General features: G+C 48.7%; 1 protein-coding gene, 2 long non-coding RNA genes and 1 pseudogene across 3 annotated transcripts; 3 read left to right on the forward strand and 1 right to left on the reverse strand.

The window, feature by feature from the left end:
• The first annotated feature begins 2,303 nt into the window (after window positions 1–2,303).
• LOC136298057 (zinc finger protein 850-like) lies at window positions 2,304–49,848 on the forward strand (annotated as a pseudogene).
• Window positions 30,685–32,099, reverse strand: LOC136298029 (zinc finger protein 135-like). Its single transcript, XM_066198467.1, has 2 exons — window positions 31,958–32,099; window positions 30,685–31,775 (listed from the first exon to the last, which is right to left on the reverse strand). Exons 1-2 carry the CDS (start codon window positions 32,097–32,099, stop codon window positions 30,685–30,687), a joined length of 1,233 nt encoding a protein of 410 aa, XP_066054564.1.
• Window positions 49,849–54,959: 5,111 nt separating the features above from the next.
• Window positions 54,960–59,038, forward strand: LOC136297848 (uncharacterized). Its single transcript, XR_010723236.1, has 3 exons — window positions 54,960–55,106; window positions 58,085–58,307; window positions 58,475–59,038. It is a non-coding gene; the product is annotated as an uncharacterized lncRNA (long non-coding RNA).
• Window positions 59,039–63,037: 3,999 nt separating this feature from the next.
• On the forward strand, window positions 63,038–65,941 carry LOC136297857 (uncharacterized). The gene is made up of 3 exons (XR_010723238.1): window positions 63,038–63,984; window positions 64,091–64,668; window positions 65,266–65,941. It is a non-coding gene; the product is annotated as an uncharacterized lncRNA (long non-coding RNA).
• Window positions 65,942–143,523: the final 77,582 nt, after the last annotated feature.

The raw sequence follows: 143,523 nt of genomic DNA on the forward strand, positions 1-143,523 counted from the left end.
GGTGCAGGCAGGTAAAGCAGCAGCAGAAATGGAGAGCGGTGATGCCAGGGAGCGGTGATGCCAGGGAGCAGTGATGCCAGGGAGCGGTGATGCCAGGGAGCGGTGATGCCAGGGAGCGGTGATGCCAGGGAGCAGTGATGTCAGGGAGCAGTGATGCCAGGGAGCAGCAACAGCTTGACTTGATGGAAAGGCTAACTGGGATTTTGGGGTAGGGGATACAGAGTGGACAAAACTGCCAAACAGCATTATAACTCTTGAACTAAATTTAACAAAACATTATAACTCTATAACCAACAACTTATAACTTCATCACCATTCTTATTTATCACAGGCTGGCACACGAAGGCGAGCTTTCCCCCTCGAGAGAAGTTCATATTCCAGTTTTAGCATTCAGGCAGCTCCAAATCTCTCAGCTTTGGTTGTGTAGCAGCTGGAAATTCAAGTGCAGGAGCTCTGCTCATGCTCAGCCACAGCAGGTGACAGCAAAGACAGGGTCCATGGCACTGTGACATCTGCAGGCAGCTCCTTCAGCAAACGCTGGGGGCTGGAACTGTATGCAGAAAACGCCCCAAGGGGTCTCTTCAGCGAGGAAAAAGGAAGAAAGCTTCAGTTCTGCCCTGGTTAGGGAGTACCAAAATGGTTCCTTTTCAGGGCAAGGTTCCATTGCCGGCTGTTCTCGAGCCCCAGAGGAGATCCCAGGGGGCCAAGGAACGGAGAGCAGGGATTGTCCAAGAGCCGGGCACAGCAAGAGAGGCCGGGCTGAAGGTGAGTCCAGGGGCGGGCAGGGACTGGGAGGGGGCTCAGCCCGGGGCCCCGCAGAGCCTCCCTGCTCCAGAGCCCCTCCTGCGGCAGCGGGGCAGCTGCCGGGAGCCGTGTGCCAGGGACGGGCCACAGGTGGGTGTTCCAAGTGCCTCCAGGGGAGCAGCTTTTTGTCCCTTTCCGGGGGCATTCCTGCGGGGTTGGGGTCCCTGGGACGGCACAGGCAGGGCTCTGAGGGGAGCGGCCCGGCCTGGCCGTGGCCGTGCGGGGCCTGGTGGGGCTCGGGGGGCTGGGCTGGGCCGGGCTAAAGGAGCCCCGGGCTCCCCGTGCCCCCTCTGGCCAGGCAGTCGGGCTCAGGGGCCGCCTGGCTCAGAGCCAGCCCCGGCTGCGGGGGTCCCCAGGGGGCCCTGGGGAGGGAGCGGCGGGGGCTGACGGAGCTCTGTGCTCGGGGCTGGGCACAGCTGCCGAGGGAGTGGAGGATGCAGGGTCCCTCCATGGTGGTGTAAGAAATAAAATACAAGTTTCTAAACTCAGTTAAAGATTTCTACTGTAAAGTGCCTTCTCTCAGTTAAAATACTGGTTACCTTGTTATCTTGTACCCATTGAAAGGTCTCTTTTGTTAAATACCGTTTACCCCATACCTGCCTTTTCCCGGTTAAAGGCTACTTATCTCATTTTCTAGTACCTATTGAAAGGTCTGCTTTGTTAAATACTGTTTACCCTATACCCATTGTTATTGTAATGCTTTCCCTGTTAAATGCTACTTACCTCAAAATCTCTTCCTTTAGAACTGTATTCTTCCCCGTCAGTACCCATCCCTGCCCTGTCGCGTCCCAAGCCATTTCTCGCCCCCGCCCTGGCCCTGCTTCCTCTGCCGCTTCTCGCCCTGCCCTGCCGCTTCCCGCATGGCCACCAATGACACCACCTGGTATGTAAATGAAGAAGACTCCCATGGACCTCAGCACCCAGAAGGAGTGGAAAAAAACCCCTAAAACCAACGAGCCAACATGAAACCAAGGGCTAAGAAAAACCACTCTGGGTCGACAGAACCATAGAGCACCTCACCCCAATCAGAGCTGGATTCCACCTCGTCACCATAACTGCAACAGTACTCAAACGGACAGACACCCCTAGACCAGGAGCCCAACAGTGCATCCCCAGGGTCTTTTGTGAGGATGGGGGACCCAGCTCTGTCCTGCGGCGGAGCTGAACACATTCTGCCCTGCATTGTTCGGCGGTGGCGGCAGTGGCAGTGGCAGCAGAAGCGGCAGCGGCGGTAGGCGCAACCCCTCGAGCCACCCACCCAGAGCTGGTGTTAATAAAGACATTAAAAAGGGGCTGGTCTCCTTGCCCATTCTTAGCAGTGGGGCTTGGTCTGCCTGGCTTAGGGGCTGCATTGTCAGCCCAGAGGCACGTGGGGCTCGCCTGGAACCAGCAGAGCGGGGAGGGAAACCGTGGAATGGGGGAGAGCAGAAACAGGCAGTATGAGAGCTGGGGGTGCTCCAGAAACCTGAACGTGTTGGAAGAATGAACAAGGGAGACCCATGGATACCCAGGACCCTGAAAGAGGGATCCCAGACAGTGCTGACATCTGGGACACCTGTGAGGCCAAACTGGTGAGCCCAGAGAAGGGGAACCTCCTGGATTCCCAGGAGCCACAGCAGTCCAGAGAGGGGGAATGCCAGCACAAACTAGATCTGTAGTAATCCAGATGGGGGGCCTCCAGGACGTCAAAGTGGAGAGAGCAGAGAGGGGAAACTGATGGTTGGGTGTTTGTGCTGAATCTTTGTCATTTGTATATTTTGGGGGAATGAAGGCTTATATGGGCACCAGATGCCCGGTGACTTCTAGAGATGGACATGGGCAGGAGGAACCCCCTAACACAATGTTCTTATCCAGTATATTATTCCCCAAACCAGGATTTCCCATTTGCAAACCTTGGCCAGATGGAGAGGGGGGGGTTGCAAGGAAGAGGAAGATGCCCCAGGACAGCCAGGCAGGTGAGGAGGAAGTCAGTGCCCCTTTCCCTCTCTCTCCTGCTCCATCTCCCAGCCCAGCATGGCCCCGGCTGCAGGACAACTCCACTGATGATGCTGTCCTGCCAGGGATGGGTTGGGGGGATCTCCTTCCTACTTCCTCTGGCACAGAGACAAATCCCATCCTCTCCTTGTCCTTTCTTCCCCAGTCAAGGAGCTGAGGATGGAGACCAGGGAAGACAAATTCCTGTAGCAGAACCTCGTGGAAGAGGCTATTTTTAGCAGCTCCACGGTGCAGGAATTTAATGGGAAGAAAAGCCTGAGAGGTCCTGCAGGAGAAGGGGCTGAAAACCCATCCCAGGGTGCTCTGAGGAGGAAAAGCCCACCCTGTGCTGGGATGGCGGCTGGAGATCGAGCCAGAGCTTGGATGTGGTGGTGCATGAGCAGCTTCATGATAGGCAGAGGCCCTGCACATGCTTAGAGTGTGGGAAGAGCTTTAGCAGGAACTCACACCTGACCTGCCACCAGTTGGTCCTCACTGGGGAGAGGCCCTGCAAATGTGGGGAATGTGGGAAAGGCTTCAGAGAAAGCTACAACCTGATCAAACGCCAGAGGTCCCACACTGGGGAGAGACCCTATGAGTGCTTGGAATGTGGCAAGAGCTTCAGAGACAGATTCCAACTCACCTGCCACCAGAGATTCCACACCAGGGAGAGGGCCTACGAGTGTTCTGAGTGTGGGAAGAGGTTTCAGACCAGCTACAATCTCCTCTTGCACCAGTGGATTCACAGAAGGAGAGGCCCTTCCGCTGCCCCGACTGCAGGAAGGGCTTCAAGCAAAACTCCCACCTCATCATCCACTGGCGCATCCACACTGGGGAGAGGCCCTACGAGTGTCCCCAATGTGGGAAGAGCTTCAGCCAGAGCTCTCACTTGACCCAACACTAACGGCGGCACCATTTAGGGAAGCCCTGTGAGTGCTCCAACTGCAGTGTAAGCTTCATGTGAGTCTCCAACCTGATTCCCCATCAGAGGACCCACACTGGGAAGAGCCCTGGTGACCCACATTTCCCATGATCCATGCTGAGAAGACCCCTGTCCCTCTCCCTGCCCCTGGATATGCTGTGAGGTAAGACTGAAGAACGTGAGCGTCTGGCCATGGCCCTGTCTTTGTATTTGATCCCATCTCAGGTCATTTCCAGGGGCAGGAAAGGAACTCTCTCTCCTTCAAGGAGAAGGGTTTCCTTTCCAGGCAGGAGGAAATATGTGGCCAGGAACAGTCAGTCAGTTTTGTTTTAGTTTTTCCTGTGTATCATTTGCCTTATCGCTTCTGTTATCAATATTGTTTCTGTTCCTATTTGTTCCTTATCTTTTTGCTGTTCCCAGTAAATTGTCCTTATCCCAGCCTGGGATCTTTGCCTTTTGTACTTTCTGTGGGAGGCTGGAGGGCAGCAAGGGACGGCTTGGTTTTAGAGGGAGCACGAAATTGGGGAATCCCATTCCTAAAGCCCAGCCCGTGGAAACCAAGCATCACAGCTGGTGCCAGCCCTGGCTGCCCTGGCAGCAGCCTTGGGAGCGGGTCCCTGTCTGGGGGCTGTGGAAGCTCTTCCCTCTGGGGCCCAGGGACAGGATTGCAGGGAATGGCTGGAGCTGAGTCCGCAGGTTTGGGTTGTGTTATAAATGATCAGAGCCGATTTCCAAAATCAAAGATTTATTTAACAAATTTGAAAAGCAATTTCAGGAAATGCCACGATAAATCAGGACAACATCGATCAAATGTCGGGTGGACAATCCGGGAGCAGCAAAGGGTGCTTTTCTGGAGTACTGCCCACAAATTCAGGGTCTCAGGGTAGGTGTTTTATACCATTTTTCTACCCTGAGGCGAAAACAAGACGGTAACAAAGAACCTGAAGAACATGACATCATGTACATAACATAATCACTGAAATGTCTGGTGTCCGCAAGGGATATCTGAAAGAGTTTCCTGAGAAATTGAAAAGACGTCTGAATGAAAAGTCTCGGAACCTTCTGTCAGAAGGTTTCTGCCGCCCTCTGCCCAGATTGGTATCGGATTTCCTGATGAACTGTGAAGGTGTGGTCAGCCCATGCTTAATGGGCCGTTTCCCCGTTATCTCTCTGGCAGATGTCGAGGTGACACCTTTGGACTGTGAAAAGACTGTGGTATGCAAAGAGATGCCCTGGAACTGTTTCCAGGAATTCAGGGGTTTTTACATTCCACTGCAAAGTTTTAATACACACAATTTTAATCCATGAATTTAAAACTATGTATCTATTACAGGTTGGATCCGAGAGAAAGGTTTTTCCCCCAGAGGCTGCTGGGGCACTGAACAGGCTCCCAGGGAAGGGTCACAGCTCCAGGGCTCTCTGAGCTGCAGCAGCATTTGAACACCGCTGCCAGGCCCAGGCTGGGACTGTTGGGGTGTCTTGTGCAGGCCCAGCAGTTGGACTCGAGGATGCTGATGGGTCCCTCCCAACTCAGCCAATTCTGTGCTTCTGGGATCCCATGGCCCTGGGAATGGGACTGCAAATGGTTGCCATGGCACCAGACTCTGGCTCCAGGCCTGAGCTGGTGTCCATGGCAACCACCCCTGGCATGGGGTGTCCGTGGAGCTGCCAAGGGACTGACCATAGCAACAGGGGGCTGGTGGTGGTTGCCATGGAAACTGACCATAGCAACAGGGGCTGGTGATGGTTGCCATGGAAACCAGAGTAACAGATCCTGGTGATGTCTGCCTGCTAAGGATCCCAATTGTCACAGGCCCTCAGAGGGGTTTTGTGGGGACTTTCCAAGAGTCTCCATGCAGTTTCCAGTGCTGGAATATCACAGGCAGAGACAGGGGCTCCATGGAGACCTCTCAGGGGTTTCTGGGGAAAGCAAAAAGCCCTGTGGAGCCACTATGGATCCTCAAACCCCTCCAGGATGACTAGACTTTTAAAATTCCATCTAAGAGAGGAGACTGGGAGTGACTGGATTCAATCCTAGGCCCAGACTTTGTCCAAGGTTTATGTGTAAAAGATTGGAGAAGTGGAATTGAACCGAAATGCAATTTGTCCCCCAGTATTAACAATGGAATACCAGATATTTTTCTAGAAATACAGCTATGATTGATTCTGATCAGGATTAGACAGAAAGACTTATTTGCAACACAGAGTAAATTAAAAAAGAGTAATTTACTCCACATTAGAGGAGCTATAACAATTATTAAATTATGGTGCTCTAGGAAGCAATTTTGAAGTAAACAGGGCCTTGTTGGACTTGTTTGAGCCCATTCCAGGCAGAGCCTCCTGCTCCATGAGGAACTGCCTTTCCTGTGCCATGACCAGGGCAGGTCCCGCTGCAGGAAAAGCCACAGGCCAAGCCAACACAATGAAGGGCTCGGGCACAAGTGCAGAGTGCCGTGCTGGGAGCTGTGCCAGGGAGAGCCTGAGGCACCAAAGGCACCTTGGCAGCAGCAGCTTCTTCCAGGCCATGGCCAGAAGCCTCCCTTGGCAGCCCGGCCTGCTGGCCCCCACTGCACAGCTGCTGCTTCAGGGCTCATTTCTGCCTGGGCTCTGCCCCAGCCCGCAGAGTGACACCTCAGCCCTGACTCTGGCACAGCCGCTGTGCCTGAGCCCTGCAAAGCCTCAAGGTCACCTGTGCCTCCCTGGCTCTGGCAGCCCACGGGGCAGGGGGGAAAGGCCAGAGAAGGGGCTGGGTTTGGCTGCTGGGTGTGGGCTCCAGCAGAGACAAGGAGGATTCAAGGGAGTGGATGGAGTCCAGTGAGCAGCCCCTTGTCTCCATGCAATCTTGGAATGGTTTGGATGGAAAGAGCTCTGCAGTGCTCATCTCATCCAAACCCCCACCATGAGCAGGGACGTCTTTCACCAGATCAGGTTGTTCAGAGCCCTGCCCGAGCTGGACTTGAATATTTCCATGGGTGGGGCATTGAGCACCTCCCTGGGAACCTGTCCTAGTGTATCACCAACCTCAGCATCAAAAATTTCCTTTTTATCTCTCCTTATCTGAACCTCTCTTCCTTTAGTTTGAAACCGCCACCCTTTGTCCTATTGTGACAGGCCCTACTAAAATTTTTGTCCATCATTACATTTCCAATGAGCTGGGTTTCCATGGCAATTGCCGTGAAGGGTGACCCAAGTGTCTCACCCCAGTGAGGATTTCGATGGAAACAGTGCCCAGTACTGCCCCTTTCTGCCTGGCTGAGCTGCCTTTGGCCCTGGCAGCGGCGTTTGCTGCTGGTTCCGCGGCGCCTGAGCAGCCAGCGCGGCACAGGGCAGGTGGCCATGGCACAGCCCCCAGCAAGGGATCCCCTCTGGCTCTGGCCACTGACACCAGCCCTGAGCAAGGGGCCCAGGCACTGGGCTCAGGCCAGTGTCCATGGCCACAGCCCCTTGCCATGGCCCTGGGCAGCTTGGGATGATGATCCAGCCTCACTCCTGGCCCAGGCCAGGCCTGCAGTGCCCTTCCCCACAGCCTGTGTGCACAGAAGCACTTCCAGGGCTCTCTGCATTTCCCTTCCCCTCACTCTTGCCTCACTGACACACCTCCCAACAACCCAGCTGGAGCCTGGACCTGCAAGGAGTCCAAAGCTTGTCTGTCCTTCAGCAGTTGCTCTAATTCTGCCTTCAGCCAACTCTGGATTTGTGTCTATTGTAGAACTTCCTGTGTGTCTAAAACATTCCTTGCATGGCTCTGCCTTGGGAAGGGGGAACCTCCTTGGAGGCAGCTTGGGCTTGGAAAACCCTTGAGGAGTGTGTCTGTTTTCAATGGGGAAACTCAGAATTTTAGTTTACTACGAAAAAAAAAAAAAAGAGAAAATCCCTCTTTGCCAGTGTACAGTCAGTTTCTTGAGCAAAGCAGGTGCCAGGTGAGTGAGAAGAGACAGGATGGGGTTGGGCAATGTGGAAAAAGGTTGTCAACACTGGGTCAGACCTCAAGGTACAGCTTCTCTGAGAAGGCCAGGCCTGCTTAGGAGAGACAATGGATCAGTATCACTTACTGAATGCTGCCAGCACCTCTTCTCTAAAGAGAACAGCAATAAAATCCTTTAAAATATGTGTCATAGACAGTGGAATTTGGCTCCTGCTACCATTCTGGTGTCACAGAGATGGGAATGCTGTGGTTGCCCTGCTCCTTCCACCCCTCCAGCAGCTCTGTCTGCACCTCGAGTGGTCACAATGGCTGAGGCAAGGGGTGAGAATGGCAGAAAGGGCTGAGCTGGGAGAGATCCAGAGGGATCATGGAGTCCAGGCAATGGCAGCCTGGGCATCTCTGGCAGTGGTGGCCAAAGGCTCCTGGAGCTGTGGCAGCCTTGGGGCTCTGAGCATTCCCTGGGGAGCCGTGTCAGTGGCCAAGGCCCCTGCAGGGGAAGAAGTTTTGCTGGTCTGCAGCCCGCAGCTGCCTTTGCCCAGCCCCAGGCGTTTCCTGGGCTGCTGTCCCTGTTGCCGCGGGGCTGAGGTGGGAGCTGCCCCAGCGCCGGCCCTGGGAAGGAGCCGCAGCCCCCGGGAAGCTCTGAGCTCCGTCTGCTGGGCTGTGGCCGAAGGGAGGCAGCGGCCGCAGAGCTGCAGGGAAAGGTGCTGCCCCTGGCTCAGGGCTGGGCCGGGGCCACGGGGAGAAAATCAACTTGCAGCTTGTGGCCCACAGCAGGGAGGAGCAGCAGTTGCTTGCTAAGAGAGACTCTTGCCAAAGGCCTGCAGGGAGAGGACACAGCAAATGGCTTTAGGCTGCTTGGGCTGAGATGGGATGTGGGGATGGACCTGTAGCCTGGAAGGGTGGATGGGCCATGGCACAGGTTGGCCCAAGAAGCTGCGGCTGCCCCTGAATCCCTGGAAGCGTGACAGGTAGGGTTGGATGGAGCTTCCTGCCAAGGAGGGATGGGATGGGATGATGTAGGGTGGGGATGGAAGTGTGGGGATGGGATGAAGTTTGTGAGGGGTGGGGATTGCAAAGGGAGGACATGGGGCTTTGGACTTTTGGAGTGTGGCACTAGAGGGAGGGAGAGCAGGGGGCACTTTTGGGGATGGTGTTGGTGGTTTTAGTAATTTTGGGCTTTTGAAGTGTCTTCCGGGCGGTTGCAGTTCAAGAGGGAAGGCTGAGGTAAAGGTGTGAAGCTTTGGAGGGCTGAGGTGAAGTGGCAGGGATTTTGGAAGAGTGACGGCATGTGGTTCCAGGAAGGAAGGAAGGAGAGGAAGTAGAGGAAAGAGTGAGTGCAGGTCTTGTTGTTAGCAGCACCTGGAGCCTGAAATGTGATGTTTGCTGACACCGGCACTGCCCCGATGTGTCAATTGACCAGTGCCAGGAGTGGCGATCCAGCAAATTGCCAGTGCCTTCAGTGCCCAGGTGCGGCATTTGCCAGCACCGGTGCCAGCCAGATCTGCCAATTTCCTTCTGGTGTGGCACTCGGGAGCCTGGCTGAGCAGGAAAGGTGAGCCTGAGCCAGGAGATGTCCTTGTGGCTGCAGCAAGGCCTGGGCGCACAAAGACCTTGCCAGCGCCGTGCCCTGGGCCTGGAGGGATTGTGCCACAGGAGCTGAGCCCAACTTTCTTCTGGCAGGCAACTTTAGAACATGGACTATGGAGAAGCAAGAGCTGAGTGTCAGCTTTGCGCAGTCCTCCCAAAGAATGATGTGTGTGAAGCAGCCTGGGAGCAGGCTTGACGTTCCAGGGGCGGCCAATTGAGAGGCCTTTTCTCCTTGTGGGCTGAGGCACTGGGCCTTGCCCTTTGCAAGGGCCCTAGAGCTGCCTGCCAAGGGGCCTTTTTCACTGGGATGAGGAAAGTGCTGCTGCAAGGCTGTCCTCAAGCTGCTTTTGCTGCAGATGTGGCTGAGGAATGCTGATTGCTTGCAGTCTCAGGTGCTGTGTGTGTGTGCAGATGAAAGTGCTGAGGGAGGGAGCAGCTCAGCTGGGGGCAAAGTGTTTTTCTTCTTGGTGGTTTTTGTTTCTTTTTTTGAATGACTCCTCCCTGGCAGCTCTGGGCACAGCTCTGTTACGGTATGTGACACTTGCCGGTGGCACTGTGGAGACGGCCAAGGTGACCTTGGCCCAGCTGTGTGCAGAGGAATGCACATCAGTGGCAGCCAGAGCTGTTGAGTGGCCAGTCAATTTCGTTGACTGGAGGCAGCTCTGGATGCTTCCATTTGGGCGTTTCCAGGGAGGGAAAGCTGGTGCTGTCACCACTGTGGTGTCACAGAGAGGGGAAATCTTGTTCTGCCACCACTGTGCTGTCACAGAGAGGGGAAAGCTGGTGCTTCCACTGCTGTGGCATCACAGAGAGGGCAACACTAATGCTGCCACCACTGTGGTGTCATAGATAGGGGAACTCTGGTGCTGCCACCACTGTGATGTCACAAAGAGGAGAGCACTGGGGGTGTCACAACTGTGGTGTCACAGAGAGGAAAAAGCTAGTGCTGCCACCACTGTGGTGTCACAAAGAGGGGAACACTGCGGGGTCCACAACTGTGGTGTCACAGAGAGTGGAAATCTGGTGCTGCAACTGCTGTGGTGTCACAGAGAGTGGAAAGCTGGTAGTGGCACCGCTGTGGTGTCACAGAGAGGGGAACACTTGTCACACTTTGGGACACGAAAGAATGAGGCAGGCAGCAAGAAGCTCAGTAGGAAAGTTCTATATTTAATTTCCTGTGTCCATCTTATGTACAATTCTTTCAGAAGGCACAAGATTGGCTACATAGGTTGCCACCTCTTTGACCTCTTTGGTGAAGACTCCCATCAATCACCTTTCTCCTCCCAGAGGAGAAATATGTAAACAAAAAGCTAAATTCTAAAACTATACATTGTTTTCTTAAAGCTGCATGAGAACAAAATGCAAACTCTGAAAAGCAGGCAAAGTTGGGGCAAAAAACACTAGTGCTGCCAGCACTATAGTGTCACAGAGAGGGAAAAGCTGGGGCTGCTCTACTCCTTCCACCCCTCCAGCAGCTATGTCTGCACCTCGAGTGGTCACAAAGGCTGGGCCAATGCGTGAGAATGGCAGAAAGGGCTGAGCTGGGAGAGATCCAGAGGGATCATGGAGTCCAGGCAATGGCAGCCTGGGCATCTCTGGCAGCGGTGGCCAAAGGCTCCTGGAGCTATGGCAGCCTTGGGGCTCTGAGCATTCCCTGGGGAGCCGTGTCAGTGGCCGAGGCCCCTGCAGGGGAAGAAGTTTTGCTGGTCTGCAGCCCGCAGCTGCCTTTGCCCAGCCCCAGGCGTTTCCTGGGCTGCTGTCCCTGCTGCTGCGGGGCTGAGGTGGTGTCAGGTTCTGCACATATATGCGGGGAACCTGATGGTTCATTTTAGGGATCTCAAGTCGCAAAAGACACAGTGGGGGACAACTCAGTTTGCTCAATCAAAAATGCACCTTTTTTAGTGCCCACAAGTGCAATAGAGGGGAGTTGAAGGGAAATTAAGGATAGCGTGAAAAGAGAAAGAGGGGGTGCGTTACAGCTACCAACGGAGAGACTAAATCCTCGTGGTCTGGCCAATAGATCCATCTTCTTCTGTGGGGAGATCTCAAAGTCTGTGGTTAACTCAGGGGTCCTTATAGTCCTCTCCGAAGCGACAGGCATTTGGCCAAACAGGTGGGGGAAATCATTACAGTGTGTTTGTTTTGAGAACTCAGAACAAGTCGGTGGTCAGCAGGTACAGTGTCAACCAGTACAGGTCAGCAGGCGCAGTCACTTCACCGTGACTTGCCCATTGTTTCTGCTCAGGTTCTGATGTTCCGATATGGGTGCTGGGTTTTTCCATCGAACACACCTGCAGGCAGCACTTGGCCAACATCCCACCTCAGCCAGGCCAGAACTCCTGTGTTGAGATTTTCAAGTCCCTTTTAGGGGTTTCAGTCTCTGTCCTTGATGATGGTCGTGAGGCAGATGAGGGATCTTCGGACCGTCTCTTACACCACCCCGTGACTCACGATTGTTGTCAAGAGAGCTCCTTCAGCAGGATTCCGTAGTCTTGCGAAGTCTTCAGGACTCGTCCACGTTGGTAGCATATCCCAGAAAACAGAGACAGTAGAGTGACAGCAAAAGAGAGAGAGGAAAAGGGAAAATAGGGAAAGAAAATAAAAGAGAAACAAAATCAATCAATATTGATTCTCAAAATAATAATTAACAAAAATACAATCAATAATAATTTAGAACATTTTTTTAAAAACTATTTTTCTTCAAATAATCAAAACAAATCACAAAAATCAAAAGTAGTAAACAGAATACAATCAATATTAATTTAAACTATTAATCCACCATTAAATCATCCAAACACCAAATCATAAAAATCAAAACTAATCACAAAAACTAATTTTCACTAAAATATAATCTATGGTTTATAATTATGGCTTCGCCTTGTGTCAATAACATCAAGAATGTCCACAGGGGAGCGGACATTAATCAGATTGTGTTCATTCATTTTAGATGTCAAATGTGTTAACCGTTTCATCATTTTCCAATTCATAATGAATAAGATTGCTGATAGAACAAAGCCAATCAAAACTAAAATCAAAAGAACTACAATGGGATGAGATAATTTGTTCAGGACACTTGTGGCAGTAGGTGACCACCCAAAAAGGGTATCCCACCAACTGTGTTCAGCATCTTTTCTTACCCTTTCCATGACATGATGTATTTTTCTCACGTTGTGATGAATAGTTTACCAGGGTTTTCTGTCTGTTTTTCTTGATCTTTTCCAAAATTTCAATTAAGTCCTGATGAAGCAACAATTGCTTCACTAAAGTAAGATTCATCCCAATAGGGGGGAGGCAATAATTTGTGCATCACTATATAATCAAATTGTAAAAGGTGATAAAAGTTAACTGGGGGTATGTAAGAAGAATCACATCCTGTAATTTTGGTAAAGTTACAAACACAATAATTTGAGTGATTTTTAGTATCCACCACTACATTTTCTACAACTACAACATCACAAGCAGTTCTAAAGCATGCACACCCATTGGCTATATATATTAGCACTGTTTCAGAAGTCTGGCTAGGGTGAATTTCAAAGTGGCAGATATTTAGTTCTGTGTCCAGACAAATACCTTGAGCTATAATTGCATTACTCTCACAGATGAACCCTTGTTGTTCTCAGACAATACATGATTCCAAATTAACAGTTTGCCATTTCTCACCATTTTGATGGGCCCATTCCCTATGTTCAGAAAGATAGAGAATAGCTCAATCGTGATTCTGCCCTAATGCAATGATGGGGAATATCAAATGCACTGAGGCATTTTGTATGGTTAACACAAAAGCTGTGACTGTGTTTGTACTGGGGTTGTAAGTAAAATTCACTAAATTCCACCAGGATCTTAGACATTGCTTTGTGTGGCACCAAGTGTATCAATTATCAATTTGTGATCATTCACATTTATCTTTTCCCAATTTGGTAATATGTTTGATAGCAACCACTGATGTGTCCCCAAAGCCAATAAGGATGACTGCAATGGTTGTTGTAATTTGGTCAAATCCCTAGTTGTGGCAGCCAGTTTTTTTATTAATACTTCTGAGAATTCCCAATTTAAAATATTTATCATGGTTTCTATGGCCTTCATGTCCCTCGGAGTTCTCCTGTGAAAAGTAAGCACAACAGAATCTGCCACCAGAAGGCAGAAAGTTAGAATGATGGAAATTCTCCAGTGTGCATTTATTCGATACTCTTTCCCTAGAGCATCAAAGGTTACCCATGTGTATTTATTCAGAGGGGTTTTTAGCACTAGTCGTACCTCTCCCACCGTGGGGAGGTCCACCAAAACAGGTTGTCCACAGTAACACACTGGATTCTTGTTATCACTTGGTCCCCATAGTGAGGGAATTATGCTTGGAGCTGTTGGGCCAAAAGGAAAAGCATCGGTAAACCAAGGATTTGCTGACTGTTCGGGGGAAAAGGGAGGGGTAATGACTGAGGCAGGTTTGTCTTGGATGCTATCCAAGTTTTCTGCTTCTTGTACTGCCAGTTTTTTCGCAGCTTCTTCAGTTATTGAGAAGATGTTACATTAATGTTCAATCTGAGCATACCACTTTCTTACTGAGGCCATCTGGGCCATCCCGTCAGGTGGGGGGGTCCCAGTAGTGACTGACTTAATAACTTGGAAAGGGCCTCTCCAGACAATTGATTGTTGTCGTGAAATCTTCTCCACTTCTAAGAGAGCTAAGCTAACCACAAACAAGCCTTTTCCCCAGGTAGTATACCTCTTTTCAGCATCCTTAAAACCATGGGAGCAAAAACCAACAGGCCTTGTGGCACCCTCAGGGCCCCGTTGCCATTTGTGTACAGACAACCCCGAGCTGGCAAATTCCCATTCCACCTGGAAAGGATCTGTAGGATGAATAGGGCCAAGGGCCTGGTAGGCAGTTGCTTCAAAAATCAGTAATCGAATTGCTTCTTCTTGAGAAGCAGTCCATTCCCATTTTACCCCTTTTCTCAGTAAGTTATAAAGAGGTCTGGTGATTATGGAAAAATCTGGGATGTGTTTTCTCCAAATCACTAATAATCCCAAGGCATGCTGTAGATCTTTCCTGGACTCAGGCACTTTAATTTGATCTAAGGACGTTAGGGTGTCAGATGGGATACATGTCATACCTCCTTTCCACCAGATACCCTGAAATTTTACTTCTTGAGAAGGTTTTTGTAATTTTTCTGAGGGGATCTGCAAACCAAGGCTTTCTAAGTGGGAAATTATTTTCTGTTGAACACCCCCCACTTGCTGTGTCTTATTGTTTAAAACCTGTGTTGGGGAATGCTGTGGCTTGTTGCCCAACGCTTGTGGAAGAGGAGGTGCGCTGGGTTGTCGGTTGGATGATTCCAACACAATAGGTTTGGGACAGGGCCAATTAGAAATTATTTTAGCCAACTTATCATACGGCGATTTATCCATTACTTCTCGTGGCAGTCCCCTTTTCAGTCCTAGCGACCACAGTTGCTGCTGGTTAGAAATTTGTTTTCCCTTTTCTGGTTTTTCATTAGGAGAAACAATGTGCCTGACTCCTCTGGGTTTTTCTGGTTTGTCCTCTGAGTACTTCACTGGTCCATATTTTCTGCTGTAACTTATTAACTCCTCTGCTACCTCACTCCATGTCCAAAGTTTATAACTGCTGTTAGATTGTGTGCTAGGAGTTGTAAAAGGTGAGGAGTCAGTGGAGTCAGTGGAACCAGTTTGATCTCTTGTATGTCCAAGAAATCCTTCAAGTCTATCTACCGAAGAGATAGATGCTATTGTTTTTTGAAGAAGAATTGCTGTTGGTTTAAGAGACTCTGGCAAACCTCAAATTAGGGGGGTCATAATCTCAGGTTTGACAGGCTGTTGCATTGGTGACTCATAGCCAGAGATTAATTTCCATTCATGTATCATTTGCAAGCATGCAGCTTTGTGTATGTTTTCTAGGAGTTGGTTTGAGGTGCCGACTATTGCTAGAGGGTCACTTCTTTCAAGGGGGTTTAGTCCCCCTGCCCAGTAAGCTGCACACTGTGTCAGGGACCATGGAGCATGTGTGTTTCCTGTTTTTAAGAAAACTCCAGGTCCCCAATAGCCACTTGCTTCTTGTTCACTTAATTTAATTTGGTCACTCCCAGTGAGTGGGACTCTAAAAACATACTCCGTCTCTGATTCACTAGGGAGGCAGGAGTATTCTTTCTTTAATTTAGCTAATTCAGTGGCTGTGTATGGTATTTGGTGGTTATGTGGGGATCATGATCCTCTTCATTTATATAATTATATTCTGTTTTGATGAGAGGTCTCAAGTTGGAGCACCAGTGTTCCCCACAATTTTGCATGTGTTCTAATTCTTTCTGAGGGTATATTTGTTTAATGTTGTATGTCTCCTTTCCTTCTATTTCTGTGGGTGTATCTGCAGATTTTAAGATTTTACTTTGCCCTTCTGCAAGGGAAATCTGCAGCAAATAATTCTGATTTCTTTCCTGTTCTAATTGTGTTTGCAAAGCTTCTACCAAATTTAATAGGGATTCTATTACTGCTTTTACTTACCCATTTAAAATGGGTTTCTATGGCTGCCAAGAGACAGACCCCCAAAACTGAGCAAAGAATGGTTTTATTTCTGCCGAGTTTATATCTAGCATCATGTTGCAAAGAATATATTCTATCTACAATGTTTTCAAAATTAAACCAATTATTCTGTGCCCATCCTTCTCTGTCTGGAGAAGGTCTAGCACCATGTTTCGCTAGCAAAGCATAAAATGCATCCTTATCTTTTTCAGTCATTTTGTGAAGGGACCAAAACCAGTTCCTCCCAGTTACTTTCAGCATGATTCCAGTTGCTCACAGCCACTCCAGTCAATCCCAGTATGAGTCCAGTCTTCCTCAGTGTGATCCCAGTCTCACTTAGCATGGACGTCGCTGCTCCCAACTGTAATCACAGTTTGATCCCAGTTGTCCCTAGAATATGCCCAGTCCATGTAGGATGGTCCCAGTCTTTCCCAGCATGCCCCTAGTGTGGTTCCATTCCCCCCAATATGGTTACAGACACTCCCAGTATATCCCAGTTATCCCAGTCAGGTTCTGGTTACCTCAGAATGATCCCAGTCTTTCCCAGTTACTCCCAGTTGCCTCCAGCATGATCCCAATTTCTGGCAGTTGCCCAAAGTGTGGTCCCATTTGCTCCCAGTATTTTTCCAGTTGCCCCAGTTGTGGTCTCGTTCCCCTCAGCATGGTTCCAGTGCCTTCCAGTTGATGCCAGTTGCTCCCAAGATGTCCACATTTTCCTCCCAGTGGCTCCCAATAACCCCCAGTCATGGTCCAATCACACCTGCTGTAATCCCAGTGGCTCCCAAGATGATCCCAGTTGCACCCAGTCACCTCCAGTTTGGTTCCAGTCACCCCAGTAACTTCTAGATATTGCCAGTATGATTCCAGTCATGCCCAGAATGACTCCCTGTCATTCCCAGTGTGGGCCCAGTTGGTCTTTGTAACATCCAGTATACTTCCAGTCATGGCCAGCACCTTTCCAGTCATTCCCAGTCTGAGTCCAGTAGGATACCAGTCACTCTTAGATACTTCCACTACTATTCCAGTCACTCCCAGTATGATTCCAGCCAGTTCCAGTAGCATCCCAGTATAACTCCAGCATGGGCACAGCTGCTACCATCATCATCCAGCCTGGTTCCAGTTGCTCCCATTTACCCTCAGTGTGGTTTCAGTCTCTCCCAGTGTATCCCAGTTGCTCCCAGCATGTTCCCAGTTACTTCCAGTTTTACTCAACTGCCTCCAGCTTGAGCCCAGATGCTCACAACCACTCTCAGTCACCCTCAGTGCAACCCCAGTTGCCCCAAATAAGATCCAGTATGATCCCAGTCTCCCCCAGCAGAACCCAGCCTCTCCCACTGTGATCCCAGTAGGATCCCACTTACCCCCAGCATGGTTCCAGTTGCTCCCTCCTCACCCCAGTGTGGTCCCAGTTGCTCCTAGTATTGTCCCAGTCAGTTCCCATATAATCCCAGTCCTTCCCAGCATGGTCCCAGTCATGTGCAACTGCCCCCAGTGCAGACCCAGTCACTCTCACTGGCTCCCAGTTCTTCCCAGCATAGTTCAAGCTATTCCCAGTGTGGTTTCAGTCCCCCCATTATGGTCACAGACATTCCCAGTATAGCCCAGTTGCCCTCAGAATGCTTGTAGTCATTCCAAGTAGCTCCCAGGTGCCCCAGCAAGGTGCCACTTACCCAGTACAGACTGGTCCCTCCCAGTGATGCCACTCCTGGGATCCTCCACCCCTCTCTGTGTTCCCCCATCCTGGATCTCCCGAGAGGAGCCCCAAGGGCTGGAAGTCCCCAGCAAGGCCCAGTGTGGATGTGCAGCCCCCAGTTTTCCCAGTTTCCCTCTCCTTTTCCCCGGGCCGGGGTCCCCCCACCCCCAGTGGGTGGGAGCAGCCAAGAGCCCCGCGCTGCCCATCCCGACCTGTCCCGGCTCCATCCCCGCTCCTCCCGCAGGCTGCCAGGGCTTCGGGAACAGGGCACTCAGGATGGGCCTGCTCCTGGGGAAGGAGGAGGGCTGGGAGAGGAGGGATGGAGAAGGAGAGCGAGAAGGGATGGAAGTAGGAGAAGGAGGTGGCGTTAGGGAGGAGGAGGGATGGAAGAGGAGGGACAGGTGGAAGAGGAAGAGGAAGAGGAGGGACAAAGGAGGATCAATGAAAGGAAGAAGAACCACGAGGTCGAGCACTCCCTGAATTTGCACCCCCCCACCCATGGGATCATCACCCCCCATCCCACAGGTGATGGGGGAGGGGGAGCTGGGCCCAGATATCCTGGGGGGTCCCTGAGTTGGGGTTTTTTTGTGGGGGGATGTTTACAGAATGAAGAACTGCAAGGCTGAGTGGAAAATGCCCCTTGTGGGGACATTGGGGGGTCCCAGTGGCAGCTGCTGGCAGAGGCAGCCTGGAGGAGCAGAGCCCTGTGTCCCCCAGGAGCCCAAAGTGGGGAGCCCAGAGAGGGGGGAGCGCCGCCATTGGCGGGACCCTCAACAGCCTGGAGAGGGGCAGGGGGGACTCCTTGGAGCCCCTGCACCCCAAAGCAGAGAATAAGGGGAGAAGGGACCCCAGGGCCCCAAAACTACCAATTTTCCTAAGTGGGAAGATGGAAGAAGGGGGGAACTCTTCAGATTCCTGGGACTCCCAGCAGCTGAGACATGGGGGAACCCCCGAACACCAAAGGGGTGAGAGCAGAGACAGGGAACTCCTGGGAGGCATTTTCAGGGCTGAATCTTGGTGTTTGAGAGGTTTTTCTGGACCCTAGATGCCCAATGACCTCTAGAGATGGACTTGGGCAGGGCAACCCTCAAACTCAATGTACTCATCCCTTGTTTTCACCGCAAAGCAGGATTTCTCATTCCAAAACCTTGGCTGGATGGAGAAGAACACTGCAAAGAAGAGGAAGATTCCCTGGGACAGCCAGGCAGGTGAAGAGGAAGTCAGTGCCCCTTTCCCCCTCTCTCCTGCTCCATCTCCCAGCCCAGCATGGCCCCGGCTGCAGGACAACCCTGCTGCCAACACTGTCCTGCTGGGGATGAACTGAAGGGATCTCCTTCCCCTTCTCTCTGGCATGGAGGCAAATCCCATTCTCTCCTTGTCCTTCCTCCCCCAGACAAGGAGCTGAGGATGGAGATCAGGGAGGACAAATTCCCAAGGAAGAACCTTGTGGGAGAGGCTGTTCTGAGTGGCTCCGCAGTGCAGGAGTCCAAAGGGGAAGAAAATCCCCGAAGATCCCACAGGAGGAGGGGCTCCAAACCCATCCCAGGGTGCTCCAATGAGGAAAGACCCACCCTGTGCAAGGGAGGTGGCCGGAGCTTCAGCCAGGGCTCTGAGCTGGTGGTCCATGGGGAACTTCATGATGGGGAGAAGCCCCACAAGTGCTTGGAGTGTCGGAAGAGCTTCAGCCGGAGGTCCTGCCTGATCCGTCACCAGATGATCCACACTGGGGAAAGGCCCTACGAGTGTCCTGAGTTTGGGAAGAGGTTTCAGACCAGCTTCCATCTCCTCAGGCACCAGCGGATTCACAGAGAGGAGAGGCCCTTCTGCTGCCCCGACTGCAGGAAAGGCTTCAAGCACAACTCCACCCTCGTCACCCACCGGCGCATCCACACTGGGGAGAGGCCCCACGAGTGTGGGGAATGTGGGATGAGCTTCACCCAGAGATCCACCCTGATCCGCCACCAGAGGATCCACACTAGGGAACGGCCCTATGAGTGTGAGCAATGTGGGAAGAGCTTCGGCTGGCGCTCCAGCCTGATCCACCACCAGAACATCCACGCTGAGGAAAGGCCATACGAGTGTGGGGAATGCGAGAAGGGCTTCAATCAGAGGTCCCAGCTGATCGTCCACCAAATGATCCACACTGGGGAGAGGCCCTATGAGTGTTCCCACTGTGGGAAGAGGTTTCAGACCAGCTCCCATTACCTCGAGCACCAGCAGATTCACAGAGAGGAGAGGCCCTTCTGCTGCCCTGACTGCAGGAAGGGCTTCAAGCGCAACTCGCATCTCATCATCCACTGGCGCATCCACACTGGGGAGAGGCCCTACGAGTGTCCCCAATGTGAGAAGAGCTTCACCCAGAGCTCTCACTTGACCCAACACCAATGGAGGCATCGGTAAGGGAAGCTCTGCGAGTGCCCCAACTGCGGAAAGAGCTTCATGCCCTGCTCCAACTTAATACCCCATCATGCTGGGCAGAGCCCTGGTGATCCACATTCCCTTTGATCCAGCTTGGGAAGACACCTCAGTGGTGGTCTCCATGTCTTTCTGGATCCCCATAGGCACCTGGATGAACACAGGGCCAGGAACGTCCATCAGGAGTTGGATTGAAATAGAACATTCATTTGGAAGAAGTGATCTGTTTACTTTACACTCCAAAGAATCTCATCTGCTCTGTCCAGTTATTTCTTCTGTTGCCATCAAACAGTGCTGCATGATCTTGGAGGTATTTTCCAACCTAAATAATTTCCATCTTCATCCCATCAAAACAACCCAAAATGGTGTGAGAATAAAGCAATTAAAGAAAGAGATCTAAAGCTGCACCATTTACTGGATTTGGGGTGAATTTTGGGTTGGTTCCATGGAATATTCAGGAGGACTTGGGTGTTCTGGGGCTGTCAAGGCGAGGAAGGCGTGTCCACAGTCTCATAGCTGTGTGGGCAGAACGTGTCCACCTGAGCCCATCGGTTCTCCAGGAATTCTGGTTGTCTCTCCCAGTCCCTGGCCTGGGTCTCCCCATCCAGGGTGTCCTCCCCAAAGTGCCCAAATTGCTGCTGAAGTGCCCGAACTGCTCCTGGCTCTGGATGTTCCTGCCCACCAACCTCTCCTGGTCAGTGCCATGGGGGGCTGGGAAGGGGTTTTCGGGACTCCTGGGGGGACTGAGAGAGGCTTTTGTGGTTCTTGGGGGCATTTACATTGCTGGGAGGGGCTTTGGGGGCCTTCTGGGTTTGTTGTGGGAGAGTTTTGGGGTTGTGGCAGGGCCGTGTGGCTTGGAGAAAATTTGAATGGGTCTTGGAGTAGATGTGAAAAGAGGGTTATGGTTTTTGGTGACATTTATGCTGCAGGGAGTGGTTGGGGATGTCCTGGGCAGGAGCTGTGGGATGGTTTGAGGGGTCTGGGAGTGGCTGTGGGGCTGGGAAGGGGTTTTGGGGCAGTTGTGACTCCCCTAGACCCACAAAGCTCACACCAGACTCTGCCCCAAAGATGCTGCTGGGGTTTTGGGGTGTCCATGTTGGATTTCATCCTCCTGGTGCTGCAGGAGAAGGTGAGGGGGAATCCTCAGGGCCCGTGTGTGTCCCCCCAGAGCGTGTGTGACCCCCCATGCCGGTGTCACCCCCTTTTCCCTCCCCACAGGGCTCCTGCCCCAGCTCCTGCTGCCCCCGGGGGGAATTTGGGGAGGGGGCAGAGGGGGTGCGCAGCCCCCGCCAGGGGATGACCCTGGCCCAGCCCCTTTGTTTAGCACCAAGCTGGGCTTGGGGCTGCAGGGGGAAGAGGTCCAGGGGAAGCAGATCCTGCAGGTGGGACAGGGCTTGGGCTCAGGGCAAGGTCCTGCCCTGCGCACCTGGCTCAGGTGTGACCCTGCCCCGGGAAGGGAGTGGGACATTCCCATCTCCATGGATCAGGGCTGGGAGCAGCACTTGGAGCACGGACATGGAAATACTGGGAGCGACTGGGACCACACTGAGGGCTACTGGGAGCCACTGGGAGCAACTGGGAATGACTGATGCATGCTGGAAGTAACTGGGATAGACTGGGAGTGAGTGAGATCATGCTGGGCACAACTGGAACAATACTGGGGACTCTGCGGTGAGTGGGAAGGAGCATGCTGGGGGCAACTGGGATATACTGGGAGTGTCTGGAACGATTCTGGAGGGGCCAACACAGGGAACAACTGGGACCATATTGGGGGCAGCTGGGGGAAACAGGGTGTTACTGTGTCTGTACTGGGGGCCACTAGGATCATACTGGCAGTGACTGTGAGTATACTAGGGGAAACTGGTTGCAACTGTGATCATACTGCGTGGAACTGGAATGACAGTAATGGGGGACTGGGATCACACTGGGAGTGACCAGGAGCAGGCTAAGGGCAGTTTGGACCATGTTGAGGGCAACTGGGATATACTGGGATAAAATGGAACTGCATTGAGTGTGACTCCAAGTGGCTATGGGGAACTGGAATCATACTGGAAGCAACTAGGAGGATGTGGGAGTGACTGGGAGCATGCTGGGGGCAACTGGGATGTACTGAGAGAGACTGGGAGTCCCTGGGACTGTACTGGGAGTGACTGGAACCATGGCAGTGGCCTGGGCTGGGTGCTGTGGGACCTTAGGGTGCACAGGGAGCACTGTGACCCTGCGGGGTCTGCTGGAACCAAGGGGACACTGTGACACTCTGGGCCCGCCCTGCCCGTGGTGTGTTCCAGGAGCCCTGGGGTGCCCAGGGCAGCAGAGCAGAGCCCCTGGCTCAGGGCCTCTGTTTCCTCAGAGCTGGAAACAAAGAAAGATGGAAGCGGCCCCTTAAAGAAACCCTCAAGTTTCATGCAGTGGCTTTCATTTATTCCCTGCAAGTTTTCCATTGGAACTCCGTCCCTCTGGAAGGGACACACACAAACCAAAGCCCCTCCTGACACCCTCTCTGGCCCTCTGGGCACGGGGCAGCTGCTCTCAGCTGGCAGCAGGGCTCCCTGCACTCCCACAAGCTCCACTCCTGGGGAACTGGCACCACGCAGGAGCAGCCCCAGATCCCACAGCCCAGCAACGCTGTCCCTGACCAAAAACACCCACCCAACCTGACAGATCCAGCCATGCCCAGGAGGATGCTGGAGCCTTTGACCTCCCTGGGGATGACCTGGCTGGAATGAAGGAAATACAGGGCCTGCAGGCTCTGATAGAGGACAAAGAAAGATGAGGGTCAAAATGAAAGACCTGAATTCATCCCACAAAGAAAGGAAATGGCTCCAAGAGATTTCCTGTCTTGGGGAATGGTGAGTATAACAGAACATGGTGTGGCCAAGAGGAAGAGCTGCTGCTCCAACCCCATTAGAGCAACATCTTTCTAAGTGAAGGCAGATTAGGGTATTTTGTTCTTATCACCTGTTTACCAGGGCCAGGGTGTCCATGGCATGGGAAGCACCAGAGAGATCCCTCACCACCCAACTGACAGCTGCCATCTCTCCTTCAGCCACAACATCCTCTAAAGTGCCTCTGTCCATGTATTCCATAAGCAGCCAAAGTTCCTCAAGGACAAGGTAGCTCAAAGAAGAAAAGAGTGGCCTGGAGATCAATGTGCACAGCTAAATCACCTCATGGAAAAGACTCCAGCTGAGTCTTGTTCCCAGGTTACTTGTAAAAGAAAACAGAATCAAATGGAGAAAGACATTCCTTCAAGGCCAAACAGTCCTTGGAATCTGCACAGTCTGAATGGGAAAGGCACATCCCTGAAAAAGGAGATGTCTTAGATGGCAAGCAAGGGAGAAAGGCAGTTTAGCACCAGCAGAGATGAATCTGGCAGCAGGACACAGCCCATCAGCTGGGTCACCATCCTAACTCATCAGTGCCACCAGGAGCTCCAGGAACAAGGCAAGGCAACTTTGACAGTTCTCCATGGGAGGGAGTGAGGGGCAGGCAAGGCAAGGCAAGGCATGGCCAGGGAGGGGAAGGCAAGGCAAGGGAAGGGGAGGCAGGGCAAGGAAAGGTCAGCGAGGGGCAGGCAGGGCCAGACAGAGAAGTCAAGGCAAGGGAGGAGTAGGCAAGGCAAGGCAAGGCAGGTGTGTACAGGACACGACAAGGCAGGGTTATGCCAGGCCAGGCAAGGGAGAGGAAGGCAAGGCCAGGCCTGGTGTGGGCAGAGCAGGCAAGGAGAGGAAGGGGGAGGCAAGACAAGGAAGTCAGTGGGGGCACAGAAAGGGAGGGTCTGCAAGGGAAGAGAAGTGAGAGGTAGGCAAGGCAAGGCAAGGCAGGGGAGTGGAGGGGAAGGCAAGACAAGGGATGGGTCTGCAAATCGAGGTAAGGTAGAGGAAGGCAGTGAAAGGCAAGGCTGATATTGGGACCCCTCTGGGTTTGGCTCCTCCAGAGCACACAGTAGGTCAGACCCTGGGCTGAGGGAAGGGGTCCCATGTGAACCCAGCACAGGCATTGCTCTTTGAAGAGGGCGTTCTGCAGGGAGAAAGTAGAAGAAGAGACTTTCCTGTCTCCAGAGATTCCCCCTCCTCCTTCAGCAGCCATACCCCAATCAATCAGTGCCAGAGTTCATATGATCACTTCCATGCCAGGGAGCACATGGCACTCAAAACTGAACCCTGCCAGAGCCTAGCCCTGCCTGCCCATTTGGAGGCTGTGGGGGAATGGAATTTCAGCAGGAGTTGACCTGTAATGATACTTTGCCACTTGTGGGTTTCTCACAGCTTTAGAAATTGTGTGAAATCTCTGTCCTTGCACCTGCTCACCCTTCAAATGCACACAGGTGCCTGGGGCCAATTCAGGTTCCCTGCAGTGGTGGCTGCTTCCCTTTGAAACAGGAGCTGTTGCCCTTTCTGGTGTGCTTAACTACTTCTAACTATTTGAAACTGGGTGAGTAAAGAAAATGACCATGGGGGAAGGGACCAGAACACTGGAAAAGAATGAAACACATCTGCATTTCAAATGAAACATATTTCATTATTTATTTACCTTATCATGTACATGTTATGTTTACCTTAAAAATGTTTTGGAGAGAAAAACACATTTCCTATTTTTATGTCTTCCAATTTTCATAAGGAAATCTGGCTGGCTTTGTTTTGTTCTGTTACTGCAGGCTTCAGACCCATTCCTTGCAGTCTAATTGAAGAGGAGTTTCACGGCATAGAATAGAAGAATCTACCTCCGAGAATGAAGGGTAACAGTTTAAAATTAATCTTATTTGGCTTGTGACTTGTGGTCCTTATAAAAACCCTTTCCAAGGACAGCGTTTTCAAGCTGGAAGATGAAGCACAGTGAGTTTCTCTGGATAATGCTGGAGCCTCATCTCACCAGATGCAGAAACGGGCCAGAATCCAGCATTTTGTGTGTGAATTTGGGGCCCTGGACTCGCCCCAAAGGAGAGACAGGATGTTTCCTGCAATGTCTGCATGGAGTAGACAGAACAGATGGGGAAGTGTTTTCAGGGCTCCTGGGAGGGAATCTTGGGGTTCCTGTCAGCAGGATCCTTTTGTAGCTTCAGGCTGGGGTGGGCAGCACTTCCATCGGCAGCTTCCATGTGCTGCTCCAGCAGCTGGTGCTGGGGACCCTGAGGGAAGAGGCCCCAGGAGGGATGGAAATGCTGCATGAACAGCACCAGCCAGGGCCAGGAATGAGCTTTGCCTTCCTGGCTGGTGCAATGAGGCTCCTTTCGTGCAAGAGGAGGCAAAGATAAAGTCAAGTTCAACAGTCCAAGGAAAAATGTAGAAAATTGGAAGCCTCTCAAAATGTCACACACATTCATCTGTTGGCTCTTCAGTGTCAGTCCTTGTGAAAAGCCTTTCCAGTTTTCCTTTGGATTCCAGGGTCCACAGCTGGGCATCAGAGTTCAACTGATTTGTATTTTCCAGGCCTTTAAACAGAACTCTGAATTGGGCAGCTCTTGTAATTTTGTCTGCTCTCCTGGCCTTGAAAAAGGTTCTGTGCTCCTGTGAGCCACATCTGGAGGGGTGGTTGGCAACCATGGAATCCTCTGGGAAAGCACCTGATTGACTTCAGGGCCTGGCTGGAGTGCTCAGCCTGAGGAAAGAACTGTTCCAGATGCCTCTGTCCATGTCCAGCTCCTCATAGCTGAGTCCCTGAACACACAGGGTGGTTTATAGGGATTGATTTTCCCCTCCTGTTCACTTGGAGGTGATTTTGTGATCCTTTAGAGAAACATCTGACCAGCCCCTGCCCCCATTCCATTTTATTCTCTCCCCCTTGGCATTGGCCTGCTGGGTTTGACATGGAAATTGGTAGTGTCTCCTGTTCTTCCCTCCAACCCCCAACTGTAACTTGTATTAAAAACTGCAAATGGCCTCATTTATCTGGTAGGGAAAATGTGAGCTGGAGAAAGTTAATAGGATTTGTTTTCATGAACCATGTGCTAGTGAAGAAAAATGAGGTTTGTCATTTTGGTGTGGTGCTGGGTGTTGGGATTTGGGAGTTTATTTCTTGTTACTGTTATTGTTATTATTATTAGTAGTATTACTTTTCATTGGTAAGACTTTTGAATCTTAGACATTATTAACAGTGGCTGGATGTCACTCTCTGGGAAAATTCCCTTGCTTTTCCCACTGGGATTAAACTGTACAGTCGGCTCCTAGTTGCCAGTGGATTCTAAAGATGGGAAATCCTGTTAGTGGTGGGTTTGGTGTGGTTTGGAGCTGGGGAAGGGTCTCATCCCCTCCCGGAGGTGCCCCAAGCCCGCTCTGCTGCCACGTCTGCACTCGCGGCCCCTCACGGCTGCCCTGCCCTGGGGACACGGTGGGACCCCGCTGCTGCCGGGGCTGAGGCTCCTCACGGCCCCTCAAACCCCTCCTGGCTACACAGAACCTCTCATGGCCCCTCACAGCCCTTCATGCGTCTTCATTCCCCTTCACATCCCCTCACGGCCCCTCACGGCCCCAGCCATGGGGCTCCTCCCGAAGGAGAAGGAGTTGGGCCCTGCTTGTTCTCCTTTCATTTCAGTCCCTTCCCAGCCATGAGGAAAGAAAGGCTGAAATGGAGCCTTTGCCCAGCGGTTCCCTCTGGGTTAATTGCAGCCGAAGCTCCGTGCTGGCGCTGGCCCGAGCACCACCATCCCCGCAGCCCCGCCGGCCTTTGCTGTCCCCCCGTGTCCATTCCCTGTCCCCGAGGCCCGCCCGGCTCTGGCAGCAGCAGGAGCCGCAGCGCAGCGGGCGCCGGCCCGGCCCGGCCGGGGCTCCCGGGCAGGAGCAGCAGCAGCGCCGGCCCCTTCCCACCTGCTCCTGCCTCACCTTCCAAGGCCTTTGTCCAGATCAGTTCTGGACTAGAGCAATAATCACCTACCAACAGCCCTGATTCCTCAGGGCCCGCCTGTGCTGCCCTGACCCAGCCTCCAGAGAAAGAAAGGATCGGGTTGCAACGCTGTTTTCAGCACCGTTTTACTCACCCTGAGGTGACGGCAGGAGGCTGCTCTTGCCTTTGCCTTGGCAATTGGAGATCGCGGCTGCTGCTGCACCCCTCTGGCTGCCGACTGAATTTCATCAGGACAACTGCAATTGCCTTTTTTCCGTCATTACTACCCACTGTACTTTTGTGACAGTGAACTCAGTATTTTTGTTGCAGGCACTATGCTAAGAAGAGATTGAAATGCTCCCAAGTTCCTGGGCACAAAGTTGAGGACAATTAAAACCACACAGGCCTCATTTACAGCACTCAAACACAGCCCTGCTGCTGGTGCTGCTGAAACAGAATCAACTGACAGAAGCCATCACAGAAATTCCCTCTGCATTGTCAAATAAAATGAAAAAATTCCACCAGGAGAAAGAAGTGAAAGCAGAACTTCTCAATTCACTTCATCACTTCCTCTGAGCAGCAGCAGAAAGTGGAGATGACCAGAGGTATTTCCAGCTCTGCTGATCCCAGCTGGAGCCCAGCCTGCTGCCCAGGGCCAGCAGGAACCTGAGCCCAGCCCGGGGAGCTCCCGCAGTGTCGGGAGCTCAGCGCACGCGGGGCCAGGCCCAGAGCCCCGGGCATGGCCGCCCATTGCGGGGCAGCGGCACAGGCGGAATGTCCTGGGCCCAAACCTCCTGCTCCTGCCACACAGCGCCCATCCTTCTCCCCCTGCTCCTCCTCTCCCAGCACGGCACAAATTCCAGCTTGGAGGAGGCTTCCCAAGACAGGGCTCTGGCTCCTGTTTCAGCCTGAGTGTCCCTGCAGAGGAACAGGGCATCATCAAGGCAGTTCCACAAGCTCAGGCTTCTCATTTCATGAGACATCTGGGATCAAAATGGCCTTTCACTGAAAGACAACAGCAGATGGAATGGATTAGAAATTATTAGATTAAATGACCCTTCTTCATGACAAACTTGACCAAGTCATTCCCTGCATTTCTTCTTTTCAGATTCTTTTATTCATCTCCTCGGAGAGGTTGAGCTTGTTCTGGTGCTTATCATGTACTGACTGTGCTCTTGATTTATATCCGTGCATGAGATGTAGAATCATCTAAACTGAACAAAGAAACAAACTCTCTCTGTCAGTCCATTTTCATGTTCTAGATCAGTTTCCAAGTGTCCATGGGGATGTTGGAATGATTATCACACAACTCTCCACTCCTAGCTGCGGCCTCTGGAGATTCTTTCTCTGCATTCAGCCAGGCTTGGATTCTCTAACAATTCCTGGTACCCTGTCATGTTTTCTTAGGGTAGAACAATAACAATGAAAACTTTAAAAATGGCACAACTCCCCAGTCCAAAAGGAAAAGAAAGAACAAGTTATAAAGTTCTCCAAACATTTTTCCTGCTTTGCTGCAAGAGTCATGCTGCACACACGCTGTGGAAAGCCAAGAGAAGCTGCAGTTAGTGGCACATCTTGTGACAGAAGCTCGACCTCATTCTCCAGGAGAGGTCCTTGAAAAAAGCAGCATGACTGTGGAGAAGATTCCCGGAAAACTGAAACAGCTTTCCAGAAGTGAAATGAAAATGGAAAGAAACAAACAAAGATGTTTTTCTTTATTTGTTTCTATGCTCCCCTTTTCTATCTTGCGCTACATCTTCATCCCATTCATTCCAAATGAATTTCACCTCTATAACTGATGACTTAAGAAGTTTTAGACACTAAAATACAATGAGAAACACACAGTTTGCCTTCCCCTGTTTTTCTTGGAAAGCAATGCTGGAGACATAAGTGCAAGGCTTGTGTTGTGCATGAATCCTACAGGCAGGGAATGTGCCCTGACAGTGTGTGACCCTCAGCAGGGACAATGCACAGCAGCGTTGCTGTGCTCAGGTTCCATGGAACCATCCCAGGAGCAGCTGCTGAGGTCAGGAGCCACGGCAGCCACCAGCCTACTCCAAAGGCCCTTGGCAGGGTGGGCTTCTGGCCTGGCTCTGTGTGCCAGGAGCTGGCAGCGCTGGGTGCAGGGAGCCCAGGCAGGGCACAGAAATGCTGGGCTGAGAAATGCTGGGGGGACAGCGAGATGGGCGTGTGCAGCCGGCCAGGGCACAGCAGCAGCACGCACAGGGGGCACAGCCTGCAGGACACATGGCCAAGGGCTGGGCAGGGCTGGCAGGGCCACAGGCACCCAGCCCTTTCCCCCCTAGGCTCTGCCAGCACCTCTGGAGGCCCCACAGAAGGAACTTCCCTTTCAGGGCCTGCACTTTGCTCCTCCATGGCCCCTCCCTGAGGAGGCTGGCCGGGCTTGCAGGTTGATGCCATTTGTCCTTGCTGCCCCTGCCATCCCACTGCCCCACAACCAGCCCCGAGCCAGCCGGGAGGGACAAGCCCTGCTGTGCCAGGCCTGGGCTTTCTGCTGGCTTTCTGCTCCCTCCAGCCAAGCCAGGCCTTGCTCAGCATTGCAGTTCCTGCTGCTGTGCCCCAAGCTGGCTCGGCTGCTGTTGGAAAGGGACTTGAGGTACCTCGATCCCCTCGGGCGGCGCATGGGAGAAAACAACAAACTTCTCAGGAAGGTGGAGAACAAACTTTTAGTTGAAAGCTTAGGAGAATGAGGTACTTGAGAAATTTTAAAGCAACATGGAATTATAGCAAATCATTTCACAAAGCACTGACTGAGCAAACTCTAACATGTCCAAGTTCTCCAGATGTTGAGAAGAAGAAGTCAGGAGAAGTGAGAGGGAGATCCACAGTTGCCCTTGGATCCAGCGCCATCTCAGCTGCTGGGAGCTCTGGGGCTGTGGGACGTGTCAGTGTCACAGCCGTGTCACAGCCTCACCTGCTCTGGTCCCTCTCACAGGTGGGGGTTTTGGGGTGCCAGGGGCTTGGCAGCCACTTTGGGGCTGGACCAGAGGCTGCCGTGGCTGGGGCTGGGGCAGTGACCGCCCCACCTATGCAGAACTTGTCCTGGCCCCCAAACACAACCTGGAGGTGTCTGGGGCCATTCATCATTTCTCTGCTCTCCAGTACCGAAGCAACAGACTCTGGCTGCAGCTCTGAGCTGTGCCCAAGGCAACCACCCCTGGCAATGGGGTTGCATAGAGCTGCTCTCAGGAAACCCCCCAACAGTGAGGGAGTGCTCCAAAACCACCTCAGAAATGTGGGACACCCCAAAATCCCTTCATGAACGTGGAATATCCAAAAACTGACTCATAAATGGGTTCCTCCTCTCTCCATCATTCCCAACCTTTGACTTCTTCATCCCAGACTTCACCACATCTTCCCAATCCCCACCCAAACTCATCCCACCCCTCCTGGACACCAAGACCCCCTTCTCAACCTCTGTTTCCCCTATCCCACCCCTCGCAATCCCCATCCCACCCATTCTGTCTCACCCAATGCCCATCTTACCTCACCTGCTTTGCATCCCACTTTGCCCATTCCCCTGCCAACCCCATTCCACCCTGAGGGGCTGTGGAATGAAGTAATTTTGAGGTGGGGTTAAGTAGTTTTCATGGCATTGAGTGCTTTTGAGATGACAGCTCAAACCTTCTTGTCTCTTTGAGCACCAAGATGTGGGGAAAACTACACCAAATACCCCCAAACCCCCTATATCCTCCCAAGTATCTCCCTGAATCCCAGCTTCCCTCGAAATACTAGTAAAAAGTGAGGCTTTAGATGCCTTTGAGGTGTTTATTGATTTTTACTCAAATTTTGTCTCATTTTAAGGGATGAAAATTAATCAAAAGAGTATTCGGGACCACCAAACAAAAAGACCACCAGCCCAGTGTCTTTCCAATGCTGATCACTGGGAATGTGGGTCACCAGGGCTCTCCCAACATGGGCCCACCAATGGGGGATGAAGTTGGAGCAGGGCAGGAAGCTCTTCTCGCTGTTGGGGCACTCACAGAGCTTCCCTTACTGGTGCCTCTGTTGGTGTTGGGCCAAGTGAGAGCTCTGGGTGAAGCTCTTCCCACACTGGGGAAACTCGTAGGGCCATTCCCTGGTGTGGATCCTCTGGTGGCAGCTCAGGCTGAATCTCTGGCTGAAGCTCATCCCACATTCCCCACACTCATAGGGCCTCTCCCTGGTGTGGATGCGTCGGTGCCTGCTAAGGGTGGAGTTGTGTTTGAAGCCCTTCCTGCAGTCAGGGCAGCAGAAGGGCCTCTCCTCTCTGTGAATCCGCTGGTGCTCGAGGTAATGGGAGCTGGTCTGAAACCTCTTCCCACACTGGGAACACTCATAGGGCCTCTCCCCAGTGTGGATCATTTGGTGGACGATCAGCTGGGACCTCTGATTGAAGCCCTTCTCGCATTCCCCACACTCGTATGGCCTTTCCTCAGCGTGGATGTTCTGGTGGTGGATCAGGCTGGAGCGCCAGCCGAAGCTCTTCCCACATTGCTCACACTCATAGGGCCGTTCCCTAGTGTGGATCCTCTGGTGGCGGATCAGGGTGGATCTCTGGGTGAAGCTCATCCCACATTCCCCACACTCGTGGGGCCTCTCCCCAGTGTGGATGCGCCGGTGGGTGACGAGGGTGGAGTTGCGCTTGAAGCCTTTCCTGCAGTCGGGGCAGCAGAAGGGCCTCTCCTCTCTGTGAATCCGCTGGTGCTTGAGAAGATGGAAGCTGGTCTGAAACCTCTTCCCACACTCGGAACACTCGTAGGGCCTTTCCCCAGTGTGGCTCATATGGTGACGGATGAGGTGGGACCTCTGGCTGAAGCTCTTCCCACACTCCAAGCACTTGTGGGACTTCTCCCCATCATGAAGCTGCTCATGGACCACAAGCGCAGCGCCCTGGCTGAAGCTCTGTCCATCTTCTCTGCACAGGGTGGATCTTTCCTCCTCAGGGCACCCTGGGGTGGGTTTGGAGCCTCTCTCCCTGCGGGATCTCTGGGGCTTTTCCTCCCCGCTGGATTCCTGTGCCACTGAGAAGCTCAAAACAGCCTCTTCCACAAGGTTCTGCCATGGGGATTTGTCCTCCCTGATCTCCATCCTCAGCTCCTTGTCTGGGGGAGGAAGGACAAGGAGAGAATGGGATTTGCCTTCGTATCAAAGGGAAGGGGGAGATCCTGTCAGTTCATTCCCGGCAGGACGGCATTGGCAACGCGATTGTCCTGCAGCCGGGGCCAGGCTGGGCTGGGAGATGGAGCAGGAGGCAGGGTGAAAGGGGCACTGACTTCCTCCTCACCTGCCTGGCTGTCCAGGGGCGTCTTCTCTTCCTCGCAGCCACCTCCTCCACCTGGCCAAGGTTTTGGAATTGGAAGTCCTGCTTTGCGGTGAAAACAAGGGATGAGTACATTGAGTTTGAAGGTCTCCCTGCCCCAGTCCATCTCTAGATGTCACCAGGCATCTGGGGTCCAGAAAACCCTCCCTAAAACCAAGATTCAGCCCTGAAAATGCCTCCCAGGAGTTCCCTGTCTCTGCTGTTTCCACTTTAGTGTTTGGGGGTTCCCCCCTGTCCCAGCTGCTGAGGGTCACACTTGTTTTGGGGGTCCCTGCCTTGTCCAGGCTGCTGGGAGTCCCAGAAATATGAGTTCTCCCCCTACTCCATCTCCCTACTAAAGAAAATTGGTAGTTTTGGGGCCCTGGGGTCCCTTCTCCCCTTATTCTCTGCTTTGGGGTGCAGGGGCTCCAAGGAGTCCCCCCTGCCCCTCTCCAGGCTGTTGAGGGTCCCGCCAATGGCGGCGCTCCCCCCTCTCTGGGCTCCCCACTTTGGGCTCCTGGGGGACACAGGGCTCTGCTCCTCCAGGCTGCCTCTGCCAGCAGCTGCCACTGGGACCCCCCAATGTCCCCACAAGGGGCATTTTCCACTCAGCTTTGGAGTTCTTCATTCTCTAAACATCCCCCCCCAAAAAACCCCAACCCAGGGACCCCCAAGGATATCTGGGCCCAGCTCCCCCTCCCCGGTCACCTGTGGGATGGGGGGTGATGATCCCATGGGTGGGGGGGTGCAAATTCAGGGAGTGCTCGACCTCATGGTTCCTTCTCATTTTTTTGATCCTCCTTTGTCCCTCCTTTTCCTCTACCTCCCGCCCCTCCCCTTCCATCCCTCATCCTCCTCCTCCCTAACCCCACCTCCTCCTGCTTCCATGCCTTCCCACTCCCGTTCTCCATCCCTCCTCTCCCAGCCCTCCTCCTCCCCCAGGAGCAGGCACACCCTGGGTGCCCCATTCCCAAAGCCCTGGCAGCCTGCGGGAGGAGCGGGGATGGAGCCAGGACAGGTCAGAACACAAGTGTAGGGGAGTGGGGGGATCCTAGAAATGGCATCACTGGGACTCACTGGGCTGTACTGGGATCATACTGGGATTATACTGGGATCATACTGGGAGTGAGGAGCCTCCAGCGGGCAACTGAGACCATGTTGGGGGCAAATGGGAAATACTGGGAGTGAGTGGGATAACTCTGAGGGTGACTAGAAGCAGCTGTGAGAAACTGGGATCATGCTAGGGGAAACTGGGAGGAATTTGGATTGACTGGTTGCATGCTGGGGGTGCATGCTACAAGTAACTGGTATTATACTGGGGTGAACTGGGAGTGCTGGCATGTAACTAGGATCATACTGGAGATTACTGGCCTCATACTGGTGTTGGAAGCCCACACTTTTGGCTACTGGGAGCAACGGAGAGAAATTGGGATCATGCTGCAAGCAAACTGGAGGAATTGGGACAGACTGGATGCATGCTGGAAGCAACTGGGATATACTGGGCATCACCGAGATCATACTGGGATAACAAGAACCTTACTGGGATCACTGGGAGGGACTGGGATCATCTATGGAGTGACTGGGACCACACTGGGAGGAACAGGGAGTGACTGGAACCATGCTGGGGGCAACTGGGATCCTACTGGGATCATAGTGGGAGAGGCTAGGCCCATGCTGGGGGAGACTGGGATCACACAGGATCATACTGGCAGCAACTGGGACTGCACTTAGGGTGAGTGGGAGTGGCTGTGAGCAGCTGGGATCAGGCTGGAAGCAACTCACTGCAACTGGGTGTGCCTGGGAACATGCTGGGAGCAACTGGGATACACTGGGTGATAATGGGAGCAGCTGTGCCCATGCTGGGGTCATATTGGGATCCTACTGGAACTAGACTGGGATCATACTGGAAAGGTGCTGGCTGTGACTGGAGCCATGCTGGAGGTGACTGGGAGCAACTGGGCCCACACTGGGAGTGACAGGGAGTCACTCTGGGCATGACTGGAATCATACTGGGAGTGACTGGGGTCATACTGGGGGTGACTGGAAGGAAACTGGAGGTGACTGGGTGCAGCTGGGATCATCCTGGGAGCCACTGGGATTACAGCAGGTGTGAATGAATCTTGACTGGGGGCCGTGTTGGGAGAAAAATTTAGACACATTGGGAGCAGCTGGGATCAACTAGAAGGTACTGGAACCATGCTGAGGGGACTGTGACCACAACTGGGGAAACTGGGATCATACTGAGAACAACTGGGACCACACTTGGGGCAACACTTTGGGAAACTGACAGAAACTGGGATCATGCTGGAGGCAAGTAGGGGTAACTGGGAAAGACTGTAATCATTCTGAAGTAACCAGAATGTTACTGGGGCAGCTAGGATATACTGGGAGTGTCTGTAACCCTACTGGGGGGAATGAAGCTACACTGGGAGCAACTGGGATCATACTGGGAGGAACTGGGAACAACTGGAACTATTCTGGCAGCAACTGGCATCATACTGGGATCACAGTTAGAGCAGCTTGATCCATGCTGGGTGAGACTGTGATCACAGTCAGGATGACTGGACTCATACTGGGATTGACTGGGAGTGGTTGTGGGCAATTGGAATCATGCTGAAAGCAACTGGGAGAACTGGGAGTGACTGGGAGCATGCTGAGGGTGACCAGGATATACTGGGAGAGACTGGGAGCCATGAGGATCATACTGGATGCTACTGGGGTCATGCTGGAATTGACAGGGAGCAACTGGGCTGACACTGGGGGCCACTGGCATCATACTGGGACTGACTGGGACTGACTGGGATTAGACTGTAAGTGATTGGGATCATACTGGGAGTGGCTACAATCATACTGGGATTACAGTGGGTGTGACTGGACCCTCAGCGGGGGTTACTTGGGGGCTACCAGGCCCATGCTGAGAGTCAACTGCACACACACTGGGAGAAACTGGAAGCAAGTTGGATGCATGCTGGTGAAAACTGGGATGTACTGGCAGTGACTGGGATAAAACTGGGAGCAACTGAACCATGCTGAGGGAACTGGGAATTCCTGGCAATGACTACAAGGGCAACTGGGATATACTGGGAGTGTCTGAGACCATGCAGGTGGTGACTGGGACCACACTGGGAGCCACTGGGAATGTGCTGGGGGGAACTGGACCATGCTGGGGGCAATGGGGGCAAGTGTGAGTGACTGGGGCCTTGCTGAGAAAGACTGGCATCATACCGGGAGAGACTGAGACTGTACTAGGGGCAACTGGGAGAACTGGGAACACAGCAGATGAAAGTAGGAGGAACTGGGAGCAACTAGGAGCCTGCTGGGGGAAAACTGTATCATTATGGGGAATAATAGGGAGTGACTGGACTCGTACTGGGATCCTACAGGGAGTGAGGGGAAGTGACCAGGATCATACTGGGACTGACTGGGCTCATCCTGGGAGTGTCCACGAAACTGGAACCACACGGGGGGGACAACTGAGCTCATCCTGGGAGCAGCCACAGCCGGCACCGGGAGCCCCGAACCCCTTTCCCGGCCATCCCGCCCCTCCAGCCCCAGCACCCCCCAACGGGGTCCCGGCAATCCCAGGGGTCTCCCCCTCTCGGGGTCCCCGCTTTGGGCTCCTGGGGCTCTCCTGTCTCTGGGGCCCCGCTCAGGGGGTCCCCAAAGCCCGGATCTCTGCCGGGCTCCCCAAACACGGTGTCCCCCGGTCCCCACGTGGCCCCGGCAGAGCTCGGAGGGCCCGGCCCGGGAAGCCCAACCCCCACCGCGGGTGACCCGCATTCCCCCACCCCTGGCTGGGGCTCTGCCAACACTGGGACCCCCCAAAAACACTTTCCGGCGACCCCCCCGGCATATTTGGGGTGAGTTCCCCCTCCCTGGGCACCTGCGGGATGGGGCTGATGGTCCCGGGGGGCTGCGGGTTTGGGGAGCGCTGGAGCTGCCCGGTCCCTCCTCTGCTCTTCTTCCTCCCACTTCCTGCAGCCGCTCCACCTCTTCCTCCCTCCCTCCTCCTCCTCCCCCATTCCCAAACCCCTCGCAGCCCACGGGACAAGCAGGGATGGAGCCAGGAAAGGTCGGAACGCAGAGAGGGGTGAGGGGGAATTCCAGGAGTGGGAGTGACTGGGCTGTACTGGGATCATACTGGGATCATACTGGGATCCTACTGGGAGCACGCAGGAGCAGCGCAATGGCTCCAGCAGTCCATTGGGATCCAGGTTGGATCCCACCACTACGGGGGTTTTTTCCTGCACATTTTAGGGTGTTTTTGAGGCCGCAGCCCCGCAAGCCCCTTTAAAAGGTTGATCATGACCCCTTTAAGTGACATTTTAAAGGGCACCCCCATTCCAAGCCCCTGTGGGGGATGTTTTGCCCCCCAGCTTGGATTTTTGGGATTCTCTCTACCATTGCCGCTTTAAGAGCCGCCGCTGTTGTCGGTTCCCAGGATAACTCCCCTGAAAAGGGCAACACCACACCCATTGGTTCCGGCAGCGGAGCCCTGGGGAGGGTTGGGGGTACCAGGGGGGATTTGGGGATCTCGGGAGGGTTTGGGGGTCCGGGTGATGCCGATGATGGCGATGGGGACCCCGTGCTGGGTGTAAACATTTGTGGGTGGTTCCCGGAGGTGTTTTGTGGATCCCAAGGGGTTTTGGGGTCATGGCGGATTTTTGGAGGCTCCCGAGGGGGGTTCACAGGGGTCCCGAAGGGGGGATTAGGCGATCCCAGGGGGAACCCAAGACTGTTTTGGGGAACCTGCCGGTGCTGGAGATGGGGACCCTGTGCCAGGTATAAACCTTCTCAAGGGGGTCTGAGGGGGGTGTTGGGACGTCCTGTGGGAATTTTGATGTTCTGAGAGGGTTTGGGGGGGATCTGTATGGGGTTTTGCTGTCTTGGAGAGCATTTGGAGGGTCCCAGCGATGTTTTTGGTATTGCAGGGAGGTTGGGAGTTCCCGGGATGTTTTGGGGATCCCTGGGCGATGCCGGTGACAGAGGTGGGACTCCGTGCAGGATCTGAACCTTCTCACTGTGCACGGGCAGTGTCAGCCTGTTCAGGGACATCCTGGGGGCCCGGGGGGTCACCCCAAATCCCCGGGGACCCCAAATGCTCAGGGACCCCCTGAACTCCTCTCAGCACTGGATCTGCTGCAGGCAGGGGGGCACCAGCACTCGGCCCCCACCCCCCACCATCACAGGGGGGCAGGGATGGGGGAGTGGCATGGACAGGTCGGGGGGACCCCCAAAGTCCTGGGGGAGGGGACACAGGGGGACTTCCAGGAATCCCCGTGGGGGGATGAGGGGGGACCCAGGAGGAGTTTGGGGGGGCTGGGTGGGTCATGGGGGGACCCCCAGGAGTCTTGTGGGGGTGGGGAGGGCAAAGAACAGGGCGACCCCCAGGATGGGTTTGGGGGGAAACCGGATTGGAGCTTTGTAAGAGACGGTCTGAAGATCCCTCATCTGCCTCACGACCATCGTCAAGGACAAACACTGAAACCCCTAAAAGGGACTTGAAAATCTCAACACAGGAGTTCTGGCCTGGCTGAGGTGGGATGTTGGCCAAGTGCTGCCTGCAGGTGTGTTCGATGGAAAAACCCAGCACCCATATCGGAACATCAGAACCTGACCAGAAACAATGGGCAAGTCACGGTGAAGTGACTGCGCCTGCTGACCTGTACTGGTTGACCCTGTACCTGCTGACAACCGACTTGTTCTGGGTTCTCTAAATGAACACACTACAATGATTTCCCCCACCTGTTTGGTCAACTGCCTGTCGCTTCGGAGAGGACTATAAAAACCCTGGAGACTCCCGCTCACTTTTGAGATTTCCCCACTGGAGAAGATCGCGTCTATAGGCATCTTCAAAAGCCTCGAGGACTCGACCCTCCATGCTGGTAGCTATAATCCCCTTCCCCTCTTTTCTGTCTTTCTTACTATTCTCTTTTCTCTCCCCACTATTGCATTTGTTGGCACTAAATAAAGGTGCATTTGTGATTAAGTAAACTGAGTTTGTCCCCCGCTGTGTCTTTTGCGCTCTGAGATCCCTAAAACGAACCATCACGAACCCCGCTTGTGTGAGCGGATCGTGACAAGCTTCCATGGCAGTGGGATGGGGATGAGATCTGCCCATGGAATTCCCCATGGGAATGGGATGGCAGTGAGATCCATCTACAGAATTCCCATGGGAACGGGACAGCAGTGGGGTCCGTTATTGGAGGTCACATGGGAATTCCCATGTTCTCAAATTTTGCCCTCCCAAATCCCACATTTCCCAATCTTGCATTCCTATGGGAATTCTTCCCTCCCCCCCTCTGGGCCCCAGTGCCTCCCGCCCATATCTGACACATTTCCAGAGACATTCCAGGCAGGTGTGCCCCAGGGAATTTGTGAATTCCTCAGCCTCCATCTCATGTTCCCGGCGCCTCTTGGTGACCCAGGCAGCGCCTTCGGCCACCACGAATCCCCCGGATCCCTGTGTTGTATGGGGGGGAATGCCGGGAGTGGGAGTGACTGGGCTGTGCTGCGATCATACTGTGATCATACTGGGAGTGAGTAGGGAGCAGCACGATGGCTCCAGCGCTGGGGCTGGGGGCGCTCCTGGTGGGCGAAGGGGAGTGGGACCCCCGGCCCCGGGACCCTGAACCGCCATTCCCGGCACCGGGACCCCTCTGCTCCCTTTATCCTTCACAGCGACCCCCCTGAATCTCCCATTTCTGAATACCAGGACCCCCTGCTCCCCTTTTCCTGGTCATCCCATGGCTCCCAGCCTCCAGACTTCCCCAATGCTTGACCCTGGGATACCCTGGAATGCCTTGGACCCCCATTGCTGCCTTTCCCAGCCCCCAGCCCCACCTTTCTTCAAAACCAGAGATCCCCTGGAACTCCCTTCTGCCTCTCCAAGTCCCTGTCCCCCCATTCCCTGACCCTGAGACCTCCCTGCACCCCCATTCCTGAGAACCGAGGTGCCCTTTTACCCCTTTGCCCGGCACTGAGACCCCCCTGCACCCCCTGATCCGGCACCAACACAACCTTTTCCCAGCCACCCCGCCTCTCCCAGCCTCCAGACCCACCCTTTTCCCTGACCCTGGGCCCCCTGGGCCCCTAGTCCTGCATTTACCAGCCCCCAGCCCCTCCTTTCCTCACACTGAGGAGCCCTGGCACCCCCTTTCCTGGGCACAGGATTCCCTGGACATCCCATCCCACCTCTCCCAGTCCCTGCACCCCCTTTCCTTGACTCTGAGCCCCTGAAGCTCCTTCAGCTGTCCCAGCTCTTCAAGTCCCCCTTTTCCTTGGCCTCTTGAGCCCCCTGGATCCCCAAACTCCCACTTTCAGCCCCCCAGATCCCCCAAATCTCTGTGTCCCCCCAGTTCTCCACTCCCTGCAGTACCTGGAAGTGGCGCTGTCGGAGCCCGGCCTGGGGGCCCCCAGTCCTGGATTGTGGGGATGTGGACGGGACCCTCTGCGAGTGCTGAGACAACGAATGGGGCCAGATGGAGCTGCAGACACCAAGGATGGCAGCGGGAGTTGAGCTGGGATATTGGTACAGCCAGAGCTGGGATATTGGGATAGCCAGAGCTGGGATATTGGGATAGCCAGAGCTGGGATATTGGGATAGCCAGACCCAGGACATTGGGATAATCAGGCCCAGCTCAAGGAGAGAAACTGGCTCGTGGCCAACAGTGACCTGGAGATGGGGCCCGTGCAACCAGAGCGGGGGGAGTGGGGGGAGCCGGGGGCTGGGCTAGGATCTGTGGGAATGGAGGACTCTGAGGGGCTGGGATGGGATCTGTGGGAATGGGGCAGATTTGTGGGGCTGGGATGGGAATCCAGGGAGCTCCAAGGGACTCTGTGGGGCTGGGACATAACTCCATGGGTCTGTTCCCTCCTCATTCCTAGGTCTCCACACGGTGCAGGTGGTTTCCAGCTGTGACCTCCTGTCCAATGGAGCATCCATGGATCCCACAGGTACAGCTATGACAGGTGGGATTTCATCTCCTTCCACCTGGGATCTGGGAGCTTTTCAGTGTCCCACGGTGCCACCTGGATCCCCCAGAGGTGCTGGGAATCCAAAGGGATCATGGTGGAGCAGATGAAGCATTACCTGGTACACATCATTATTGAAGAGCTCCCAAACGACATCAGATATGGTCGGGAGGCGTTGGAGCACAAGGGTGGGTGTGGGAGAAGGGGAATTCCTATAGGAATGTGGGATTCAGAAATGGGGGGACTTGGGAATGCAGGAATTCCCATGGAATTTAATGGCATGACCCCACTCTCATCTCAGTCAGGTGAGAATTCCATGGATGGATCTCCCCCCCAGCCAACTCCCGCAGAAATTCCATGGGGAAATGGTTTGAATCGCTGACCAATGCAATGACAGCAGTGAGATGAGAAGCAATCCCTGCTGGGATTCCATGGGCCATAAATGCCAATCCTTTCCCCAGGCCGGCTCTGTTGTGCCCGTGGCAGCGCCAGGGGAGTGCCCTGTCCCTGCCCTGAGCCCAGCACGAGCCTTTCCTTGGCTGTTCTCTGCCCTGCCCGGGGCAGGAGGGCACTGCCCAAGTGGCTTTGGTGGCCCCGGGCACCCGGCCGGGCTCCAGCCACTGCAGGTGGCTCCTTGGGAATGTTCCAGAGCAAAGCTTAAAGCCAACAACAGTTTCTGGAGGGGATTGTCCCCCCTTGGCCTGTGCTGGGAGCCCAAGGGCAACAGTCCGGGCACAACAGCCCAAAGTGCTGGAGCTCAGTGTCCCTGGCTGTCCCCTGTCCCTCAGCTGTCCCCTGTCCCTCAGCTGTCCCCTGTTCCTCGGCTCTGTGGGGCCGCGGGTGGCAGCCCTGGGAGAGAACAACCCTGAGCCCCAGCTGGGCCAGTGCCCCCAGTTCCACCCAGGGGAAGGCCCAGGTCACTCCCAGCATGGGCCCTGTGGCTCCCAGTCACCCCCAGTATGATCCCAGTCACTTTCAGTTACACTGAGCATGGTCCCGGTATGAACCCAGCATGGTCCCAGGTGTTCCCATTCACTCCTAGTATAATTCCAGCCTCTCCCAGCATGGTTCCAGTCACCCCCAGTATCACCTCAGTGTTGGGGGTTGAGTGTAGGTTTTTTTCATTTTCTCTTCTTTCCTCCTTACCGGTGGAATTTTTTCCCATTGTGTTGCTAAGAGGCACTGATGGCTGGGCGCTTGAGACGGGGCAGGGAGGGGAAACTTGCAATCATTTACCAATATGAGCCTTCGGAGGAGAGTGATGTAGCTGCTGTTTGGGGAAAAGAACTCACTGCTGCTGCAGAAGCCCAGCTCGGTCCTGTTTCTTCTGGTGTGGGGTGAGCCTCTGCTCCTGGAGCAGCCACTGACCTGGGGCCCGGTTATCTCCTGCCTCACTAACCCGAGGCCTGTTGCTGTGCTGGGAGCGGGGTCGCTCCTGTCCCGCCCCTGATGCTTCTTGGGCCCTGCTCTGAGTCTTTTGTGGCTGCTCTGTGGCCCGCACCACCTGCCTGCCAGGACCTCCCGCGTCTGCAGCCTCAGCACCAGAGTTTGTGATCCAGCCCTTCCATCCCTTCAGCCTCAGCTCCGCAGTTCCCCATCCAGCCCTTCCATCCCTTCAGCCTCAGCTCCGCAGTTTCCCATCCAGCCCTTCCATCCCTTCCCCTCCGCTCAGAGCCGCCATCCCCGCGCGCTCCCCGAGCCCGCCCCGCAGCGCTCCCTGCTCCCAGTGGGTGCCAGTGCTGGGCCCGGTGTATCCCGATGTATCCAGGTGCATCCTGGTGTATGCCGGTTTCCCAGTCCATGCCTGTCCCTTCCCAGCAGCCGCCGCCCTTTTCCGCATCCTGCCCCTCCCGCCCCCGGAGCTGCCGCCGGACGCCTCCCCAAGATGCTGCCGGGGCTTGGGGGTTTCGTCTTGGGCTTCATCTGCCAGGCCCGGGGCTCGGCCTCCGCTGCGGGAGAAGGTGAGGGGGGGTCCCCGGGGCTCGTGTCCCCCCTCGAACCGCCTGTGACTCCCCCATGTCCCCCCATGCCGGGCTCACCCCCTTTTCTAACCCCACAGCTCCTGACCCAGCTCCTGCTCCCCCCTGGGAGGGGCTTTAGGGAGCCCCCCCGGGACCCCCTGGAATCCCCATTCCTGGGAACTGGGACCCCCCGCATCCCCTTCCCCAGCTCCGGGACCCCCTGCACCCCCTTATCCTGCACCGACACCGCCCTGCACCCCCTTGCCCGGGGATCCTCTTCTCCCAGCCCCCGTATCCCCTGTTTCCATCAGCCCGGGGAGCCCTGGAGCCCCATTCCCGGCCAGCCCAGGGCACCTCACCCCCAGGCCTCCCTTTCCTGGGAAACCCGGGCTGGGCACGGGGCTCTTCAGCCGGTCTGCCATTGATGATCACCCAAAGGAAAGGGAGAGCACAGCAGAGAGCGACGGAAGGAGATCGGGAATCAGGGATCGGAGTCCCCGCGCCCAGTCCTGCCCCGCCGGGGGTGGGAGCCGCAGCCGCAGGAAAAAATGGATCCGTGGATGGCGGCGCTTCCCCCGCTTTGGGCCAAAGCCCGTGGGTTCCCGGCACAGTTAGAGCACAGGCGCTGGGAGTTGAGCACAGCCCGGCCTGGGGGTCCCGCAGGGCGTGGCCGAGGAGGGTCCTGGGGGATGCCAGGAGGGGATCCCGGGGAATTCCCGGGAATTCCGCCGCGCGCTCCCCCCGTGCTCCCTCGGGCACCTGCGGATCTGCCCGGCGACCGGTGACGTCACTGCACACTCCGGCTGCCATTGGCAGGCACCAAAGAGGGGCCCCCAAATCCCCATTCCTGGGTGCCGCCATTGCCCCGAACCCCCATTCCCGGCCATGGGTTCCACCCTGCACCCCCTTATCCGGCATCAACAGCCCTGCACCCCTTTCCCGGACATCCCGCCTCTCCCTGCCCCCAGAGCCCCCTTTTCCATGACCCAGAGACCCCCTGGACCCCTACTCTTGCCCTTCCCAGCACCCAGCCCCGCCTATCCCAACACAGAGGACCCCTATTCCCAACCATCCAAAGCCCCTTCCCTGATCTCCCAGCTCTCCCCGTTGCCCCTTTCCTTCACCTGTGACTCCCCAGCCCCCAAATGTCCGTGTCCCCCCAGTTCTCCTCTCCCTGTGCTCCCTGCCCGTGACGCTGTCCGAGCCCGGCCTAGGCTTCCCCCAGTTCCTGTCCATGGGCTCCCTGGATGGGATCCCCTTCCAGCGCCACCGCCGCCAGCGGCACCGGGCAGAGCCTCAGCTGCCGGGGATGGCGGCCGGAGCCCAGCCGGGATTTTGGGATGGCCAGAGCCGGCACAACGAGCGGCACCGGCACAGGGCCACCAGGGAGCTGCAGATGCTGCAGGAGCGGCACAGCCAGAGCGGGGCTCAGCACGGGGAGCCGGGGCTGGGGGATCTATCGGGCTGCCACGGCACCTGTGGGGCTGCGCTGGGGATCCGTGGGGCTGCGCCGACACCTGGGCTGAACTGGGGGACCCTCAGTGGGTCCCACATCCCCCTGTGCGCCCTCTCCCACCCCCTTCCCATTGTTCCCCCCAAACTCACCCAGCCCATGGCCATCGTGTCCCGGCCGGGAGAAGGAGGAGGAAGAGGAGGGACAGAGAAGGAGGAAGAGGAGGAGCAGAAGGAGGAGGAGAAGGCAGAGGAAGCCCAACGTGCTTTCCCCACTCTCTGAATCTGCAGCTCCTTCACCCGGAGACAATTGGTCCGCATCCCGCAGGTGCCCAGGGAGGGGGAACTCACCCCAAATATCCCGGGGACTTCCTGGATTTGAGATTTTTGGGGGGTCCCGGCGTTGGCAGAGCCTCAGCTGGGGGTGGGGGGATGCGGGTCACCCGCGGTGGGGGTTGGGCTTCCCGGGCCGGGCCCTCTGAGCTCTGCCAGGGCCACGTGGGGACCGGGGGACACCGTGTTTGGGGAGCCCGGCAGAGATCCGGGCTTTGGGGACCCCCTGAGCGGGGCCCCAGAGACAGGAGAGCCCCAGGAGCCCAAAGCGGGGACCCCGAGAGGGGGAGACCCCTGGGATTGCCGGGACCCCGTTGGGGGGTGCTGGGGCTGGAGGGGCGGGATGGCCGGGAAAGGGGTTCGGGGCTCCCGGTGCCGGCTGTGGCTGCTCCCAGGATGAGCCCAGTTTTCTCCCCCGTGTGGTTCCAGTTTCGTGGACACTCCCAGGATGAGCCCAGTCAGTCCCAGTATGATCCTGGTCACTTCCCCTCACTCCCTGTAGGATCCCAGTACAAGTCCAGTCACTCCCTATTATTCCCCATAATGATACAGTTTTCCCCCAGCAGGCTCCTAGTTGCTCCCAGTTCCTCCTACTTTCATCTGCTGTGTTCCCAGTTCTCCCAGTTGCCCCTAGTACAGTCTCAGTCTCTCCCGGTATGATGCCAGTCTTTCTCAGCAAGGCCCCAGTCACTCACACTTGCCCCCATTGCCCCCAGCATGGTCCAGTTCCCCCCAGCACATTCCCAGTGGCTCCCAGTGTGGTCCCAGTCACCACCTGCATGGTCTCAGACACTCCCAGTATATCCCAGTTGCCCTTGTAGTCATTGCCAGGAATTCCCAGTTCCCTCAGCATGGTTCAGTTGCTCCCAGTTTTATCCCAGTCACTGCCAGTACATCCCAGTTTTCACCAGCATGCATCCAACTTGCTTCCAGTTTCTCCCAGTGTGTGTGCAGTTGACTCTCAGCATGGGCCTGGTAGCCCCCAAGTAACCCCCGCTGAGGGTCCAGTCACACCCACTGTAATCCCAGTATGATTGTAGCCACTCCCAGTATGATCCCAATCACTTACAGTCTAATCCCAGTCAGTCCCAGTCAGTCCCAGTATGATGCCAGTGGCCCCCAGTGTCAGCCCAGTTGCTCCCTGTCAATTCCAGCATGACCCCAGTAGCATCCAGTATGATCCTCATGGCTCCCAGTCTCTCCCAGTATATCCTGGTCACCCTCAGCATGCTCCCAGTCATTCCTAGTTCCTCCCAGTTGCTTTCAGTGTGATTCTAGTTGCTCACAGCCACTCCCAGTCAATCCCAGTATGGTTCCAGTTGCTCTCAGTTTAATCGCAGTCTCACCCAGCATGGATCAAGCTGCTCTAACTGTGATCCCAGTATGATGCCAGTTGCTGCCAGAATAGTTCCAGTTATTCCCAGTTCCTCCCAGTAAGATCCAAATTGCCCCCAGTTGCCCCGAGAACATAGTTACAGACACTCCCAGGATATCCTAGTTTCCCTCAGCATGCTTGTAGTCCTTTCCAGTCACTCCCAGTTGCCCCAGTGAGATTCTGGCTACTTCAGAATGATTACAGTCTTTCCCAGTTACTCCCAGTGTCCTCCAGCATGTTCCCAATTTCTGTCAGTTGCCCCAAGTGTGGTCCCAGTTGTTCCCGGTATTGTCCCAGTTTCCCCATTTGTGGTCCTAGCCTGCTCAGCATTATTCCAGTACTGTCCAGTTGATCCCAGCTGCTCCCAAGGTGTCCACATTTTCCTCCCAACATGGGCCCAGTAGCTCCCAGTAACCCCCAGTCACAATCCAGTCACAGCTGCTGTAATCCCAGTGGCTCCAAGGATGATCCCAGTAGGACCCGTAGTCACTCCCGGTATGGTTCCAGTCACTTCAAGGATGATCCCAGTCACTCCTGCTACAATCCGAGTCACTCCCAGTCTGAGCTGTTGCACCCAGTCACCCCCAGTATGACCCTGGTCATCCCCAGTATGGTTCCAGTGACCCCCAGTATGATCTCAGTCACTCCCACATACTCCCATTATTATTCCAGTCATGACCTGAGTGACTCCCTGTCACTCCCAGTGTGGGCCCAGATGCTTCCAGCTGGCCCTAGTATAGTCCCAGTCACTCCACAGATGATCCCAATCCCTCCCAGCATGGTCCCAGTCATGCCCAGAGTCCCGCAGTGCAGACCCAGTAACTCCCACTCACTCCCAGTCACCTCCAGTGTGATCCCAGTTCTTCCCAGCATGGTTCCAGCTGTTCCCAGTGTGGTTTTAGTCCCCCCATTATGGTCACAGACACTCCCAGTATATCCTGTTTGCCCTCAGCATGCTATAGTCATTCCCAGTCACTTCCAGTTGCCCCGGTAAAGTTCCAGTTACCCCAGTACAGCCCAGTCCCTCCCAGTAATGCCACTCCTGGGATCCCCCACCCCTCTCTGAGTTCCCCCCATCCTGGATCTCTCAAGAGGAGCCCCAAGGGCTGGAAGTCCCGAGCCAGGGTCCCTCTCCTTTTCCCCGGGCCGGTTTCCCCCGGCCCCAGCGGGTGGGAGCAGCCAAGAGCCCCGCGCTGCCCATCCCGACCTGTCCCGGCTCCATCCCCGCTCCTCCCGCAGGCTGCCAGGGCTTCGGGAACGGGGCACCCAGGGTGTGCCTGCTCCTGGGGGAGGAGGAGGAGGGCTGGGAGAGGAGGGATGGAGAAGGGGAGCGGGAAGGCATGGAAGTAGGAGAAGGAGGTGGGGTTAGGGAGGAGGAAGAGGAGGGATGGAAGAGGAGCAGCAGGTGGAAGAGGAAAAGGAGAGGCAAAGGAATATCAGGGAAAAGAGAAGGAACCATGAGGTCGAGCACTCCCTGAATTTACAGCCCCCCACGTGTGGGATCATCACCCCCCTTCCCACAGGTGACCGGGAAGGGGGAACTGGGCCCAGATATCCTGGGGGGTCCCTGGGTTGGGGTTTTTTTGTGGGGGTATGTTTGGAGAATGAAGAACTGCAAAGCTGAGTGGAAAATGCCCCTTGTGGGGACATTGGGGGGTCCCAGTGGCAGCTGCTGGCAGAGGCAGCCTGGAGGAGCAGAGCCCTGTGTCCCCCAGGAGCCCAAAGTGGGGAGCCCAGAGAGGGGGGAGCGCCGCCATTGGCGGGACCCTCAACAGCCTGGAGAGGGGCAGGGGGGACTCCTTGGAGCCCCTGCACCCCAAAGCAGAGAATAAGTGGAGAAGGGCCCCCAGGACTCCAAAATCCCCCAGCATCCCAAGGTGGGGAGGTGGAAAAGGGGGGAACTTTTCAGATTCCTGGGACTCCCAGCAGCCTGGGGAAGGCAGGGACCAAGTAGATGGGGAACCCCCAGTACAAGGGTGGCTCCCAGCAGCTGGGATGGGGGGAACCCCCAAACACCAAAGGGGAGAGAGCAGAGACAGGGAACTCCTGGGAGGCATTTTCAGGGCTGAATCTTAATGTTTGGGTGGTTTTTCTGGACCCCAGATGCCTGATGACCTCTAGAGATGGACTTGGGCAGGGAAACCTTCAAACTCAATGTACTCATCCCTTGTTTTCACTGCAAACCAGGACTTCCAATTCCAAAACCTTGGCCAGGTGGAGGAGGAGGCTGGGAGGAAGAGGAAGATGCCCCAGAACATCCAGGCAGGTGAGGAGGAAGTCAGTGCCCCTTTCCCCCTCTCTCCTGCTCCATCTCCCAGCCCAGCCTGGTCCCGGCTGCAGGATAACGCTGCTGCCAACGCCGTCCTGCCGAGGATCAGTTTGGGGGATCTCCTTCCCCTTCCCTGTGGCACAGAGGCAAATCCCATCCTCTCCTTGTCCTTCGTGCCCTAGACAAAGAGCTGAGGATGGAGACCAGAGAGGATAAATCTCCGTGGCAGAACCTTGTGGAAGAGGCTGTTCTGAGTGGCTCCGCAGTGCAGGAATCCAACAGGGAGGAAAATCCCTGGAGATGCCACAGGAGGAGGGGCTCCAAACCCATCCAGGGTGCTCTGAGGAGGAAAGACCCACCCTGTGCAAGGGACGTGGCCGGAGCTTCAGCCAGGGCTCTGAGCTGGTGGTCCATGGGGAACTTCATGATGGGGAGAAGCCCCACAAGTGCTTGGAGTGTCGGAAGAGCTTCAACTGGAGCTTCAACCTGATCCGCCACCAGCGCATCCACACTGGGTAAAGGCCCTACAAGTGTTCCGAGTGTGGGAAGAGGTTTCAGACCAGCTTCCGTCTCCTCAGGCACCAGCGGATTCACAGAGAGGAGAGGCCCTTCTGCTGCCCCGACTGCAGGAAGGGCTTCAAGCGCAACTCCCACCTCACCATCCACCGGCGCATCCACACTGGGGAGAGGCCCTACGAGTGTGGGGAATGTGGGATGAGCTTCAGCACAAGCTTCAGCCTGGTCAGCCACCAGAGGATCCACACCAGGGAACGACCCTACGAGTGTGAGCAATGTGGGAAGAACTTCTGCCAGCTCTCCCACTTGAAGCTCCACCAGAACATCCACGCTGAGGAAAGGCCATACAAGTGTGGGGAATGTGGGAAGGGCTTCAACCAGAGGTCCCACCTGATCATCCACCAAATCATCCACACTGGGGAGAGGCCCTACGACTGCCCCGAGTGTGGGAAGAGGTTTCAGATCAGCTCCCATCTCCCTGTGCACCAGCGGATTCACAGAGAGGAGAGGCCCTTCTGCTGCCCTGACTGCAGGAAGGGCTTCAAGCACAACTCCACCCTCGTCACCCACCAGCGCATCTGCACTGGGGAGAGGCCCTACGAGTGTTCCCCAGTGTGGGAAGAGCTTCACCCAGAGCTCTCACTTGACCCGACACCAACAGAGCCATCGGTAAGGGAAGCCTTGAGAGTGCCCTGAGTGTGGGAAGCGCTTAATGTGAGTCTCCAACCTCACCCCCATTGGAGGACCCACATTCACTTTAATCTTCTTTGGGAAGACACTGGGCTGCTTTTCTTTTTGTTTGGTTGTCCCTAATTACCTTTTGATGTATCTGCATCCCGTTAAAACAGATAAATTTGGGTAAAAATCAATGAATTCATCAAGAGCATCTATATCCTTACTTTTTCTACTGTTTCAAGGGAATCTGGGATTCAGAGAGATACTTTGAAGCATTTGGGGGTGTGGGGGGTATTTGGTGTAATTTTCCAAATGTCTTGGCACTCAGAGAGACAAGAGGGTTTGATCTGTCACGTCAAAACCACTCAATACCACTGAAAACTACTTAATCCTACCCCAAAATTACTTCATTCCACAGCCTCTCAGGGTGGGATGGGGTTGGAGAGGATTGGGCAAAGTGGGATGCAAATAAGAGAGGGGTGAGATGGGCATTGGGTGGGGCAGGATTAGTGGGATGGTGTTTGGAAGGTATGAAATGGGGGAAATAGGGCTTGGGAAAGGGGTCTTGAAGTCCAGCAGGGGTGGGATAGATTAGGGTTGGGATTAGGGAGGTGCTGTAGGGTCTGGAATGAGACAGCGAAAGGTTGGGCATGATGAAGGGAGGAGGGGTCCGTTACTGAAGACGTTTTTGGATTTCCACGTTCCTTAAGAGATTTTCAGGTATCCCACATTTCTGAGGTGGTTTTGGGGCACTCCCCAACTCTTTGGGGGTTCCTGAGAGCAGCTCTATGCAACCCCATTGCCAGGGGTGGTTGCCTTGGGCACAGCTCAGAGCTGCAGCCAGAGTCTGTTGCTTCGGTACTGGAGAGCAGAGAAATGATGAATGGCCCCAGACATCTCCAGGGTGTGTTTGGGGGCCAGGGCAAGTTCTGTGTAGGTGGGGCGGTCACTGCCCCAGCCCCAACCACTGCAGCCTCTGGTCCAGCCCCAAAGTGGCGGCCAAGCCCCTGGCACCCCAAAAACCCCCCTGTGAGAGGGACCAGAGCAGGTGAGGCTGTGACACAGCTGTGACACTGACACGTCCCACGGCCCTGGAGCTCCCCGCAGCTGAGATGAGACTGGATCCAAGGGCGACTGTGGATCTCTCTCTCTCTTCTCCTGGTATCCTCTTTTTAAAATCTCAAGAACTGGAACAAACAGCTCCAGCCTGATTGTCCACCAGAGGATCCACACCCGGGAAAAGCCCTACGAGTGTCTCCAGTGTGGAAAGAGATTCTCAGACAGCTCTAACTTGACTTGACACCAACGGAGGCACCACTAAGGGAAGCTCTGCAAGTGCCCCGACTGTGGGAAGAGGTTCGTGCTCTTCTCCAACTCCATCCCCACAATGGGCAGAGCACTGGTGATCCACTGGTGATCTGCACTGGGGAGACACTGGGTTGGTGGTCCTTTTTTTTGGTAGTCCCTAACAATATTTTGAATGATTTTCATTCTATTGAAACAAAGAAAATTGGTGTAAAAATCAACAAATTCATTAAAGGCATCTAAAGCATAACTGTTAAGTGTTTAATGGGAATCTGGGATTCAGGGAGATACTTGGGAGGAAATGGGGTGTTTTGGGGGGATGTTGTAGTTTTCTCCACTTCTTGACACTCCAAAAGACAAGGGGGATTGCGTTGTGTGTCTTTTGTTCTAATGGTTTGTTGTGTTACTTCCCTGGGTTGTTGGTTTTCTCCTAGTTTGTCCCCACCTACCCAGTTGTCAATCCTTCCCCCACCTGCCCCTTCCTTCCAGACTGTTCCCTGTCAATCCCCTGACCCTCAAAGCCCCATTGGCTCAGGTGACCCACGCTCCTCCCCTTGTTTTCCCTCTTGGTTTATCAAATCTAAACCCCACCTTTCACTCCTGCCCTGCTCTCTTACCTTTGGCTAAAGATTTGAACCCTCCCCTGAAACCTCCCCTGTTTTAAAAGAGCTGGCACACAGCTGCTCCTGTCTTCAGTTCCTGGGCCCTCCACTGGAATAAAACCCTTTGGAACCCAGACTGGAGCTCTCCCTCTCGTCCTTGTCCCCACCGTGTGCCTGGTAACAGCCCAAGTGCTGTAGAGCATCATTTCCAAGCCACTCCTTAGGTCATCCTGCTCCTGGGGAGTGTCCCACTCCCAGCATGGTGCCATGGAAGGGCCAGCTGGCTCCGGCACCATGTCAGGATTGATCTCTCAGCTCAAAACCACTCACTGCCACTGAATACTACTCAATCTCACCCCAAAATTACTCAATTCCACAGACCCTCAAAGTGTGATGGGGTTGGAGGCAGTTTGGCTGAAATGTGCTGCAAATCAGGAGGGGTGAGATGGGCATTGGGTGGAGCAGGATGGGGGGGAGGGGGCTTGGGAGTGGTGGGATGGGGAAACCAGGCTTGAGAAGGGGGTCTTGATGTCCAGCAGGGGTGGGATGTGTTGTGGTGGGGATAGGGAGGGTGTGGTGGAGTCTGGGATGGGACAGCATAAGGTTGGGGATGGTGAAGAAAGGAGTAACCATGTTCTGAGTGAGTTTTTGGGTATTCTGCATTCCTGAAAGAATTTTGGTGCATCCCAAGTTTCTGAGGTGGTGTTGGGGCACTCCCCAACTCTTGGGAGGTTTCCTGAGAGCAGCTCCATGCAGCCCCATTGCCAGGGGTGGTTGCCTTGGGCACAGCTCAGAGCTGCAGCCAGAGTCCGTTGCTTCGGTGCTGGAGAGCAGAGAAATGATGAATGGCCCCAGACATCTCCAGGGTGTGTTTGGGGGCCAGGACAAGTTCTGGTTAATTTAAGTACTTATTTGTGCCACTGAGTTTCTGATAGATTTGTGCAATCAAGGCCTCCAATTATCTGCTTTAATTAGTCCATTTAGAGCTTTGCATTGACATTCAGTGGGGCTCATTAATGCTTTGAGACACCCAGAGTGTTTAAGGTTCTTTGTATTTTCCTTCCCACACTGAGTCTCTGAGAGGCTTTTGTGCAATCCTGGCCTCCAATTCTGTCCTCCAAGGACTCCATGAGGAGCCTGTTTTGGACATGGACCTCAGTGGGACCCATTAATGCTTCCAGGCACTTGGGGTTTTTCTTCTGACTTTGACTCCTGGAAAGGTTTGTGCAATCTCCTCTCAGGCCCTGAGGTTCCAGGGCTCAGTACCAAATGCACCACGGGGCTCATTAGGATCAAACAGGTCCTGACAAACCATGGCTGTGTCTTGATTTCCCTCTAGTCGGGTGCAGTTCATTAGGAAGTCTTTTTTCCTAGAGTTATTGAGAAATCTTTCAAAGAGCTTCAAATAAACCCACATTCCTATTTTCAAGGGTGTATTTGTTTTGTTTAGAGAAGAGGTGATTGCAGCATTCAGTGGCTGAAATTAACCCAGGGAATCTCCCAAGGAGAGATTCTCTCTGGCCTGTTCAGAGAAGCTGTGCCTTGAGCTCTGACCCAGTGTGGACAACCTTGCTCCACATTCCCCAACCCCATCCTGTCTCCCCTCCTTCACTTGGGACCTGCATTGCTCAGACAATTGGCTGCACTCAGCCAAAAATGTGTTTTCTTCCTTAATTAGTGTAGTAGTTTGAAGGCAAAACAAATGAGAGGCTCCAAGTCAGAGATACAATTTAATAGGAAAATAAAAAAAAAGGAAAGAAAGTAAAACAAAATAGATGCAATAATACAAAAGACCACTGACAGAGTCAGAATACAACCTGAGCGTAGTGATGGAAGCAGTCCAGATGAGGTGGTCTTCCTGAAGCAGTGATCCTGTAGAAAGGTCTGGTAGCTCGGGTCCTCTGGGAATCCAGTGGGTAAGCGCCCCTCTGGTGTTCAGAGTCTCAGCTTATATCCAGGCTGGAATGCTTGGTTTCTCCCTCTGGGCGGAGCATCCCACAATGGGATGGTGAGTCATGTGATAAGGCCTGATGGGCCCATTAACAGGAGGTAGTCCAGGAGGGGGTTATCTGTGAGCTGTGTAGCAAAGGTGCTGATGGCCCATTAACAGAAGATAAGCCAGAGTGGAGGAGGCAGGGAGCACTGCCTCACCTGGTTTCAACAGTTCTTGAAGATGGTGATAGAATATACTTCAACCCAGGACAACCCCCATGATGAAAGTCCCCAAAACATACCCCCAAACCAAAAGCAAACAAAGCAACAATAGCAACAAAGCAACATACCCCCAAACCAAAAGCAAACAAACCCCAGCTGCCCTGAGTGCCGTTTTTCATTCAGCCCCTTCCCAGACTGGGGACACCTAAGGGAGGTCTCACACACCTTTTCCAACTCTTCTGCCCATGCTTCCCTGCCCCTCAGGCACCACTGCCCTGCCCAGGGCTGAGGCAACCTAAATATTATGGAACAAAAAACTTAAACTAGCAGAAATAACTCACACTACTCAAAAGCTGTCTCTGCTTCCAATAAGTAGCCCTTTGAAACATGATAGCACCTTCCACAGAAATTCTATAATTGAAGTCACTCCATAAACCCGCCAAGAAAGCAAACCTCACAAGGTTGTTTCTTCCTACCATGTTCTTCCAAGTGAAAGGCTAGTTAAAACCTTCACTACCAGACACCAGCCAGGCCCACACGTCACGGGAGATTAAAGGGGGGAAAAAAAAGACAGGAAAACTTTGGTACCTTCCCCAAACAACATACCCCAAGAGTACACGTCCCCGTCCCCCCTACACCTGCAAACATATCAAGGCATAGCATAGCTTTGATTTATAGAAGAACTTACCAAGAAAATTCTCTAGCACAGCACAAAACTCCCCACATTCCCTTTACCTCAACCATAGGAAACCTCAAGCAAGAGAAAACACTGACACAGAATGCACAAAAAAATCCCTGATTCAGCACCAAAAAAGGCCAAAAACAAGCTAAATTAAAACAACGTCTGCCTCCTAACCACACATAAGAGAATATCTTGGAATTCAGAGAGAAACTCTGACAAACACACAGAACAACAGCCCCTCAGCCCTACCTACCATCACCCTCTACATAATAAACACAATCCCACACAGCACAGCTTATACAGAAACAAATGAACAAATTCTTACCGCACTAAAACAGCCTGGAGAAACTCCATACCCACACAGACAGACCTCAGCATTCCACACCGAACCACAGATCCCCACAGCCCCTTCCGGGGCCCTTTTGAACCCCCACCCGGCTCGCGATTCGTGGGCTCTCTGAGGCATCGGAAGCGCTGATTGGACAGCGGGCCCTGGGAACCCACCCGGCCCCGGCCCTGCCCAGCCTGCGCTGAGGGCCCGGGGGCTCCGCCCCGCCCTCAGAACCGGCACCAGCCCCCCGGCCCCGATCCCCCGATAACCCTTGGCACCGGCCTGGGCTCTACCCCCGTACCGGCCCCGGCCTCAATCGCCCCCGGTCCTACTCCCTCGTCCCTGCCCCGGCCCCGCCTTGGCCCCGCCCTGTGCTCTGCCCCAGACTCTGCCCCGGCCCCGCTCTGAGGGCCCGTGGCTCCGCCCTCTCCCTCGATCCTCCCTGGCCCCCCCACCCCGGCCCTGGCCCCCCCACCCCGGCCCCGGCCCCGGCCCTGCTCTGAGGGCCCGGGGTTCTGCCAGATCCCCCGGCCCTGATCCCCCCCGGCCCCGTTCACCCCCGGCCCCAGCCCCGCTCCCCCGCTGCAAGCCCAGGCTCCGCCCCGGCTCTGACACCAGCCCAGCCCCGGCCCGCCCCATCCCCCCCGTGGCAGGTTTGCGTTCGGTTTGTGTCTGAGAAGTAGGATCTCTGCCAGAATGGTGCTGTTGGGAAGAAAGTAAATCTGCCCCAGGCATCTGCGATAAGGGACAAAGTTGCAAGGAAGGGGAGTATTTATAAATGGTCTCCGTCGTTCCTCGTAATTCTGGGTGTTTGGATTTAGCCTGGGATTGTCAGCTAAGTCATAAAAAAGCCAACCAGGCTTCTGAACTCTCAATGAATGTTTGAAACACTTCCACAGAAAGACAAGTTAGCAATGATTCCAAAGGCAAAATTCTAAATGGAGGGTAATGACTTCTGGGGGATTTCCTAAGGAATTGTGGATCTCAGGCATATGGACTTTTGGAGGTGGAATCCCAGTTTCAGCCTTGGGCACCTGCAGAAGAGGGACCCTTACCCATAGCAAGGAAAGCCCGCTGCCCCAGCGTGTCAGGTGCAGACATTGAACTCTCTGGGGAATAAGCAGCAAGTCCACTCTGCCCCTGCCCTCACACTTGGAGTGGCAGCAGCTGCAAGGTGAGAGCTGTCACAGAATGATTGAGGGGACAGACTGGCCCCAGGTATGAGCTGTAAACGGCGAGAACAGAGCAGCCACAGGTGTGACCTGTCAGGATAATGAGGGAGCAGACCAGCTGCAGGTGTGAGATGTTACAATGATGATGGGGCGGTTCCTGCCAGGGGCGGTTTAACAGAGGAGCCTCGGTTCACTTTTCCATTGAGCTGTGGAGGTTGAGGAACTCATGTTGAGTTTCTATGTGGGGTTGCTGCAGTGGTGGGAAAGCCTCTTATAGTGCCTGCAGGAGTACATGGATGTGGAGTGTTTCTTTGTGGCAGACAGCAGCAGCAGGTAAGCCAGTGTGGAGTTGTAGGGGGGATTTTTCTCTTTTTCAGCTTTGTTTTGCTAATCTCTTTTAAGTGCTCCCAGAAGAAAAAGGGGTTATGAAGGCAAAAAGAGTTCAAAATGAATAATGAAACTCCTCTTCTGTTTTTGTTTGTGTTTAAAGTAGGAGGGATTTCTCTCCACCTGGGATTTTATAAATGTGGTTTTCATTCACTGTTACTTTCTTTGATGATATACAGTTTTTTGTTTGATTATTTTGGCATTATTTATTACATGTAATTTGGTTTTTGAGTGAAGATAACTTTATGGTTGGGTTTGTATTTAACATACAACTAAGTAGCTTTTTTGATAAGCTTCTGATATGTGCTATTGGGGTTTTGATCATTGTGTGCAGGGATTCAGATTGGGTAGGGCCACCCTGGCTGGTTGAAGTTTAGGTGTATTGTTAAAAGCAGCTTTTTTTTTTTTTCCCCAAATTTTTTCTGTTTAATGGTTTTAAAGTGGCCTTTAATAACTTACTGTGTAGCTTTATTTTGCTTGGCAATAGTGTATGATGAGGAATGTGATCTATTTATTTTACATTAGACTTCTTAGTTTACATGTGGGTTAGGTTGTTTTTGAACTGAGTTTTGTTGTTGGAGGTTTTTATTTTGGTGGGGTATTATGTTTTCCAAGGATTTGTTTCCTGAGGTTTACAGTGGTGTAATTGGTTGTAGTGTGAGGTATAGGGGAGGTTTTATTTATTTAGGGGTGGCTTTTATCATGGTGTGAAGTGTTTTTTTGGTGGGTTTGAGGTAAGGGGCAGTAGTTCATTTTTGGGGGTATAATATTATTTAAAATCAGATTATTGTTTTTTGTGTTATAGGGATTTGTGTATTTAGCTTCTTTGGCTATAGTATGTGTTCTATAGTTATGGATAATTTGGGAGATACTGTTTATAGTTGAATGGATCTTTTAGTTTTAGGGTGGGGGGGTCCTGGGTATTTACTTTGGAGGTTTCTTCAGGAGACTGGACATAGGAGTTATTTTTATTGTATTTGATAGCTGGATTAAGAGAAAATAGTTGGCTTTTGTTTGGTGGATTTTTGTTTGTGTTTTCTTTTCTAAAACTCCTGTATTTGTGTGGTCAGGGTAGTGGTGTTTCTGGTGTAAATCTAAACATCCATTACTGTTTGTGTGTTTTAGGTGGTCCACAGGTAGTATACTGAGACCCTCCCACTGACCGGCACACAGATCTGCTGAGATCATGCATTGATGTTTGGTTTTCTGTATGGTACCTGACTAGATAGACAGCAGCCGGGTGACAGCAAAGAATCCCCAGAGGCAGAGGCAGCCTTCTTAAGTACACAATGTGGATTCTCATCTCAGAACATCCCAGAGATAATTGGAGGACTCAGAGAAACAGAGGGAATGAAAGCGGGGTGCTAAGACAGAAGTCACCGGGAGGGGTTTTGAGTCAGGTTTAGAGACAGGGATGTCCCAGATGTGACCCCTTAGGCTACATGAAGAGAAAGTCTCATTTTGGATCAAAGTGCTGAGGTGTGCAGGGCAGAGCAGTCCTGGTGTGTGTTGTGCCACTTGTCTGTTGTGCACTCTGTGTCTTTTGGGTGTCTTGTGTTTCATGTCTTGTCCCTTAGCCCTTCGAGGGGCCTATTAAAAATCCTGGCATCCGTCTTAGCACATCTGGTCTCTGCCTTCCTCGGCCAGGCGTCTTTGTTTCGTGTTCTCGGACACACGCGTTGGAATCCGTCTCTCTTCGCAAGCATGCAGGCTGATGCCTCTTCAGGTCTTGTTCTGAGCTGTATCACCAGCTGTGCACCGCCCTAATCCGTTCCGGTGGATTAGGTCTTGTAAGAATGCCAAGATAGGTAGAGGATTCTGACCGTAGGATTCTTGGGCATCTGTCTCTGCGTCTCTTGGGATAAGTCATCCCGTTGGCATCTTCTTCCTGCAGGGTTCTCTGAGCCTGGTCAGCTTGCCTTCAGTCTTACCTCGGTCATCTCATTCTTAGTTCGCTGCTCCTTCAGGGTCATTCTTCTTGCCAGAGGATTTGTGTCCCTGTTGTGTCCCCTTGTTTGTCCTGTCCTGTCTCACGGGTGTTGGTGTGTGTTTGGCCCGGAGCTGCTCTGCCTTGCTGCTCAGTCTGGGTGTAGGGGTAATAGTACAAGTCCTGGGGACTTGAAATTTGTGATGTAGGGTGTAGTAGGGCTGTAGAGGGTATTCCTAGATTGCCACCAGGTGTCTGGAGCTGTCCAGTTATCCTGCAGCCCTTGGACTTTTGTTCTAGCTTTGTTTCAGATGTAGAGGGATGAAATCCATGGTGGAATGCCCCATCTAAGGTGATGTGGATTCCCTGAGAATATCAGTCACCGTTAAAGATGAGAGTCGCTTATGTCAAATTTATTGGCACTCCAGTGCAGGGCCCTTGCATTTACAGCTTCAAACAAGTGGGTCCCTTGGCAACCGTCCTGGGCAGCAGCTCGACCCTGCTCCGGGCTGGGCTGAGGGAGCAAACACTTGGGGCTGGCACTGCTCCATAGTGAGGGTACTTGTGAAAACACCTGGATTGTCCTGGATGTTTTTTTGAGCTTTCTACAAGGTCTTAAGCATCAACTTTGTAAACATAAATGGCAAGGACTGAACACATGAGGCGCTGGAAAATTATACACACCAAAGACACCCTTTTTTTAAAAAATAACTCGGTGGCTTATATGTTAATTTTGAGACTCCTTTATGGCCAGCTTTACTGTAAAAGAATCTCATTTAAATTTAGCTGCTTCAATGAATTTTTTGTACAAATATGCTCTAGTGTCAGGAGATTAAAGCAGTAACACCAACATGCCCCCTCTGGAAGAAATTTCTGCGTCTCTTCAGACCTGCTGGTTTGCAGTAGAGTTTGAGCACATTTTGCTGCAGCTTTGGTTCTTAATAAGTGTAAGTCCATGGATTGCTGGATGATTTCCGTAAGTTCTCCTATTTTGTAGGAGCTGCACGGTGAGGTCAGAATTCTGAGGGAGGCCCTGGCAAAGCTGCCAAGGGCAAAGAACATGGATGATCCAGGGGCTTCTCCCACCTGAGTTTCTCCTGGAGCGTGCTGTGTGTCATGCCAGATATTTAACCCGGGTTTGGGGTGTTCTCCTGCAGTCCCAGCTCTAACTGCTGCCCCTGAGCCCAGGCCTTGCTCTGTCTCAGCACTAAACCTGGCAGGTGGGTGTGCTTTTCCAGCCCTTTAATCCCACAGGCAATCCCAGATTCCCGGAGCTCCCCGAGGCACAGCATGGACTTGCTCCCTGGGAGCTGCACTTCAGTTTGCCTGAATCAAGGATGGCCTGCCTATGTTTGTAACTTTATTCCTGCTGTTTTTCCTTTTCCAGGTTGTTGGCAAGAAGGAGAGAGCCAGTAGGAAGTGAAGCCATTGGAAGGCCTTATCCCAGTCCAAGGTTCCCACTGTTCTCTCTGACTCCTGGATAATTGCCTGACCATAACCAGAGACTGTCAGTTTGATTTCCTGCCTTTTCCAATAAATCCTTGCTTTCAGCTGGAGTGTGTTCATGGTGTCATCGTCCTCCTCTTCCATGGATTTGTAAATAAAATTTCTGGCTTTTGTTGAGTCAAATTTTGTTATTGCAGGAATTGTGGCTCTTTTGTTCCACTGAAACTTCCCAACTCTGCTGAGAGTTTCAGATATCAAATACAAGTAAGACTGGAGTTTCTTTGGGTTGTTACTCCCACAAAACACAGATAATTTTTGGATAGGAGTAACTAGACCTGTTCAATTCCCACTTCCCTTTAAACTCAGAGCAGAGGAAGCAGATTTTAAACCATTGTTCCATGAACTTCCACCAACTTGATGACTGTTCCAAAAGTTTTCAGCGTTAGAAATTCCTGAGCTTGTTTTCCAGGCAAGCTGGGATTTAGAGATTATTCCTTCCTTTTATTTGATGTTTTTTCTCTCTGCTTCTAGTAAGGGAATATTTATTTTTTCCAAATTTCCATCCTGATTAGAATTTTTGTACGTCTTAGAGCACATTTCCAAGGAAATCTACCACATGCATGTTGGTAAATCAGAAGCTATTTCACACTATTCACCACCATGGTGCCATTTTTTTCCTTTCAACTCCCTAACACGGCTAATTCTACCCATGCACAGTATTACGAGCCGTAACTTGGTGTCAAGGTGTATTTCAGAGGTAGCAATAAAACAAAGTTGACATTATCTTTTGTAACTCTCTGCACCTCCTTGTTTACTAATAAAGAAATCCAGAACAAAACAAAGAGAAAAAAAAATCTGAAACAAAAGCCCCTACACACACCCCCCCCCAAGAAAGAGCACAGAAAGAGAAAGTATGCCAATATTATTTAAATAAAAATTAAATCTTTACCCCTTTAGAAAACCAGGCTCCTTTATTATAAATAATGGTGGTTCTGATGTGTTAGGTAAATGAATTCATATCATTTAAAATATAAACAAATAAACACAAATTTAAAAAATAAATACAAAAATAGAAAAATATAAGGAACAAAAATAGAAATAGAAAATACGAAAAATATCCATTATATAACTAATTACAATATTGCATGTGAGATATATTATAATATATATAGTAGGTGTAGATATGAATATAAAAGTTAAATGGTAATGATAAAATATAAAAATAATAAATACAAAAATTTTATTTTTTGTGGAACAAAGCTTAAACTAAAGGCTTTTTTGGGTTGAATTTTGTTAGAGGCAGGATGTTTGAAGTTGTGGTTGAGGGTCTTTTGGGGCATTCATTTGAGAGGATTTTTGGCCACGTGCTTTTTTGCCTCTGTTCTCTGCCTGTCCCCTATGCGTGTCCCCGGCCGAACTGTGCGGCAGGGCTGTCACCGTGTGGACAGAGAGTGGTACTGCAGCGACCCCCCCCGGCATCCCCGGGCCGAGCTGTGCGGCAGTGCTGCCGTCCTGTGGATAGGGAGCGGCACTGCAGCTGTCGCCCGTCCCCGAGGTCCGTGGCAGCCCCGGGCTGTGAGCTTGGGGACAGTGCTGCCGCCCGACCGTCCAAAGTTTGCGGGAAAATAGGCGGGAAAAATGCAGAAACCCCGGGTGCATGGCAGGCAACTGCCTGTGCGCGACCCCGACCACGGCGCCGCCTGGGCACAACTTTACACAGCATTTCCAGGTGTGCGGACGCAGGATGTGGGCTCGGCAGTGCTGTGGCTGTGTTCAGGCAGTCGAATTAGTCAGGTGCCTCTTTAAGGCGCCGGGGGGGCCTTAGGTATGCCATAAAAAAGATGGTGGGACGACCGTAAATGGCTTCACCCACAACCAAGACGGCATCAAAGAAGGGCAGAGATCATGTGATGTCACTTCCAAGATGGCGGCTCGGCACGACGCGCTTGACCTTCCAAAGACGGCGGGAAAAAGGCAAGGACCCCGGGGGCGTCTACCTGACTTGCTTGTGCCCTGCCCCGACCCCGGCGCCGCCCGGTCGCGATTTTCGGCGGCATTTCCAGGTGCGCGGCCACGGGCTGTGGGCTCACCGGCGCCACGGGTGGGCGGGAGCCGGGCGGGAGCCGGGCCGGCGCTGACAGGCAGCGGCGGGGACGCCTCTCTCTGCCGAGGTCCTGCCACTGCCTGTGGCCTGGGCGTGGCCCTTGTGCCGGGCGCCCGTCCCGTTCCTCACGTTCCCGCCGCTCCCCGCCGTCCCCACACGCCCCTTCCTGCAGCCCTCCGGCCCCGGAGAAATGGAGGAAAACACAAAATCATTCTGGCAGAACCGTCGGCGGAGCTGCCCCGAGCCGTCCCCGTCCTGTAGCCAGCAGCAGGAGGCAGCTGCTCTCTGCCGCAAAGCTGAGCGAGGCCGTAGTAAGCGGAGGGGTTGTGGGGGGACGCTCCGGTTGTCCGGGCAGGGCTTCCCGGGGACAGTTTCAGCTTCCCGCAGCTCTGGCTGAGGGCTGCACGGAGTCCGGGCTGAGCCAGCTGGGAGCGGGGTCTGCTGTTCACATCCCCCCGGGAGCTGCCGCTGCCCGAAGAGGGCTCGCTAGAGCCTCGTGTCCTCTGTGTGTGCAAGTTTTTGATCGGCTTTGTAGCAAATGTGGTGTTTCAGGCTGGGTGTGCTGGGTTCCCTGGGTGGGAAATACCTTGAAGTAGCCAGGCTGAGCAGTTGCTGAGAATTCCAAGCCTGGGATTCTTGAAACAATGTTTGAATAGCTTATCATTGACCTGAGGCAGTGAGTCAAGTCCGTTTGTTGGAGTGGCAGAAATGATGCCACCTTTTTCTCTTCACAGAGGAGCACATGTACACAAAGGTAAACAGATTTCTTCTGTCACATCAGTACTCAGACCTGAGGAAAGTACCAGTTTTTTCCAGCTTTTCTACAGTTTTGATTCTGAGGTAAGTGTACCATTTTAGGTATCCAGTAATTCTTCAGAAATTTATGGAAAAAGGCCATAAAAATACATTGAAATCTCATTCTCCCCTCGGTGGTTATTTAGAAGCATCTTTCTTTTGTTTCGTATTGGAATTTAAACTGCTATTCCTGTGGTGGCTTTGTTGTTTTCTTCATACTAACACACAGTGAGTTGTGCTGTGTATGCTCTGTGAGCGCAATAAACAGCATATTCTGCCCCAGCTAGCTTCCATTCATCTCTGAGTTTAGATTAGTAATGTTGAGTTCCACTGAAGTGTTTTAGGAATAGCAACTTCTCAATTTCCACTCCTTCCAAATTTAATCCCTAACATCCATCAGGAACAATCAGTCTGCAGCCCAAACATGCAGTGGAAATGGAATTGTAGAAGTTCAGAACAAGCTGTGGTAAGCCCTGAGCTGGCACTGGCAGGGAACCAGGTTTTATGCTCTTAGGGACAGTTATTTTTTGGAAATGTCTAAATGTCTGATGGTGGTATTTTTCTTTGCGGCTTCCAGTACAAAGCACAGCGTGAGCCGATCCTTGGATGTCTTGGGGAAGGGCTGCGTGACAAACATTGCGGTGAGCTTCATGACTGCCAGAGGATTTTCCAGGTCATTCTCTGCTTTTTCAACAGTCCTTTGTGTGATGAGGGCTCCCAGGTAAGAATTTAAAAGGAAAGCACCGAAACACCCCAAAGCACAGAAGTTTGCATGGCTTTGAGATCTCAAGCACAAAGCAAAAAGGAGCAGCTGACTCTGCCTCTGTCTTCTTGAAAACCTGTTCCTTGTTGATTTTCTGGATGTGTGGAGGGGGAAAAAAAACTGCTTATGTCTAAACTATGCAATATATCTAAGACATATTGCTTATGTATAAACCAGTAAAACCCTTATCAACTGGAACAGGTTGCTGCCATCACAGAGCCTCACGTGGGCACCGTGCCTTTGTGCCTACAGTCAGGGCCTTTTCTTTTTTGGGGCTCTCCATTCCCCAGGCAGCACATTTGTTACCTGAACTGCGCTTCAGCGGGAGGGAAACTCATGTGCCAGTAGCTCTCAGGTTTGGGAGCATCCACCCTGAGTATTTCAGGTATCAAAATCTTGGACAAAAGGACAAAATCCTCTCGCTACCTGGAGACTTCTTGTAAGAGTAGCTTTGAACAGAGAATGTCTTTCCTTCCCTGGAGTTGCTGAGAGCAGGTGGTGTTCATTTCACCTTGAAGTTGATCCAATTGCTAATTCCAAGTTAGATAATTAGATCTTGATGGTAAAAGAACAAGTTATATTTTCTGTTTCAGGGTTGTATGCTGGAGATATTCCAAAGTGCTGCCCATGCCAGCAGAGCTGCCTATGAGCTGATCCAGGATCACAGCCACCTCACATGGGTCCCGCACAGCTTAGAGAAAAGGTAAGCAGAGAAGTACAGGAGAAGTGGGAACAATTTTGCTGTCCACGGTAGAGTAATTGCATGACTGAGTATGAAAAGTGACAGGCAGGGAGCCAGACGCACCAAGGGCTGGACTGGCACAACTTGCTGAACTCTGAAGTGTCCCTTGTGGTTTTGAAAACAGAATCAAGATGCTTTCAGGTTGTGGTAGGAGGGATGATCGTGGAGGGGCTTCATGAATTGAAACCCACTTCCTTGAAAAACTGAGAAAGCAAAATGGCACTTTGGAATTTAAAAGGTAAAGACACCAATACGAACACCCTCAATTCACATCCTGTCACAGGACCTGCTGCACAGGAAGTGGCACAGTAATGGCTTTGAGCTGTCTAGAACATTCCTCCTCCCCTTGCCTCTCCCTCACATACATTTACATCCACCAAAAATCTCTTCTGCACAGAGCGCCCTGACAGTTTCAGGCAAGTGCACTAGGATATGGTCGCCTGTAGGTGATGGACCAGCTGCTGGTGAGGATCTGCCTTCCAAACGTGGTTTTCTCTTTTGTTTTGTTGTTGTTTGGTTAGTTTTGGGTTTTTTTTCAGGTTTCTGAAAAACAAAGTGATAAATAAAATGATTTCCTTACTCCATACTCTGTGGCTAACAAATTTAGATGAGAGAAAACAAGAATCAATCCCAGGTGAAGAGGAAATTTCTTCCTATTCAGCTTGTAAATGAATTTCTGTATGTTTTGGCCACATTAATCAAACGTATTTGATAAGTACTTTGTTTTAGTCGGTTTGCATTTCATCCTCTGTTTAGTTTGAACTCTATTAAGGCCAGGAGGATTTCTTTATCTCTGGTAGATGAATGGCTTTTTTCACCCTCAATTTGTGTCTTGAGTAGTGAATTTGGGTGTTATTTCTTTGACAGGAGGATTTAGCTATTTGAATCCATGGGGAATAAAGTAAGGCTTCAGGAGCTTCTCTCACCTCCAGGCCGGGGGATCCAGTTTGGAATAGAGTTCCAGCCTGGAGTCCCTGGGAGCTCCCGGAGCCCATTGGAACAGCGCAGACTCCATCTGGCTGCTTAACGAGGCTGGTGCCTACCATGGTAAAAACTGAATCAACACAGGAGAGCACCTTACTTGCACAAGTTTGTATCAGGAAAATCCTTTGGAGTATCTGATGTTTGTTTTGGTGGGGTTTTCTTCTTACAGAAAATACTAAAGACAAGAACAAATCTCAAGCCTCATCTCATCAGAAAAATCATCACTCTCAGAAAAAAAAACGAGGAAGAAGGTGACACTGCTGCAGACGTGGAAGTGTCTGAGCTGAAGAAATGCAGCCCATTGGGACCCTGTTTTCCCAGCACCACCCTCCACACAGGGAGGGGAGACCCTCAGAGCTGGTGAACCTGGGGGCGAGGCAGTGGCCGTCACCTGTGCGTCCACTCACGTGGTCACCGAGGGGCTGCTGAGGTCCCTGGCCAGGCAGAGCCTCCTCAGGGAGCAGGACGTGTCCCCAGCCCTGAGGTGGCTGCGGAACCACGTCCCACCATGCCTGCCGGCTGCGCACGTGATGCTCAGGGATGAGACACTGAGGAACGACCTCTTCAGGCTTTACACCCGGCTCAGCCAGGCCAGCAGCGCCTCAGCTGGGCTCTCCAGGGAGCTCGGAGTGCTCAGTTCCATCATGTTGCAGCTACTGGAGGAGCAGGCCCTGTCCAGCACCTTCCACAAGCCTGTGAAATCCCTGTGCCTGTCACCAGCGACGGAAGAGGATGCGGACCAGACAGGTGCCTTGTCTTGTTCTTATCACTCGTTACGAGGCAGTGGTGGGAGGAACTAGGAAATTCCATGGCTTTTTAAATCCAGTTTTAAACTAGTTTACCCATATCCACCCAGGCTCATGGCTTCCCACAGCAGAAGCAGTGTCTTTCTTGGGATGGGGGCAGGGGTGGGTAGCACGGAGCATGGTTACTCTGTGAGGTTTTCTGACACTACAACACTCACACTCTCTCTAAGAAACTTCCCTTTCAAGGACTAAACTGGAACAAAAGGTATAAAAGAAATGTAATTCCAAGAGGGAAAACAGTCTGCAAAAAACAGGTCCGTGTGGGCATGGATGCTGATTCCTGTTGCTGGTCAATGATAGCAGCTGACGGGTCAGATTTCAAACTATTTTATTTAACAGGAAACTGGTTTGTTCCCACTTGTGAGCATGATCATTGGCTTGGCATGGGCAAAGCCACTCCAGATTTTCCATCTAGGAAAACTAGTTAGGGAACTATTTTAAAACGTAGTCCTGGAGGTAAACAGCTTGGCCGTTTTTTATTACTGTGTGGAAAGAGAAGAATATCTGTTCTGATTTTTCTCTCATCTTTCTTCCACAGCTGTTTTTGTATTCCTGACTTCCGTTTACAACGGAGACACATGGCTTGGAGCCCAGGAGCCGGATATGTTACTTACTCATGTCAGATGGGTCTGCACTCGTGCAGGTTATGAATTACAGGATGACTCGGAAACTCAGAAACAAGGAAAAGAAGCTATTATGTCTCTCTGCAAAAAAAATTTGGCTACATCAGGGCATTAATTCAGGGAACTAACACTTCATCTTTAACGTTCTCTGCTCTGCCATCATCACTGTGTGCCATGGAAGCCTCCTGAGCTGCTCTCATACAGATCTGACTTGTTTGGTAAAAAAACCTCAGTATTTTATTACTGTGTGCAAACTTAAGGGAAAGATTTTATTCAGTATCTCTCAGTGGAACATTAAAGCTTCAATTTCTCTTTTCTTGAACAGTCTGAGACAGAATATTACTTATATCATTTTTATTACTGACATTTTTAACTTTTTGTAGAACCAGAGAGACTGTTTGTGGACGTGTGTGTTATTAATATCCATCTTCTCTCCAATATAAGATGGGGAAAAAAAGGCTGCAGAGCTTCCCACAATGGGCTGTAAGTGCAAATGACAAGGAGCCAGAGGTTTAGTCATGACAATTTACTATTTCTTGAAAAATCTGGCTGATTTCATGATACCAAAACCAGTATGAATAAAAGACTGAACTCGGGAATCATGATGGTCTTCTTGGGTTTAAAAAAACTTTATTGGCTTGGAAAGACATTGATATCTGACCTGGGTTTTTTTATTACCCTTTTTTTTTAATTAAAAAAAGCCCTCATCCATCACTGCTGCTGTGATGTGCAACAAAAGCCCATCTTCCCTCCACTTGGAACAGGATGGAACTAAATCCCAAAGGATTTTCTGCTTATTGAGTCTATGTGCAAAATCTGATAAGCTGTTCTCGAATGTGGCCATGAGGGTAGTTGAACATGCCACCCCACATCTGCAAATATGCAGTGCCAGAACAAGCACCTGTGAAAGGTGAACCAGGATCTATTCAATTGACTCATGACTGCGTCCTGTCCCGGGTCCTTTGTACAAATACTGTACAGGGGAAAACCAGAACTGCACGTTCCTTGTGATATGCATTGAATTTCCAGGGAAGGGGTAAATAAAAATGAGATGCAAATAAGGGAATTGCTTCTACATTTAAATATTCTTGTCCTAAAGGAGCCATTGGCTCTGTACCAAGACTTGAGTTTAAATTTTCATTTCTTTAAAAACCCCCAAGCCCTTTAAAAGCTACAGTTTGTGTCATGTAGAATTACTAGCAGCTGACATGAGGAAATCTGTGAGCCGAATCTAGCTGAGCTTAGCTAAGTTTAACCAAATCTAGCCAAGTTCAGCCGAACCGAGCCAAGTTTAAGTGAACTGGGCAGCGTGCAGCCGAACTGAGCTGAGCGGCACCGAGCTCAGCCGAGCCCAGCTGCCTGCTCTCATGCCCATTAATTAGCGCGAGTGCAGTCACTGCCTGGTGAGGTGCTGCTGGACCCTGTGCCCCTGTTCGTGTCCGTGCGCCGGCTTGCGGGACTCGGCAGCCGGAAAACACCGAGCTCTGCGTGTTTAACGTGAGGCAGCTCCGCCTCCCCGTGCGGCGCCTCGGCCCGGCCCACGCCACCCCCAGGCAGCCGAGCCGAGATTGGCCGAATGCAGCAAGCGGCACCGAGTTCAGCCAACCGAGCCGAGCCACGCCGAACACATAGAGCGGCACCGAGTGCAGCCGAACCGAGCCAAGCTCCGCAGAATGCAGCATCCCGGACAGGGCGGGGGGCCGGGCCGGGCTTGGGACAGGGCCGGGGCTCTGTGAGGCACACCCTGGAGGCGGCCGGGGGCAGGGCCGGGCGGTACCAGGGACGCAGCTTCAGGGGCGGGTCCCGGGCTCGGATCAGGTGCGCGGGGCCGGGACGAAGTGATTTAATCTATGGAAATCACTTTGCCAGCCCTTTGCTCACTCTGAGCACGTTGGAGACAGGAGCCCACTGTCCGGGCTCATAGCCTGGGACAGGACGGGATTCGGCTTCCCCTCCTGTCCCCCCCTCTACCCCTCATTCCTCTTCCCCGTATTCCCCTCCTTTCTCTCCCTTTCCCCCCTTTCCCTCTCCTCCCCAAAGCCTTTCCCTCCCATTCTGGCCTGCCCTCCTGTCCCCCCTTCTAACCTTCCTTTCTTCTCCCTGTATTCCTGTTCTTTGTCCCCAAAGCACTCCCCTCCTCTCCCCCCCAAACCTGACCCCCCACTTCTTCCTCTCCTGTCCCTACCCCGCTACCCACTTCTATTCCCCCTCTCCCCCATCCACCCGCCTTCTTCCCCCCCACCCTTCTTTTCCCTTCCCCTCCTGCTTCCCAACACACCCTGACAACACCCCCGCCCAACCCTTCTCATCCCTGCTAGCCCTCCTCTCTTCCCGTCATCCCCTTTCTCGCTTCCTCCCGCATCCGTGGGTCTCGGGGCGCGGCAGACTAAAGCCCAGAGGGCTGGAGCCTGGCACCCCCCGCCCTCGCTGGAGCCCCCACACGGGGCCGGCCTGCTCTGCGGCTGTCCCCCCATGCAGTTAAAAATACGGCCTGACACACCCGGGGATCTGACTTTCCCCACATCACACTGGGGTGCCCCTGGGGGAGTTGGGGCTGGGGTTAGGGGGGCCCCTTCCTTAGAGAAGGGGGGTCCCGCGGTGGGGGGGCTGAGTGTTAGGGAGGGCCCCCTCCTTAGGAGGGGGTCCTGGGCTAGGGGGTTAGGAAGGGCTCCCTCCGGAGGAGGGGGTCCCTGGGTGAGCCCCCTTGGGGGGAGGGGGGTGGGACAGAGGGATGACTTTTTATCCCCTTCAGTCCCAGCCCCTTGCCCTGGGCCCTCTCCTCCTATCGGGGTTCGCCCCAGCCTCCTCCTCAGGACCCCCTTATCCGGTCCGGGGGTGGGAGCAGGGGAAAGCAGAAGGGATCATGTCACTTCTGCAGTGTGAACAGACAAAGTGTCAGCCAAACAACTGAACCCTCCCATCCTGTCCCACCTACCACCCCTCCAAAAATTGTAAATAAAGGGTAATGATTGCTGGGGAATTTCCTTAGGAATTATGAACCTCGCACATATGGAATTTTGGAACTGGAATCCCAGTCTCAGCCTTGGGCACCTGCAGGAAAAGAGGGGTCCTTATCTATAGCAAGGAAAGCCCAGTGCCCCAGTGTGTGAGGTGCAGACATTGAAGTGTCCAGGGGATGACTGGCAAACCGCTTCTGCCCCTGCCCTCACACTCTGAGTGGCAGAAACCCCAGGTGCGAGCTGTGAGGGTGATGAGGGGGCAGCTCCTGCCGAGGGCTTCTTGCGAGGGGGTCTCCCTCAGTTTACTTTGGCATGGAGCTGCTGGAGGAGAGGGGCTTAGGGTTGGCTACTGGGGGTGTCTCATGGAATGATGGTGGGATTATTGGCTCTGGATGCACTTGGATGTGGGGCATTGCTTAAAGGAGGTGCAAGGGACAAATATTTGTGCCAGGCAACAGCAGTAGGTGAGCCAGTGTAGGTTTGGGGGGGGGGGGGGGTGTGTCTCCTTTCCCTTTTCAATTTTATCTTGCCAGCCCCCTCCCTGGTGCCCCTAGAAAAAAACATGGGGGTTGTGAGGAAAAAAGAGGTTTAAATTGGGATGAATCCCCCTCCACTTGGGATTTTATTAAATAGTGGTATTTATATGTGGTTTTTATTCAGTATTGCATTCTTTGGTGATATATAGTGTTTTGTAGGGAGCTTTTTTGGTATTAATTTTTATGTGTAATTTGGTTTTTGAGTGAAGATAACTTTGTAGATGGGTCTGTTTTTATTTGAGGTAGAATTAATTTAAGTAGCTTTTTAACAGACTTCTGATATGTGTTATTGGGGTTTTGTATATTGTATGTAGGGATTGAGATTGGGTAGGGCTAGCTTGGCTGGTGGAGGTTTGGGTGTTTTGTTAGATGCAGTTTTTTAATTTTTGAAATTTTTTTTCTGTTAAGTGGTTTTAAAGTGGTTCTTAATAACTTACTGTGTAGGGGTGTGGGTTTTTTTTGTTTGTAGATGGTGTATGATAAGGGATATGGTCTATTTATTTAATGTTATTTTTCTTAGTTCAGAACCAACCTGATCAACACTTGTACTGAGTTTAGTTGAATTTTTGTTTTGGTGGGCTATTATATTTTTAAAGCCTATGTTTTCTAAAGTTTACAATAGTGTAATGGGCCATAATGCGAGGTATAGGGTAGGCTTTTAATTATTTAGTGGTGGTTTTTATTATGCTCTGTAATGTTTGTTTTGGTGGGTTTGAGGTAGTGTGATGTAATTAATCAGTTAGGATATTTTAATATTTAAAATTGGATTATTTTTTATTGTAGTATAGGGGTTTATTTATTTGCCTTGTTTGATTTCAGTGTATGTTTTATAGTTCTGGACAATTTGGGAGCTATTGTTTATGGTTAAACTGATCTTTTGGTTTTTTGAATATTTATAGGTGGTATTTTTGTTTTGATGGTTTGAGTGATTATGGGTTTATCGATTTAGGAATAATTTTCTGGTGTTGTTAATTTAAGTTTATTTGTGATATTATTATTTTTGCAGTTTGTTTGTTGTTCTAGTGTTTTATATAAAAGTTGCATTTTTGGGAACGTGGGTATTGATACAGTGCATTTTTTAGGTAGTTATTTGGGGTAGTGATATTCGTTTATTTTTTAGTAGTTAAGATTTTTTCATATTAATTAGTTTGGTTTTTTAGTTAAATTTATAGAGTTTTGGCTATTATTTATGAGATAGTGTAGGTTATTCCTTTTAGTCAGGTTTAGGGACAGTTACACAATTTTGAGTTTAGTAAGTTGGTTTGATTTATCTTTTTTACTAGTTTTTGTGATTTGTTGAGTGGGATTTTATATAGTTGTTTTTTATTTTTGATCCATTTTCATGATGTGATAAGAACTATTAGTGAAAAGAGTTAGTGTGGCTTGTTTGCTGGTAGCTTGTAGTATGGTGGAGTTTTTTAGTCTGTGCTTGTCGTGACTACAGTTGACCACATAAAACACACCATAAGCGACGCTTGGTGTTGCACCAGCAAACGAGGCTTCAGCAATCGCAACTGCTTGTGCACCAATTACTGCTCCTTTTGCCCACTTCACATTGTCTGCTGATATCCTGTTTTGTTTTCTGAAAGACAAAAACAGTGATACCTCTGGCAAGGCTGGAGGTGTCTTTTTCTGCTGCTCCGTCCCAGAGGGGTTTTCTGTATTGCTGCTGTTGGCATCGTAGTGCTCAATTGTGAGGAACATCACCTGTGTAAGCCAAATCCTAGGAGAAAAACCCAAACAAAACAACCGAGTCTGCCTTTTGTGTGAGAAATTGCATTCCAGCCAAGAAAATAACACGGGGCCCACGGCACAGGAGGGTTCCTTCCCATTTGATGGGAAGAGTGCACAAACCAAGCACCAAACGGGCCTGGCTGGAGCCTGTTAGGGGTCAGCATTAGCAGCGGGAAGGGTGGCCAGAGGGGCTCAGGCAGGGCTTGGGCTGGGTCTGACCTGTAGTGGCCACATGTGCTTTTTCCTTGCTAAGGTGGGCAAAGGCAAATCTGACAACTGAGTGTGTGCTTGAGACTCTCACTCAGCTGTCTGAGAATCTGTCTAAAAAATGGAAGCAAGCTTAGGTTTAGTTTGGTGTACAGCACTTAAAAGTGGTCCAAAATATTCTTCAATAACTGTATCCTGAAGAAGGGCTCCATGCCAGAGTTGTTTTGTGCAAGCATTGTTCTAATAGACGGTGGTTGTTCATCTGGACTGGTTTTATTATCTCTGTTTTTTTCTGAAGTTCCCATTTATTTTGCTATATTGCTGTGGATGTTCACCCTTGTACTCTGGACAGAGGTTTGGGGATTTTTTTCTTCATTCCACAGCTATAATATCTTTTTTCTTTCTTTTTTTTTTTTCATTCTTTTTTTTTTTTTTCCCCATATGGCAGTAAAACTCTCTAAAGCACTAAGTTGGCTGCAGAATGGCATTTTCTCAGAGAGAGTAATGCTGCTTCTCCCAGCCAGTGCTGCACTGTTCTTGGTGTCTTGGTGCAATTTTTCAGTGTATCCCTTAGCCCCAGAATCCATGGCTGTCCCTCAGGGTTCTGAAGGAGTGCTGTATTTGGATTTTTGGCTTCAGAGTGGGAAGTGCAGGATCTGAACTGTGGCATCTCAGCTAGGAACCTTGGAAAAGCAGGCTCTTATTCATGAGGAACCGCTAACTCTTGAAAGTCGAGCTGTCTTGCAAGAGGCGCTGCAAAGGGTGAGATTTAACCTTGTATCATTCTTTGTTGAAATCACCTCTGTGAAACCTTAATAGGCTTCAACAGTTTCTGCAGAACAGCTGATTTCACCTAGAGCAATTCAGTGCATTGTAACATGCACTGGTCCGCTTCATGTAATCGGTCTCTTGTGTTACGCAAGATCTTCAGCAACTTTTCCTTCAATTTGCATGGTAATTAGCATTTTGTGTTTATCAACACAACATTAGGTTCCTATTTATGTCCCAGTAATTTGATATGTTATTCCTAGTTAGTTCCGATTCACTTCACCAGATCTTGACTTAACTTTGAGTCACGTTTCTTCTGCCTTTTGAGCAAATGGACTTAATGCTTTTGCTGTAACTTTGTATTGAAATGTCAATCATAAACTAATCCTGATAAATCAAGCTGATGTTTTGCTCTACTAAAATCTTGTGACTACCTTGGCAGGTAGGAAGAGTTGGGAGCAAACAGTGTAAGGAAGTTGACTGTGGAAGCTGCAGATTGTCCAGCAAAAGCTGAGTGTGTGGCTGTGACACTTAGCAAGGCTGGAAAGAGTTCCTGTGTGGACAGTGGATGCTAGAGTCAGCTGAGCTTTCAAAGTATGAAAGTAGCAAGGCAAGGATCAATTAAAAAGAATTGGTGATGTAAGATGAGATTTGAGCCCTTTCTGACATCCACACATGCTCTTTGTGCTGTCAAATTCTGTTGGTAACCAAGTACAGTAGTTCCCTTGGTTGTTTTGCAGGTAGATAGGATACTCCAAGCTCTGTAGACAAGACTGACGACTATTGAGTCATTTGTGGCTGCTCTGCATGGGCAGCTCTGAGAGGAAACACCTGTTGAACGGCAGGAGAACTGCAAATGTGAAACTTGGCCCTGTAATCCTCTGGGATCCATAGGAACATTGCAAGGGGCATGAAAGAGCTGAAAGCCATGGGTGGTCTGTGCTGCAGGGGAGCAGCGCTGACCAAGGCTGTGTCCCAGCCAAGGAGCTCCTCTTGTGTCCCTTAAGAGGGTACCCCAGGGGTTTTGTTCTTAATAAAAGAGCAGTCGATCTGTAGACTTCTGGTTTAATGTAAGTATTTATTTAAATTTTTGTCTCTGAAACCAAAGCATTGATCTCCTGACTTCCCTGCTATTCAGTATCTCTTGAACTGGGTGTACCTTTTCCTAAGCTAATGAGAAACCTCCCTGTGATTCTGTAATTTGCAAAGGAGCAGCATTAAATCACTTTTCTTTTTCTTGTCTCCACAGCTTTAGCTTGACTCGTGCTCCAAGACAGGAATGACTCAAGAACTGTGTGTGGTGACTTGTTAGTTTGGTGGGGATTTTTTTGCAAGTTCAGGGCTAAAAGATGATCTAAGAAAAGGCTTTTTTTGCAGCATTAGATAAATGCTTTTGCATGAGGTGTTGAAGATCATTTGTTTTATAACTTCAAAGGGGGGCAAAGCAAACCAGGCTGATGGCCACACTCCTTTAAGCAAGGCTTGGTATGTAGTTGAGCAATTATTTCAGCAGGTTTTTGATGTTAATGCTGCTATTTTGGGTGAGTTTGCTTTTCTGTGCCTTCAACTAATTGTCAGTGTTTCTCCTACTGAATGAGTGTTCCACCTAGTGCTTTTCAATAAAAGCAAGCAGTTGTGGTATAAAGCAAGAATAATCTCAAAAAGTGTTTTGGGTTGGTGTTTTTATGTTTTTTTGGGGGTTTTTTTGGGGTTTTTTTTGGTAACCCTAGACTACTTAGCTTTACTACTGTGAGTTTTAAAGTTTTCTCAGAAAACTCGGAGAGAATTTGCCCATTCTGCCTCACTGGTAGGCACTGTATCTCTTAGAAAAGCTGCTCCCCTCCATCTTCACTGCCCTGTTTTGAAGTAGTGCTCCACTTTAGCCTGTAGTGATGGTCTCAGATCCTTTTTTGGTCAGGTAACTAAAACATTTTGTTATTGACATATCTGCAAGCCAGAGGAGCTTACATTACTTGAGTGTAATTTGTGAGGCAGTTTCTGCTCTAACAAGTTTTTGAATGCTGCTCAACAGCAATAGACCTCATTCTGGATGTTTGAAGGTGAGAGAAGAGATGGCCACATCCCAGGAGCCTGATTTTGGAATGCTTTATGGAATTGACCAAGTAGCTTTTATTTCTGGGGTTTCCATAGTCTGCCCATGGCAGGTCCAGTCTGTGCTTCACCGTGGAGCCCTCAGTTAGCAGGGAAACGGGCCTTTGGGGAAGTTCTTCCAGCTCTACTTAATGCTTTATGAGTAATGATGATTTTCTGGAAGTAGGCTGTCCGTTTTGACCCATCTTCTTCTCTCTCCTTGCAGACTGTACCTGCTGAAAGGCTGAGGTGAGACCCAGATCTGCAAAATCTCTGACTCTCCATGTCTTCCTGAGACTGAAGCTGTGTTTGGTGTCAATGATGACAGAGTGGAAGATGCTAAAGACTCAAAACTTTGGAGTTTTTTCCCTGACTCCCAAGACACTGTCTGCAGCTGTGCCCTGTCTGTCTCTTAAAAGAGTTTCTGGGCTTAGAAAGATTTTTCCATTCTGCAATATTTATCTATAACTCAGTTTAAAAAGAATCATACTGTATCAATGTGGTGTTAATTACTCTGAATTGGCTAATTAAAGCAAATCACTGATAAGGGGTTTGAGCAACCCTTGGATGACCCTTGGACCTGGCAGCTCTTATTTAATTTCTCTTCATTTCTTTACTGGCTTTCAATTATTTCTTAAGCAATTACTGCAATTAGGATATACAATAAGGGCAACAGCATTTCTGCCCTGCTGGATTGGGAAATCCAAGCCCAGTTCCTGGGAGAGATTGAGGGGATGGGGAGCTGAGCCTCAGGCTGGGTTTTGGCAGTGGGAATTTAGTGAGGAAGAAAAGAGATCCCCTAAAAAGAGATTAAGGCCAGTTCTTCTGGCTTTGGGTGCTTTTACTCCCAGAAAAATCATCCTGGTTAAATGGGACTTGAAGAAGCAGGGGGATGTGCCAGGGGGCCTGTGCTGGGACCCCCAAACCCTGGTCAGCGATGCTGGGAAGTGTTGGCTCCAGAGGAACACTACAGAGGGGCTGTGCTGGGACCCCTCAAATTGCAGTCAGAGATGCTGGGCACTGCTGAACCTTTTGGACACTACTGAGAGGCTCCAATGCCTGATCCAGAGAGTTCCCCCGTTATTTTCTGTTGTACTTAGAACCTGGCAGGTCATTGTAGCCGCACAGGTTGAAAAGCCCATTGTAGCAGTTGGAATCACAGACGACCACACAGAAGCCAATCTAAGAGAGGAAATGAGCTGTTGCATAAGATTTACTTTTCCCAATGCGTTTTGAATTTATACCAGAATATCCCCTCTTTCCTCTGACCCTGTATCCTTGAGTTTTGAGTTTTTTCATAAAGAGTTTTCTTACTACGCTGGAAAAGATTTCCCCGGCACCACGGGGAGCGGTGGGTTTGGGGGGTCCTAGAGCCGGCACGGGGGGGTCTCCGTGCCCCGGCCGGTCCCAGTCAGCACGAGGAAATCGCCGCCGCCGTCCTCCCGTGCCCTGAGCCCCGCCAGGAGCCCAGCGCAGCACCGGCTGCAGGCGGAGCAGGAGCGGCTCCTGCCGTCCGCAGCGATCCCGATCCCGGCTCCAACGCCGCCCTGGCTCCGAGACCCACAGCCCGCCCGCCGCGGGAGAGGCGGCACCACTCGGGAGCCCCAGCCGACACTGACAGAACCCGAAGCGGAACGCACAGTTCCCGGCCCCGCCTCAGCGCTCGGGCTCCGCGCAGGGCCAGGAACGACCTCGGCTCGGCTCCGCTGTGAGGGGCGGGGCCGGCCCAGGGGAGAAGGGCCGCGCAGGGCGCCGGGGCGGGCTCAGGGCGGAGCCGGGGCTCTGTGAGGCGGGGCCCGGAGGCGGCCGGGGCCGGGCAGTACCGGGGCGCGGCTTCAGGGCCGCGGGGCGGGCCCCAGGCCCCCACCGTATTCCTCACCGAGCCCACAGAGCAGCAGCTTTTTCCGGCACCCTTTGGAATCCCTGCCCGGCTCACGATTAGCGGGCTCGCTGAGGCGTTGGCAGGGCCGATTGGACAGCGGGCCCCGGGAACCGCCCCGGCCCCGGCCCTCCTGGCCCGCGCTCAGGGCCCCCCGCCCCCCCAGGCCCGGGCTGTAATTTATTTCTGTTTCATTTGTGTCTGAGAAGTGGGATTTGTGCTGGAGAGGTGCTGTTGGGAAGAAAGGATGGAGTAAATCTTCTCCGGGGATGTGTAAGGAAGAACTGCGTTGCATGGGAGGGCAGTATTTGTTAACTGTCTCTATATTTCCCTGTAATTCTGGGTGTTTGGATTTAGCCTGGGCTTGTCAGCTCAGTCATGAACAAGCCAGCTCCTGAACTCTCAATGAATGTTTGAAACACTTCCACAGAAAGACAAGGTAGCAATGATTCAAAGGAAAAAATGTAAATAAAGGGTTGCAACTGCTGGGGAATTTCCTTAGGAATTATGAACCTCACACATACGCTTTCTTTGAATGTGTGCACAACCAGATACTCTTTCCATCTTCTGAGCAATGGAATCAGGACATTTTCGCCAAAGTGTCCACCAGAGGTCTGGCTGAGAAATCAAATTCCTCACACCCCAAGCAGGGCCTGTTTGTTTTTCCCTGTACAGCACACGCTGGCCACAGGAACTACAAAGCTTATGGCTTTAGCACATTTCCCCCAAATCAATGACTACAGTGTGATGAAAAGAACGAGCTTCTGACTGCTCAAACCAAGGGCCTTATTTCCACCTGTGAAACAACATCTCTGGCTATCAGCAGAGTCCAGCACAGAACAGCAGACAGATTATGTTATAAATGATTAGCCAAATCTGTAAAATAAAATATTATTAAAAATTTATAAATAGTTTACAAATAGAAAAACTCTGATAAAGCCACAATCAAAGTACAGTTCCGATCCCGGGAATTGGCACTGGGTGAACTGCAGATCCTGCCCCTATGGCACAGAATCCCCCCTCTGGTTCACAAATTTGGAGTGTGCAGGGCCTGTTTTTATACAGTTTTTGGGCTTGTGCAACTGATTACTTCATCGATTCTTTGTGTATATGGTCCTTGATTCATATTCGTCTGGTTTCTTTTCTGGTTTCAAGTTCGGTGAATAGTCTTTTGGGGGAGACATAAGCTTATGTCTGGGTTTACTGGAACCAGGTATTGAGATGTATATCCTTGTGGAGATTGGGATGATGAATATGGGATGCTGAGCGCTTGGCCAACGATCGCTGATGGCGGTGCTCAGCTTCATCACCCATGAGTGGTACTCTCCTTTTCTTTCGAAGATGGGTGATTTCCTGCTACTGGCAGAAGAATGTCTTCCTGGAACCCTGCATTCCTTAGGCTTAAGAATGTTATACAGTAAAACATGAACTAACTGTCAAACTACTATTACATAGGCTTATAAAGTAATATAAAAAGAAAAACACAAATTAGTCTTACAATATTTATCACAGATTATATTTAAAGCAATCAAAACTTTATTTATAATTGAATTCAGCAAAAATGAAACTATATACAGGAAGAACTATATACATAAAGAAACAAGTCTCTACGTTGCCTGTTGTTCAGGAACCATCTGAGTCTGTCCTGAGAAGTAGAAGCACTCATAAATAAATGTGAAAATGTAGATCTGGATCGAGTTCCACCCTACAGGTTGGGCATATGGGAACAGTCTCCAGGGCAATAGGGAGGTACTTGCTGCAGAAGACATGGCCACACAGGGGTGCCACTAGCTGTCATCCATGTTGCATAATCTGGAAGAAAGAAAACCACAGCATGTATTGGGAGGAAAGAATTTGTGTTTGCTGCTCCATTGGCACCAGGCAAATGAGACTTTGGAGCGTCTGGAGTCAGAATACTGGGGGACCCACAGGTCTGCCAGTGCCATCTTGGCAAGGGCTTCTCCCTCTACATTCACCACCAAGAAGTGACCTGTGGAGCTTCACAGCAAGGGCTATGCTTCCAGCCAGCTGCCCACAGCATCCCACGTCAGCCAACTGACTAGTACTGCTCCCCTTCTGGCTTCCTCCTCCTCCCACAAGGCAGAAAGGATGACAACAGGTGGATCCTTACCTCTGAGTAAAAATCCAGGCAAATCGGACACCTAATAACCATTCTTGGCTCTGCACTAGAGGAAGGAGAACCAGAAGGAATGTGCAGCTGTTAATATCACCATACTTCAATGGTTATTGATACATATAATCTCCCTTAATTGTGCAACTGCACTGGCTAGCCTTTGAAGAACCCTGCTGTCTTTAAGTCTCTGTTTGCTGCATTTATTGAGGAGTTGGGGTCGCCCTGCCCTGAGGGAAGGAGTGTCCTGGTTTCACTAGGAGAATGGTATAGTCAGTCACCTTGCTCTGGGATTCGAAGTCACAGCAGTCTCTAGCACTGGCCAGTTTGTGCATGACAACTTTGACTTCCAGCAGGTTATCAGTAACAGCTTTGTGACTACAGCATCCAGCTGTCCTCTGGGAACTATTCACCCCAGAATATTCACTCCAGGACTCAGTTTTAAGGTACAGAGTAACATAGCTCTGGCAAGATCCAGCCCCGGGAAGGAGCCTTTGATCAATGTTAAATGCTGCAGCACTGAGCTCTTTCAGCTTTATGTAAACAGAGCATTTATACTCTGTTCCTTCAGTCTCAAACTTCTCAGTTTCTAAGTATTCCTTTTTCATATTAACCTAGTGGTGGGATTTGTTCACCTACAGACTTAACAACCAAAACGTAAACATCTACAAATTCATTGGCAAAATGCACTATGGTTTAGAATAGTAGAAGCCCTTTAGGTAGCATATGGGTTAGGTTAGCTGGCGAGACATTTGCACAATAGCGTCCCCTGCTGGCCACAATGCTTTTACTACAGCCAGTCCTGCTGGCCGGTCATGTGCAACACATCGCCCCCTGCTGGCCACAATGCCTTCACAACAGCGTCCCCTCGGGGCCATGAGTATGCACCACAGGACCCCCTGCGGGCCACAATTCTGTAACCACAGCACCCACTGCTGGCCAGGAGTGTTCACCACAGTGCCCCCTGCTGGCTGTGAGTCCATCACAACAGCCTTCAGGCAGTGAGCAGGCACCAAAACGCCCCCTGCTGGCTACAATGCTTTCTCCACAGCACCCCCTGCCAGCCTGGACGGTGTACCACAACTCCCCCTGCTGGCCTCAAATCCTTCACCACAGCAGCCCGTGCTGGCCAGAAGGGTGCACTGCAGCACTCCTTGCTTGCCGTGATTGTGCATCATAGCGTCCTCTGCTGGCTGTGAGTTCATCACCAAAGCGCCCCCTGCTGGCTGTGAGCATGCACTACAGCACCCCCTGCTGACAACAATGCCTTTACCACAGCGCTTCCTGCTGGCCGGGAGTGTGCACCACAGTGCTCCCTGCTGGCAAGGAGTATGCAACACAGCGCCCCCTGTTTGCCACAATGCCTACACCAGAGCGCTGCCTGCTAGCAGGAAGTGTGCACAAAAGTGCCCCCTGTTGGCCACAATGCCTTGGCCACAGCGCCTCCTGCTGAGCAGGAGTGTGAACATCAGTGCCCTTTTTTGGTCACAAGGCCAACACCAGAATGCAGCCTGCTGGCAAGGAATGAGCACAACAACGCTCCTGGCGAGCTGTAATGTCTTTGCCACAGCTCCCCATTTTGGCCACAATGCCTTCAGCACAGTACCCCCTGCTCACCACAAGGCAGCCAACACAGCGCCCATTGCTGGGCAGGAGGGTGCATCACAACGACCACTGCAGGATGCAATGTTTTCACCAAAGCGCTCCCAGCTCGACGGGAGGGTGCACCACAGTGACCCCTGCTGCCAGTGAATCCATCACAACAGTGCCCCCTGCTGACCGTGAGCATGCACAACAGTGCCCCCTGCTGGCCAGAATGCCTTCACCACAGCAGCCCCTGCTGGTTGTGAGTATTCACTACAGCGCCCTGCACTGGCCACAATTCCTTCACCACAGCGCAATATGTTGCCCATGAGCATGCAACACAGCACACCCTGCTAGCCACAATGCCTTCACCACAGCGCCCCTGGGTTGCCGTGAGGGTGCACCACAGTGAGCATGGTCGTGGTCATGCAGCACAATGCCCCCTGCTTGTCCTAATGACTTCACCACAGTGCCCCCTCCTGGCCACAATGCCTTCACCATAGCGCCCATTGCTGGCTAGCTGAGAGTGTGCACCACAGCGCCCCCTGCTGGCCACAATGCCTTCACCAAAGCACCCATTGCTGGCCGGGAGGGTGCACCACAGCGTCCAGTGTTGGCCGGGAGGGTGCACCACAGCGTCCCCTGCAGGCCGCAGTGCTTTCACCACAGCCCCAACTGCTCGATGGGAAGTTGCACCACAGTGCCTCCTGCTGGCTGTGAGTCCATCACAACAGCGCTCCCTGCTGGCTGTGAGCATGCACCACAGCACTCCAAACTTGCGACAATGCCTTTAGCGCAGCAGCCCCTGCAAACCCAGAGCATGCACCACATCGTCCCTTGCCTACCACAATGCCTTCAACACAGCGTCCCTGCTGGCTGTGAGAATGCAGAAGAGCGCCCCCTGCTTGTCAAAACGCCTTCACGCTGTCCAAGCGCGCCCTGCTGTCCGGGAGTGTGCACCACAGCACCCACTGCTGACCACAATGCCTACACCACAGTGCCCCCTCCTGGCGGTAAGCATGCACCACAGTGCCCCCTACTGGCCAAATTATCTTTGCCACAGTGCCTCATGTTGCCTGGGAGCATGCACCACAGCACCTCCTGCTGGCTATGTGCATGCGCCACAGCGCCCCCAGCTGACCCCAATGCCTTCACTACAGAATGTTCTGCTGGACGGGACGGTGCACCACAACGGACACTGCTGGCTGTGAGTGCATCAAAACAGCTCTCCCTGCTGGCTGATAACATGCACCACAGCGCCCCCTGCTGGTTACAATGCTTTCAGAGCAGCGCCCCCTGCAGGCCATGAGCATCAACAACAATGCCCCCTTCTGGCCACAATCCCTTCACAACAGCGCCCCCTGCTGGTTGAAAGCGTGAAAAACACAGCGCCACTTGCTGACCACAATGCCTTTTCAGCACAGCGCCCCCTGGTGGCCAGGAGGTTGCACCACAGCACCCCCTGCTGATGACAACGCCTTCGCCACAGCGCCCCCTGTTGCCTATGAGCATACACCACAGCGCCCCCTGCTGGCCATAATTCCTTCACCACAGAGGGTGAAGGAGGTGAGGTGCACCCTCCCTGTTTGCTCGGGAGGGTGCACCACGGTGCACACTGCTGGCTGTGAGTTCACCAAAACAGCACCTCCTGCTGACTGAGAGCATGCAGGACAGCGCCCCCTGCTGGCCACAATGCCTACACCACAGCCCCCCCTGCTGGCTGTGAGCATGCACAACAGCATCTGCTGCTGGCCAAATTATCTTCATCACAAAGCCTCCTGTTGCCCATCAGCATGCACCACAGCACCTGCTGCTGGCCAAAATGCCTTCAGCAAAGCACCTCCTGTTGGCTGTGAGTGTGCACCACAGCTCCCCCTTCTGGCCAGAATGCCCGCACCACAGTGCCCCCTGCTGGTTGGGTGCATGCATCACATCGCCCCCTGCTGACCACAATGTATTCAACGCAGCGCCCCCTGCTGGCAATGAGAATGCAACAGAGTGGCCCCTGCTTGTCACAAGGCCTTCAGAAAAGCCTGCCCGGCTGGCCCGGAGTGTGCACCACAGCACCCACTGCTGACCAAAATGCCTACACCACAGTGCCCACTCCCAGCTGTGAGCATGCACCACAGCGCCCCTGCTGGCCACACTGCCTTCATCACAGCACCCTCTGCTGGCCTAGGAGTGTACACCACAGTGCATATTGCCAGCTGTGCGTTCATCAAAACAGCGCCCCCTGCTGGCTAAGAGCATGCACCACAATGCCCCCTGCTGGCCACACTGCCTTCAACACAGCGCCCCCTAGTGACCGGGAGTGTGCACCATTGTGCCCCCTTTATGCCACAATGCTTTTAGCACTGCGCTCCCTGCTAGCTGGGAGTGTGCACCACAGTGCACCCTACTGGCAGTGAGTTGCCCCCTGCTGGCTAAGTGCATGTTCCACAGTGCCCCCTGCTTGCCAGAATGCTTTGACCACAGTGCCCTCTGCTGGTTTAAAGCTTGCAACACAGTGCCCCCTACTGGCCCCCATGCATGCACTAGAGCACCCCCTGCTGGCTGGGAGTGTGCAACACAGCACCCAATGCAGTCTGTGAGTCGATCACAACAGCGCTCCTTACTGCTGTGAGCATGCACCACAATGCCGCCTGCTGGCCACAATGCTTTCACCACAGTGCACCATGCTCACCAAAAAGGCTGCACTACAGCGCCCCCTGTGGGCAACATAACTTTCTAAACATCGCCTACTGCTGGAGAGCCCAGAAACCACGTGTACCTGCTGTTTCAAGGAAAGCTATGGAATACAGCTGCCTAGAGCACTAGATGCGCCTAAAGTGATTTCTCTCTTCCCAGGCTAGGAGATGCACTTGCAATGCTACAGGAGCTTCTCTGCTTGTGGAGAGCCAAGAAACGCTGCAAGACTGCAGCTCCAAGAAAAGCTACAGAAAGAGCCGCCGAGACCACTACATGCGCCGAAAGCAATTTCTCGCTTCCTGGGATAGGAGACACACTGGCGATGCTGTGGTACCTTCTCTGCTTGCGGCAAGCACGGACAACATGCCGGGCTGCTGCTCCAAGAAAAGCTAAAAGAAACAGCCTCCGAAAGAACTATATCAGCTGAGAAAACGATTTCTCTTTTCCCAGGATACAAGATGCACTTGTGATCTGGCAGGAGCTTCACTGCCTGTGGAGAGCTCAGAAACCGCGCGTCGCAGCTATTCCAAGTAAAGCTACAGAATACAGCAGCGGAATGCACTAGATGCGCCTAAAGTGATTTCACGCTTCCTGGGCTAGGAGACGCACTTGCGATGCTGCGGTAGCTTCTCTGCTTGTGGAGAACAGAGAAACCGTGCAGGGCTTCTGCTCCAAGCAAAGGTACAGAAAGAGTTGCTGAGAGCACTAGATGTGCCTAAAGCGATTTCGCGCTTCCTGGGCTAGAGGACCCACTTGCGATGCTGCAAGAGGTTCTTTGCCTGTGGAGAGCCCAGAAACCGTGCAGGGCTGCTGCTCCAAGCAAAGCTACAGAAAGAGCCGCTGAAAACACTAGATTCACCTAAAACGATTTCTCGCTTCCCCGGCTAGGCGACACACTTGCAATGCTGCAGGAGCTTCTCTGCTTGTGGTGATCACAGAAAAAATGCTGGGCCGCAGCTAAAAGAAAAAGCCCCTGAAAGCAATAGATCTGCTGAACAAGCGATTTCTCCTTCACGGGCAAGCACACGCACTTGTGCTTCTGCTGTAGCTTCTTTGCTTGTGGAGAGCCGAGAAACCGTGCAGGTCTGCTGCTCCAAGAAAATTTACAAGAAACAGCCGCCAAGAGAACAAGGTCTGCTGAACAAACGGTTCCTCACTTTCCGGGCTGGGACATGCACTTGCCGTGCTTCATGAGCTTCTCTTCTTGTGGAGAGCTCAGAAAGCGCGCCTAGCCACTGTTCCCAGCGAGCCTACAGCGTACAGCCGCCGAGAGCACTAGGCATGCCGAACAAATGATTTCTCGCTTCCCAGGCTAGGAGGTGCACTTGCCGTGCTGCAGGAGCTTCTCTGCTTGTGGAGAGCTCGGAAACCGTGCCTAGCCACTGTTCCCAGCGAGCCTATGGCGTACAGCCGCCGAGAGCACTTGGCGCGGCCAACAGGCGCTTTCTCGCTTCCCGGGCTAGGAGACTCACGCTCTGTGCTGCAGGAGCTTCTCTGCTTGTGGAGAGCCTAGAAACTGTGGCGGGCTGCTGCTCCAAGAACATCAGACTCATGCTTCACATACAATTCTTTGTTTTATTGTTGGACTAAAAACATGTGCCATTTAGAATTGCAGCTTCTGTACATTCAGGATTTAGAATAGATGATGCTCTCTTTCAATGACAAGTAATCGTTTTCTAGTCCTGTTTCCTACTCTGAAGTGAAAAAGCTCTAAAATACAGTTGGACCAATAAAACCCAATGATACAGTCCCTACTGCATGTTTCCAGCTGGAGTAGCATATGCAATTATCATGAGTAAAAAGATCTAGACTTCTACTATGTAGCATTCTTATATGTATATCAGTATATAAATACAAGGTGTCTTACATATCTCTTTAAAATAAGACGAAAATTGTTGCATGTTCTAAAAAAATACTTCCAGACTGCCAAAATTTATAAAGTTTTACAATTAAAAATGGGCTTTTATGAAATTATTTTACGTAGTTTTTAATTCTATTCTGAAATGTTATAGCACTTATTTTGAGAAGAAGAACAATCTGCAATGCAGCTAAAGTAATTTTTTATCTGTCACTAAATAGAAGATGAACCATTCAAATCTCCCTGGAAAAAACAGAATTTTTGGCAAAGTTCTTACTCTGCTCTATTCCTCTCCGTGCTGTGAAATACATGAACAAGTAGAACAGGACAAGAAATTAAAAAACAAACCACACTACTTTATATTTTGAATTTCTTGCTCACTCTTTGTCTCGGTTTAGATAGAAAGGTATCTGCTAGGGAGGGTTGGAGTTTCTTTTAAAATGTAAGCCTCTTCTCTTTTTTTCCAAATTATCATAAATTTGCAATTAAAAGGCTGTCAGGCAAAGATTTTGGGAATAGGTATAGTAGTTCTTTATTAGGGATATAAAAAAAGAGATGTTGTAGTACAGAAGAATAAGCAAACAAATAAACAAACAAGAAATCCTAGAAAACCCTGACAGAGTCAGAAATACAACCTGACACCCTATTGGTCAGGGTGTTGGAAGCAGTCCAAAGTAAGCCCTCCTGGAGTGGCAGATGTGGTTCTGTTGGAGTAGAGATGGTCCCGTTGAAGAAAAAGGGTCTAGTAATGGTGAGATGGGTCCGGTCTTCCTCCAGGGATCCGGTGGAAAAAACTGGATACCTAGTGGGACTGTGGCTCCTTTTTACTTAGGTTAAGATGGTTTGGCTTCTCCTCCCTGTGTGGAGCAGCTTACAATAGTGCAGTGTAATGTGTCATGTCATTGATGAGCTCTTAATGGTCCATTAGCAGAAGACATTCCCATGGAAGGAGTGAAGCAATGAAGAGAGATAAGTAGCACTCCACTATCTGATAAGTGACACTGACTTATTTGGGCAAAGATAAGCAATTCTGCTCTACCCAGATGGAATAGAATAATATGCTCTTTAGAAAACTTATGACATTATTCACCTCTTATTTTATACTATTTGCATCATACTTAACACAATGAACCTTTACACTGAATTCTCACTTAGGATTAGGTTTCTTTGTGGTACACAACTGGTTTTCCCATTTTTTTGCATTACTCACCAAGTTTAACTAGGTCTTTGAGCAAAAACAATCTCACGAATGGGTTCACTTTTGCCTGAGGTAGGGTTAATCCAAACAGTCTTTCTTAAAATACTTTTAATGTGTACCACAGGGACTTTATCTCCATCCACTGTGTGCAAGGGTTCAGACTGGGCAGGACCAGCTCGATTGACAGATTCTCGAGTGTTGACTTTTCATGGGGCTTATGCTAAATTCATTTTTTAATTTTTGAAGGTTCTCCCACTAAGTGCTTTTAGGGCAGTCTTTAGTAATCCATTGCACTGTTCAACTTTTCCGGCAACTGGTGCATGATAAGGAATGTGATATATCCATTCAATGCCATGTTTTTTAGCCTAGGTGTTGATAAGGCTGTTCTTGAAATGGGTCTTATTGTCTGACTCGATTCTTTCAGGGGTGCCATGTCTCCACAGGACTTGTTTTTCTAGGCCCAGGATGGTGTTCTGGGCAGTAGCATGAGGCACAGGGTAGGTTTCTAACCATCCAGTGGTGGCTTCTACTATGGTTAGCACATAGCGCTTGCCCTGGCGGATTTGGGGAAGGGTGATATAGTCAATCTGCCAGGCTTCCTCATACTTGTATTTGAACCATCGCCCACTATACCATAAGGGCTTAATTTGCTTGGCCTGCTTGATTGCAGCACACGTCTCACAGTCATGAATGACTTGAAAAACACTATTCATGGTTAAATTTACTTCTCGGTCTTGTGCTCACTTATAGGTGGCATTTCTGCCCTGATGACCTGAGGCATCATGGGCCTGTCGGGCTAGGAACAACTTTCCCTTGTGTTGCCAATCTAAATCTATCTTTGACACTTCTATCTTTGCAGCCTGATCTACCTGCTCATTGTTTCAGTGCTCTTCATTAACCTGACTTTTGGGGACATGGGCATCTACATGGCGGACTTTTACAGGCAGCTTCTTTACTCGAGTGGCAATGTCTTTCTATTTATCAGCAGCCTTGATTGGTTTTCTCCTATGCTGCCAGTTGGCCTTTTTCCACTTTTCCAGCCAGCCCCACAGAGCATTGACTGCCATCCACGAATCAGTGCAGAGGTAGAGCTTTGGCCACTTTTCTCTTTCAGCAACGTTCAAGGCTAATTGAACAGCTTTGAGTTCAGCAAGTTTGAGTTTCAGCAAATTGATTTTCCTTTTCCTTCAGTGGCTTGTGCGACCTGTCGTGTGGGGCTCTATACGGCTGCTTTTCACTTGCGGTTCATTCCCATGATGCGACAGGAACCGTCAGTGAAAAGAGCGTAGCGTGTTTTTTCTGCTGGCAGTTGGTTGTATGGAGGAGCTTCTTCAGCTCTTGTCACTTGTTCTTGCTCCTCTACTGTGGGACCAAAGCTTTCACCTTCTGGCCAGTTGGTAATTACTTCCAAAATCCCAGGGCGATTTGGGTTTCCAATGCAGGTGCGCCATGTCATATGGGCAATCTATTTGCTCCATGTGGCGTCAGTGGCATGGTGGGTAGAGGGAACCTTTCTTTAAAACATCCACCCCGACACTGGTAGTCGGGGTGCCAGGAGGAGTTGTGCTTCCGTGCCAATTACCTCTGAGGCAGCTTGAACTCTTTCATAGGCAGCCAAGATTTTCTTCTTTGTGGGAGTGTAGTTGGCTTCATATCCTCTGTAACTTCTGCTCTAGAATCCAGTGGTCGGCCTTGGGTTTCTCCAGGCACCTTCTGCCAAAGGCTCTAGGACAAACCGTTGTTCCCAGCTGTGGAGTAAAGCACATTCTTTTCATTTGGTCCTGTCCTGACTGGGCTAAGGGTTACTGCATGAGCAATCTTTTGCTTGACCTGAACAAAGGCTTGTTGTTGTTCAGGGCCTCAGTGGAAATCATTCTTGCAGGTAACCAGGTAGAGAGGGCTCCCAATATGGCTGTACTCTGGAATGTGCATTCTCCAAAAGCCTATGGCACCCAGGAAAGCTTGTGTTTTCTTCTGGTTGGTCGGTGGAGACATTGCTGTGATCTTGTTGATGACCTCAGTGGAAATCTGCTGCCATCCATCCTGCTTTACTCCCAGGAACTGGATCTCACGAGCAGGTTCCTTGACTTTGCTTTTCTTGATGGCACAACCGGCTTCCAGGAGAATTTGGATGATCTTTTTTTTTTTCTCAAACACTTCAGCTGCAGTTTTTTCTTACACAATGATGTCATCGATGTACTGTAGATGTTCCGGAGCCTCACCCTTCTCCAGTGCAGCCTGGATCAGCCCATGGCAGATGGTGGGGCTGTATTTCCACCTCTGGGGCAGCCGGTTCCAAGTGTACTGCACGCCCCTCCAGGTGAAAGCAAACTGAGGCCTGCATTCTGCAGCCGGAGGAATGGAGAAAAATGCATTGGCAATGTCAATAGTGGCATACCACCTCGATGCCTTGGACTCCAGCTCGTACTGAAGTTCCAGCATGTCCGGCACAGCAGCGCTCAGCGGTGGAGTCACTTCATTCAATGCACGATAGTCCACAGTCAGTCTCTATTCTCTATCAGACTTGCGCACAGGCCAGATGGGGCTGTTGAAGGGTGAGTGGGTTTTGCTGACCACCTTTTGGCTCTCCAGCTCACAGATCATCTTGTGGATGGGGATCATGGCATCTTGATTTGTCCGATCCTGCCGATGGTGCACCGTCAAGGTGGCAACAGGTACTTGTTGTTCTTTTACCTTTAGGACTCCCACTGCAGATGGGTTCTCTGATAGTCCTGGCAAGGTGTTTAACTGCTTAATGTTCTCTGTTTCCATGGCAGCTATTCCAAAAGCCCATCTGAGTCCTTTAGGGTCTATATAATAGCCATTTCTGAGGAAGTTTATGCCTAGAATACACGGAGCCTCTGGGCTGGTCACAATCGGAAGTTTCTGCCACTCTTTCTTGGTCAGGCTCATCTCAGCTTTAACCAGAGTCAATTCTTGTGATCCCTCTGTCACCCCGGCAATGGAAATTGGTTCTGCCCCCACATGTCTCGATGGCATTAGAGTACACTGCGACACAGTATCTACCAAAGTTTCATATTTTTGTGGTTCTGATGTGCTAGGCCATCGAATCCACACAGTTCAAAAAACCCGATTTTCCCGTGCTTCTTCTTGGCTAGAGGCAGGGCCCCTCTAGCACTGGTTATTATTCCCTTCTTGGACATACATGGTAGAAGTTCCTTCGAGGGAATCTGACAGAGCATTCCCACCTCCGTAATACCTGGCAGCTTGCTCATGGGAGGCTGAGGCTACCTTCATTCTAGTGGAACTCCCTCTGTTAACGTTTCTCTCCTTGAGCTCACATACCCGTGCTGCCAGGACAGAAGTAGGTTTCCCATGCCACGCTCCCATGTCCTCCCCATGGTCCCGCAGATAAAACCACAGGTCAGCTCGAGGGGTGTACCCTCTCTCTCTCACTGGGGGATGTTGGGCTCTGATTCTGGGGCCTGTGACTCGCACTGGTGCTACATGGGAACTGTTGCTTTTCATCTCTTCTCTCATTTCCGTTATCTCTTCTTTGAGTTCCTTCACCACTGCAGAGACATGAGCCTGCATTGGGCGACTGATTATACTTTTATAATTTCTGAACTTGTTGGCAACAGAACCCACTGTCTCTCGGTTATCTTCAGCATTAATTGTTGCCATGAATGTGGCATATTGAGATGGTCCATGAGTTGCCAGATTCCACAACATGTGCCTTGTGCATCTAACTTTGTTGGGGTTATTATCATGCTGTTCGGTCCTCCCAAAAAGTACTTCTAATACTGCCACTTCTCTCAAATGTTGGATTCCTTCCTCAAGGGTCTTTTAGCGCGTTCTATTGTTGTGCTCTTGCATTCTGTCTTTGTGGTCAAATCTCTCTCTCACACTCATTAGAAGTCGTTCCCAAAGGGAAAGGGGCTTTTGCTCTCTTACAAATACGTGATTTATACTTGAGTCCTGGGTCAAGGGTCTCAAATTCCTTGCTTCAGCACTATCCAGTTGCACACCTGTACCCATAAGGTCCCAGACTCGAAGTAGCCAGGCTGTATAAGCCTCACGTCCTCGTCGTGCAATATCTTTTTGCAGATTACATAGACTTTCATATGACAGGGACTCAGTGATGATCTCAACCTGTGGCTCTTCTGTGGATTGTGAGGGCCCTCCTTTCTCATCCTTAATACCAGGATCTGACGATTTCACTTTACACTTCCTTGTTTCCACAGGGGCGACTGCTGCTGGTTGTGGCTGCCTTTGTGGTTCAGCTGGAACCTGGACAGTTGTAACATCTGTGGGTTCCACTGCTGCATTATCAGTCTCTGCCTTCTCGGGGCAGGGGGAGGGTTTTTTATGAGCTGGGGAAATGTACTCCCTCAGCATCTGGCCCATCTCGCGTATCTCTTTTACCAGAACCTCAACCCAATCCGGGTGGGTCCTTTCTGAGGCAGGCTGTGGGGCAGAGTCAGGCTCTAGGGTATCATCCCTATTTTGTGGGGTAGGTATCAGGGTGGTTATTCAGGTCCATCTTCCTTTATCTCTGAATGCTAAATAGAATACGCCTATTATCAGCACTAGCCATTGTATGATATCATTAGCATTCAGAGAGGATTTAAACCCTTCAAAAACTGGTGGGGCAGACCCAAAGAGGTGGGTAAAGGGTTGGGAAAAAAACTCCCCCGGTGTCGTTTTCTCACAGTAGGTACCATTGTTAAAGTAACTCCAAAAACACACAGTTAGTGTACGATAGCCCTGAATCCATGTGCCTGCCTTCCAGAGGAAATTAAAAATCCATGAGTTCTTCACCTTATTAAGCTATAAAATAAACTGGATGACAGTTACAGCAGCTTTAGTTATGGGGCCCATATTTAGATAAGGGCTTGCAAATGGCAGAAATACAGCCCCAACCATGTGCCACCCAAACCAGGGAAAACTGGACCACATGATGCTGTCCAAGAATGCTCCTATTCACAAGAACTTAGGTCACCAAAGAACTGCTACTCCTTATTCCTCTCAATGCCCTCTAGCCGCACGTTGGGCACCAAAATCTGCCTTGGTTTAGATAGAAAGGTATCTGCCAGGGAGGGTTGGAGTCTCCCTTAAAATGTAAGCCCCTCCCCCCCTTTTCCAAATTATCATAAATTTGCAATTAAAAGGCTGTCAGGCAAAGATTTTGGGAATAGGTATAGCAGTTCTTTACTTGGGATATAAAAATACAGATGTTGTAGTACAGAAGAATAAGCAAACAAACAAACAAGAAATCCTAGAAAACCCTGACAGAGGCAGAAATACAGCCTGACACTGTTGGTCAGGGTGTTGGAAGCAGTCCAAAGTAAGCCCTCCTGGAGTGGCAGATGTGGTTCTGTTGGAGTAGAGATGGTCCCGTTGAAGAAAAAGGGTCTAGTAATGGTGAGATGGGTCCGGTCTTCCTCCAGGGATCCGGTAGAAAAACTGGATACCTAGTGGGACTGTGGCTCCTTTTTATCTAGGTGAAGATGGTTTGGCTCCTCCTCCCTGTGTGGAGCATCTTACAATAGTGCAGTGTAATGTGTCATGTCACTGATGAGCTCTTAAGGGTTCATTAGCAGAAGACATTCCCATGGAAGTACTGAAACAATGAAGAGAGATACGTAGCACCCCACTATCTGATAAGTGACACTGACTTATTTGGGCAAAGATAAGCAATTCTGCTCCACCCAGATGGAATAGAATAATATGCTCTTTACAAAACTTATAACACTACCTTAAACAGTTTATAAAACAATAGGTGTTTGCATTCTTTCCTGTGCCATGTTCCAATGAGAATGTATCTAAAAATGTAAACTATGTAGAGTGTATAAAACCTGCCATCTTACATAGAATAAAGGAGAAACGTAGTAGTAATCGTATTGATTGGACCTGCGTTTGCTCTGCCGACTCCTTTTATTATTTCGGGGTTTCCCCTGCAACTTCGGCTGGGTTCAAAATGTTGCTGTCAGGAGCACAAAGGCCAGCAGTGGTAGAGTCAAGGTGCAAATACTGGGGCAAATATTGCTGTCCTTCACTAACCACCTTGATGATGGGATCGCATAGGCCTTCACCACTCTAGAAATACCAAACTAGGAAGATTGGCTGATAGAAAAGCTGGTGGTGCTGACTTTCAAAGACACCTTTCCAGGCGGGAGAAGTGGTCAGACAGACTGTATCAGAGACAGAACTTCCTTAAGCATCAGAATGATTGTCAAGTCCCAAGCTTGCTGCTATATTCAAAATATATATATATTCAAAACCCAGCTGGACACAGCATTGAGCAACCTGCCCCAGTTAACTTGCTCCAAGCCGAGCAGTTAGACTCAGCCACCTCCAGAAGTGCCTTCCAACCGCAACCATCCCCATGATGCAGCTGTCTTCAGCTTTTGGACAGACTCTCTGGACAATAGCACACTTTTTCATTACAGTCCATTTAAAAAAACCCCATGAGTTTTTCTGTTTTTCACAGAAGTCCAACAAAAAGCAACAAAGACTGTCGCATCTTGTCTCACATGATCAAATATTTCTTAAGGAAGTCTATTAAGGACCAGTAAGGCTTTTTCTCTTCTGCATGCAGTTTTTTGAATGTAAATAAGAAAACATTCCACTGTCTAAACACCTTTTTGAGGCTGAGTATTTTGTAAATATTTGTTGCGAGAATGAATTACATCTGGGTCTTTTTTAAAAAAAATTTGTTTGGTTTGGGTTTGGTTTTTTTTTCCGTTTAATTGCCCCTAGAGTCCCCTGAGGGAGATTTTCTTTGCTAAGAAAGCCTGAGGCACATAACTCTGTCAAGCTCTGTTTGCATCTCTGCCTCCTAAAAGGGTTACTCAGGTTGTTTTTATTGCTTTGGACACACACCTGCACACAAGATACTACCTCCAAAAAGGTGGAGCAACCTTCTTCCCCAAGCACCAAAAAATTTTAAATATCAAAGAAAGACACTTTTCTTGAAAGAATATACCCATTGTTTTATGGCAGCCAAGATCCTACAACCAGCAATGACTGGCAAATGCACAAGGCACAGACATGACTCTGCTCTCCTCCAAAACCTACAATTTTACTCGTTCTGGCTTGTTCATTTGGCAGTTTGTTCTTAGCTCAAACTCTACCTGTGCCACATGCTCAAGTTGTCTTTCCTCCCCTCTGCAGTTTTTTCTCACACACAGCCCTAATCACAGCTGACCTCTTGTAGATTGACTACTTATCAACACTCACGAAATTCCTACTCAGTCATTCTGCAAAGCTGAGATGCCCTGGTCAGTGTCCCTGCCCATGCACAAACTGTGGGAAGAGCAAGAGTTGGACTGATATTGCTTCTCTTAAAAGCATATTTAGTGAAAACACAGGCTTCCAATCCGTTAAATGAACATATAAATGAGACAAAACAGACTAATGAGATCAGGCAATAAAATTTTCATAAGAATAGAACATTATGACTAAATTTCCTGTGCTAATTAAGGTTACATTCTGAGCTTATAAGACATATCCATTTTATAGTAAATTAATTGCTTGAGCAATGTGAATATTTTACATGTACTCTACAGTAGGTGTCCAAGATGCACACTTTAAAGCCAGCAGTGACTTTTGATAACTGTAAGCTTAAAGAACTGACTGCCTCTGTTCTATCTCTAAATTTCTCATCTCAACTTTCCTCCCAGTGCTGCCCCTTTTTGAGTTCCTCATTTTCCAGGTAAGGGGGACTATCCCAGGGGAGAGACACACAAGCACAGGACTGATACTCATCCAAGAATGTTTCCATGGTTCTAACAGTTATTCAAATTATTACAGATTGACAAGTGTTTGAAACAAATATGAGTGAAAATGCTATTTTGTGCCATCAAATCAACCAAGGACAGGCTTCTTATGTCTCTACTTGAACTTGACCAGAAATAAAGCTTCCCTTTGCATATTTATGCTGCCCTCTGTGCATGCAACTTCTGAAATTCAGGCAATTTATGCCTCTGACAACAAGAATAAACTTGCACAACTACTCAGGGCTGTGTCTTCCCGAAGGAGGCAGTTTGATGCAATTTGTCAAAAGCCAAAAGAGTGCTTTAATGGACAATTTACTTCAAATGACTGCAGCTGTTGCCAAATAAAGGAACAGAGACAAAAGATTAAAAATGGTTCTACCCATACCAATACAATTCTCAAGGATCAATGAATAAAACACACCCTTTTCTATCTCCCCTTTTTATTCAAAAGCAATAAAAGGAATGAATCATTCTGTTTCTGTGGTTTGCTACACGTGATGTTCAATCAAAGCACTTGGGGAAATTTCAGTAGGTATTGTTAACAAAGTACACATACACATTTTGAGCTTATTGCTTTGTCTTGAAAAGTAAAGCCAGATACTCCCTCTTCTGTCAGAGCTCAAAAAAAGTCACCGAAAACTTCTCTGAAACTCCACATATCAAAAAAAGCTCTAAACAAAAAGCCACCAGAACCTCCACACCCTGATCTGGTCCCAGGAGAGCTTGTGCTCTCACACTGCAAGAGTCTCATGTTCATATGTATAAAGCTCATACTTCACTATCAGACAACATTACAAGCACAGTTGGAGCATAGAGAATGAATAATATTAAGTGTTTAACACAAACTTAATAGAAAGCTCATTATTCATTTTGATGGCCTTTCTTTGCCTCTACATCTTTCTTTGTTAAAATGATGAGAATGAAAATATTACTCAACAGCAAACATAGGGAAGTTAGGACAGCAGCATCTCAATAGACCACAGGGAATATTTGGTATTTCAAGGTAGCAAAGGAAGAAAATATAGATAAACACGAGACAGAGCTAACCACAGCATTCGAATGTTACCCCAAGAGCTCCTCCATGCAACCCCATCCTTCAATCATCCAATTTTAATTACCCCTTGAACTACTCGGGCATATTCATCTACAAACAAAAAACAGAACTTGCATCAGGGTGATATTATTCCCTTTCAAGGTTCCAAGTACAGTTTTCAGTATTTCTACTCCTGGGAAGCACTTATGCAGTGGAGCAGCCCCACTGCTGATGGTTATTCTTTCCCAGGACTGGCAAGTCTTTGAGCTCGAGCTCCTTGGTAGTACCAAAACATTCAATTTCCTTAAATTTTGTCTTCACCTAATCCAATGCCTGCCTAGCATTTAACAGAGAGAATACTTCCATATCATCCTTTACTGCATGTGGAGATGAGTTAGGCGCATAATTAATTTTCACTTTTACCCACGAATTTATTTCCAGATGTTCCCAATATTGCTGTGCAGCAGGCAGGATGCACATGGCAGTGTGCCAAAAAATACATGAGCTGTGAGACTAGAATGTAATTTTTGTTGACTCATGTCACTTTTCCATCAAACTCAAGGAATTCCAGTGGGCTTGTGAATTAATTTGAAGAACAGGGTTGGGTTTTTTTTTTTTTTATTATGCTTATTACTGACTTCCTACCAGGACAGGCATCTTAAAATTCCAAAAACAACCCACGTGAACATGCTCAGAAGAAAAATTGTCTTGCAAATGCATAAAATCCAGAAAAACACTGCTCAATCACATTTTATAAATCCCAATGCAAAGTTGTCTTGGTTTAGATAGACAGGTATCTGCCAGGGAGGGTTGGAGTCTCCCTTGAAATGTAAGCCTCTCCCCTCATTTTTTAAATTATCATAAATTTGCAATTAAAAGGCTGTCAGGCAAAGATTTTGGGAATAGGTATAGCAGTTCTTTACTAGGGATATAAAAATGCAGAAGAATAAGCAAACAAATAAACAAACAAGAAATCCTAGAAAACCCTGACAGAGGCAGAAATACAGCGTGACACCCTATTGGTCAGGGTGTTGGAAGTAGTCCACAGTAAGCCCTCCTGGAGTGGCAGATGTGGTTCTGTTGGAGCAGAGATGGTCCCTTTGAAGAAAAAGGGTCTAGTAATGGTGAGATGGGTCCGGTCTTCCTCCAGGGATCCAGTAGAAAAACTGGATACCTAGTGGGACTGTGGCTCCTTTTTTATCTAGGTTAAGATGGTTTGGCTCCTCCTCCCTGTATGGAGCATCTTACAGTGGTTCAGTGTAATATGTCATGTCATTGATGAGCTCTTAAGGGTTCATTAGCAGAAGACATTCCCATGGAAGTAGCGAAACAATGAAGAGAGATAAGTAGCACTCCACCATCTGATAAGAGACACTGACCCATTTGGGCAAAGATAAGCAATTCTGCTCCACCCAGATGGAGTAGAATAATATGCTCTTTATAAAACCTATGACAAAAGTATAAAGATATAATCTGGCTTCAGGCACACAGGAAGCCATTGCCCACATTAGCACCACCTCTGGCACTCAGTGCTCTGGCTCTTTGTTCAAAGCACTGGATTCAACTCTTCACATTTGAGATGTTCATACAGTTACAAGAGGCCAACTAACACTGCTGTTTTAAGTGAAAAGTGCCAGTCAATATGTAACAAATGCTAAATAAAAAGCCACGGTGAATAAATCCTGTCTTGTCAGTCAGGAAGATTCTAAATGAAATAAAGGAGAATCTAACCAGCACCTGTGAAAGCGTGTTTGTCATGCATTGCGCCACATCTAGCTGTCTTACCTTACAGCCACCAACAAACATCAAATTTACACCAGATAAGGACTTTTCTTTTAGGCTCATATTAACACAAACTTGTTGGTCTAAAAGCATTTCTGTAAACACTTACACATAAGTGTAAGTGTTTAAAATACCCTAAACGCACAATACTTAAAGGAACAAAGCATCAGGTGACAAGCACTCTTTCACTATCACTCACAGTTACAGAAGGAGCCCTTTACTGCCTATTCCACATGGAAAGCATTTGTTCCAAACTACTAAGTCACAAGTTGTCTCCAAGGAAAATCTGATATATCAGAGTATTTTCCACTTTAATCTTCCACCAAAGGTAAAGCACACCAAATAAATTTGTCAGAAAGCAGAGCAGTCAGGACTATGTGCACGTCCCTAAAGATCCATGAAGGAATCACTAACAGAATCTCTTGCTAACAGGAGAAAAATAAAAATACATTTCCTGCATTTCATAAGCTGAGAAACTTTGCTAGATCAGTGGACACTCATATTTCAGCCTGTGTAATGAGGCAACTCTTACTTCTTCAGTATTATATTTTCATGTACGATAGTTAAGAAAAACACTCAAATGTCACCTTTTACATTACAGAACTGAAAGATTCACTTTGACCTATGCATTCAAATTAAGATGGGGTAAAACATGGAACTATTACCTGAATTATGTTCAAAGCCCTGGAGAGACTGGTCTGACTCCTCATTTCTCAGAGTAGACATGCATAAGTATTTAAACACACACACTCAACCCCCACACAGTTATTCTAAAAAATATTAAGTACTTTTACTACCAAACAAACTCCAAGTTACTCTTTCATCCTGTCACGAGAATCACATACAAAGTTTTCTAGATCAGATTGTCTCTGACTAGTTAAACTCTATGCTTATTTGTGCTATTAACACCTTTAACAGAACTGTTTAATAGCTATTTAATAGCTGTTTAACTGTTTAATAGGTAAACCCAAACGACTTTGGTAGACTGATCAAATAATTGATTGAGGTTCATTAATGACAGGATAGGAAACATGGAGGTTTTCTTCGAATAATAAATCACTGTGTAACTTTTTCTTAAACTTATCTGGCATAACAAATGGCTACAAATTAAATCAAAACCATATGGTAGAGGCTAAAGCAGGGAGCACGAGTTGAATTTTATTGTACAGAACCATATGCTGCACTTAACGTCTGTGATGACTTTGCCTTTTGCCACAGACGATGCCTATAAATCAGCACTGCAGATGTGAGAACTCCACTAAACTCTACAATTGAATGATCTTGAACACACAGATTCAGTATTTTCCTTTATCACATTGTCTCAAAGGGTTACTTGTGTTATGGATCACTTTTGTGCTGTTGCAGAGTGCCATTTCTAGCACAGCCAGCTCTTCAAGCAGCACTCCAGCAATACTTAAAGGATAACTGAATAACCCATTCCAAGATCAGGGCTCCTTAGAGTTCTCCACACAGATACTCTAAATAGAAGAACACTGGGCAGAACTTTCCACAGAATCTTTTCTGAACCTATGGAGCTGAAATTGTGAGTGCAACTTGCACATCTGCAAGATTAAGACTCAATGCTCTGCTCCAAGGCAGCTCACTTCTGCAGCTCATGCAGAGCTTGGTATTCCACATACTAAAAAACCAACATCCAACATCCTAGAATGAAGTTGCTTTGATGTCAGGTAACCAGGTGAACCTTAAACAAGAAAGGAGCTTGACCACAGCAGCCTGACACAACTTTAAGCAGTGGCTGCACAATAGGAACAAAACTAAGCCAAATATGTGAAAGGCACATACTGAGTTGAGAGGTTGATCTTCTGCTGTCTATTAGACCACTTATCTACAGTTCAGACATTTCTTGCTTTCCACACAGAGATTATGACATTAGAACAACACTAACATTACTGAGCAACACACAATCCCTTCAAATGGCATTTCAGTTTTGAGAACTACAACACTAAGCAGAAACAGCAATACAGTACACCTGACTGCTCAGATTGGTAATTTCTGGTGAACTGAAGGGAAGATGCTTTCAGAGAAGTAGTTTAGCAATCCCTATTTTAAGCGTATTTAAAAACACACTGCATTTTCATTGCCAGTGCCACTGGTCACATCACATGGAAGATGTTTCAGAAAACTGCTCACTGCAAAGGTCACATCTCAAGGTAAAGCATTTGCACTAGTAATGAAAAAGGCACTTTTCAAAAGGAAAAAGTGAAGGTTATTTCGTTGTTCCCACTGACCACAAATCCTCTTTTTTTAAGCCAGAATAACTTACACTTTGTTCTTCACTTGGCCACTTTTCACCACCACCTGGTTTTGGGTTTTTTCCCCAAAACCAGCTAATTTTATTTAGCTAAAGTCAGTTCCTGCTACTAATAACATACAAGTCAAAACCCCCACTGATTTTTGGTGAGATCAAAGGGATCAATAACTTTTGATCTCAGCCTGTCTATTGTTTCCTATTTCTTTCCCTTGAGTGTAGATTTTTAATGAGTTTGAGGCACTGCTACAGACAGCACCATGCTGTTTCCTTAGTACATTTTATCCAGAAAGTACTTGAAAAATACCATTACAAATTATGCCCAAGTACCATTTTAAGAAGAAAATGGGGCTACCCTGAGCAAATTATCTTCCTCCTTCTAAATTTGATTCCATAATTTCATCTTAGTTAAAATAAAACACAATATTTATCCAGCAAACATCTTTAGAAAAACATTTATACAAAGAAGGGAATTCATATATTTAAGGGTTCTGCTCCTGGCTAAACAATTATTAATCCAAATACTGACTTCAATATCTAATTGGATAACAAGACACAACCAAACACAGTGAGGAGGGTGTGCATGTTCACCTTTCTGGCCTCTTTAAAACACTGTCAAATCTGCAAAAACATCAGCAATGGAGAGAGAAGAATGAAAACTTTAAACTTTGCAATTCCTGTTTTTCCTGACTGTGGACCTGAAGCTCTGTTATGAGTACTTGAGAAGCACAGTAACCAAAACTATTCGCCATTTGGGATTCTCAGTGTCTAATTGTTCCAGCCAGAGAGGATTAACACAGTTCAAGGCACCTGACAACTTAATGCTTCCCAGATACTACAAAGACTAAAATCACCATTACTGAAAAACGAACAGACAAACAAAATAAAATCCACATTTAACCCCCTAGAACTTTCCCACAACTCCCAATACACTTTTAATAAAACTGTGCCCCATGAGCCAACATCCAGCTTTCACACAAGTCACTGAGTGAGCAGCAGCAGCAGCAGTAATCACTGCATTTTATAGTTATGTTAGCAGAGGCACAATTTTGTGGGAGAATTAATTATTTTGGTTTTGTCTGTAATTGAGGATAGTAATTGTTCTCCAAAGAACTCACCCACAACCAAACCTCTACCAATGTCAATGAATGAACAGATCATGGCCCAATATGAAGGGTAGTAGCAAAGTCATCTGTAAATAACAGCTGTATTTGCTCACTGCAGTAAAGCAGAGAAGCAGACAAGCATGGTGGCTTGTGGAGGGCCCTACTTTACAATATTTTATACCCCAAGCTTGTATTTCAAGCAGGAGAGGCCTGAAAACTCACCATGCCCAGCTACGAGGCAAAAGATCAGAAAATACCAGGAATCTTACTCCTGCCCTCCCTGCAGGACTAGCACTGCATTGGCCATAAACACACAATAATTTTGATTCGAAATATTTCTCAAGGTTTCCTGGGGTTTTTTTGTTCACACAAGTATGCCAGCTTGTTTTTACTCACTGTACCAGTCTCAGGTTGTAAACACAAGTGGGCTGTGACTCTCCCATAAGCTAGTCTTTTCATGTATTTGCAAAACTGACTGCATGAACGTAGTCACAGCTGCTCACATGCTTTACTGCCTACACACACTGAAATGCCAAACAATTAAGGAAGGCTCCAATGAATTATCAAGATTTGGGTTGTTTTTTAAGAGCTATTTAAAAAAATAACTAAAGCCAATATTTGTCGATGCATTTAATACCATGTAATTGTACTAAAGCCCATTGAAGAGAAAAATTTGAGCTATTTCTTTAATGCCTTAAGAAAGTATCTTTACCGAACACAAGAATTGGTTTACACTAGCAAAGCATCAGCTCAGGTCCTGCTTTTCATCAGTGCTTGGACAGATAAAATGAATTTTGTATATCTACCAAAGGTTTGCTGTTCTTGGCAGTTCATTTTCCTGTCTGGATCAATTAATTCCTTGCATTGGGGCAACAGGATGATGCACAGATAGACACAGAAGCTCAGAAAGCCCTTAGAAATACCTAGTGACTGACCATGAGACTCTGGCCAACCTCAGCCCAAGCATTTTCTCAATATCCTCTGTACACTAATCTAGGGGAGCTATGAAACACAAGAAATCTCCCCTAACACAAATTGCCACTCACCAGGGGCCAATATTACAGCCCTGACCTGATAAAAATATCCAGGAATCATCTGAATCAGATTTTTCTCCCTATCCCATCCGCTGACAAAATTATACAAAGCAAAGTGTTTAAACTGCCATTATGTACTAAGACGCATGAAGATCCTGTATTTCGTAACTGAAATTTCCTCATGCAGCAAGGGAAGGATAAACTGGGGGAAGCAATCTCTTTGTCCTAGCATGGACACAGAAGAAAACCATTTAGTCTGAGACTAAATTCATATCATAATGAACTTGTACCTTTGTTTGTTCCCACCACTTCCAAAATATTCCTCTCTTAAAATAACAATCCTTTTGTTCAAGCTGCATTTTCACTTTCTGTGTTAAACACTTCCAAAACAACTTTGAATATCTGAGGAATTCAAGTTGTTGAAAACAGGGGCTGGGAGGAAAACAAACAGATTTGTGTAAGCCCAGTGTGCTTATATGAAAATCTTTCATTTAGCTTTCCACAGCTCCATCTGCATGGCGATCTCTGTAGACTCACGTACAGATTTAAACTTGACATTATCTAATGTATCTTGGGAAAAATCCTGCACAGCAAATTGAATATTTAAAAGTGGTACTGCATTCAATGAGCAACTAATACATTACATTTCCTTGAACTGCAGCAGAATAACATTAAGGATAATAAGCCCATTTGGAACTTACGTTCTTTAGCCTACATTTGAATATACATTTCAGGTGTAGATGTTACAGTATTACGGGGGAGGGGGGGGGGGCGTTGAGTCTAGGCTTTGTGCAAAAATTAACAACTCCAGTATATTTGGTGAGGGGAAGCAGCAAAAAAATCCCATAAACACACTGTACACAACCTGTGTCTTGCTCAATTCTAGTGGAAGTCATTGCTTTCATTAAAAATAACAAAATAAACACTTGTTAAAAATGAGCACATACAACTTCCACTTAAAATTTAGTTTCAATCCAGTTGCTTGCCACTTTAATTCAGCCCTTGCTCCCACTTTGTGATATGCAAATATTTCTCATCCAAGCCCCTATGGCCAACACAGGGCTTGAAAATAATCAAACAGAACAGTGTGCAATTTAAGGTCCTGACAACAAGCATAGAAATGTTGTTTTACGCTTGAGGGAGCTGTGCACAGACCATCTGCTGCCTTTGTGATTCCCCTGATGCCTGTGTCACAGGGAGGACATACGAAAAGGCACGGAATGCAAACAGAGCCATCACCATGGAGTTTGGGAGGAGAACCTGAGCCAGCCCAGCACCTCTGATCCCAGAGACAGCACTCCGATCATCAGATCCCTGTCAGGTGATGGGAGCTCGCCTCCAGTACAAGGTCCTCCAGGGTGCAACCCCACTGGGCATTTTTTGTTATTAGAGCAGCATTACATACTTCGTGCAGAGGGATTTGGGCTAATAAGATCAGATAGCACTGAATGACACAAAGCAATAGAAATCAGAGAAAAATACAACTGGAAATGCAGAAGATTTGGTTTTGATGTATTTAGTATTGTAAGAAGGTCTGTGTAAGGATGAGCTTACACTACTTTATAACCTAATGCCTCATCCCTTTCCCTTCTCTCCCTCAAGGAATGAAAATGACACTGCCTGCAGAATCCAAGAGCTGATATCCAATAGCCTCAGATAGCCCATGTTTATCTGAGAGAAACAGATAAGTCAAATTTACATCAAAGCATAAAAGGAAATAAATTCCTTCAGGATTATATTTCACATGGAAGATGAAGAGATTCCTTTAAAGTATCCCCACTCTTCAAACCATCCTATGATTGCATCTACTTGAAACATTGTTGAGTCCAGCATGCTCTTCTGATTCCTAAGCTCTGTCTATAAGAAAGACACCAATCCTCCACTGTGTACATATACTATGATAAGGATTTTAAAGCTTTTACCTATTTTATTATTTGGTTTGGAGATTTTCACCAAGGATCCAATATTAGATTAACTGGGATTCACTAGAAAACCTGCCGGTTATGGAGAGAAACACAACATAGCTCAGAGTTAAAATCGATGTCCCTTTCTCGTACTTTCAGTCTTCTATCTAAAGCAATGACAAATACACTCAGAGGAAGAGAACAACTTTTCTTTATACATCATCTTGATTTTACAATACTTTTTTCTCTTTTTATTCTTTTCGATAAAAATCACATGTGTTAATACTTTCCCTAATACATGCCAATGAAGCAAATACAATGAAAGAGGAGAAAATGAGTTTGAGCCATCCAAACTTCAAAATGAAAGGTGTAGAGGAAAAGGAATGCAGCTATATAAGACAAGTACAGCCTCCTAGCCCATTTTATACATACCAGGACCAGAGAAAAATTAAAAGTTCTTGTCTCTTCTATAACAGTTGTGAAAACAGATGATCCTGGTGTCAGAGCAATGTTTTCCCCACCCCAAATGGAAGCTCCAGACAAAGGCAAACCAGGAAAAGCAGGTAGGCAGCCTAACTTCTAACACACTTCAGAGAAGCCTTCAATACACCTTTGTTAAATGGCTGCCAGAGAGTCCTTAACTACATTAATAATCCACTTTTCTTGGACAGACTCCTACACTGGATTCCACAACTACGAGAAAAGACTCATTTCAGAAAGTCTTCCACACACCATATTTAAATGGAAATATCTACAAGTGAAATGATTCATGGTAAATGCCTCCACTAAGTGGATTTATGCCTCCATGATGTTCTAAGTAACACCTTGCAGATGATCTCACTTCATCATGACATCTCTGCTTCAGAATAAGAATAATTCTGTGCTGTTTTTTCAAGTGTTTCTCAGAATAATTCTACGCTGTTTCTCAGCTTCGATCCATTTTCTTGTACATGCCATGTTTGTGACACTAAAATTTATGATCCAGAATAAAAGAAAGCTATTTCTTTTCAGAACTACTACAAATATTATTTTCTTGAACAGAAACTAACAAGTCTTTAAACACAGTAGTATTGGACATCTTTTCCAGAACCTTCTAGAAGCTATAAAATTGAGGTAAATAATATAGTTTCGGTTAGTGAGAAAATCAACAGCAATAAGTCAAACCTGGCTTTTCCCTGCCAATCCCACATGTGACTTGTGGCCTGACAGTGTTGTCAGCTCTCCATCTTAAAACAGCTTGGTTTTCCTTTCCACTGAAACCAAACCTTTTCCACAGCGTCAACACATTCCCTGCTTATGGCCAGCCTGTTGTGACCCAGTACCTTCACAGCTGCTTGTTGGGTGGGTGGGGTTTTTTTGTTTTAAAATCTTCTTCTTCACAACAATTCTGACTGGCACATGAACTTCACTCCATGTTACTGAACTGTGCCCTGCTTTACATTCCAGGCTGTTGAGACCATCCAGTTCTTCCAGTAATTATCTGCTCCTCCACCCTACCAAAGTCTCTTAATCCTGTGCCATTACATTTAGTTCATCCTGAAGGACAGTCTCAAGACAAACCCTGAGGATCTGTATTAACAGACCAATTCTTCCCTTCCAAGTACAGCTTCTTGCTGTCCCCTTAAGTCATTCCCTGTCCAGTTTACCAACCACCATTTTAACACCTTATTTTGTAATTTCCCATAGAGTACTACACAGACATGTTTCTTAAGTGTAGATAATGAACTTCCTACACCTAAACTAATATTTTATCAAGTTAAAGGATGGGCGACATCTGGCACCAATTACTTTGGAAAAAAACCTCTCATCCATGTGTTATTTGCTGTTGAATCTGTCAATATTTTTTCAAGATAGACTCTAGAAAGTCATCCATCCTCTTCAGACCAGAATAATTCTCTTGCCCCTCTCCCTTCCCCATTTTTTTTTCTTCCTTTTACACATTTTTTTTCTCTTAAAATGCAGTCATGATGTTTGCCAATAGATTTCACAAGTCTCTAAGGGCCTAGTTCTCGAGTAAAAAACAAACCAGAGATAGATGTTGATATTTGTCACAAATACATTTAATCCCTCATTTTAGACAGAGCCCTTATTTGGTTTGTTTAATCTCTGCAGTTCAGGCAATCTCTTGCACATATATAGACTCACTTAATCCTTGCCTTCTTCCCTTTCTCTGCCCTCTTCTCACCCCCACACACAAGCACATGGCTGTACAGACCTGATAAAAATTAACTTTCATGAGCAAGCTACTTTAGTCTGCAAATCACCCTGAGCAAAATATTGCCAAGTAAGGGACACACTACAATTAAACATTAAGAAAAAGCTGCCCTAAAAAAGTGAAAAACACTTATTAGAAAGGATAGACAGGAGTCAGGAAAAACTAACTTATAGCAAAATCTGGTTTCTTAAAATAATTAAATTTGAAGCAATACAAAAAGAAAAAAGCCCCCTATTTCTGTGTTTCCAACTGTCTTCATGTTTGTCCAATTACTAACCCAGATATGGAAACAAACCAATGTATTGCACTTCAACTTTATCCCTGGAGATGCCTCCTTGAAATAAGATTCAAAACCACAACTTCTCAATTCCTATTAAAAATTCATTTCTTCGGAACACTGTTAGGCAGAACAGTGAGACAAAAACCTCTGAAAAAGAATGCACCACCAGAGACGGAAAATTATTTTGAATCTTTTGAAAGCATTGATATTAAATCTTGTTACAAGCTGAAGTCTGTAACAAAGAGTATTATTTCCTACAGGACACTTAAGGACTGTAGGACACCATGTCTCCATAGATCCGGGAAATATGTTTTTAAAGATACTCCTTCAAAGGATTCATCCAGAGTTTGGACAAAACTAGATGTCCAAGTTTCCTGTCTCTTGAAGTAACAAGTAAAAAAAATGTTTTGAAGACTGTTAGGACAATCCTGGAAACATAAGAGCAGTCCACACAACCTCAAATCGTTCTCTTAAAGGAAAATGCTGGAACTGCAAGTTGTGACAAGGCAAATTTGCAAAACTTAAACATTTCCACAAGTTTTTTCAGCTGTTCTGCAGTGTTGCTGCAGTGTCCTCTGCTCCCAAAAAACCAGTCTTTCAACCGTTTTTAGCTGCAGCTTAGCAGAGGTGGGAAAAACTGTGTTTTTGCAGACAGAGCCATCAGCCGAAAGATTTGAAATACTTTTCAAGACATAAATTTCCTCCTCTCTCATTCCCCAAAAGCAGTGTTATAGAGAACCTACGTTATGGAAAACTCTCTACATACAAACGTCTACACATTAACAGGGAAAGAAAACAAGATTAAGAGAACACTGCAAGGACTGTAAAGTAAGAGAAATTCCCCTACAAATTGTTTTGGTTCTAATACTACTTCTAGCATGAACAGTTTTTCACTTCTATGATAATATCTTTCTTCATCCCCGGGTTCCCCAAGCATAACAACAACTTCAGAAAAATAAAACAAGCACTGGGTTTTGGTTTTTTTGTTTCGTTTTGTTTTAAAACACAGCAGAACACAACAATATTTTCCCAACTGAGCAAGACAAAGTCACATTGTTCACTGCCACTCTGCTTTTTCTAATTTCATGGTGTGAGCAAAGGAGATTGCTCTAGCCTGAAAACAGGAGTTATCATCCAGCATCAAACTCAGCTTAAGGTATGAGGTCACGTCTGTAATGATTATTCAAAGCTGCAGTGATCAATATCACATCACAAGTGTCCAATCCAGAGGGCATTAAAGGATCCTGTTACTGCCTATCTGAAGGATCACACCGGAGTTTCAGATGATATCAATGCAAAGGTAGAGAAAAGAGAAAATTCTCACCCCACAGAAGCAGCAAATTGAACTCTCTCTAGGAAGCTTCAAGCTTCTACTTTATGTGGAAACTATTTTACTTCAATTTGTCATTTCCATGTTAAGACACAAGTTTGTCCCATGGAGGAGAACCCCTTCATAACCATCCACCACTACCTGAGGGTTTTTTTTTTTTTTTAGATGAGTGTCTAAATATTACACACACAAACAGCTGCAGGTAAACACAGAACTTTGTCAACCCAGCTCAGCATGGAAGGGAAAAGGAAAAGCAGACACAGGGAAGTCAAAAGTCAACTAACAAAACTCAAAGCACATTAAAGAGAGCTGTATTTAAGCCAACACAGCTAAGAACTGCCAGCGGCACAAGATACAGGATTTTGTTCAGCGTTACAAAATGCCAGCTTTTTTCTGCTGATTTACTAGATTTTGTGCAATTCTCTATTTTTAATATAAAGATAAAGCTCATGAGTCACCCTGAAATCTGCAGCCAGGTTCTTTCACTCTCTCCTTTCCAGAGTGGCAAACATTTCAAATTAAGCTGTAATACAAAGAATACTACGTGCACTAAAAGCTGTCTGTTCTTGTGTAGTGTATCAAGGCATGAAAATAGCACAACAGTGTTAAAAAAAAAAAAAGTGTTCTCTGGTACACAAAAAATGAGAATAGGCTAATTTTTACTACAGTGACTTTGCCATAAATCACTTTTTGCCCAATGAAAAATTAAAACACAAAGGGGAAAAAACGGTTCCCTGTAACTAGAGCAAGATCTACTTGACAAGTCAGTCACATTAGTGATCTTATAGTCAAAAAAGGAACTTTTACCAAAACACAATATTCCGGCCCTGTTACACAGAGGGACTATTTGTAGATCTTCCACTGTACTGCAGTCTGAAAACTTTTAATTTCCATTTCTTGCTAAAATTATTTTTTTATCTTGACGTATGTTTGACATCAGAGAAATATTGGATGAGTTTAAAGTACAAGTAGGGCTTGTCTGCCCTCCTTTTCCTAAATTTATTCAGCCTTTTCCTTTGAAAACAAACACCATTCTACATCTACAAATTCTACAAATCCTGCATCATAAGTCCCACACCTACAACTTCCCCACAATTCCTGTGCAGCTCCATCCTCTACTGCCACAAGTACCTGGCATCTCTCTGAAGGAAACCATCACTTTTTTGGTTTCCCAATTACTGTCAGTCTTTCACTCCCTGTTCCGATTTAGTGGCACTACCCTTCTAAACTCCTATTTGATTTGGGTCAGTTCTGCCCACTCCTTTTTCCTAGCACATTGTCAGGCTCTTGCTGCTTTCTCTCTCCCCAGTCTAGCATGCATGAGGACCCTTTATGCCCAAGATATAACTCAGAGAAGCTTCCTGTCACCACATTTCAGAACCTCCAGAAAACTCACTTGTCATTAGGTGTAGCAGACTTATTCAAAGAGCAAAATGAAATCAGAGTTCATTATTTCTAAATATACTTGTGATAGTTTTGATGGTTTTTTTCCACTTCATTCCTCTCCTTACAATCTAAAATATGAAGGTCTTGACCTTGTTTTTTCAGTAGAGAGAAAGTTCTTGACTACAAGCACAGTCAAGAGGGCAAAATTTTCCACAGCACATCACTGACAATCAGCAGAAACACACTGTGCATGTACAACATCAGAATTGTAGGCAATTTCAAACCTTATTCTGCATCCCGACATACGAGTGACACTATACACTGGGCATGAAATGTAAAAATGGCAAGAACTTTGTACATAAAACGTAGAAGGCCTTTGCCAGGAGTGAAGAGTAAAACTTTGTACAATACAAGCCTCAAATGTAATGATATTTACATGCTGAAACAATGACAGCCACAAATGACATAACCTTGCTTTTCTGTATTACAGAAACAAAGGTCACTATTCCAAGTGGAACGTGAGAGTGGTCTGGCTGAAAAATCTATCACCTCACTGACCTCCACGGTTGATTTAACTGATTTGGAAGGCTAGATGAGTGCCCCATACAACACCAAGTCTGAGGGCATCCATCCTAAAGCTGTTTGCTCGCAGAGAACAACCCCCCTGAGCAGACGAAACCATTCATGTGTCAACAGTACATGGTACCTGCACTCCCCAAATACAGCAGCCAACAAGGGCCAGGTGGATTTGGAAGAGAACATGAGTAGTCCAGCTTCCAGGACTGCAGGACACATGGAAGTGAGACCACCCCCAAACAAGCTCAAAATCAATTTCTAAGAGAAAAACGGGTAGTCTATCTTCCAGGATTGCAGACACATGAAAGGGAGAGCCCCTAAACAAGCTCAAGATCCAGTTTTTGGAGAAAAAAGGGTACTCAAACCACCATGACTGCAGACATACATTAGTGAGACCACCCCAAACCAATTCCAGTTTTATCTGAAGGAGAATATCAGGTGGTCAAGCTTCCAGGAATGGAGATACATGAAAGTGAGATGCCAACAAACAAGCTCAGGGTCCAAATGTAGGAGAAAAAAGGGTAGTCAAGCTACCTAGACAGCAGATATATCAAAGTGGCACCACCCCTCAACAAGCTCAAAGTTTAACTCTAGGAGAAAAAAGGGTAGTCAACATTCTAGAACTGCAGACACATGAAAGTGAGACCACCACGAAACAACCTCAAGGTCCAAATGAGGCAGAAAAAAGATTAGTCAAGCTTCCAGGACTGCAGACACATCAAAGTGAGACCACACCTGTTATGACTGGGCCAGGAGACAAATCTCCCTTTAAATGCCTGTATTAGGACAGCTTTGGGTGGGGGACCCAAGGGGTCACACACACCGCCACTGCTCCCTGGAGCGATGAGGACGAGGAGGTGAAACAGCTTTGCCAGGTGCCTGACAGAGCCGGGGCTTCCGTCCCCACGAGAGCCGCAGGAAAGCACTAGCTCGTTGACAAGTCGAGGGCAGTCACGCAGAGAGGGCACTATCTGACTTATGGTGACAAGACACAGAGCCCCAGCAAGTAGCCCGATGTTTTCCCTGCTCACTTGTGTAGTTCGGAGTCCTGTCTGGCTAATGGCTCACCAGCTCTAGGGGTTTTTAGGTGTCCACTCCACTTCCAGTGGGCACTGCAGTCCCAGGGAGTTCTCTGGTTTGCGTGTCGCCATCAGGGGTGTGAGGGAAGCAGCGGAAGCACGGCCCCACGGGAAGGAGACAGTTTCAAAATGGACGCCGTTACGAAATAGGGGGTGAGGGATAGGGGTAAAGGTATACAAATGAACTTATTCACATGCAAACTTGGAATGATAACGGATACAAATGAATAAGTCTTTAAATAAGTCTTTAACCTAGTAAACATGGAACAGTAACTTATGCCCCTACGGAATGGAGCATGAGCAACTACGAGCATTAACAAGGGTACAGGTGTGACGTAGCATTAACAATTGATAGAAACATTTACAACATGGAACACAGTGATTACTTTAGTACACACTTTATAAGAATCATCTGTTTTGAGATTTTATTCCCCATAAAACCCTAACAAGCTCAAGGTCCATTTATAATAAAAAAAAAGGGTAGTCAAGCTTCCGGGACTGTAGATACATGAAAGTGAGACCCCCCAAAACAAACACAAAGTCCTTTTGTAGGATAAAAAAGGGTAGTCAACTTTCCAGGACTGCAGACACATGGAGGTGAGACCACCCTCAAATAGGCTGAAGGTCCATTTGTAGGAGAAAAATGGGTAGTCAAGCTTCCAGGACTGCGGACACATTGAAGTGAGATCCCCAAAAAGAAGCTCAAGGTCCATTTGTAGGAGAAAAACAGGTGGCAAAACTTCCAGGGTGTTCTCACTTTGATGTGTCTGCAGTCCAGGAGGTTTTTTTTCTCCAAAAATTGGACCTTGAGCTTGTTTGGGGTGGTCTCACTTCCATGTGTCTGCAGTCCTAAAACCTGACTACTTGATGTTTCCCTACAATAAGCCTTAAACTTGTTTGGGGGGGGGGGGTCTCACTTCCATGTGTCTGCAGTCCTAGAAGCTTGACTACCCTTTTTTCTCCAAAAATTGGACCTTGAGCTTGTTTGGGACTGGTCTCACTTCCATGTGTCTGCAGTCATGGAAGCTTGACTACCTGTTTTTCTCATACAAATGGACCTTGAGCTTTTTTTGGGGGGTGTCACTTTTCTCTGTCTGCAGTCCTGGAAGCTTGACTACCATTTTTTCTATTAAATGGGTCATAAGCTTGCTGACAGCAGACACATGAAAGTGCCACTCCCCTAAGAAGCTGAAGGTGCAGTTTTTAGAGAAAAAGGGGTGGTCAAGCTTCCAGGACTGCAGACAAATGGAAGTGAGACCCTGTTGGGGGTTAGGTTTGTTCCTTCTTTCTCTAAAGAATTTTTTCCCTACAAGTTACCAAGGAGACCAAGTGTTGGATACTTGAGAGTACTTAACTGAAACAAAGAGGTGGACAAAAGGTGGAAGGGGGAGATAACGCAGGTAAAAGACAAAGCTTGAGGCAGCTGCGTGCTTTTCTGCTTCCGGCGTTCGGGGAGACGCGTGTCTGCCGCTCCTCGAGGAGCTCAGCCGCCGCAAAGCACGCCGAGCGGAGAACGGCTGTTGCTGGCTGGAGGAGTTTCACTGTGGCCAAAGGGATCCAGTCCTGGGAAATCTACTATCACCGGTTCGACCTGAATCCTGAGTTTTTCTCTGCCACTCGCAGAAGCTGGGCCGCTTTTCTGCCTCGCCTTCGGCTCCTTCGGCGCTGCTCCTCTTGCTGCGGCGTGACCCTGCACCCCCTGCGCTGCCGGGACATCCTGCCCCTGCCTGCCGGGACACCCTGCCATCCCAGCTACCAGCCCGGGACTTTTCCACTGTTCCAGCTTGGTGCTCTGAGGATCCTGCAGGGACACCGAAACCAAACTGCCCTGGGTTTTGTGAAACAAAGCCCTCAAGGTTCTTGGTACTGTTGTCGTTTGTCATTAACGCTGTAGTTGTTTGGTGGGGGGGGGGGGGGGAGTTTTTTTTGTGTTTGTTTGCTTTGTATTACATACTAGTAAAGAACTGCTATTCCTATTTCCCAAATCTTTGCCAAAGAGCCTCTGATTGTAATTTTACCTAGCAGATACCTGTCTTCCTAAACCAAGACAGACCCCCAAAAAGAAGCTCAAGGTCCATTTGTAGGAGATAAAAGGGTAGTCAAACCTTCAGGACTGCAGACACATGGAAGTGAGACCACCCCCAAACAAGCTCAAGGTCCAATTTTTTTGAGAACAACGGGTAGTCAAGCTTCAAGGTCTGCCGACACAAGGAAGTGAGACCACTCCCGAACAAGCTCAAGGTATATTCATAGGAGAAAAAAGGGTACTCAAGCTTCCAGGACTGCAGACGCATCCAAGTGGGTTGCTGCATGGGGCAGTGTTTTTTTGTTTGTTTGTTTTTCTTTTTTTCCTCCTTTTTTTTTTTTTCCTTTTTTTTTTAATTTCCTTTTTCTTTCCCAACAACCTTCTAGAGTGCTACAGGCCGAGGGCAGAATTGCTGGACAGTGCCCAGTCAAAAAGGGACCTGGGGGGTGCTTGTTACAGCAGCTGAACATGATCCAGCACTGTGCCCTCGTGGCTACGAAGGCCAACAGACTTTTGCAAATATTAAGAATATGCTAAATTTTATTCAGAAAACATTTCCTTCCAAGTCAATATAAAATAAAATATAACAGTGTTAAGCAACTTTTGAAAACCTATAACTAAAGCTCCCAAGGTTTTATTACTTTTTATTACTGTGCTTTTAACAGAGCTGTTCCAACATTCCATAAGTCTTTGCCTGAGATTTTATCTTGCCCTCATTTACATGGAATGAAATTCAGGAGGATCAGAAGTTGTTACACGAGTCACAGAAAGGCCACTATTCCCAAAATAACGCAGAGTTTTTAGGCTGCTTCTCATGTACCCCCAGGAAATATGCAAGAGTCTGGTTTAATAAGCCAGAGCATTAACTAGAAGCATGACATGTAAGATTTGATCTCTTCCCCTTTCCCTCCTCCTACATTTGACAGTCTGGAACTGGGAGAGTGGCAGGGTTGCCCTCTTTAAAGTTTCACTGAAATGAAGTACACAAAAAAAGCTCCCATTTTTATGAAACCACATTCCCCCACTCCAGATAAATCCTGTTTCACCAGAAAACCTCTGCTCAGCTCCTTTTGTACATCCATTCTATGGGATATCTGCTTACTGGTCCAGAAGCACTCTGGACTGATGAGGTAAAACAGGTAAGAGAAGAGATCACAAAGACGTAGTAAAGGAAGACCTTCCCAACCCATTTGAAGAGTTAGACATAACTAACAGCATCTCCCACGTGAGCATCAATTAAGAAGTGACAAAGGGACAACACCTGAAAAAAAGCCTTCAGCAGACTTTGCCTGTCAGCCCCATCAGGCTCACTAACATCATTTTCATAAGGAGGACAACTTGTATTCAAGGTTGCTTCCTGAACTCACTTCTCCAAACTGTCTGACCTGCAAAGGTGATGGCTTTGTTGTCACTGACCACATCAACTGTCCTGATGGATCACTAAGCTCTCCAGCAGCTTCCCAGTATTTTTAATAGGCACATAAATGGGAAAGCAAATAAGCTACAATAAAAATTTTAAAACAAAAAAACAAACAAACCACAAACAAACCATGGAGAATCTTTGAACTTCTAAAAAAAGAAGGCAAATTGTTGTTTAAAAACCATAGCAAGCACCCAGTGCCAACCAAACTAATGCTTAGGAAAGCTTACAGAGTCTAAAATACAGTATTATTCTGGCTTCCTAATTTAGTGATACAGAGTCAAAGTTTCTATTTGACATATTCCACATAATTGCACTCAATTGTAGCACTGCCATTTAACAGAAGCCAAAGATCCAGAAATGGAAAGAATTGCCCAATGTGGTATATTCAAGAATCTCTCCTTATTATTTAGCCAGCTCCATGGCCTATGTTCTCATCACTTATGCCACGTGTTATATAATGCACTTTGGCTTAGAAAGTATTATCAGGATAGCTCTAAAAGTAGTATTTCTGAAAAGAAAGGGAAGAAGATTAAGACAAAAAGAATGTCTCTTCCAGGTGTTCCCAAACAGGGCCCAACTCTTCTAACAGACATTTCAGTTGGCTGCCTTTACCTTGGATTGGTTTTTAAGCAGAGATACTCATTCCAAGCTCTTCACTTCCCTCTAGCTCCAAATAATTTTTTCATTAGTGAACAGGACATTATTTTTATGCAAATCAAAGGCCCAAAGGAGTTTATTTTATCACCAATACTTCTATCTGTACAACAGGTATAAAGAGAGCAGTACATCCACCCTAAACCTATCATCAAGGTATCCTGCTGTGCTGCTGATCAATGATACTCTCTCCAGTTCTGCCTCTCAAACAACACAGGGAAGAGTATTCCCAACAAGCTGAACTTTTTCAGGAGTAAAGTTGTCCTATTCCTTCCAATAATGATCTCTGGATCCCTGGTGAGTAACTCACATTTAACTGGCAGCATTCTGGGCTGCTCCTATTAACTGCAACAGCCTGAACAGCTTGAACCTCAACAAAATGTGCAGTAAACGACTGAGCTAATTTAACCTCATTAATCCTCAAACCAATAGAATAATTTGATGTCCACACAGAAGCTTGTGCACCGCCTCCAACATAAACATGGCCCTGCAGGAAACCCACACCAACAATGTGCTGCAGCCCTGCTGCCAGAGCTACCAGGGCTGGGAGAATCACTGCACAGTCTCCGAGCCCCCTCGCCAGCTGCACGGCATGGGTCACACGCTTTGTTTGCTCTTGTTAACAGTCAAGGGGTTGTTTCCAAACTGGATGTATCCTGACATCTCCCCAGTGCCGCAGTTTTATGGAGGAGGCTCCATTTTATCTGTAAACTGTTTACCTCCAGTTTTGACATGAACGCAAAAAGCATTGCTAGGAGAGGCAAACACAGAAAACCAAGCAGCACTGGTACTTCTCAGGCAGGTACTTAGCTGAATTTAAGCTCCCTATTAATCATTAATTACAGCAGCATTTCAAAAATTTAGTTTTTGAAATACTTTCAGCACTACTTAATCACAAAGGATGTAAGGTCTCCCTGAATATTTATGAACATCTACTTTCAGGGAGGCATTTTAAGAAATGTTCTTTATATATACTATTTGTTATTTAAATTACTGCTGAAAGCCATGTGCTTTATTTTGTTCAGTACAACACATTTAAAACAATAACATGAGATTTTAATAGCAAAATCACCTAGCCCACAAAACACCATTCTACGGTGACTAGGGTGGCAAAACAAGGGTAGTTTCTAAACACAGAAAAAAAGAATTAAAAAGGATTTTTTCTAAGCATGCAAATGCAGGTCTTGGTACCACATACAAGAACTTAACTAGCAAAGGAACTTGGTCGTGCTAGAGTTTTAAGTACTGTGGTTTTTTATCAGACCTGGCCTCACTCATGCTTTATGTCACTTATAAAATGGAAAAGGGGAATTTTAGGAAAGAAGTAACTCCCTTCAACTCCTAAATGCTGTAACTGAAGCCTTTTAAGTTTCAGTAGCATTTCAGATATACCAGGGCATCCTCAGCTTTACCTTGTTTTTAGGACAAGGTACAGAAACCCACTGGCAGTTAGAGGAGCCACATAATCAGTGTTCACTGTTTCTACCAACCAAATTATCCTTGATAAATAGATATGACCCAGCATGAGAATTCACTTTTTCCTTCAGCATATTAAAAGTTATTTATTTTAAGGATAAATATATATTTCTTTCACAACTACACTGCAACACAGACATGAGTCCAACAGCAAAACAGCATAACAAAAATACATCCCCCTAATATAGCATATCCACTGTTTTTTTCTTCATCAGCCATACAAGATTGATGGAAACAGGAGAGATTTCTCTTTCCTTCTAACACAGCAGGTTAAGTGTCTTGAGAGAAGTCAGATGTCACTATTATCTGCAAGCACACAAGAAAACAAACTCATGCCAAAAAAAGGGATAATAAAATTAAAGTCTAAATGGAAGTTGAGAGAAAAAAAAGTCCTGCTCCAACAGGTTAATCTCTAGCTAATTCCTCTTGTGACAAGTAGCTTTAAATAATCATTTCACTTACAAATTCTCCTACAACAAGTTTTCCTTGGAAATGAAACAATTTCTAGAACAAGCAAAACTATCTTTGACCACACAAAACAGCATTACATTTTGAACTACTATAGCAAAAAGTCAACTTTTTAAAAAAGATTGACTAAGAAGACAATTTGAAAAGTAACTTTACTCAGAAGTGATAGAATCAGCTGTAAATACTGGATGGGAAATTCCTGAAGAGACAAGTTTTCCCTTGGAGTGAAATGAAATACAGCAATTTACATTTCCCAACAACAATACTGCCTTTCTTTCCAAGTTCATCCAGAAAATTCAGAGTATAAATCAATGGCACAGATTTGGCTCTTACACACACCCAACTCCCAGGACATTTTGTCATGCTCATCATGCTGCATTCACTGGTTTTCCCAAATATTAATTGCCTTCAAATCTGTCTTCGATATCTACTCGTGACTTGGGGAATTTTGCTTCAAGTTTTAATGTTTGGGATTTTTTTTACATAGGACTATACACCTTAATAATTGTATCCAGGAAAGACTGGATTTGATACCATTTTTACAGTAGAACCCAAATTTTCAGTACTTTGTTCCTACTTGTCCATTAACTGTTCATATAACAAAGGACAATAAAAGCCATAAACCTCTTACTTTAGTAGCCTTCTGGAGGAGTAATTCAATAACTTCTTGCAAAATAAAACAGCAGCTTATAAAAATTTAAAAAAAAATGTCTTCACCATAGTAATCATTACAGCAGAGCAGATGCAACAACTATGCATTTGTTTAGTCCATCTGGACATGGAAAAGGATTAAAACAAGTAGACAGTAGCACAAGTCACCATCACTTATTATTTAAGCCATAAACCTAAGCATACTTCTGTGGGAAAATTAATTACAAATATGGGGGAAATCAGATCAGTCACTAATCAGGCAAACTGAGCAGGAAAATACAGCTATGTTGTTCACTCCTTATTGAGTCGCAGGATCAAACAGCACCAAGTGCAAGTGAACTGAGGGGGAATTATTATTAGGCCTTTTCATCACTGGAATCATGCTGCCCCAGACAACCCCGACTTCTGTGTCTGGGCTAATTGCAGCCTGTTAAACCTCACAAGGAGACTGCAGCACAGCAACACCTCAGAGGAGGGAGAAAGACAGTTTAAGGAGGGAACAAGCCAACGAGAAACTTCTGTCCTACAGCTGAAGGAGAAGGAAACAGCCAAGCTAACAGGACACCTGCAAAACAAACAAGGGTCCACACCAGGCTGTGTGCACACACCTGCATGCACAGTCACACCAGCACTGCCTACTGGAAACACCTTCCCCTGTGATAAAATATCAATGCCAAAGGTCAAAGGCTTTGAGACAAAAATATAAATTCAGTGATAAGGCAACTTTTCTAAATCCATTTCACAAATACTTGTTATTTCAAGCCTAAAGTTACAAGTGGTAGGATAATACAGCAGACTCGAAGATACAGATTTATGCAATTTGCAGTTACTTAAGAAAAGGGCTTATCTATACATGTGTATTTTTACCAAACCCAAGAACTGCAGGTGTCATTAAGCTACACTAAAAACTGCTTCCGCTTCAGTTAAATCACAGCTATGTCCTACAACTCATGCAGTCTGTTCTACCTCTAGGTCCACTAATGATTGATTTCCAAATTGTGTCACAACTTCAGGATGGCACAGCATCCAAGTATTACCAACAAATAAATAGTAAAAGCTCTTTTTTTGAAGATGAGACACTAATTTACCAGCACATAATTGTAACTGAGCTGTTTCATACTCCAGCTGAAACACTCCTGGTTTGGTGTTTGTAGAAGACATTCACTGCATATGAAGCTTTACACATCACATTGAACTAATTTAACGGTAGGTGAGCACTTCTCTCAAGTTCCTGACTGAACTTCCCTATTAATCAGTTATTTGTCCTTAAAAAATATACACCTGAAATTTACTCTCCCTCCTAACTCCCATAAAGAGGAGTGGACTAAAACTGGTTATAAAATGTTACTAAGTTTGCCAGCCAGCAAGTATCCAAGTAGCTTAATCATTAAAGCTGCTGTTCATTTCCACTAACCACATGTATGCTTTCAAATGTCTCAGTCCCAACCGGAAACTGTAATATTTTTACAGACCATAGGAAAGCAAGATGGAAAATTACCTGCTGTACACTATGTTTATGCATGTGAACATGGATGACATTGGGCATAACAATGGCAATTCTGTAGTTGGATGTCCTTTCTGCTTGTTCGTGTACTCTATACAGCTTCCTTACAAACATGTTAATATAGGGTAGCAGTTAGGTTTAAAATCAGTTGCAACATGGCTTAAGGAACGAGTCATTTTTGTAATCCAAACTCACTAGGATCCATGTTTGTAAGAATTTCACAGAAAACTAGACAAGTGTAGATGCACATCAGCAGCTCCACAGCACAAACTGTGAGGAACAAAGGGCAGTGGCTTCTCAGGGACCCTTCCCATGAGGCAGCTGATGCACAGGAGCTGCTCTGTGTAGAGTGTGTTGATTTACCCAGCCAGTGTTTTAAACACCAATATTACCTGATATCTGCAGCCATTTTAAGAAGGGGAAGTACTGGGAGCAAAGTCCCTCATGGATTCCATGCAGAATTGCAAATTCCTCAGTTTGGGTGCAGAAAACTCTTTTTGCTAAGGTGACTAACTTAAATTTTTCCACATTTAATTTCACTGTTCCTCCTACATCCAGTATACTGTCAGAATGAGAGAAAACTGCATTCTACCCTAAGTGCAATTGCTACACGAGACAATTATTTCAAATGCTGTTTTTGTTGATCATGCTAGTAATTGTCCTATCTCAAAGACTGGCTTAATCCTTTCTGAAAACAGCTTATCCTTTATGGTTTTAGAATTACTAAATTTTTAAAGTAATTAACATTTTCCCTCTGACTAGTTCTGTTGGCAGACATCAGCAATTTGAGGCTGCCCCCACAATTCACTTGCTTTGTTCTTGCATTATCTGAGACTGACATTTAGGTTTAGTTTGCAGGAGGTTTAAATCCATCACTCACCACAAAACCCAAATCAGTGATTTCAATAACGCCTGAAACACCAAGGAATTTGGGAAAGGACAGGAAGGCACTCCCACACTTTAAGGGACAGGAGAGAAAGTTTTAAGCAGTTTCTCAAGCATTCCCCCCTTTCTGACCAGTGACATTTGGTCTTGCTTGCTCTATGCTGGGTGTTTCTCCTTGGCATTTCTGTAGGAATGGGCACTGCTCCAGTAAGAATAAAAGCACAGTTGAGTGTCATTAATATACTGACTTGTAAACATCTAAAGCAGGTATTGATCCGCTGTCTGCCTGGAGAAAAACAGCCTGTGGATCAGAAATAGCAATTCATTACCAAGACTTCTTTTGCTGAATTGTGCATACAAAAAAACCCTGAAAGATTCAATTAAATTCATTTTACTGTAACCCTTTCAAAGATGAACGAAAAGCCTCTTGGTCCATTTGAAAACATAGGGATAACTGTGCTCTCTTTTAGAGTATCACAAAACTACAAAAGTTGCCAGAGGAAGTAAGAAAACAGTAACAAAAACTACCACAGATAAAACTTCACAAATCTCAATTCCAAGACACTGATAGAAATGGTTTATATCTAGCTCTGCTACTGAAGGCTCATTTGCAAAAATTGTGACCACAAAATGCATCACAAATTGGTTTTCTACCTCATTACTGCTGATTACTAGGTAATATAATATTAATGGTACTTTTTCAACATCTACTTTTTCTCAAGGTGCACAAATCACTGTAAAATTGCTTATCTTACTTTCCAAAAATTTGAAAGGCTGGTCTTCAGATGTTTTAACAGCAATTTTTCCATTACAGGGCAGCACACTTCCTTTTAATATAAGTAACACACTCATCAGATTATTTTCACCTCCTGATACAAAATCAGATGCACTCTCCAAAGAGGGAAATGATTCTCCAGCTTCTATGCCTGAAGTATATTTACAAATTATTTATGAGTGTTACCAGTTTGTACCATGTCCCTTCCTAAGAGCTTCTAAAACACACAGTGAATCCAAAGGAAGCAAAACAAGATTTCTAAAGCAGCTGAGCCAACTTTCATAGAAGCTCTTTCTTTATCCAGAAATACAAATACTTTTTAGAAACCAGCAAGAGTATTGATGTTATCAACACAGAGCACATGGTTTGGTGTGACTTTTATGAATTTACAGCCTAAACTACTACCACCACTTGGGCATCTGGCTGAAATACTTCTCTCCACTAAACATTACTGTCTACAAAGAGATAAAAGTTAAACAGATTGTTTTCTTGAAGTTCTCAAGAAACCTTACTTCAAAAGCATAAGCAACTGAGGTTATTTTGTCAGCAGCAGCTCCCTCAGAAGTACCCGTTTTCCTGAGCAGGGGATATTTGTCAAGAAAGCAAACTGCACAGCCAGAGCAGGGAGCAGTTCAGTCACACCATCAATAGCGTAAGGATGAGAGACCCAGTGCTTTGGTACCAAAGCCCATCAGCCCAGTGAGAATCTGCATGAAGCACAACTGTCAGTGCTGACCGGGACATGAACTGAACAGGGCTGCCTTTCACTGCTCTTTCCTTACCATAGTTATTATACCCGCAAGTGAAAGGTTTTACACATTGTACAACCAACCCAAAAGAGTATCTCCTTGCAATGAAGCAAAACATGAAAAACTGTTCTCACTATAGTACTACAAGGGAGGAGAAACACATCCCTAAAAGCTCTCTCTGACCTCCTAAGAGGCGGTGTGGCAGACATTTTTTTGCAAGTTTATATTGGGATGGGGCAGAGACAATACCTAACCAAATGTATGAAGGATCTTTTCAGACAAAAAGGCAAACTTTGTCAATACCAGACAGAGAAGTTCAGACAGACCTTTTGAGCAAGAAGTAGAAATTTTACAGTAAATACCACCACTACATATACTTTCAGATTAGGGTATTCATTGAGAATTTAACAGAAAAATATATTTCAAAGACAATAAACCATAATCCTTAGCTCTAGACAAACTCCCCACAGTACCAAGACATGGCTCAATTCAAGTGATTTTGAGTGAAAAGCTCCTTTGAATGAGGCACATAAAAGGCTTGACCTCAATCTTCCATTTCACAAGGCAGGTTAATTTTCAGAACATCAAAAAACCAACCAAAATACAGGTCAGTTGTTTGACCAGACTATGTTTAGCGAATGAAATCTAACAGCTCAATTACAACTTAGCAAACTCAAGCCATTTAATTCCAAAATCCTAAATCATGCTGGACATCTATGAATTGCAAAACTGCACAAGGTTAGGACCTCTCTTCTGATCCTTGCCACTTTGAAGAAAGGAATTGCAGAAAAAACCTACTGAAAAGTACAAAATTTGAGCACTGTTTTCTTTTGCAAGCACACCATTCTCTCTCTTGTCTCACTGATGGCAATAAGCTTATTTCAATCAGCATATTTTCTGAAACAAAATATGAAGAAAAAACTTATTGCTCATGCTCTGAAGATACTATAATTCATTACTTCCACAAGACAGACTTAACTCCAATATAATCATTAACAAAGTGGCCAACTTGCATGGAGAGTGAATTTTAGAAGAGTGGAAGGACTGAAACCAGAAAAATGAATTTAAGTGCTGCCTAATCTGCCCCTAGAGCTAGAGAAAAGCAGACAATATTTGAGCCTGAATGCTCTCACTGTGTCATTCACGGCTTCAGGCAGTCCACACAAATTTGAGATTTGAATTTGGGAGTCAGCAAACAGGATTCAAGGGTTTGTAGCTACAGGTGATCTCAGAGCTCTGAGATTTGACTTTCTTTAAAAGATATTCCAAGGACTAAAAAGACGCAATAAAATTCAACTTACGACAACTTTCAAAGTTTTACTTTACCCTATATTTGCCTGGTAAATAAACCTGTAATAGGATTTAAATTTATTTCCACTCTTTTAGAACTATAAATGCTTACACCAGCCAGGTTATTGTCAAATTTCTATTCATAGCATTCTGAATGATAGTATTCACTTTCTTTTTACATTTATTATAATACTTAAATGGACAGAAGTAGTGGTGATGCATAATTTTGGCTTTGTTAATTCAGCCGAGAGTGTCTTATGGATTTAATTAAATTTCTACTAAAAATGCTATAAGCATTTGACATATTGGAAATGCAGAAATATCACCTTTTATTCATTTATTGTGTAACCACCTCAACCCGAAAGTATCTTTACCCACAATCTGCTTGGTCATTCCATCACAACTATTAAGGACAACTGAGTGACCTGTTCCCATAAAGCACAAAGATTAACAAATGTTTGGTTGGGGTTTTTTTTTGCCCGACACACACACACAAAAGCACATTTTTAACACATCTTTTGGGCAGAATGTGGTTGGTCATGGAAAATAACAGGATGCCTATCTCTGATCAAATATGATAGCAAGAATTGTATTCAGACTTAAAACAATATTCTTTCATTGGAAAGAGGATTATTGGAAACAATACTGAGAGTCACTGCAATGAAAGTTAAACAGGGATTGAAGGGAAAAAGTGTAGGTTACCATAACCGAGAAACTCTTCCTCATCACTAGTTTTTACGTTGAGTTGCTTATTTTATAGCACGAAGACTAAAAAACAAACTTAAAAATATCCTAAGTTGATGACTGATACATAATGGTGATTCCATAATCCATTCAGCCAAGATTTCAAAGACAGAAAAATAGTACGTAACTGTCAAGTGTAACAACCTTTTAACATAACTGAAAGGAACTACTTTGCCCTCCTATCTTGTATTATTTCAGAGTCAGAGAAACCAGAAAAAAGCAATAAGAAAAGCAAAACACAAGTTTTCAGAATAGTTGCCCAGCTTGCTTTCTCCTGCAAAAAGTCTGTGTGATTTAAGGCCCCCCATACTATTGCAGAGCTTTAGATCTCTGCCATTTGTTTGAGACTCACTGGCTTTCTTCCTCAGCCGTCTGTTCCATTAGCTGTGACATAATTTATCCTGGGAAGATTTTCACCTCACAAGGATTTTCTTTCTAAAGACGTTCACATAAATCTGCTTAAGAAGCTGAAATGCCTGTAGTTAGTGGTTACACTGATGATCAAGAGGAAAGTCAGACATGATGAAGACACGTTGGCCAGTTTTAAGGTTGTAGTCTGTTTCCATGCAAAAATTAAGGGGGTTGACGAAAAAGTCAACAAAAGTAAAAGTATCTAAGCAAGGACAGCCAAAACAAGAGATTACACTCAAACTCCAGCTTTTAGGCCAGGTAACTTAGGCTGTTCTCCTCTGAGATTATCTATGACATGGCAAATTCTAATAATTATAGGGGAAGGGGAGGACGCAGGGATAGCATTTTCTGTTACATTACAGGCAGGAAACCCCCACAATTATGGATCACAGAGTTCACACCCTATGTCCCAGAGAAACAAGAGACAACAGAGCCCTGAGCTGCTTCATCATGATTCACATTGCACTGAAGCAGCATTTATGAATCAAAGCAGTAAGAGCTGCTCTGCCGGTTGAAGATTTCTATTTTCCACAGCAAGGTGGCAATCAGGCATGTTGCAATCCCCTCCAGTAGAAAAGCTGTGATAAGTAGGTAACCCTACATACTTAATATCATAAGGGCTACTTTCCTTAGCATCATAACAAGCCATGTTTGATATGCTGCACCTCAGTGACTTGATTAGAGCATCTTTTCACTACTCAGTCTACCAGCTCCGCAGACAGCAATTCTCAGGTTTCTGGTGAAAACTACATAATCAAGGATGGCTCAGCCATATGACAATTTAAATCAACCGAGCCTGTGTAATGCATAAAGAATACAGTCCCAGCCAACTCTACGTTGCAAGATATTCATAAAAGCTTAGTCAACAACTTGAAGATAATAAATTAATTCAAGCAAAAAGAAAATACAAAGTTTTCCTTTGAACAAGTCAAACTGGAAAGACAAGATGTATTCATTAGTGATTACTTATAATCTCCCTATAATGACTTCAACACATGTTTACTTTCTTGTATATACCTAGAGAAAACAGCCAGTTTATTCTCTCTGACTACAGCAGAGCTATTACAAATTTCACCAACTGCCTGATCCTCCTTTATTATTATTCAAGTCTTGTTTCATACATCACGTGGTGAGTTTTTGCTTAACGTTTGCTGTTAAAACAACCTACAAAAAGCATAGAAGTCTAAAGGTGAGTTTAAAAGTTCAAGCTTTAGCTTATTCGCTAAATAATCAAACTTAAATCTCCAAGAAAAAGAAAAGAGCATTTTTCCTTGGGCCTTTCATTCTTGATGACAGCAAGGGAACTATGAAGGACAAAGTAAAAAGAAAGCAAATAGAATTGCTACTGTTGACTGAATGGAAACTGGCATCTTGATTTCAGTGGCAGCAACCCATCTTTTCAGTTTCACTCCTTTTCAGTGAAATGTGCTGAAAGGTTGCTGCAAACAAGGATAGTTGAGCATCTATTCAAGCAGCATCACTTCCAATGGCTCTTTCCCTCCTCATGTTTCAAATACAGTGCCATATGTGAAGGAATGGCTTGCTGTCCAGCCAACTGATGAAGCACACTCACTAAGCAAGATCATGGTTTTCAAACAGAAAGGAAGATTACCACTAGTCACTCAAAATGCAACCAAATATATCAATTTTTTCCACTAGACTCTAATGGAAATCACTTTTCTGCAAATTTTTTTGCCAAAAGCCACAATTGTACTTTCAAGTGCCTCCTACTGTTACATTAGTCAACAATATTTCTGTGATTTCCTCAATACACAGAGCTGCTCACCCCTGCACATGACTGTTGGGAGTAAACAGTAATTACTTCTACCCAATGGAAGCTACTTCAGTTCCACTTTACATGAACTGGAATTATTGTATTTCTCTAACCTAGGGATTTGTATAAGTACACCCATATAGCAAACTGCTTAAAACTGCCTAATACAGTTATTTCTTCAAGTAGCTTTCATTGCATAAACCCCAATTTACACTGAGTGCATTTATTCTATGTGCAATATATTCAATCACTACAGAAGAAAACAAAAAGGTAAAATTCATCAGTCATCATTTATTTTGCTCCAAAACGATGCTTACGTTCCCAGGACAAACCTATCAGTGTTCAGGACTCACCATCACCTCCCACCTTCCGCTTAACTATACATTCTCTAGTTCAGTACCTGCATGCATTCTGTACACACATCTGCATTCAATCCAAGACTAAGAACACAGCCAAAGTAGTCTAGCCATTACAGAACAAATATCGTTCCAACCAAATTGATTACTGTACATAAACCAGTTTAAAAAAATTTTGAAAACTGCCCTGAAAATCATTGTTTTGCCGTTAGCACTGTTCTGTTCCTCTGTAAAACCCCAAACAGAAGGTTTCAATAGACAATGTAATTAAGGAAAATTAGACAAGTTTACTGAAGAAAGTATGAAGTTATCAGTGCAGAATAATACTCAGAAAAAGTGAATAATAATTGATTAAATCAATGACTAAATTCACACAAACCTACTTGTTGGTCCTTGTGTCATTTAACAAGAAACAAAGGAGTCATACAGCAAACTTGAGGCAAAACATAATCACTGACACAAAGAGCAAAAAGATAATTTTCACAAAACTGGATGCAATATAAATCTCTCTCATGCAGGCAGCAAATAACAGCAACCTCAATGGGATATGGTCATGTTGGAAAAGAAAAGTTACTAGTAAAGAGTATAAAAAACAGGATTGATCAGTTTCCAAAGCTCCTCTTCTCTTGGATGAAAGATTGTGTTGAAAAAAAGTTCTTAAGAAACTTAGATGAGATTACCATCCTCAAGTGACATGCCTTGAATGAAAAAGTTAAATTACACTGAGAAAATGCCTGCAGAGTGCCTGAGAGCCACAGCCACTTTCTTAGTGTGCCAACATGGTGTCAAGGATATGAATAACATATGAACATGTGTTTTCTTCATCCTTAAATTAAATGAAACTAGCACTGCCATTAGAAAATACCCCTTTCTGGTAGAATGAGTCACCAACCTCAAGCAGATGTGCCTTTGTTGCAAACTGAGAAGTTGACCAGCTAATGATATTCTGGATAGTATATGAGCCTAGGTGAAACCTGAAAGACAAATAAATATTTTCAGCTAGCAGACACTTGAAGATGAATTTTGGTAGATGTATGCATTCTTTGCTACTATTTCTACTTTTTTGTTTAGTAGTTGGAAAGTATTGGTTACTTGGTTTTAGGAATGCTGTGACAATTCAGAGAAAAGAAATGCTGAATTAATTCCCTGGGTGTCCTTTTAAATCCATTTGATCCACATAAATATCGTGCAGCTGAACCAATCACCTTAGAGACAGCAACCTCGCAAGAGAAATTAAGATCAAGATTGTTTAGGATTACTCTGAGGCACTAGAATGATTGTTGACATTTCAAATTTTATGTAGCAAGTTCTATTTGTAGACTCTGATTATAAAACTTTATTTAGAATTTTGATATCAATCTTCTAACATGAATGCTGCTATTTCTTGTCTAGTTTGAAAGAAACAAACAGGTGCTTTTGCCACAGTGAGATTGAAGTTTCAGCTGCATCAAAAGCCTTACTTTCGTGTAAGCTTTTCCCAGTTCTCTTTGATGAAGTGCCAGGCCAGCAAACATCCAGGCAAACACTGGCTAACAGTGACTATGATAGGTGAAACCTGATGATTTCTCCTTCAAGACTGTTCTGCATTAGCCTAGGAGATAAAGCATGTGCAAAGAGACAGGGAAAAAAATCTATTTGTATGTTCACATGGGTTTCCTGAAAGTACTCAATTAGTTGCAAAAGACGATACAATACATCAAGCAAGCAACTTCTGGCATCTGGAAGAAATCAACAGTACATTTTATTACAGACGGCAGCTTCTGAGGTGCTGGGTTGGTCCTCCATGTCAGAGCCTGCAGGGCTGCTGGCAGGGGGTGGATGCCGGGTGCGAGTCCCTCCCTGGGAGCTGGAGAGATGGTAGACTGGGAACTGGCCTCCTTCCCAGCAGAATGGGAGCACAGCAGCCTCTGGGCCTACTCACTGCATTGGCCAAAAATGGAATTTACAGTGCCATCAAACAGCTGTTCTGTATATTCCTCCAGGAGAGGCTGCAGCACCTGCACCATGACCTCCCCATCTGGACCGCAGAGGCACAGGGCATACAAGATGCTATTCTCTGCTCTCACTACCAGCCACCGCTGGGACCCATAGATTGCCTCCAGCCTCTGGCGCAGCCAGGGCAGCATAGGGTCAAGAACATGCTCTTCTTTTTGGAAAAGTTCTGCCCAGACCTTGGCAGCAGGCTACCCACAGCCTCTGCCCCTGCAGGCCCTTGCTCAGCTGGGGAAGGTTTCCCTTGCACAGGAAGCGCTCCTGGGCGCTGGCAGCTGTTTCCATCCAGGAGGCCAAGAGATCTTTCTGCCTCTCTCTTGGTCTCTGGTGATTCTCCCTGGGGTGTGATGACACACTCGAGGTATTTTTGTTCCCGCAGAGAAAACCTGACAGACTCTATCAATCTTCTGCAGAGTGGGCACTCTGCTTTCTTCTCTGCCCAACGCAGCATGCAGCCCATGCAGAACTCATGGCCACAGGGTATGGCATAAGCAACACCCTCTTGCTCATCATGACAAATGGGGCAGCTGCACTCTGTCCCCATGGCTCTGTCTGTTCTCCGTGGCAATTCAGGGAGTCCTGAGAAGCTGCTCCCCATCACTGGCACTACCAAAGAATCTCACACACTGCAACAAAATGGAGAAACCTTGGTCTCTTCCTGTCCCAAGGAGCAGATGAAAAAATGCCCAAGCCCCTGGACAAGGATATCCTCCTGACTCCTCAAGCCCTAATGACCTTCTCACTACCACCCTGGGGAGACTCAGCCTTCAAGGTCTTACAGGCATGCTTGACAGGCTGTGACTTTCCTGAGAGCGTGGAAAGATGGTCTCGGGCAGCTGAAATCGTGTAGGGTTGAGACTCCTGTCTGTGAAAAACAGGTGTTGGGATTAAGTGGTTCAACAATTTGGAGGTCCTGAATTTTTAATTAAATCTCTGGAGGCTGGATTTTTCCTTTCTTTCTATCTTTTTTAAGTTCACTCTTGAATCAGAAAATGTTATTCATTGAATGCAGTTTTTATAAGGGGGAGGTTCTCTTCCAAAGTGAACGCTGTGGGCAAAAATTTAATATGGCCTTAGCAGGCACTGCACACGTCAGCTGGGTATGCTGGTCAAGCATCACCTCTGCAGGTGATCACTAGGGAAGAGTAGATGCGTGGCTTTGCTCCCCGCTGATGACTCTTAGGGGCTCTAAGAACCTATGCACCCTTGATGACCAGAGCTGCATAAGATATTGCAAGACACTTAAAGAGCAGAATTGCCTTAAACACCAATCACAGAACCACAGAATCGACTAGGTTGGAAAAAAAACCATCTGAGACCATTGAGTCAAACCTATGACTCAACACCACCTTGTCAACCAGACCACAGCACTAAAAGCCATGTGCTATCTTTGCTTAAACACCTCCAGGTGACTCCACCGCCTCCCTGGGAAGCCTATTCCAATGCCCAAAATCACCCTTTCTGTGAAGAATCTTCTTCTCAATGTCCAGTCCCAACTTCCTGTGGTACAGCTTAAGACTTTGTCGGCTTCTCTTGCTGCTTGCCTGGGAGAAGAGACTGACCCCCACTGGGCTATACCCTCCTTTCGGGGACTTATAGAGGTTGGTACGCTCACCCCTGAGCCTTCTCTTCTCCAAGCTAAGAAACCCTAGCTCCCTCAGCTGCTCCTCATAAGACACGTGTCCCAGACCATTCACTATCCTTGTTGCCCTCCTCTGGACCCATTTGAGCATCTCAACGTCCTTCCTAAACTGAGGAGCCCAGAACTGGACGCAGCACTCAAGGTGCAGCCTCACCAGTGCTGACTACGGGGGAAGAATGACCTCCCCGCTCCTGCTGGCCACACCATTCCTGATCCAGGCCAGGATGCCATTGGCCTTCTTGGCCACCGGAGCGCACTGCTGGCTCACGTTCAGCTGCTGTCTCCAGTACCCCCAGGTCCCTTTTCTGCCTGGGCACTGTCCAGCCACACCAACCCCAGCTTGTGGTGCTGCAGGGGCTTGCTGTGATTCAAAGGCACGACCTGGCACTTGGACTTGTGAAACCTCCCATTGTTGGATTCAGCACACCTATCCAGCCTGTCCAGGTCCCTCTGCAGAGTCCTCCTACCCTCTAACAGAGCAGTGCTTGCTCCCAGCTTGGTGTCATCTGCAAGGTGATCCCCTTGTCCGGATCATCAGTGAAGATATTTAAACAAGACTGGTCCCAACACAGACCCCTGGGGGGCTGCACTAAGTGACTAGCCCCCATCTGGATGCAGGACCATTCACCTCCAGTCTCTGGGCCTGGCCATCCAGCCAGTTCTGAACACGGCTCCTGCCCAAGCTGTGGGCTACCAGCTTTTCCAGGAGTGCGCTACGGGAGATGGGGTAAGAGGCTTTGCTGAAGGCCAGGTATACAACATCCACAGCCTTCCCGTCATCCACCTGGCGGGTCAGCTGGTAACAAAGGGAGATCAGGTTGGTTAAAGCACAACCTGCCCCTCCTAAATCCCTGCTGGCTGGGTCTGATCCCTCAGCTGTCCTGTAGGTGCTGCGTTATCGCACTTAAGATGATCTCTTGTTTAACCTTACTGAGTACCAAGGTCAGGCTGACAGGCCTGTAGTTTCCCATGTGCTCCTTATGGCCCTTCTTATGGATGAGCATCACGTTGGCCAGCCCAGTCGTCTTGTTACCCAGGACTGATGGTAAATGATGGAAAGCGTTTTGGTGAGGTCTTCTGCCATCTCCTGCACCACCCTAGGATGAATCCTGTCTGGTCTCATCGACTTGTCAGCATCTAAGTGGCTCAGATGGTCACTAACTACTTTCTCCTGGATAACAGGAGAGGCTGTTCTGTTCTCTGCTCCCCATCTACGAGTTCAGGAGGCCAGTTGCCTTGAGGACAACCCGTCTTTTTGTTGAAAACTGAAGCAAAGAAGATGCTAGGGACCTCAGCCTTTTCCTCATCTTTGATAACTATATTCCCTCCCTTATGCAATAAAGATGAGAGGTTCTTGCCCCTCCAAGATGCATTAAGATTATTGAAAGGCTTTGCCCACTGTGACAAACTCTCCAAAGAAGCAACTGCTCATCGGCAGCAACTGAAGCTCCCCCTCCCTGAACATGCCTCTGTGAAACTTGGGCTGTCAGTTAACCCACCCGAGAGGAATGTGAGGTAGGATTGGATGCGCTCTCAGACTAGCGGGAGGAAAACAGATACTGGAGGAGCACTGATACTGGACAGAAAGAACCCACACTCAAAGCCAACAAAGCCACTCTGTTGAGAAGCAACTCTGAGTGGGTAACTGTAGCCAATGAGCATTGATTCCTTTGTTGGCTAAAATGCCTAAATAGCAAAAAGGTTTGAATGCCTGGGGGAACCACACCAGCAAGAAGACCAGGGTGAAGAAAAGATGCAAGAGGATGCTTTCTGGATCCAAGTGCGGTGATAGCTTTCTACTTCAACTGTCTCACTCTTTCTCTCCCTCTGGCCCTCCTCTCTTTCCTATTTCTATCTCTCTACCTCATGCTTACTGTTAAAGAAAATCCATGCTATTGACTTCGGCACATGCCTCTTACCTTCAGGTAGAGGCATGTGCCAATAATCGGATCATAAAAGACGTGCTGGTACAACAGACTGCTGCTGTGAGGGGGTGAGATGTGCAATTGATCCTTGGCCCAGGGATTGGCACTGGAGAAGGCAGATGCAGCTCTTCCCTTCCCTGGAGTGTTTGTGCATTGGTCTTACACGCCACTCCTATGTGGAAGGGAGCAACAGAGGTTCGTCGATGTTCACGGATGGAAAAGAATGGCAAAAAGCAAAAGGGTCCAAAAAAACCTTACCGCTTTTTATTAACAAACTACACACTCAGCATGGCAATTGGTATATGTTTTGCCACTACCTTCTAATAATAAGACAGAAGACTAAAAGAAAAGAGGGAAGAAGAAGGGAAAGAGGAATCAGGCAGGAGAGGAAAGAAGATTAAAGTCCTGGGTCCAGCACCGATCCAGCCAACAGGTGTCCAGGGTCCTGAGAGAATGCCACCCGGCCTCTGTGGTGGTACATTTTTCTAGGTAAGTTTTCCCCATTCTGGGATTAGGCTCCTCACTCTTCGTACAAATGAGTTGGCATGTGCAGCCTAGTATTCTAGACTTTTCTGGAAATGGGCTGGGGGGCTTTGGGTTTGTTTTCTTTTTTTTTTGTGGTCTTGATTCTCCATCTATTGGTCTTGCTTGCTCCTTGACCCCACTCCTGCACTTAAGCTGTTCTTTATGTTGTGTGGTCACTACAGACTGGAACAGGAACTTCAGCTCCAGAATGGGGCTGGCCTACGTTCAATACAGCTCCCCTTTCCAGGCACATGCTGTTATAACTCGTTTGCTTGATGGCTGTTGGTGTTCAGGGCATAGCAGTGCATGAACTCTTTACTGCTTAGGTTTCTACATGGGCCAAAAAACCCAGTTGCCATCTGATGGGGACAAAAACCATCCTTAGGGCACAGAGCAGAATGAAGGGCTTCACATTTTTGATGACAGGGCAACATCTGCACCCTTCTTTTCTTTTCTCTTGTTTTCCTAGTGTTGTGTTTCTTGAACTTGTTTTTGCAAACTTAAGGTGCCAGATGCTACTCTTCCGCTGCAGACGTACCAATAGCTGTGGGGAAGGCATTGATCTGTACGGAAGGGAGTGTGAAGCCAAATTCTTCCTAGATGAGTATGAAGGGATCCCTGAGTTCAGGACTGCTTGGGCAAAATCAAGCCAGCGGGATTTTAGAGAATTTGGATGCAAATTTGTCGCAGAGCAGAAAATACAGGTCTCCTTTTGAGTTTGCTTCCAATTTAATTCCATTTAATGCAATTCAAATTAATAGAACTCAGAAGGAAAGGGTTGTGGTCTACTATAGCCTGAACTGCAGCTGGTCCATTTTGCCGTTCAAACAATTTTTCCCTTTAGGTACAGCAAGATCTCCTTCAGCAGATTAAAGAATTGGAGCAGCTTTGCCCGAGGAACTGGACAGGGTTGAGTTGGTCTTGGAGGTAGTGTCTGCAGGGGGGCTGAGGTGTAGGCTGGTGCTGGCGTAATTCCTGGTACTGGCCTTCTTCCCACTGTAGTCCGGATCCAGTCGTAGTAGTACTGAGTGGAGCTGGAGACTGCAGGCCGTTTAGGTCTAGCACAGCCTACTCCCCAGCTGGTCACACCAATTTGCCAGAAGAAGCCGGCATGCTTATCTTGGCAGACAAGAGGCCCCCCGCTGTCACCCTGGAGCAGAGCAGAGAGGATTAAGGTGCCTCTGTGTGCCCCTGTCAGCAGTCGGAGTTGGTTGCTTTACTCTCTTCAGCCCCTGCCAGAAGAACTGGACTCCTGGCTGAGCAAGGCCCTGCTCAAGTGCTGGAACCTGTAGAACCTCAGCACCCTTGGGAGCAGGTTGGGGGCCTGTCAGGTGAGGCTCTCTGTCTCCCCTGTGCTTGGATGCTTCAGGGTTAGCATCTGGACCCCACAGAGCAAGGACCCACGGATGGGAAAGGGGGCAGAAGCTTCAGCGGCAGTGCAGAGCTGGGGCTGGGAGAGCAACTGGTCAGGGAAAGCACACGCTGGGCTGTGCTTGGGTGCTGGGATGAGGCTGCCTACACTGCTGGGGGCTGGGGGACTCGGCATGCTCCTACCTGGCAGGTGCCAACGCCGCCCTGGCCAGCACACACGTGGAAGTCATAGATGTACCCATGCAGCCACTCACTACTGTTGCAGAGCTGGTTAGGGACCACTTGCACCTTGGCCTGCTGCAGGATATCTCTACCTGAAGCTGTGAGCAGAGAAAGGAATGAGCTCCCAGCAGCTCTTTGCCCGTGTGTTGAAGTTTTTCCCTAGAGGCTTGCTGACCTCTAGAGAGGTGTTGGGAGTGCTGTGTCGCTGCTGTGTGGCATTGGGCAGCAGGCCAGGCCAGAGGCATATGTCCCACGGCCTAACTCTGCTGTCAGGAAGGCCCAGCCGTCTCTCCCTGGTGGGCCAAGCTTGCCCTCAGGGTCCAGATCCTTTATGGGAACTCACTCACATTTCACGATTCTGTCACCCCAGCCAGCAACGTAACAGTTTTTCAGCTCCGACACTTTCACTGCAGGACCAGGCAGGCAGGCGGTCTGAATGGTGGAGCTGCACTGGACTGGCCGATCCAGTTCCAGCAAGGCGATGTCGTTATACTCAAGGTCAGGGATGTATTTTTCATGAATAATCAGCCGCTTAATCCGGCGCACTTCCACACCAGGGCCCGACTGGCCCAACGAGGTGGCCCCAAGAATGATGGCCCACTCGCTGATGGGACTGGAAGGCAGATGGAGAGAGGGGTGAGGGCGAGTAGAATCACGTGCTGTAACACCCCAGCCCTTCCTGCCTTCTGCTTCCTGAGGCAGAGAGGAAAACAGCACTCCACAGAGTGAAAGTAGGCTTGAGCTATATTGAGCTGCAGGCTGCTAGGAAGCGGTGGCATGAACCCAGTCGTCTCCCTGAGCAGTCTCTCAGCTGGGCCCTGCAATGTCCTGGCACTAGGCACATGCAAGGAAATGGGATGGGAATAGCATGCACTGGTGGTGTGGGGATATCCCTGTGCCCAGGTCCGACTTACTTTGTGATGTTGACAAAGCAGTGGGCAGCTGAGAGCAGCCACTTTGCGCTGATGAGGGTCCCTCCACAGATATGCACAGATACCGGTGGTTTCCAGACGCAGCGGATACTGGCGATCCCAGCCCAGGCCCCAGACCCTGGCATGACATCTGTGCCACCCACAACGCGTGATGAGCTGAAGGTAGTACCCATGGGCCGCAGCCCACAAGTCTGTCTGGAAGCAGAAAGTCGTTAGTGTCCCATGAGAAGGCCTGCTGCTGTGCTGAAGGTCAGCCAGCTTCCCTCCTCACAAGGCTCTGGTTGCAAAGCCAGCAGGGAGCTGCCTGGGATGTCCACATGTTTGCCCATTTCTGCTTTAGCCCCTTAGACAACTGGTGCCAGCAGCCTGGCCAGTGGTGATAAACGGAGACTCCCACCTACTTTGGGAACTGCTGTGGCCACAGGTGGCAAGCGGGCACCCACAGGGAAGCCCCTAAGCCTTTGCCCGGGCCCCCAAAGAGCCTGAGGCTACTTACCCACAGGCGCCATGTGCAGGCCCGCACAGAGCCAGTAGGATGAGGATGCACAACAAAATCATTGCCGTCACAGCTGCAAGTCAGCTGCAAGGAGAGAGAGCTTGACACCTCCAGGGCAGCTGCCAACGTAATGCCAACAGAATTTGCATGGCCGCAGTGCCCTCGGCCCTAGGCCTGATGTCACAGAGGGACTGGTTCCATGTTCCAGACACGGTGCTGGCCGCTGCAGGCAGGGGGGAAGGGCAATTTAGAGGCCTAAAACCACAGAAAGGTCTGGATTGGAAGGTACCTTAAGGACTGACTAGTTTCAAACCCCAACCATGCACACAGAGGCCTTCCACTACACCAGGTTGCTCAGAGTCCCATCCAAGCTGGCCTCAAATGGTAAAAGGAATGGGGCATCCACAGCTTCTCTGGGAAACATGTGCCACTCTTGTGCTAATGATACAAGATTTTGCTTGACATCCAAAACTACAGAATTGGCAGTAACAACAATTCAAAGCAACACACATTCTGATTTTTAAAAAGTTTGTGACATTGCAGGACTACTACTGTAGCAATCCACATCACTCACTAATCTCCTTGGGGCTATATGGGCACTGCATAAGATCTTCTTCAGGCTAGCTGTGCTAGCCGTTCTGAGAGAAAGTGGCATTGTTTAGCAAGACCGCCTTTTTCCAGACCTTTTGTGACTTTTTTTTTTTTTTCTTTTTTCTTTTTTTTTTTTTAAATTTCAGGCCATTTAAGCGCATAATTTAGCTAAATGCATCTTCCTTAGAGGGATCCTGCCTTTGAAAATGGAAGTGTGGGAGAAGAAAGCAGTCTATCCTTATGCAGAGGTGAAACAGGTGTTTCTCTTCCATGGCTCTGGGCAAGCCTGCACAGACCTAAGGGTAAGGGCCTAGCCCAGTGTTTATGGCTGACCTGGTACACCCCTGATGCCCGCTTTGACTGTGAGCATGATAGTCACAGTAACAGGATGGAGTTTTGTCTTCTAATCCCAGGTGGGTAGAGCTCATCCTCAGGACCACGTAGGATGACCAACACATCCTTCATGACTCGTTCTCTGAGCTGGATGAGATCTGTATGAAAGAGGCTGAAGATGCCGAGTGCAAAGAAATGGCAAGGTAAATCCCTGCTGCCGGCTGCGATGGGAGAGAAGTACCCATGCTGGCAATACCCTCGGGCTCTGCCTTCTGCTCTCTGGAACACTTTCTGCAGCTGCTGATGGAAGCAGCCTTCTCCTCTTGCCAGCCCAGAGCTTTAGCAATGCAATTGGAGACCTGGAGCTGAAGAGGAGATGAATGACAGTATCAAGTGAAGGATCATGCCCTATGTGGCTACTCTCTCCTTGCACAGCCTCTGAACTGAGGAGCTGCACCACAAATGAAAGGATGCTGCTGGACAATTGTGCCAACAGCATCAAAGACACTGAAGGTAACGCGGGAGCCACATCCCTCTGGGAGTGGCCGAGCTTGGTTTGTCGCATGGCCCTTCACTCCCAAATCAACCTTGCCCCGAAGATGCATCCTTTTTCACAAGTCCCATTGGATCTTTAAATTCTGTAGTCATCATCTCTCTAGTATTGCGAAGGCTGGCTCATTAAGTCAATTCCTAAGGCATCCAAGGAAACATTTGCTTACCACACTTCAGCCTATTAGTCGGCATTTTGTACAGTCCCTAACACTTGGTGGCCTACAGCTGCTAGTCTCGTTTCCTAAGTACTGCTTAGTTATACAAAGAATTCCATAGTCCTGCATTACCTGGGTTAGTTGGAACAGTTCAAGTTTTTGTCCTGCACCTATGGCTAAGCTTAACTAGCCAGAATAGCTAGGCATGCTCACACGAGCGACACCCAAGGTTTTCTGCCTCTCATGCTGGAGTGGCAGTCCTCACCTTCCCTTGGAGGCTTTCTCATAGCCCTCCTAACACTGGGGTTTCTGCTCTTTGTCTTGCACTGACACCTCATCCTTTTCTTGACCCTCACCCTGCCTTAAGCCCATGTCCAGCATGAGCCTTGCCAGCCAAGGCTGTCTACCTTGCACCGGGTCTTAGCCATTTCAGTCTTCATCAATTCCCAAGACATTCAAAAAACAGGAGAATTGTATTGATGCATTTCTCATGGAAGGAGGAGATGACTCCAGTACAACTTATGAATAGGGGTGGAGACTCCCTAACAGAAAAACAATTTTACAACCTCTACTACTGACAGAACAGAAGTATGCATATGCAACAAACGGTCAAATGCACAAAAACTCCCCAACTTTCCAGATTTTCTTGGTACACTTTCCTGTCTCAAACTCAGCTCTATGTTATTGCTTCATAGTTGTTCCTAAAGCATTTCAATAGGGTTCTGTATATTCCTCCAGGAGAGGCTGCAGCACCTGCACCATGACCTCCCCATCTGGACCGCAGAGGCACAGGGCATACAAGATGCTGTTCTCTGCTCTCACTGCCAGCCACCGCTGGGACCCATAGATTGCCTCCAGCCTCTGGCGCAGCCAGGGCAGCATAGGGTCAAGAACATGCTCTTCTTTTTGCCCAGACCCGGGTAGCAGGCTACCCACAGCCTCTGCCCCTGCAGGCCCCTGCTCAGCTGGGGAAGGTGTCCCTTGCACAGGAAGCGCTCCTGGGCGCTGGCAGCTGTTTCCATCCAGGAGGCCAAGAGATCTTTCTGCCTCTCTCTTGGTCTCTGGTGATTCTCCCTGGGGTGTGATGACACACTCGAGGTATTTTTGTTCCCGCAGAGAAAACCTGACAGACTCTATCAATCTTCTGCAGAGTGGGCACTCTGCTTTCTTCTCTGCCCAACGCAGCATGCAGCCCATGCAGAACTCATGGCCACAGGGTATGGCATAAGCAACACCCTCTTGCTCATCATGACAAATGGGGCAGCTGCACTCTGTCCCCATGGCTCTGTCTGTTCTCCGTGGCAATTCAGGGAGTCCTGAGAAGCTGCTCCCCATCACTGGCACTACCAAAGAATCTCACACACTGCAACAAAATGGAGAAACCTTGGTCTCTTCCTGTCCCAAGGAGCAGATGAAAAAATGCCCAAGCCCCTGGACAAGGATATCCTCCTGACTCCTCAAGCCCTAATGACCTTCTCACTACCACCCTGGGGAGACTCAGCCTTCAAGGTCTTACAGGCATGCTTGACAGGCTGTGACTTTCCTGAGAGCGTGGAAAGATGGTCTCGGGCAGCTGAAATCGTGTAGGGTTGAGACTCCTGTCTGTGAAAAACAGGTGTTGGGATTAAGTGGTTCAACAATTTGGAGGTCCTGAATTTTTAATTAAACCTCTGGAGGCTGGATTTTTCCTTTCTTTCTATCTTTTTTAAGTTCACTCTTGAATCAGAAAATGTTATTCATTGAATGCAGTTTTTATAAGGGGGAGGTTCTCTTCCAAAGTGAACGCTGTGGGCAAAAATTTAATATGGCCTTAGCAGGCACTGCACACGTCAGCTGGGTATGCTGGTCAAGCATCACCTCTGCAGGTGATCACTAGGGAAGAGTAGATGCGTGGCTTTGCTCCCCGCTGATGACTCTTAGGGGCTCTAAGAACCTATGCACCCTTGATGACCAGAGCTGCATAAGATATTGCAAGACACTTAAAGAGCAGAATTGCCTTAAACACCAATCACAGAACCACAGAATCGACTAGGTTGGAAAAAAAACCATCTGAGACCATTGAGTCAAACCTATGACTCAACACCACCTTGTCAACCAGACCACAGCACTAAAAGCCATGTGCTATCTTTGCTTAAACACCTCCAGGTGACTCCACCGCCTCCCAGGGAAGCCTATTCCAATGCCCAAAATCACCCTTTCTGTGAAGAATCTTCTTCTCAATGTCCAGTCCCAACTTCCTGTGGTACAGCTTAAGACTTTGTCGGCTTCTCTTGCTGCTTGCCTGGGAGAAGAGACTGACCCCCACTGGGCTATACCCTCCTTTCGGGGACTTATAGAGGTTGGTACGCTCACCCCTGAGCCTTCTCTTCTCCAAGCTAAGCAACCCCAGCTCCCTCAGCTGCTCCTCATAAGACACGTGTCCCCGACCATTCACTATCCTTGTTGCCCTCCTCTGGACCCATTTGAGCATCTCAACGTCCTTCCTAAACTGAGGAGCCCAGAACTGGACGCAGCACTCAAGGTGCGGCCTCAGCAGTGCTGACTACGGGGGAAGAATGACCTCCCCGCTCCTGCTGGCCACACCATTCCTGATCCAGGCCAGGATGCCATTGACCTTCTTGGCCACCAGAGCGCACTGCTGGCTCACGTTCAGCTGCTGTCTCCAGTACCCCCAGGTCCCTTTTCTGCCTGGGCACTGTCCAGCCACACCAACCCCAGCTTGTGGTGCTGCAGGGGCTTGCTGTGATTCAAAGGCACGACCTGGCACTTGGACTTGTGAAACCTCCCATTGTTGGATTCAGCACACCTATCCAGCCTGTCCAGGTCCCTCTGCAGAGTCCTCCTACCCTCTAACAGAGCAGTGCTTGCTCCCAGCTTGGTGTCATCTGCAAGGTGATCCCCTTGTCCGGATCATCAGTGAAGATATTTAAACAAGACTGGTCCCAACACAGACCCCTGGGGGGCTGCACTAAGTGACTAGCCCCCATCTGGATGCAGGACCATTCACCTCCAGTCTCTGGGCCTGGCCATCCAGCCAGTTCTGAACACGGCTCCTGCCCAAGCTGTGGGCTACCAGCTTTTCCAGGAGTGCGCTACGGGAGATGGGGTAAGAGGCTTTGCTGAAGGCCAGGTATACAACATCCACAGCCTTCCCGTCATCCACCTGGCGGGTCAGCTGGTAACAAAGGGAGATCAGGTTGGTTAAAGCACAACCTGCCCCTCCTAAATCCCTGCTGGCTGGGTCTGATCCCTCAGCTGTCCTGTAGGTGCTGCGTTATCGCACTTAAGATGATCTCTTGTTTAACCTTACTGAGTACCAAGGTCAGGCTGACAGGCCTGTAGTTTCCCATGTGCTCCTTATGGCCCTTCTTATGGATGAGCATCACGTTGGCCAGCCCAGTCGTCTTGTTACCCAGGACTGATGGTAAATGATGGAAAGCGTTTTGGTGAGGTCTTCTGCCATCTCCTGCACCACCCTAGGATGAATCCTGTCTGGTCTCATCGACTTGTCAGCATCTAAGTGGCTCAGATGGTCACTAACTACTTTCTCCTGGATAACAGGAGAGGCTGTTCTGTTCTCTGCTCCCCATCTACGAGTTCAGGAGGCCAGTTGCCTTGAGGACAACCCGTCTTTTTGTTGAAAACTGAAGCAAAGAAGATGCTAGGGACCTCAGCCTTTTCCTCATCTTTGATAACTATATTCCCTCCCTTATGCAATAAAGATGAGAGGTTCTTGCCCCTCCAAGATGCATTAAGATTATTGAAAGGCTTTGCCCACTGTGACAAACTCTCCAAAGAAGCAACTGCTCATCGGCAGCAACTGAAGCTCCCCCTCCCTGAACATGCCTCTGTGAAACTTGGGCTGTCAGTTAACCCACCCGAGAGGAATGTGAGGTAGGATTGGATGCGCTCTCAGACTAGCGGGAGGAAAACAGATACTGGAGGAGCACTGATACTGGACAGAAAGAACCCACACTCAAAGCCAACAAAGCCACTCTGTTGAGAAGCAACTCTGAGTGGGTAACTGTAGCCAATGAGCATTGATTCCTTTGTTGGCTAAAATGCCTAAATAGCAAAAAGGTTTGAATGCCTGGGGGAACCACACCAGCAAGAAGACCAGGGTGAAGAAAAGATGCAAGAGGATGCTTTCTGGATCCAAGTGCGGTGATAGCTTTCTACTTCAACTGTCTCACTCTTTCTCTCCCTCTGGCCCTCCTCTCTTTCCTATTTCTATCTCTCTACCTCATGCTTACTGTTAAAGAAAATCCATGCTATTGACTTCGGCACATGCCTCTTACCTTCAGGTAGAGGCATGTGCCAATAATCGGATCATAAAAGACGTGCTGGTACAACAGACTGCTGCTGTGAGGGGGTGAGATGTGCAATTGATCCTTGGCCCAGGGATTGGCACTGGAGAAGGCAGATGCAGCTCTTCCCTTCCCTGGAGTGTTTGTGCATTGGTCTTACACGCCACTCCTATGTGGAAGGGAGCAACAGAGGTTCGTCGATGTTCACGGATGGAAAAGAATGGCAAAAAGCAAAAGGGTCCAAAAAAACCTTACCGCTTTTTATTAACAAACTACACACTCAGCATGGCAATTGGTATATGTTTTGCCACTACCTTCTAATAATAAGACAGAAGACTAAAAGAAAAGAGGGAAGAAGAAGGGAAAGAGGAATCAGGCAGGAGAGGAAAGAAGATTAAAGTCCTGGGTCCAGCACCGATCCAGCCAACAGGTGTCCAGGGTCCTGAGAGAATGCCACCCGGCCTCTGTGGTGGTACATTTTTCTAGGTAAGTTTTCCCCATTCTGGGATTAGGCTCCTCACTCTTCGTACAAATGAGTTGGCATGTGCAGCCTAGTATTCTAGACTTTTCTGGAAATGGGCTGGGGGGCTTTGGGTTTGTTTTCTTTTTTTTTTGTGGTCTTGATTCTCCATCTATTGGTCTTGCTTGCTCCTTGACCCCACTCCTGCACTTAAGCTGTTCTTTATGTTGTGTGGTCACTACAGACTGGAACAGGAACTTCAGCTCCAGAATGGGGCTGGCCTACGTTCAATACAGCTCCCCTTTCCAGGCACATGCTGTTATAACTCGTTTGCTTGATGGCTGTTGGTGTTCAGGGCATAGCAGTGCATGAACTCTTTACTGCTTAGGTTTCTACATGGGCCAAAAAACCCAGTTGCCATCTGATGGGGACAAAAACCATCCTTAGGGCACAGAGCAGAATGAAGGGCTTCACATTTTTGATGACAGGGCAACATCTGCACCCTTCTTTTCTTTTCTCTTGTTTTCCTAGTGTTGTGTTTCTTGAACTTGTTTTTGCAAACTTAAGGTGCCAGATGCTACTCTTCCGCTGCAGACGTACCAATAGCTGTGGGGAAGGCATTGATCTGTACGGAAGGGAGTGTGAAGCCAAATTCTTCCTAGATGAGTATGAAGGGATCCCTGAGTTCAGGACTGCTTGGGCAAAATCAAGCCAGCGGGATTTTAGAGAATTTGGATGCAAATTTGTCGCAGAGCAGAAAATACAGATCTCCTTTTGAGTTTGCTTCCAATTTAATTCCGTTTAATGCAATTCAAATTAATAGAACTCAGAAGGAAAGGGTTGTGGTCTACTATAGCCTGAACTGCAGCTGGTCCATTTTGCCGTTCAAACAATTTTTCCCTTTAGGTACAGCAAGATCTCCTTCAGCAGATTAAAGAATTGGAGCAGCTTTGCCCGAGGAACTGGACAGGGTTGAGTTGGTCTTGGAGGTAGTGTCTGCAGGGGGGTTGAGGTGTAGGCTGGTGCTGGCGTAATTCCTGGTACTGGCCTTCTTCCCACTGTAGTCCGGATCCAGTCGTAGTAGTACTGAGTGGAGCTGGAGACTGCAGGCCGTTTAGGTCTAGCACAGCCTACTCCCCAGCTGGTCACACCAATTTGCCAGAAGAAGCCGGCATGCTTATCTTGGCAGACAAGAGGCCCCCCGCTGTCACCCTGGAGCAGAGCAGAGAGGATTAAGGTGCCTCTGTGTGCCCCTGTCAGCAGTCGGAGTTGGTTGCTTTACTCTCTTCAGCCCCTGCCAGAAGAACTGGACTCCTGGCTGAGCAAGGCCCTGCTCAAGTGCTGGAACCTGTAGAACCTCAGCACCCTTGGGAGCAGGTTGGGGGCCTGTCAGGTGAGGCTCTCTGTCTCCCCTGTGCTTGGATGCTTCAGGGTTAGCATCTGGACCCCACAGAGCAAGGACCCACGGATGGGAAAGGGGGCAGAAGCTTCAGCGGCAGTGCAGAGCTGGGGCTGGGAGAGCAACTGGTCAGGGAAAGCACGCGCTGGGCTGTGCTTGGGTGCTGGGATGAGGCTGCCTACACTGCTGGGGGCTGGGGGACTCGGCATGCTCCTACCTGGCAGGTGCCAACGCCGCCCTGGCCAGCACACACGTGGAAGTCATAGATGTACCCATGCAGCCACTCACTACTGTTGCAGAGCTGGTTAGGGACCACTTGCACCTTGGCCTGCTGCAGGATATCTCTACCTGAAGCTGTGAGCAGAGAAAGGAATGAGCTCCCAGCAGCTCTTTGCCCGTGTGTTGAAGTTTTTCCCTAGAGGCTTGCTGGCCTCTAGAGAGGTGTTGGGAGTGCTGTGTCGCTGCTGTGTGGCATTGGGCAGCAGGCCAGGCCAGAGGCATATGTCCCACGGCCTAACTCTGCTGTCAGGAAGGCCCAGCCGTCTCTCCCTGGTGGGCCAAGCTTGCCCTCAGGGTCCAGATCCTTTATGGGAACTCACTCACATTTCACGATTCTGTCACCCCAGCCAGCAACGTAACAGTTTTTCAGCTCCGACACTTTCACTGCAGGACCAGGCAGGCAGGCGGTCTGAATGGTGGAGCTGCACTGGACTGGCCGATCCAGTTCCAGCAAGGCGATGTCGTTATACTCAAGGTCAGGGATGTATTTTTCATGAATAATCAGCCGCTTAATCCGGCGCACTTCCACACCAGGGCCCGACTGGCCCAACGAGGTGGCCCCAAGAACGATGGCCCACTCGCTGATGGGACTGGAAGGCAGATGGAGAGAGGGGTGAGGGCGAGTAGAATCACGTGCTGTAACACCCCAGCCCTTCCTGCCTTCTGCTTCCTGAGGCAGAGAGGAAAACAGCACTCCACAGAGTGAAAGTAGGCTTGAGCTATATTGAGCTGCAGGCTGCTAGGAAGCGGTGGCATGAACCCAGTCGTCTCCCTGAGCAGTCTCTCAGCTGGGCCCTGCAATGTCCTGGCACTAGGCACATGCAAGGAAATGGGATGGGAATAGCATGCACTGGTGGTGTGGGGATATCCCTGTGCCCAGGTCCGACTTACTTTGTGATGTTGACAAAGCAGTGGGCAGCTGAGAGCAGCCACTTTGCGCTGATGAGGGTCCCTCCACAGATATGCACAGATACCGGTGGTTTCCAGACGCAGCGGATACTGGCGATCCCAGCCCAGGCCCCAGACCCTGGCATGACATCTGTGCCACCCACAACGCGTGATGAGCTGAAGGTAGTACCCATGGGCCGCAGCCCACAAGTCTGTCTGGAAGCAGAAAGTCGTTAGTGTCCCATGAGAAGGCCTGCTGCTGTGCTGAAGGTCAGCCAGCTTCCCTCCTCACAAGGCTCTGGTTGCAAAGCCAGCAGGGAGCTGCCTGGGATGTCCACATGTTTGCCCATTTCTGCTTTAGCCCCTTAGACAACTGGTGCCAGCAGCCTGGCCAGTGGTGATAAACGGAGACTCCCACCTACTTTGGGAACTGCTGTGGCCACAGGTGGCAAGCGGGCACCCACAGGGAAGCCCCTAAGCCTTTGCCCGGGCCCCCAAAGAGCCTGAGGCTACTTACCCACAGGCGCCATGTGCAGGCCCGCACAGAGCCAGTAGGATGAGGATGCACAACAAAATCATTGCCGTCACAGCTGCAAGTCAGCTGCAAGGAGAGAGAGCTTGACACCTCCAGGGCAGCTGCCAACGTAATGCCAACAGAATTTGCATGGCCGCAGTGCCCTCGGCCCTAGGCCTGATGTCACAGAGGGACTGGTTCCATGTTCCAGACACGGTGCTGGCCGCTGCAGGCAGGGGGGAAGGGCAATTTAGAGGCCTAAAACCACAGAAAGGTCTGGATTGGAAGGTACCTTAAGGACTGACTAGTTTCAAACCCCAACCATGCACACAGAGGCCTTCCACTACACCAGGTTGCTCAGAGTCCCATCCAAGCTGGCCTCAAATGGTAAAAGGAATGGGGCATCCACAGCTTCTCTGGGAAACATGTGCCACTCTTGTGCTAATGATACAAGATTTTGCTTGACATCCAAAACTACAGAATTGGCAGTAACAACAATTCAAAGCAACACACATTCTGATTTTTAAAAAGTTTGTGACATTGCAGGACTACTACTGTAGCAATCCACATCACTCACTAATCTCCTTGGGGCTATATGGGCACTGCATAAGATCTTCTTCAGGCTAGCTGTGCTAGCCGTTCTGAGAGAAAGTGGCATTGTTTAGCAAGACCGCCTTTTTCCAGACCTTTTGTGACTTTTTTTTTTTCTTTTTTCTTTTTTTTTTTTTAAATTTCAGGCCATTTAAGCGCATAATTTAGCTAAATGCATCTTCCTTAGAGGGATCCTGCCTTTGAAAATGGAAGTGTGGGAGAAGAAAGCAGTCTATCCTTATGCAGAGGTGAAACAGGTGTTTCTCTTCCATGGCTCTGGGCAAGCCTGCACAGACCTAAGGGTAAGGGCCTAGCCCAGTGTTTATGGCTGACCTGGTACACCCCTGATGCCCGCTTTGACTGTGAGCATGATAGTCACAGTAACAGGATGGAGTTTTGTCTTCTAATCCCAGGTGGGTAGAGCTCATCCTCAGGACCACGTA

The sequence above is a fragment of the Chamaea fasciata genome, unplaced genomic scaffold, assembly GCF_029207755.1.
Source record: "Chamaea fasciata isolate MVZ Bird 193981 ecotype frontalis unplaced genomic scaffold, bChaFas1.0.hap1 SCAF_16, whole genome shotgun sequence".
Lineage (NCBI taxonomy): Eukaryota > Metazoa > Chordata > Aves > Passeriformes > Sylviidae > Chamaea > Chamaea fasciata.

What these genes read in the sequence shown, in the direction of transcription:
- LOC136298029 (XM_066198467.1), bottom strand. Translation starts at nt 32,099, where the DNA reads ATGGACTGGGGCAGGGAGACCTTCAAACTCAATGTACTCATCCCTTGT. An exon ending in GCCCCTGGACAGCCAGGCAG is followed by an intron (nt 31,776 to 31,957) that starts GTGAGGAGGAAG and finishes TTCCTCCCCCAG; the next exon opens with ACAAGGAGCTGAGGATGGAG.